General features: G+C 43.0%; 2 protein-coding genes across 3 annotated transcripts in view; one reads left to right on the top strand and one right to left on the bottom strand.

The window, feature by feature from the left end:
* The window catches only part of GPC1 (glypican 1), an 89,105-nt gene extending 42,544 nt beyond the window's left edge, over window positions 1-46,561 (top strand). The window contains exons 2-9 of the mRNA XM_077291110.1: window positions 28,200-28,358; window positions 31,416-31,810; window positions 33,782-33,947; window positions 35,210-35,340; window positions 37,165-37,284; window positions 44,451-44,584; window positions 44,679-44,854; window positions 45,911-46,561. Of these exons, the coding sequence (XP_077147225.1) occupies window positions 28,200-28,358; window positions 31,416-31,810; window positions 33,782-33,947; window positions 35,210-35,340; window positions 37,165-37,284; window positions 44,451-44,584; window positions 44,679-44,854; window positions 45,911-46,122 (1,493 nt within the window). The 3' untranslated portion in view covers window positions 46,123-46,561. The remainder of the gene's footprint in view (window positions 1-28,199; window positions 28,359-31,415; window positions 31,811-33,781; window positions 33,948-35,209; window positions 35,341-37,164; window positions 37,285-44,450; window positions 44,585-44,678; window positions 44,855-45,910) is intronic.
* A 3,622-nt stretch (window positions 46,562-50,183) lies between these two features.
* Window positions 50,184-141,294, bottom strand: ANKMY1 (ankyrin repeat and MYND domain containing 1). 2 transcript variants are annotated; one of them, XM_077291109.1, is made up of 17 exons: window positions 141,232-141,294; window positions 112,747-113,117; window positions 111,771-111,917; window positions 110,058-110,521; window positions 100,111-100,327; window positions 96,296-96,460; window positions 92,635-92,819; window positions 91,098-91,269; window positions 80,918-81,058; window positions 78,921-79,076; window positions 78,686-78,793; window positions 78,400-78,531; window positions 67,157-67,270; window positions 55,786-55,939; window positions 51,500-51,563; window positions 51,245-51,393; window positions 50,184-50,788 (listed from the first exon to the last, which is right to left on the bottom strand). In XM_077291109.1, exons 2-17 carry the CDS (start codon window positions 113,095-113,097, stop codon window positions 50,628-50,630), a joined length of 2,880 nt encoding a protein of 959 aa, XP_077147224.1. In that variant the 5' UTR covers window positions 113,098-113,117; window positions 141,232-141,294; the 3' UTR covers window positions 50,184-50,627. The 2 variants fall into 2 exon arrangements, with proteins under 2 accessions (XP_077147224.1, XP_077147223.1); XM_077291108.1 differs by having other exon boundaries at window positions 141,182-141,289.
* Between the last annotated feature and the right edge of the window lie 2,885 nt (window positions 141,295-144,179).

Genomic DNA, 144,179 nt, shown 5'->3' with positions numbered 1-144,179 from the left:
AGAGAGTAGTCAGAAAGTGCCAGTCAAGCCGGGAGGTCAGCATAGTACAAAAGAGTGAGACATAAAGGGAGGTCAGATAGCCGGAGATAGCGATGAAGTACAAACAGGGCAGGGAGATGGGAAGAAAGAGTACCAAGCCAAGAGTCAGAGCCAGAAACGGATAACAAGGACAGTGTCACAAGGCACGACCGTTGAAAGCAAATTCTGCCACTGGCAACGCATCACACCAGTCATCCTGTCTGGAAGAAGCCAAACATCTGAGAATTTGCTCCAGGGACTGATTCATACGCTTGGTTTGCCCATTAGACTCCGGATGGTAAGCAGAGGAAAAAGACAGTGTAATTCCCAAAAAGGCCAAAAAGCCTTCCAAAATTTGGCCACAAACTGCACACCTCTGTCAGACACCACATTCATAGGCACACCATGCACCCGAACCACATGTTGCACAAACAACCTGGCCAAGGTTTCAGCAGACGGTAAAGCTTGCAGAGGTACAAAATGAGCCTGTTTGGAAAATCTATCCACCACCACCCACACCACGGAGTTATCCCTGGATGGAGGGAGATTAGTGATAAAGTCCATGGACATATGTGTCCATGGTCTATCCGGAACTGGCAAAGGCACCAATTCCCCGGCCGGCAATGAGAACTCTTAGAACGGGCACAAACTCCACATGCAGACACAAACCTTTTCACATCCGCAACCAAAGAGGGCCACCAGAAAATCATTGTAACTGCCTCCCGGGTGGCCGAAATCCCAGGATGAGCACTCAACACAGACTCATGAAGCTCCCGGAGGTGTCTAAGACGGAAATGTTCCGGGACAAACAATTTACCATTAGGTTTATTATTACTGGGAGCCAGAGCTTGGGCCTCAAATATCTCTCCAAATCAGACAAGATTTTGGCCACCACCACCCCAGGTTGAAGAATGGAGGATGGAGGTTCAGGACGAGACACTGGATCAAAGCTTCAGGACAATGCATCTGCCTTAACATTCTTAGACCCTGGACGGAAGGTGATGGAAAATTAAAAAAAAAAAAATGACTACCGGGCTTGCCTGGGGGTCAACCTTTTGGCAGAGACGATGTAAGCTAAATTTTTGTGATCGGTGATCACGGTGATAGGATGGACAGCCCCTTCCAAAAAATGCCTCCATTCTTCAAAGGCTAACTTGACCGCCAAAATCTCTCTATTATCCACATCGTAATTTCTCTTGGCAAAAGATAACTTTCTGGAAAAGAAGGCACAAGGTTTGAGGTTGGTCAGAGTAGCGGACCCTGAGACAACACTGCCCCCACTCCTACCTCAGAAGCATCCACCTCCACGATAAAAGGTCCAGACAAATCTGGCTGGACCTACACTGGGGCGGAAATAAAACATTTTTTTAAAGTCAGAAAATAATTTTTTGTAGATGCTGACCAATTCCTAACATCAGCCCCCTTGAGTGTAAGATCAGTCAGGGGCTTACTCACCTGCAAAGAACCCTTAATGAACTTTCGATAGTAGTTTGCAAAGCCTAGGAAGCATTGCAAACCCTTTAAATCATGAGGTTGAACCCAATCAGAAATAGCCTGGACATTTTTCGGATGCATAAGAAAACCCTCACAAGAAACAAACCCAAAAAAGATCATTCCTGTACAAAGAATTAACACTTCTCCAACTTAGCATACAAATGGTTTTCTCTAAGTCTCAGAAGAACAGTTCGCAGATAGTCAAAACCACTTGCACCATCAGGGGAATACACTAAAATGTCATCAAGATAAATAACCACAAAGCACCCAATCAGATCAGAAAAAATGACATTAATAAAGTTTTGAAAAACAGCAGGAGTGTTAGTTAGACCGAAGGGCATGACCACGTTCTCAAATAGTCCTTCAGACGTGAGAAACACCATTTTCCACTCATCCCCTTCACGAACCCTTATCAGGTTATAGTCTCCCCATAAATCAAAGCTTGGAAAACCATTTGGCCCCAGAAAGTTGGTTACACAGATCTGGAATGAGGGGGGAGTGGATACGTGTTTCTCACGGTAATCTTGTTGCGTTCCCGAAAGTCGAGGCACGGCCGCAAACCACCATCTTTTTTTTCTTAACGAAGAAAAACCCAACAGCTACAGGAGAGACAAAAGGGCGAATATGCCCTTTGTGGAGACTCTGCAATATATTCCTTCATGGCTTGGCGCTCAGGTCTGGACAAATTAAACAAACGAGCCTTTGGCAGTTTAGGCAGTTTAGTGCCAGGAACTAAGTCAGTGGCAGTATCGAAAGGTCTATGTGGTGGTAACACCTCAGCCTCACTTTTGGAGAACACGTCTTCAAAGTCTTTTAGGTACTCCAGAATACCCTTCAGACCGACAGATATAGATTTTAAAGGGGTGATAATGGCACAGAATTGCAACACAGACTGGAACAATTGGACCTCCATTGGACAATTTCCCCAGTTGCCCAATCAATAACAGGGTTATGGCGTTGAAGCTAGGGCATACCTAAAACAAGACCTGCAGGTAAATTATTCAAGACAAAACGGCTTATGTTTTCCACATTAGCAGAGCCCACTATTAGAGAGAAAACCTCAGATATGAAACAGATTCCCTCTCGGGTGAGAGGAGAGGAGTCAATGGCCACCACCTTGACTGGGGACTCAAGCCTAACTGTCCCTATCTTATAAAGAGTCACAACACGAGAGTAAATTAAATTGATGGTAGATCCACAGTCAACAAAAGCGGTATTCAAAAATGGGCCGCCAACAACCTCCAACTCCACCTGGAGAAGGATTTTAGCAAATGAGGAAAATTGTACCTGGGAGTCTGGGCAACCTCCTCGATCGTTACCCAGACTTAGGCGTTTCCCAACATCTTAGATGGGGAGGGACAAGAAAGACAGTCTTTTTTCCAGTGTCCTGAGGCTCCACAGTAAAAGCACAACTGGTTATCTCTGGTGTCTCCTCTCTCTTTTTGACCGAGATGGCTCCCACCTCCATGGGTTCTGTAGTTGATGGGGTGTCCCCTGGGCTGAAGTATAAAGGGGTTTCCTGCTGCATCACCCCTCTGGCACGGAGCCTACGGTCCATACGGACAGCCTGAGTCATAGCATCCTCCAGGGTATCCGGGGGAGGATGCAACGCCAGTGCATCCTGCAAACGGTTGGACAGGCCTCTGCAGAACAACCCTCTTAAACCAGGAAATCTCAGTTGCCCAGCGTCTGAACTCAGAACAAAACCATTCTGCTGAATGCTTCCCGTGTCACACTCATCACCATATCCTCAGCCAGACGCACTCTATCAGGCTCATCATAAATATGCCCAAGAGCCTAAAAAATCAGATCCACAGACATACCTTCTGGAATGGAGAGAGAGAAAAAGCCCAAGCCTGTGGAGCCCCCCTTGATAAAGAAATAATAATTCCCACCCTCTGGCTTTCATTCCCAGAGGCACGCGGTCGTAGAGAAAAAAACAATTTACACCCCTCTCTGAACACCCTAAATAATTTTTTATCCCCAGAAAAGGTGTCGGGTAACTTAACAGGTGGTTCGGGGGAACTAAGGAAACATCTGTGGCACCCTCATCATGAACCCCAGAAGAAAAAGAACCCTGCACGGCATCAGCAACTCTTTTCTGAACCTGTTGATGCGAGTGAAACAGGGTTCTCTGTTCCACAGACAGTTTTTACATCATTTGAGTGAGATTACTCACTTGCTCAGAAAGTGCATGCAACGGGTCCAAAACAAAACCCCTACACCAGAAAAGGAAAAGTACTGGTAGGTCAGTTATAATATCAGGAACCCTGCTGCAGACTTATAGCAGTAGTCTGCGCACGTGTTCCAAGTGGACCAAGGGTGTGTGCTGAGAGCTACGGCAAGCTTACCTGCCGTCGTGAAGGACCTGAAACACGTGAACACCGGGGGAGTGACTGGAGGCGGAGCCAGACACCTAGTGGCGGCGGTGGCCAGAGATGCCGGAGAGTAGTCAGAAAGTGCCGAAGTCAAGCCGGGAGGTCAGCGTAGTACAAAAGGGTGAGACGTAAAGAGTGGTCAGGACATAGCAAGAGGTCAGATAGCCAGAGATAGTGACGCAGTACAAACGGGGCAGGCAGATGGGAAGAAAGAGTACCAAGCCAAGAGTCAGAGCCAGAAACGGATAACAAGGACAGAGTCACAAGGTAAATGCACAGATGAGAAAACGGACTGGGTCATACACTAAAAGGCAAACAGACGAAACAGTATGCAAGCACACTAGGGGTCAGACACACAGACAAGAACGAATGTATCACTGACAAGGATCCCCAGATGGAGGCGGGTAAATATAGCCCTCCCCAAACCAAAAGGAGGCCATGCAAAATTAACCTTGAGAGGACAGGAAAGGGAATCCTGTCCACAACCATGACAAGAATAATACATGAATACATCATATAATTAAGGTTTAAAAAATAAGGAAGTAAATATAATAATTTCCATTTCTATAACTGGAATGGCATGATTTGAAATTGCAGCTAATGCTGGGAGTCAACAGTTTCTCGACACTTATGTCAGTCTGCTCAGTCTAGGTATCCATCTAGGACTGGCTGATGACTTGTCTTATTAGGTCACCCGATGACATTTTGTTGGCTGGTCCCGATACACAGAGTTGTTTTCACTCCAATAAGTTTAGCATTTGAAAATAAATACAGAATATTAGTAAAACTAATGTTCTCATCACTACCGTCTGTAAACAACTTATTTTAACTATATGTGTTCTAAAAAAAATGGATGGACTATTTGCTCTCATTCTATCACATTAAATACAGTATTTTTCCACAGAATTTGACTTGGTCATTTTGGGAAACTTGTTGCAGTTGGACATGAAGCTCTGTTTGGTTTTGCCCGTCTTTTAGTTGAATATTGTTTAATTTGGCCACCTTCTGTATAATTCTGAAGGGTTGACTGTGTGGCCTGTGTATAGCAGAGTTGACATAAATTGCTAAACAAACATCAGGCCACTCTTGGATGTACTTGTTGACAATGGCAAATTTTTAGAAGTCATCCATCATACACTTGGAGATGTCAACTGAACCAAAAATAAAGCTCGAAATAATAATGTAACGGTCTATGACAGAATTCCAATTTAGAGGACAATTCTAAGAAACTGTTTACAAGACGAAGTATACTAATGAAACGGTTTGGAGAAGGTTATATTTAGGGTATTTTATTATGTCCCACATTAAAAGGATTTTCTGAGATTATAATGCTGATGATCCACGCTGAGGCCTTCAGTGGGATTTTGACTCCTGTAACCTTTAACGATCAGCTAATTTCAGAGTTTCTGTGCAATAGAAGAGGCACAGCTTTGTGCATGGTATAATGGCCATAAATAGTTCTACAAGCCCATTCCCATTCACTTATGTAGCAAATATCTCGCTTTACTGTTAACAGGCACTACACACTTGCAATGTAGTAAAGTCCTGGAAAACCCTTTGTAAGTCCCAGTTAATTACAAGGCAATTAAGATGCAGAACTATGTTTCCATGTGCACATTTCCGGGAAGCATGTTATGGTGAAACCATGATGGTTGGATGATTGGCATCATTGGTACAGTATATCATGGAGATGGCTTTTTACTTTCTGGTGATTTCAGGAGGCAGATGGTCTTGGCACATTCAGTGAAGCTCTATGCTCATGATTTTAAGGTGCTCCTGACCGTGCAGCTGTTGAGGTCTCATGGATACATCTTCACTCATGGCCACTGAAGCCGTGAACATACTCATTGACATCCTAATTTTTCTGAAAATTAAAAATGGCAATTACCAGTTGCGCTAATCACTGATCTTATCAAGGGCATCACACTTCTTTAGTACAAGGAGGGAATATTTTCATTACCTGTACATATAGCACTGGGCGGCTTTGATGCTAACAATCTATGCTTTTTCACATCGCTATGGTTTTATCTAAAAATTCTGAAAACGTCTGAAGATAAAAGGTTTGGCTTTGTCTATCTTCTTATGGCGAGATGTCTGGTGTCTGATGATTTCAGACCACTACCAATTCATTAACATTTTTTGCATCATTCCAATTAGCGGCTTCTTTAGTAGACGCACATACATGCAAATTTAGAAATTACTGCTATAAATTAAATGTTTTTATGAAACCTCTAAAACATAACAAGCATTTCCTAATCCTGCGGTGAAGATCAAAGTCAGGAACTGTAAAAATATTTTAACTCTTGTTTGTACTTTGAAATTCTTTTAAGCTTAGATTTCATAATCTAGAAAGTTTCACAATCCATCACTATATTATGTGGAATATCACAAGTGCAGAAGCAGCAGCCAGAGCGGAAAGAAACAAGAAAACTTGCGTTATTGCAAAATTATAATAGGTGAATGTGTCTTAACATGTTATTGTAGGCTGTTAGAATATTTTATATATCTTTTTATCATCTGTTGAGAATATTGGATAATCCGTTTCTATTAGTTCTTGATTAAACAACCAGGATCTGAGTTTTCTCCGAGCTTGGCTGGTTGTGCAGGAGAATACATATTAGTTCTAAACATCCTGAAGCGAGTACTCCTGCAATCAGCTTCCTTGCCCCCCATTTGGGGAGGAAAAAGAAAAAACCCAAACCCTACATGGCAGCAATCATGTCAGAGATGGATGCAGGAGCACAGAGACAAACACCCTCCTCTATTCTCTGTAATCTGTCTCGGCAGCTCTGCTTCTTGAGACGGATTACACTTGACAACAGGCAAGTTAGAAGACAGACAACAAGTGACGCCATGTTGGAGTGATTTTACAGATCAATCCAACATGATTTTATCACATCTATCAAATTAGATCAAGTTGTGTGAAAATAAAGAGACCATTTAATGGGAACCAGTCATGTAAAAACTCTAAATCTGCAGGTTAATAGTGTTATAAAGCTGTGTGGCTGACGCACTGAGAGCCCCGCTGCCTGGAGGAAATGAACTTTCAGCTCACTGACAGCCAGCTCAGGGTTAGAGCCGCCTGTCCATCACTTGTTGTGGTTACAGCCGCTGCTCACTATGCACTGAGCGGTGACTGAAGCCATGCCGGCCCACCTCTATGACTTGGAGGCCCAAGGCTACTGGAATGAATAAAGCTCATTTTCTCCTGGCATCGGCCTCTCAGTGTGGCGGCTGTACTACTTCAGAATGCTATTAACCTGCAGATTAACTCAACTTACAGATTGATAGCATTGATAGAATTTTTTTTTGCATAGTAGGTTCTCTTTAAATGCCTTTAGTAGTCCACTCCCTGCGAAAGTTTGTGAGTGTGGGGCAACAGCAGTGCATTCACCATGAGCCTGGGTCAGTATCCTTCCCTGTTATTATACTCATTGGTTCCCTTATATCACACTCTTTATATCACTCTATACTTTTTAGTGTTTTTCTGTGGCTTCTATGACACATACATTTGATGTATTTTTTTCTGGCCATTAACACTACTTTGTTCTTTTGGGACATCCTATACATTTTGCTTATTCTTTGTGTTTTTCTCTCTGGTATTATTATTCTCCCTTTATTACATTTTTTTTTATTCTTAATTGCTTTTATTCTATGATCCCTGGTTCATGGTGGCCACTGTCCGCCGCCTCCTTTCTAGTGTGTGTTTTTATCCTTACCTTTTTATATGTTTTTTTATTGTGTCCTGGTTTGTCAATTGGTGTTTTTCGCCATAAAATCACCCTTGTTTTTGCTTTACAATTATTTAGTGTTCATTCAATGCAGATAGGTTTGGAAACTAACATATTCCTTCAACCCTCCAAACCTTATGTCGGTCAAATGACCCAACTGTCCAGGAGTCTATGAACGCTCTTACTGAATGTCATGTAAGTGCTTTTTTACGCCTCTTATTCAGAGGCAACACCCGAGAAAACAAAAACGCACTTGCCAGTATATTACGCTCGTTTGAAAGTTGCCCAAGTTTTCAATACTGAATTTCCATTGCCTTTTTTGGTTCTTGTCTGTAAGTGGATGTGTGATTATCCCTTTTATTGGGCTATTGATGTAGGGGATGAATACCACTGAAGTAATGGTAGATTTCTATACTGACTGCAGGCAAGTGACTGCACTTTAGGGTCAATCGGCGAGACAGCTTTTCCCCCTTCCTAATTCACCATGGTTAGCAATGATTGCTTGATTAATTACAGTATACAATGCAAACAGACAACGTGCGTATTGTTCACAAGGGCTTTTCATGTGCTCGCTCCTCTTCCCATGTCAATCTGCCTTAGTTTGGGTTGGCCTCATGCATTTCTTCTGCCTCATATAAAGAATCATAAACAGTGTAATTCCAGGATTTTGTGAGTCTCGAAGCACACTCCCAGGAGCACGTTATATAAGTATGGCAGGGAGCCAGGCTCCACTATCCTTCTTGAGAGTTCTTCGTTTTTTTGTAATTTTAGACAGGTTTAATACGCTTTGTAGATCCTTAATTTTTCATTATACTAGGGATCCCAGAACGCTGGCCAAACCACGGGGAGATATTTTATGAGCGGTGTCAAGAGCAAAGCAGAGTCCTGGTGCCCAAAGGCTCCACTGGCCCCTAAATGAACAGTAGTCATAAAAATGGGGCAGTTCCGAGGTGTAATGGCATATCACAGTACCATAATGTAATACCTGTATACAGACTGACCTCAGTATCCAAGGAATATACTTTACTGCAGGTATACAAGTCTGTGCCATCTAGTGCTATTACCGCTTGGTCACTCGTGCTCAGCCTATAGCCCCGCTAAAGGGAATCTGTCCCTGAGTGTCTGCTGCTCCATCTGAGAGAAGCATGATGTAGGGACAGGCGCTGATTCCTGTATGCCACTTACTGATTGCTGTAGTTTTGATAAAATTAAAATTTTATCTGCAGTTCTCTGAATGCTGAGCTGTGTATAGCCCCGCCCACACCACTGATTGGCAGCTTACTGTGTACACTGCGCATAGGTAGAAAGCAGCCAATCAGTGGTGGGGGCGGGGTTATACAGAGCTCATGAATATTGAGGACTACATGGCAGCAGGTTTACTAGTCCTCTAGTGATAACCTGCTGCTAAAAGTGATTTTATCAAGACTATAGCAAGCAGCCCAGTAAGTGACACATTACTGGAATCAGGGTCTTTTTCTCTAAATTATGCTGCTCTCAGATTAGGTGGAAAAACCTACTGACAGATTTCCTATAATACTGGAGCATTTAGTGCAATACTAATGATGTGCCAGATCCATGATGAACATTCCCATCGTCAACCTCGTAGATAGAGTTGTGATTTCAGTGATCACTACCATTTCTACAATTGTGACTAAATCAATAGCACAAGTAAATATTACACACTTTGTAACATAGAAAAGACCGTAGTCGTCCTCCTGGAGAAGAGCTAATTTGCACATTCCCCCATGGGCATTGAAGACTCCATACTCTGTTAATGAGAATCAGCACTTCGGGCGTTTTTGAGTTTAACCTCGTCTGATCACAAGAAATTAATGACTTATTCTACTTATCAATATCAGATCTGGGGGGTCCGACACCTGGGGCTCCCTCACATCAATTGGTATGAGCTCCGACGTTGAGCAGATATAAACGCATTGATCAGAGTTGCACATCTTCATCTAATGTGCGGCTGCCGCTGATGGATGCTGAACATTTCCTAAGAGGGATGCCAGTTGTCGGGCTTTCAATAACCTGTATCAGATTGGTGGGGTCCAACACCCCGCATCCCGGTTGATCAGCTGTTATAAGCTCTAAGGCTAGTTTCACACTAGCGTTTACCTGATCTGCGGCAGGCTGCGGACTTCCTCCGTGAAGCCCCGCCCTCGGTCGCTAGCTCCGCCCACTTCTGCATGCAGCCCGCATGCGACCTCCGTACCTATCTTTAACATTACAGGTTAGAAAAAAGCGGCAGCACTCCAAGTCCTTTTCAAAGTGGAAACATGTGCAGTTTATTCAAACCCACATCTCTCTTGTGCGACGTTTCGGCTCGCAATGAGCCTTTCTCAAGCCTTGAGAGAGGCTCATTGCAAGCCGAAACGTTGCACAAGAGAGATGTGGGTTTGAATAAACTGCACATGTTTCCACTTTGAAAAGGACTTGGAGTGCTGCCTCTTTTTTCTAACCTGTATGCAACTTGGGTGGATGAGTGGACCGTCTCGCCCAGGAGGCCGGGCATCCGCTGGTGAGCATTGTGCTGTTCCAATTTTTTTGTCTATCTTTAACATTAGGTATGCAGGTCGTGCTGCGGTATGCGGATGCTGCCGCATGCATCGTTTTGACGATACGGAAAAAAAAAAAATGCTACAGGCTGCGTCCTACGCTGGTCGCCGCATCGTCATAATGACGCATGAGGCAGCATCCGCACGACCTGCGTACCTAATGTTAAAGATATGTACGGAGGTCGCATGCGGGCCACATGCAGAAGTAGGCGGAGCTAGCGGCGGAGGTGCGGCCGAGTGCGGAGCTTCACGGAGGAAGTCCGCAGCCTGCCGCAGATCAGGTAAACACTAGTGTGAAACTAGCCTAAGGGTGAGTGGATATAAACACATTGACAGAGATGCAGTGCACAGCTCCACTTATAGGGGTTGTCCAGCACTTAACGTGACTGCAGACTAGTGAATCCTCACAGTGCACACAGTGCGCACTGCCGGGGTTCTCCTGTGCCTGCAGGCATGCGATTTTCATACTTCACACTGGAAGTGCGTGGTCTCGCTTAATACGTTTGCACTGAGCGAGACCACGCACGTCTTGACCACATGTATGCCGCTCACATACTTGCAATTACGCAACCGCTGCCCCCCGCTCCCGGAGAATCCTCACAGTTCGCAGTGTGCACGATGTGAAGATTCACTAGTCCACCATCAAATAGAGTGACTGCAGACTTGTACCCTAAGGCTGGACAACACGTAGTGACTGCTGACAGGCACTGCTGAACATCTCCTACTCAAGAAGGCTGCCAGGTATTGGATCATCACCACTGATCTAATGTTAATGACCTATCCCAATATCTTGTGACCAGACATCCCTTTTATCAAAGTCTTTTATCTGCAGTAATTGGCTGATAATGTTTCAATTTTAGCTCTACCATAATCTAACTAAAATGTATATTATCCAACATTACCCCACGCTAACTTTAAAGGTTTAGTATGGGAGACATCAGTAATACTGGGATGTAATACCAGACACGGCCTTTGGTCTAGAGAGGTGCCGTTTTTCTTGAAGAATCCCAATAATGCAGGGACTACCCAAGGAGATCAATGGCAAGTGTGAATAATAAGACACCATTTTATGGAAACAGAGATTTATTTTTAGATTTTTCATGGTATATTGATTCAAAGTAGGGTTAAAAACTTATAGGGTAAGGGAGTCATTGCTGGGATCATTTTTTACTTTTTTTCAGCATTTTTCATGTTTAGTGTTCATCTATTTGTCCTTTACAGCGTTTGTCTCAAAACAGCAAGTTATCACCTATCTACGGTGTAGAAAATAAAGTGCTGATTGTTGGGACCCCACTAATCCTGAGAATGGGGCTCTGAAGTCTCCTGTTTGTAGAGAGCGTTGACTTTGCATGTGTGACATCACTCTGACCATTGTCTTTGGGACTGGCTGAGATGATGGAGAACCATACTTGGCTATCTCCAGCCGTTTCATAGACAGTGATTGGCGCGAGGGCTTTTACATGTCCATCTACCCATTCAAATTGGGCACTCTACCGACCTGTCTTCAGCATTGGTTCCCCAGAGATCCGCAATTAATCACCGATCCTGTCGATAAATTGGAATAACCACTTTGACCCATGGAATAATTCACTATGTCTACGTGTTGATGTTGCAAAATTCCTGATTTTTGACGTATCCAGATGCTTCCTCCATTATTCTATTAACTATCAGATAAAAGCCTGGTAATTTTAATTTCTGCGTTTCCTTTGCTGTAGTTGACATATAATTGAGTTTTTCCATATAATTGCAGATTAGATTGAAATAACTTGAATCGGGAAAAGTCTATGTGAAATTACCAAGAACACGTATGTAGGTTAAATCACTCATATCGTTAGGTCAACTTATGTTATTACCCGCACAGCACTGAGATAGACTCGTTATTATAGGACGTCTCAAGGAAACTGATCTCCCTGGCTCTTTGCAGAGTGCGGAAATCGTAGCCTTGTATAAATGGGCGCGTGTAATGGATCTCTTTCTATGGCTGCACACCCATGCTTAATTACAGATAGCAGTGTGTCCTTAATTGATTGATGAGCTATTAAAAGCAGCTCTGTTTTCTGTTTATGTTGATAGACTCAAAACAATTGTCTCTGCTCCATTCGTTGCCCCTCAGGGACTCTGCCTTATTAACAGCTCGTGCACCCTTGGAAATATGCCCAGGCAGGTAACTGTGGCTCGGTATTGCGTGTGTGTGTTATTCTCAGAATTAATTACTAATACTTGGCACTATCATTGTGTTCAGGATTAGTATTAAGGTTCATATATAATATTTCAGAGGCGGATGAGGCCTAGAGGGAGAAGGAGAATGAGACTTCCCATAAGATAGGCCACCATCTTTTTCCTCTGTATTTGATTGTTAAAGAGGAACCGTCACCAAGTCAAAAGTGAACAATTTTTGCTCCTAAATTATTCTTGATGCTCCCATGAGTATGACTTTTTTTTGTTTGTTTTTTATCCGCCATATGGTTTCATGAATATGGCTTTTTTTATTTTGTGTTTTTTGTTTATAGTCTTTATCAAGTGGGCGGTGCTCACAGGATTCTCTAGGGGCGTGTCTTTAGGCGGCTTTATATTATCACCCTGGGAGCATCACCCCTTTACCTTGTGAACACGGCCCCTCACCTTATGAGCACTGCCCCTTACCTTCTGAGCATCAAGCCTTTACCTTGCGAGCATCTTCCCCTTAATCCGTGAGCATTGCTCCCTTGTGAGCATCGCTTCTTTACATTGTGACCATTGCCCCCTTACCTTGTGAGCATCGCCCCCTTACCTTGTGAGCTTCGCCCCTTATCTTGTGAACATTGCCCCCTTACATTGTGAACATCGCCCCCTTACATTGTGATCATTGCCCCCTTACATTGTGAACATTGCCCCCTTACATTGTGAACATCGCCCCCTTACATTGTGATCATTGCCCCCTTACATTGTGATCATTGCCCCCTTACCTTGTGAACATCGCCCCCTTACATTGTGAGCAACGTCCCCTTACCTTGTGAGCAACGTCCCCTTACCTTGTGAGCAAGCTCAGACTGGCCCATAGGGTAACAGGGGAATCCCCCGGTGGGCCCCGGTGCAGATCTGGGCCCTCAACCCCACTGCATGGGCAGTACTTGGCATAATTCACGGGATTCAAACAGCATCTCATCATTCATTAACCAAACCACCCAGTTTATTATTATATAGAGATATAGGTAAATATGTGAGTGAGGGTAGTGTAATATTTGCATGCAGGTGAAAAGTGCCCCCCCAAGTCAATATTACTGGTGGGTCCTTGGCATCCCAGTCCGACACTGCTTGTGAGCATCGCCTCCTACCTTGTGAGCATTGCACCCTTACCTTGTGAGCATCGTCCTCTTACCTTGTGAGCATTTCCCCCTTACTTTGAGAGCATCACCCACTGACCTTGAGAGCATCATCCCCTTACCTTGTGAGCATTGCACCTTTACCTTGTGAGCATCACCCCCTTACCTAGTGAGCATCCCCCACTTACCTTGAGAGCATAGTCCCCTCACCTTGAGAGCATTACCCTTTTACCTTGTGAGCATCGTCCCCTTACTTTGTGAGCATTGCCCCCTTACCTTGAGAGCATCACCCACTTACCTTGTGAGCATCGCACCCTTGCCTTGAGAGCATCATACATTTACCTTGAGAGCATCATCCCCTTACCTTGAGAGCATTACCCTCTTACCTTGTGAGCATCGCGCCCTTACCTTGTGAGCATCGCGCCCTTACCTGGTGAGCATCACACCTTTACATTGTGAGCATCCCCCACTTACCTTGAGAGCATCGTCCCCTTACCTTGAGAGCATTACCCTTTTACCTTGTGATCATTGCGCCCTTACCTTGTGAGCATCGCGCCCTTACCTTGTGAACATCGCCCACTTACCTTGTGAGCATCGCACCCTTGCCTTGAGAGCATCATACTTACCTTGAGAGCATCATCCCCTTACCTTGAGAGCATTACCCTCTTACCTTGTGAGCATCGCGCCCTTACCTTGTGAGCATCGCGCCCTTTGTCCTTGAGAGCATCGTCCTCTTACCTTCAGAGCATTACCCTTTTACCTTGTGATCATTGCACCCTTACTTTGTGAGCATCGCGCCCTTTGTCCTTGTGAGCATCGCTCCCTTACCTTGCGAACATCGTCCACATATGCTTGGTTTTTTTTCTGACTAAATTTAAGCAGCGTTTTTTAAATTTGAAGCATGTCAATTCTTTCAGCATTTTTGCAGGGTTTTTCACCCAAGAGGAAGCAATAAGAAAGTGCAAAGAAGCAACAAACAGATATTTTGCTGCGTTTTTGGTTAATAAAACTAACTTTACTAAACATGTACTGTAGGAAAAGCCATGTAATCCCCCCCAAAAAAAGTAACACAAACGCAGCTAAATCTGTGTTTTGAACGCAGCATTTTTATTACCAAGATAGCAGGATTGGGCATATTGACATGTAATAGTTCATCATGTCCAGTCCTTGTTTTCCAATAGTTGGATCACACCACTGCACATTAGATCTTTGATGGGTCATTCAGGCACAATGAACTCTCTATAGTCAGCTTTAGGGCGCAGTCAGATGGTTGTATTACTGGTGCGACTATCGCAGTGCTTGGACTGGCCGTCGGCTCTCCTGACCTGAGCATGACAACATGTATTTCTATGCAGCTGTCACGTTCAGGTCAGGAGAGCCACCTGCCAGTCTGAGGAGTGAAATGCAATCCTCGTACAAGTAATACAGCAGTCTGACTGCACCCTTAGTGTTGATCTACTAGACAAAAAAAAATCTGTTTATAAATTATCAATATGACTAATAATGTAAATATATCTTGGTGCTCCATTTGTACTCCAGCTGTATTGTGGCTCCACTTTGTACCGTTTCATACAGAGTGCATGGAGACTGTATGGCTCCTTACACAGCCATCCAGTCTCAGTGCACTCTGTTTTGCCATGTGCATGAATCCCTGAAATTATTAAGACTGGTTTTGAGATCAGAGTCAGTGGCAGCAATAGGACTTGATCTGACTACTGAAATCATATTCTTGTTCTTTGCCATGTGACTCCATCATAGATTTGATCTAATGAGTCATGAATCCTTGTGAGACAGATCGGCATGCTGGTCATTGATTATCACTAGATGATCAGGCGTGCACAGTGTCATTACCATGGGGACATGGGGATGATTCATCTGTTCATTTGTGGGACACAATTATTTTGAATATTCCTTTGCAAATCAAGAACAAATTATTCATCATTTGTAAGTAAAATCATTATGTTTATTGCCAGTACAATGTATGCAAAGGTTGGATCAATATTTAGCATATTAAAGGGCATCTGTCACGATTGCAGACCACTTTAATTTAGGTTAAGTGCTGATCGGAAGAATAGAAAATGCTATATTGGCATAGAGGTCTACCTCTGGTGGCTTCTTTGGACGATTAGAAGGCTCATGAAAATGAAGTTGAAGTTTCCTTGACTAAGTCTAAAGTGAAGAGTGAGACACAACCAGGAAACATTTTAAAAAAGTTTGTATAGCCCTTTAAATGTTTTTTTTTGTTATAAATTACAATTACTTACTTATGGTAATATGCTTTTAAAGGGATCTGCCAGCAGGTTTTCAACCCCCAAACTATTTATGTGTCTTTCAAAGACAAGTCCAGCCATATTTTTACTTAGCCAGTGCGTTTCTCCATTACTGAGGCATCATTGATTGAACTTCTAATCAAATGATGCTAAAAGTCTATGGTAGATCTGAAGCCTCTGTCACTCCAGCTCTATTCCTGCCAGCTCCGCCTCCTGCTTGACTGACAGCCTTCATGCCATGACACTTCAGACCAGGTCCGGCTCCAGGTTTTTGAGGGCCCCGGGCGAAAGAGTCTCAGTGGGCCCCCCCTTTAACACATACCAAAATTCATGATGCACAGATACAGCAGAGAAATATAGCTATAGTACAATGCCCGATTTCACTTCTTACATGTAAATTCTACAATACCATACATTAGAGAGGCTTCATATAAGTCAACCCCTTATATGTCAATTTTTGTGACCTACTCCCTCTTCCTCAGTTACCAGTAGGCATTTTATTGTTAGCTGAACTTGCTGCAAATAAAAAACTGCATACATTGAATATGACAATTTTTTTATGGAAAACTTTTTAAAGTAAACATTAGAAAGTATTAACGTGGAACATTTGTAAAAGTGCAAAATGTGTAGCATATAGCACAGCCAGGTAGTATATAGCACAGCCACATAGTATGAAGCACATCCATGCAGTATATAGCACAGCCACGTAGTATATAGCACAGCCCACGTAGTATATAACACAGCCATGTAGTATATAGCACGGCCACGTAGCATATAGCACAGCCACGTAGTATATAGCACTGCCACATAGTATATAGCACAGCCATGCAGTATATAGCACAGCCACATAGCATATAACACAGCCCACATGGTATATAACACAGCCCACGTAGCATATAGCACAGCTACGTAGTATATAGCTCAGTCATGTAGCATATAACACAGCCCACGTAGTATATAACATAGCCACATAGTATATAACACAGCCATGTAGTATATAGCACAGCCACATAGCATATAACACAGCCCACATGGTATATAACACAGCCACGTAGCATATAACACGGCCCACATAGTATATAGCACAGCCATGTAGCATATAACAGTCCATGTAGCATATAACACTGCCCACATAGTATATAACACAGCCCACATAGCATATAGCACATCCACGCAGTATATAACACAGCCCTCGTAGTATATAGCACAGTCCACGTAGCATATAACACAGCCCACTTAGTATATAGCAGTGTGGGCACCATAACCCTGTTAAAAAAATAATTAAAATAAATAGCTATATACTCACCTTCTGGCGGCCCCCGGATCCAGCCCAGACCTTAGCGATGCTCCCGGCATCCCCCGCAGCCTTCCTGATGCTTGCGATGCTGCCGGCAGCTAGCGTTCCTATAATGCCTTATGAGACAATGACCTGTGATGACGTAGCGAGACCGCTCCATCATCGGGTCATTTCGCAAAGCATTACTGGGAGCGCTAGCTGCCGGCAGCACCACGAGCATCGGGACGGCTGCGGGGGACGCTGAAAGGTGAGAATAGCATGATTTTTTATTTTTTAAATTATTTTTAACATTGCTTTTTACTATTGATGCTGCATAGGCAGCATCAATAGTAAAAAGTTGGACACACTTGTCAAAATGGGCCCCCCATCTCGCTAGGGCCCTGGCACTTGCCCGGGAGCGCCGGGTGCTGACGCCGGCCCTGCTTCAGACAAGGGAGCCATCAGTCAAGCAAGAGGAGGCAGCGCTGGGTGGGCAATAGAGCTGGAGTGACAGAGGTTTCAGATCTACCATAGCTCTTCAGCCTCATTTACATATCAATTCAAATGCTGATTTCTCAGTAATGGAGGAACGGATCGGCCCTGTAAAGTTATTGCTGGACTTGTTAACTACATTAACATATAAATAGTTTCTGGGGGTGGGGTGATGATTTAAGGGTAAGATTGTAAGCTCAGTGATGAAGATGTTCATATTTCTCATTAACGGTATAAATGAGCTTTATGAGTTCATGCCCTGTGCCTATATGCTGGGAGTGTCTAATTCCGGTGCATTAGAGAAATAGGCCGGGTATCCTTGCACGGAACTGACTGCTCCTGGATAATCACTTTAAATTGCTCTTTGTTCCACAAGAGCTATGGATTTTCTATAGACGTGGAAAAATCTATATGAAAAGTTCTCTGACGCTAATGCACAATACAAATTTGGAAAAAACAAACAAAATAAAACAAAAGAACCTCAGCAGTTTTGACTCTTGGGCTGTATAGGTACAAAATCCATTTACAACTCACACAAAAAATAAAAAAGAAAGGAGAATCACAATTGCTTCTAGATTAAATAACTTGGTGTAAATTATTGATTTCTTGGAAGAGCATGGTCTGGAGTAAATTGGTACCATTAATAGAGCGAGGATATAATATGTCCTTGTCTTTCGCTTCCCTATAGAAGCACAAATGTGTTTTCTAAGGACATTTTTCAGTATCATAGGAAGCTGCCAGTACAAAGCCGTGATGGTGTGCGCGCTAAATAAACCAGCACGGTCAGTGGTATGCCTATACTGTACATGCTTATATATTAGAAGTTAATCTTAAAGGTCTTCTGATAATAAATAACTAAAGGAAAAGTAATTACTAATAAATTCCTAAAGTCTTTTAATTAGCAAATTATACTCGTTTTGTCTCTGGAGGTAATAGCAGAAACCTGTCGTAGGATGTTAATAGGACCAGTAGGAAGCTTATCTTCATAAATATATTTTAAAATAAAGATATTCAGGAACGTATTTATAATGATACTTCATTCAGTTATTTATTTATTTATTTTAAGAAGGTATAGGCTATGCTGTGTAACCAGCTCCTCCTATAGTAGGTATAGGCCATGTTGTGTAACCAGCTCCTCCTATAGTAGGTATAGGCCATGTTGTGTAACCAGATCCTCCTAGAGTAGGTGTAGACCATGTTGTGTAAACAGATCCTTCTAAAGTAAGTATAGGCCATGTTGTGTAACCAGCTCCTCCTATAGTAGGTATAGGCTATGCTGTGTAACCAGATCCTCCTAAAGTAGGTGTAGACCATGTTGTGTAACCAGATCCTCCTAAAGTAGGTGTAGACCATGTTGTGTAACCAGATCCTCCTAAAGTAGGTGTAGACCATGTTGTGTAACCAGATCCTCCTAAACTTTGTGTAGGCCATGTTGTGCCACCAGCTCCTCCTAAAGTAGTTATAGGCCATGTTGTGTAACCAGCTTATCCTAAAGTACTGTAGGTGTAGGCCAAGTTTTGTAACCAACTCCTTCTATAGTAGGTATAGGCCATGTCATGTAACCACCTCCTCCTATAGTAGGTATAGGCCATATTGTGTAACCAGCTCCTCCTAAAGTAAGTATAGGCCATGTTGCATTACCATTATCGTCCTGAAAAGGTTCTATTTTTTTTCTTAATTTTAAATTTTAAATACTAAACTTTCATTTCTTTTAATAATTTTGTCCAGCCTAAAAAGTTAGGAAACTTTGCAGCTTATTAAAGGATTTGTCTTAATTCATGTAATAAAAATGCATTTAGTGGCTTTCAAACATTGTGCTTCCTAGGCTATTTGCCTATTTTAAGCTGCATTGATATCATAATGTACTTATTTGTAATACATATGTTGGCAGTGATGGGTCAGCACCTGTGTCCTCCCCTTAGTGAGCCCAGCCAGTGCTTCTGTCACATTGTTTGTGGCTGGTCCAACCCACAACTATCGCCTTTCACTCCAGTAAGATTAATAATAGCAGTAATGTTTGTTAATAGACAGACCCTCACTGCCCCCTTTATACTGTATTGGAAGCATTGGATCTGCCCCCACAGGGACCTTGTTCTCATACTGTCCCCACTAGTGATACAGTGATACTTGTGTGAAAAAGTGTTTCCCCTTCCTGATTTCTTATTCTTTTGCATGTTTGTCACACATAAATGTTTCAGATCACCAAACAAATTTAAATATTAGACAAAGATAACGCAAGTAAACACAAAAGATAGTTTTTAAATGAAGGTCTTATTATTAAGGGAAAAAGAAATGCAAACCTACAGGGCCCTGTATGCAAAAGTGATTGCCCTTCATTAAATAAATTAACTGTGGTTTATTACATCTTTGGAAAGCTGAGTTCAAATTCCCTAGCCACACGCAGGCCTGATTGCTGCCATACTTGTTCTCAATCAAGAAATCACTTTAATAGTCCTGACAAAGTGAAGTAGACCAAAAGGTCCCCAAAAGCTAAACATAATTCTGCAATTTAAAAAGAAATTCTGGAATAAATGAGAAACTAAGTAATTGAGATCTATCAGTCTGGAAAAGGTTATAAAGTCATGTCTAAAGCTTTGTGACTCCAGCAAACCACAGTGAGAGCCATTATCCACAAATGGTGAAAACATGGAACAGTGGTGAACATTCCCAGGAGTGGCCGGCTGACTAAAATTACACCAAGAGCAAAGCGACGACCTATCTATGAGGTCATAAAAGACCCCACAGCAACATGCAAAGAAATGCAGGCCTCAACTTGCCTCAGTTAAGGTTAGGGATAAGCGAATTTGATCAGGTCAGGGCTTAGCAAGCTATAGCACTTACCGAATAAGCTGCAGAGGGAACCCGGCTTCCAGGAACGCTCCGGCTGATCAGCTGTCTGGCGCCGCAGCTGCATGTGTCGTGGCTGTGTGACAGTCACGACTCACGACACATGCATGAAGAGCCCAACAAATACAGCCACGACACATGCAGCTGCGGACCTGAACAGCTGATCAGCCGGAGCGTTCCTGGAAGCCAGGTTCCCTCTTCAGCTTACAAGAAGAAAAATAGAACTTGGCACTCCTTTTCAATGCTGAAATAATATATTTATTGCACAAATAGAAAAAAACAGAAAGATCCACAAAAAAGCGTTGACGTTTCGGCCTAATCGGCCTTCCTCAGAACATGAGGTGGATCCCTGATTAATAATAATTGCTGTATTGCTGTGCAGGCCTGTAAAGCCTGCAGTAGAAATGAGACAGCCTGCGCTGCAGAAAAAAGCACAACCGTGCTGGAGAAAGCGCTCTGCAGCTTAGTCGGTAAGCACTATAGCTTGTCGAATAAGCCCTGACCCGATCAAATTCGCTCATCTCTATTCATGACTCCACCATAAGGCCGGGGTCACACTTGCCAGTTCAATGCGAGAAACTTGCATCAAGTCCATGCACTGCCGCCGGCACTTGGGACCGGAGCGTGCGGCTGCATAGAAATACATACAGCCGAACGCTCCAGTTCCGAGTGCCGGCAGCCGGGTATTGATGCAAGAGACTCGTGCGAGTTTCTCTCATTGAACTCGCAAGTGTGACCCAGGCCTAAGAAAGAGACTGGGCAAAAATGTCCTGCATGGCAGAGTTCCAAGATGAAAACCACTGCTGAGCAATAAGAACATAAAGGCTCGTCTCAGTTTTACCAGAAAACATCTTCATGATCCCCAAGACTTTGGGGAGAATAATCTGTGGACTCACGAGACAAAAGTTGAACTTTTTGGGAGGTGTATGTCCCATTACATCTGGTGTAGAGGTAACACAGCATTTCAGAAAAGGAACATCATACCAACTGTAAAATATGGTGGTATTATGATAGCTTGGGGCTGTTTTGCTGCTTCAGGATTTGGAAGACTTGCTCTAGTAAATGGAACCATGAATTGTGCTGTCTACCAAAAAATCCTGAAAAAGAATGTCCAGCTGTCTGTTCGTGACGTCAAACTGGACAGTGATCCAAAACACACCAGCAAGTCCACCTCTGAATGGCTTAATAAAAACTAAATTAATACTTTGGAGTGGCCTAGTCAAAGTCCTGACCTTAATCTGAGTGAGATGCTGTGGCATGACCTTAAAAAGGCGGTTCATGCTCGGAAACATGAAGGACTCCCAGACTATGAGAAATAAGATTCTCTGCGGTATGTGTGGAGAAAGCCAGGCACTGCTCATCTCCTGCCCAATACAATCCCAACAGTGAAACATGTGGTGGCAGAGATATCCTGGATGAAAACCTCTCCCAGAGTGCTCTGGACCTCAGACTTGGCCGAAGGTTCACCTTCCAACAAGACAATGACCCTAAGCACACAGCTAAAATAACAAAGAAGTGGCTTCAGAACAACTCTGTGACCATTCTTGACTGGTCCAGCCAGAGCCCTGGCCTAAACCCAATTGAGCATCTCTGGAGAGACCTGAAAATGTCTGTCCACCAACGTTCACCATCCAACCTGACGGAACTGGAGAGGATCTGCAAGGAAGAATGGCAGAGGATCCCCAAATCCAGGTGTGAAAAACTTGTTGTATCATTCCCAAGAAGACTCATGGCTGTACTAGCTCAAAAGGGTGCTTCTACTCAATACTGAGCAAAGGGTCTGAATACCATGTGATATTTCAGTTTTTCTTTTTTAATAAATTTGCAAAAAATTCTACATTTCTGTTTTTTTTCAGTCAAGATGGGGTGCAGAGTGTACATTAATGGGAATAAATGAACTTTTTTGAATTTACCAAATGGCTGCAATGAAACAAAGAGTGAAAAATGTAAAGGGGTCTGAATACTTTCTAAACCCTCTGTATACTCCCTATGTTATATTATAGACTGTGTTGTATTAATTTCTCCTCTCTAAGTTAGTTATAGGCTGTGTTGTATTACTATCTCCTCTGTATGTTAGGTATATGGTGTGTTGTATTACTATATCTTCCCTATCTTAGGTATAGGCTGCATTGTTTTACTATTTCCTACCTATGTTAGGTATAGGCTTTGTTTTATTACTATCTCTTCCCTATGTTAGGTATAGGCTGTGTTGAGTGTCAATTATACCAAACTAATTTGAAAAGGTATGCTAATACAAATTAGCCAGGCATATTTTTTTTTTACAGTGAAGGCAGATTTTCACATTAGTAAGATAGAAGATGACTGTTCGTGCTTTTAAAGTTCTATGGAGGAGGAAATGTGAGGAGCTTGAAACAGACAAAGACATTCTGCTGCAAGTTTTCCTGGAATGGCCGACCCAGTTCTCCATAGAACTTTATGAGCACCAACTGTCATCTCCCATTTCGGTAATGGGAAAATCTGTATTCACTGAAATCAGATTTTATTTTGAGAATGCATGATCAGACCAGGAAGATAAAGACGTGGATTTCTCTACTAAGACATATTACAATTTTTTTTATTTTTACATTTATTGATTTATGAAAAAAAAAATGATACTTAAGAAAGATTTTTTTACTTTTTATTACGTTTTTTATATATTAATCAGAACACCTACAGCAGACCTTGACACTATCTGATATTTCTAGGAAGGTGTCGCGGTAGCGATCAGTTATTTATATAGGAGCGAGCGGCGCATGTGAGACACACGTTTATCCCGCTGTAAAGCGAGGGCGCCGATCAAATGGATCCTGAGATGTAAGAGCGAGGAGGAGAATGTCAGACAAGGTGCCGCTTTTGTCTGCAGGAAGATTTTTGGCTTCCGGAATTCCTTTTTTCTTGAGTCTCTGACCTCACGTTTCATTAGGATTTAATAAAGTTCCCGTGTAATGACATTGTGCTGAGTTCCCGCGGCTGACGGAGGACACCACAATGAACTGTCTCATAGATAATTGTTCTTGATCATTCGCTTCAGACACAGGCTGCTGCCGATTTGATTCTATTAATTGACAAAGAAATATTGTAATGTCAGTAAAAAAAAAAAAAAAGCGAACGTCTGGTGATGACAAACTGTCTAAGGGGAAATTAAAATCAACACATCTCTGTGGGAGGATTTAATTAAACAGAGAGCTGGTGCATGTGCCGTAATAATCTGCGCGTTAACACTTACCTACCTGGGAAGCCTCCAACGCCAGTTTTTCACTTATACAATATCTTATGGGGAAGAAGAAAAGACTTTATCCAGGTAAGTCCTTGATTGTAAGTGTAATCGCTGTGCCCGTGTAGCCCCCGATCGGGTGGTGCGGTGAGGCACCGTACTGTGCCCGTGTAGCCCCCTGATCTGGTGGTGCGGTGAGGCACCGTACTGTGCCCATGTTGCCCCCTGATCGGTGGTGCGGTGAGGCACCGTACTGTGCCCGTGTAGCCCCCTGATCGGGTGGTGCGATGAGGCACCGTACTGTGCCCGTGTAGCCCCCGATCGGGTGGTGCGGTGAGGCACCGTACTGTGCCCGTGTAGCCCCCTGATCGGGTGGTGCGGTGAGGCACCGTACTGTGCCCGTGTAGCCCCCTGATCGGGTGGTGCGGTGAGGCACCGTACTCCAGCATTTCTGGATAATCTGAGGACCTGTGTCCAGTGATCCTCCCTGATAATCCTGCAAAAATCATCCACAATACGAAGAAATGATCTTTTTCATGAAAACTCTCAGGATCAACACCACACGTCAGACTAAACCAGGTCCTTCATCCGTCATCACTATTTCATCACTCTCTGCCCATCGCTGTAGTCTTCCTTTTTGTCTACCCTAAAAGTCATTTCTGAGTTACCGCCATTTATGACATTTTCATTTTGCTTTATGTGCTATGCTTGCTTTACACATAAGGCGGGAAATTCTGAAAACGCCAGTCTTAAGGCCCCTATACACGTTGAAATAACATCCATGAAGCCACTGATATCAATGTATTTGGCCGACAGTCTAATGTTTATGTAATGTTTGTCGAAGTAGTTAAAGGGTTATTCCCATCTCCAAGATCCTATCCCAATATGTAGTAGGTGTAATAATAATAATATTAGCAAATGCCTCCAATTAGAAATGTAGTATAGTTCTTCTGATAAGCTATGTCGCTTACTACATGTGCAGGGCTTTGCTGTAACTTGGGTATCCATTGTTATGACCACTCATATACTGACAGTTAGTTATTAGTGGTCGTAACCATGGATACCTAAGCTACTGCAATGCTCCACATATAGGGTAACCGACATAGCTTATCAGAAGAACTATACTACATTTCTTAATGGAGGCATTTGCTAATATTATTATTGTTACCCCTGCTACATATTAGGTTTAGATCTTGTAGATAGGAATACTTCTTTAAGGATCCGGCATGCCCAATTACAGACAAGCCGTCGCCAGAGATGTCTGGCAGTGGCTTTCTCATGGAGGACACAGGAGTGTTCAGCAGAGCAAGCCCTTCGTGAATGGGAGGGTTGGGGGAATGATCATTCAGCCGACAGCTATCTGCGGTGTACGGCAGGCTCTACCGCCAGCCAGCTCTAATAACATTCTCCAGATTGCGAGGTGCATTCCTTTTCATCAATTTAGCACATTTTTGCCTGTCTGTGAAAATGAAATCCATCCAAGCTGTGAATTGCCTTAGTTTTGCGGCATAATTTAAGAATATTTTTGTCGTCCATTTGACAGATTTTGAATGGCCCCACCCACTTTAGATAGCCCCTCCCACTTCTGTGACTTTTGAAAAATGGCGGGGGTGGGGAGGGGTATTAATTTGTAAAATCTTTTCCAACTTTCACAGTTTTATTTTACACTAAGAAAGCAGTGTACAGCCATTAATTACTCACTTTGAAAAAGTTATATATAAAAAAGTTTTATATTGCATTTTTTACGGTGTAGCGTGTAAGACGTACATTATCGCTGGTGTTTGTCATGTACAATAGAAAAACCTAAGAAACAAAAATGGCATAAAAAATCCCGTGTGTAGTGCGTACTGCGTTCTAAAATCCTCACATACAACACAAACACTTCCAAACCGAGAAATCGCTGTGTCAAGAGACTTTAAAGCGTAAAAACTCTGGAAAAACAGCACAAAAAATGCCCAGGAATGGTTAAAACTGCCAGGGGCTCCATAGATCCAATGCGGGTCCCACCGAGAGGGAGGTCTAAGGGGGCGCAAAGTCAGCCAAAACCTCAGTTCGCGGGTGAAATGTAACAACTCTTGGTCTTTTCAGCCAATGAATGATGCAGCGCGGGGAATTCTCAATATTATGGAATTCTCAGGCTCCCCCAAATTCACCCCATTAGTTCACGCTGTTTGGTAAATTTGCGCCACTTATTAGTTGACTCGCCTCGTGCCACAAATTGAAGCACGGTTCTGGCACATTTTTTCTACCCTTTTTTGATCCAGTGAGGCCACACCCTCTTGTCAGTCAACATAGACACAGAAATTGTCTAAAACACTTCATAAATATGATGCTGGTCATTTAAAGAGTTTTTTGGTGAACATTCCCGGAAGGATCAATCATCCTACGTCTGGTCCTCTGGACATACAGTATGTAGCCAGTTCGAATGGCTGTAAAAACCAATATGGACTAAAATATTAATGGCTTTGTTCATTTGCAAGAACTAATATCAACCTGTATATATGGCTACCTTAAAGGAAATTTGTCACCAGATTTTTGAGGACCCCATAATGTAGGGGAAGAGACCCTGATTCCGGCCATGTGTTACTTACCGGGCTGCTTTCTGTAGTTTTAATAAAATTCCTGTTTTATCTTCTGCAGATCTACCAGTTCTCTGAATGTTGAGCTCTGTATATCCCCTCCCACTCCACTGATTGGCAGCTTTCTGTATTCACTGTGCATAGGCAGAAAGCCAGGGGCGGGTTTATACAGAACTCTTGAATATGGAAGACTACATCGCAGCAGTTTTATTAGTCCTTTAGATTTAAACTCCTGCTGATAAAACTGTGGTTTTATCAAAGCTACAGCATGCAGCCCAGTAAGGGACACATTGCTGGAATCAGGGTCTCTTTCCCTACATTATGTTGCTCTCAGATTAGGTGGCAAAAAAAACCTGGTGACAGATCCCTTTAAAGAACTTCTGCAATATAAGTTGTAATTGGTCTTGTTGAGCCGTTAGATGCTGTGTGGAGGGGACTTAACGGGACGTAATTGTAAGTATCACTCCAATGATTTCCTATTAGGTGGGTCGCATTTCCTCCAGTGACCTCATTTAGATTGGGGTCCTCTATAACAACGTATCTCTGATGGCAGTAATCAGAGTACTTGTGATGAGAGGGGCTCCGATCACTTTAGCCCCCTCTATATGGTGCCACTCACCACTCCTAGGGGTACAGATCATGTACATGACATGCACAGCTTTCCTCCTATCGCTTGTACTGTAAAGCAAGGACCAGATGAATACATTTTCTGCAAAACAGATGACGTCACTAAATTGTAAAGTATCCGCCAATTATGCAGTGCTGAAAAGTGTGAAGATAAAGGCACGTGTCGTTAGCGTCGGAGCTTGTGTATTGTATTTCCATAAGTTTTCCGAGTTTCCTGAATCTGCCAGGATCTCAGGCAGCTATTGTAAGTGAATCCGATCATTGGCAGGAGGACTCCATTCTGAGTTATGCGCCGAGGTTGATTTATCAATACTGTTGCTGAGGGCAGGTTCTGCAGCTATGTACAAACTCATTAATCTGAGTAATGGGTGCAATATACTGTATTTCTAAAATATGGTGCGCCTTATGATAAATGTATGGTGGTTTCCTGCTCTGATTGTATGTAAAGCAAAGCCATTGTACAGAAACAGAGACTAATAGACCTTGTCTCCATTCTATAGAAACAAACCCTGATATAGCGTCTGTGGTCTCTGGACCTTTCATCACTTTTGTCATGTTAAACTTGATACCTTATGGTAAAGGGGCTGAAGAGATGAATAAAACATTGTTTTTATTTCTCCCCTCCATTGTACGTAAAAAGAGATTCTTCTGGGGGTGGAAACTGTTTCTCCTGTATGGCGTTGACCAATCATAAAAAGGCAGGAAAAAAAAAATAGCACACGCCCCCAAAGAATTCAGAGCTGTCATTTTCAGTGTGGTTTGGTAAGACTGTGTGTCACCTGATCACACGGAGATCTCCTAACTCCCCGGTGCTTATTGACAGAACAAGCTTTGGGAGAGGAGCCTTAGCGGTGTCATTACATCTAAGGCTACTTTCACACTAGCGTCGTGCACTGCGTCGCTATGCGTCGTTTTGTTGAAAAAACGCATCCTGCAAAAGTGCTTGCAGGATGCGTTTTTTCTCCATAGACTTGCATTAGCGGCGCAGTGAGATGCATTGACACACGTCGCAACCGTCGTGCGACGGTTGCGTTGGTCCGTCACCACCAAAAAACGTTGCATGTAACGTTTTTTGGTGCGTCGAGACCGTCTTTTCCGACCGCGCATGTGCGGCCGGAACTCCGCCCCCTCCTCCCCGCACATCACAATGGGGCAGCGGATGCGTTGAAAAACAGCATCTGCTGCCCCCGTTGTGCGGCGCTTTCACTGCTTGCGTCGGTGCGCCGCAACGATGCAATTCGTCGTGCGTCGTACGGCGCTAGTGTGAAAGCCTTACACTCTGGATCTATCCCAGATATCGGCATGTACACCCCTGGCCTCAACTATTCGACAATTTAATTGTTCACCTATTAGAAAATCTCCTCCATTATGCTGTTTTGACAGACATGGTCATTCTTGTATCTGCTCTTCTAGGTGAACACCTGAGGATTTGTCCACAAGGTTACACATGCTGCACCTCGGAGATGGAAGAGAACTTCGCCAATATCAGTAAAACAGAGTTTGACAACTCGTTGAGAGAGTCCAGCCTGTCCGTCCAGGGCCTGCTCTTCACTCAGAACCGAAACTTTGACAGTAAGAGCCTTTTATATTACATCTCATAGCAATCAGTCCATAACATGGGAGAACTAAAGGTGATCAAACATGGACCATGTCTCCCCACTATACTCTCAGGCCTTATGGATTTCAACAGTGTTCATAAATCTTGTGAGAATTGTGACGACTAGTAAAAGCAGCAAAAGGATGTAGAGTACGAAATGTGTGTCCATATTCTGTAACTGAGTGTAGGTGAGACTTGTTCTACTTGGGGTCTTCAGTGAGGTTTGTCATGACAACTCTGGTCACACTAAAACTACGGTACACTATGCCTGCCTAAGGCTACAGTACACTATGCCGGCCTGCCTAAGGCTACAGTACACTATGCCTGCCTAAGGCTACAGTACACTATGCCTGCCTGACTAAGGCTACAGTACACTATGCCTGCCCGACTAAGGCTACAGTACATTATGTCTGCCTAAGGCTACAGTACACTATGCCTGCCTGACTAAGGCTACAGTACACTATGCCTGCCCGACTAAGGCTACAGTACACTATGCCGGCCTGCCTAAGGCTACAGTACACTATGCCTGCCTGACTAAGGCTACAGTACACTATGCCTGCCTAAGGCTACAGTACACTATGCCTGCCTGACTAAGGCTACAGTACACTATGCCTGCCCGACTAAGGCTACAGTACACTATGCCTGCCTAAGGCTACAGTACACTATGCCTGCCTAAGGCTACAGTACACTATGCCGGCCTGACTAAGGCTACAGTACACTATGCCTGCCCGACTAAGGCTACAGTACACTATGCCTGCCTAAGGCTACAGTACACTATGCCTGCCTAAGGCTACAGTACACTATGCCTGCCTAAGGCTACAGTACACTATGCCTGCCTAACTAAGGCTACAGTACACTATGCCTGCCTGACTAAGGCTACAGTACACTATGCCTGCCCGACTAAGGCTACAGTACACTATGCCGGCCTGCCTAAGGCTACAGTACACTATGCCTGCCTGACTAAGGCTACAGTACACTATGTCTGCCTAAGGCTACAGTACACTATGCCTGCCTAAGGCTACAGTACACTATGCCTGCCCGACTAAGGCTACAGTACACTATGCCTGCCCGACTAAGGCTACAGTACACTATGCCTGCCCGACTAAGGCTACAGTACACTATGCCTGCCCGACTAAGGCTACAATACACTATGCCGGCCTGCCTAAGGCTACAGTACACTATGCCTGACTAAGGCTACAGTACACTATGTCTGCCTGACTAAGGCTACAGTACACTATGTCTGCCCGACTAAGGCTACAGTACATTATGTCTGCCTAAGGCTACAGTACACTATACCTGCCTGACTAAGGCTACAGTACATTATGTCTGCCTAAGGCTACAGTACACTATACCTGCCTGACTAAGGCTACAGTACATGATGTCTGCCTAAGGCTACAGTACACTATACCTGCCTGACTAAGGCAACAGTACACTATGTCTGCCTGACTAAGGCTACAGTACACTATGCCTGCCTAAGGCTACAGTACACTATGCCTGCCTGACTAAGGCTACAGTACACTATGCCTGCCTGACTAAGGCTACAGTACACTATGCCTGCCCGACTAAGGCTACAGTACACTATGCCGGCCTGCCTAAGGCTACAGTACACTATGCCTGACTGACTAAGGCTACAGTACACTATGCCTGCCTGACTAAGGCTACAGTACACTATGCCTGCCTGACTAAGGCTACAGTACACTATGCCTGCCCAACTAAGGCTACAGTACATTATGTCTGCCTAAGGCTACAGTACACTATGTCTGCCCGACTAAGGCTACAGTACACTATGTCTGCCTAAGGCTACAGTACACTATGTCTGCCCGACTAAGGCTACAGTACACTATGTCTGCCTGACTAAGGCTACAGTACACTATGTCTGCCTAAGGCTACAGTACACTATGCCTGCCTAAGGCTACAGTACACTATGCCTTCCTGACTAAGGCTACAGTACACTATGGTACACAGTGGCGGTATGTCCCTGCTAGGCTACATTTGCATGGACTATTCTTTGCCACAATGGTCAGTAACCCATTTAGCTTGTTTTTTTTATTCTTATTTATTATTATTATTATTATTATTATTATTATTATTATTATTATCCTGATATAAATGAGTTGATGCTACTGACAAGTTTCCTTTAAAAAAATTAATGTTTTTTTTTCCAGTTTTATATAAATAGTAATCAGTGTTTAAATTGTTTATCCCACCAATAATATTTATCACCTCACCATGAGTGTCTGAGGGTATGTGCCTATGATCCAGAGTTACTACAGGTTTGACACAGCAACATACACTGCGTCCAAAGAACTGCTAGTTCCGGATCATGGGCACCCGGTCTAAGGGGTAATGTTTCTCCTTGTGGAGAGTGACATGCCTGACAGGCCAGTGTAAGGAGACTTATAGGCCATGAAATGCTCCTCTGGAAAATGATATATGCAAATTGCCAGTTCATAGTGGAAGAGGCCTTGAACACTAGAGCCACGTATTGAAAGTAGCAATGCTAAAAGTCTTTTAGGATTGCTACTTCCATTAGGTGGTGCTAGAGTTCAAGACCTCTTCCTCTATGAAGGGAGGCAATTTGCATATCTAACCATGGGTGGTGATACATGTGTGATGACAGGAGTCTGTCCACTAGGACCCCCATGGGTTCTAAGATCAGAAGTGATAGTGCACATGTATGACCACCACTCTATTCACTTCTACGTGAGCAGACATGCATTTATGTGACCACCCCACCTATAGACAGTGAATAGAGCAGTGGTCACACATGCTCACTACTGCCCCATGTCCACAAAGGCCGTTCTCATGATTGGCGAGGCTCTCAGGAGTTGGACCCCACAGATCATGCATTTATCACATATGCTGTGGATGTGTAATACATTATGTTGGTGGGATAACCCCCTTAATGAAAAGTGTTCGGTTTTGAGCCTATGGATGTAACCATCGATGGCTCCATACAGTGACTGCACGCCATTCTCACAGAACAGTTTTTCCATTCTATTCCTTATGTACGATATCTCGCTCCTTTCCAGGATATTTTCTGGACCTGTTGAATAAATCCGAACAGATTCTCATGGACACATTTCCTAATTTGTATGGAGAACTTTACACCCAAAATGATGGGAAGATATTCAGAGACTTGTACATCGAGCTGCGCCAGTATTACCGCGGCTCCGGAGTCAATCTGGAGGAGGCGCTGACGGAGTTCTGGAGCCATCTACTGGAGAGAGTGTTCAAGACACAGAACTCACAGTTCACCTTTTCTTATGAGTATTTGGACTGCTTGGCAAAGCAGTATGACCAGCTGAAGCCATTTGGGGACATTCCACGGGAATTGAAATTAAAGGCAACCCGGGCGTTTATCGCAGCCCGATCATTTGTCCAAGGACTTGGCGCTGCTGCTGATATCGTCAGGAAGGTCACCCAGGTATGTGTTCATACTGAGTGTCCTGTACACGCAACATACAATGGACACATCACTATCGTTTTTGGCAAAATGCGACTCATTAGTCAGGCAACCATGGTATGGTTGTCATGCTCAATTAGCATACTCCTCTTTCTTCTTTAGAGGATCTGTTGTAGACTTTTCTGCTCGATGCTAACCCAAATATTGTGCCGTTTGGCAAATAGAAGCTATTAAAAAGTGCAGCCATACTCCTTCCCTCTCACGCTCCACCCGTCCTCTCACCAGTGATCAAACATCTGGTAAATATAATTATGAAGTTACATTACAGTACATAGGTTAAATCAGCTCTCCTATGTTAGATTTAAGCAGGGTTTACATGGCGGCTTTGCTGTGACAAAGAGCGCTGTGCATAGCTGCTAGATCACAGTGCACAACAAGTAAATGGGACCGCATTGCCACCCTTAGGGTACCGTAATCTGGACAAGAATGTTACAAAAAATCCAACTCCGTTGGATATTTTGCAACTTGCTAGTCACAGTTAGGTTACCATAGAGGCCACAAACTGATACATTGGAACGGATTTACTAATGTGGCTGGGCCTAGGTCGTGACAAAATATGCACCAATCGCAATCCAATGGATCAGTTTGGGACCGCTAGTGTACCACAAATGCAACAAGCAAGTTGCTAACAATCCAACAGAGTTTTTTTCAACATGCTTGTCGAAGTCATGGTACCATAGAGGTCGCAAACTGATACATTGCAAGGGATTTACTAGATTGTGGCGAAAAATGTACCAAAGTTTGGTGAAATTTGGAGCATAATGTTACAATAAGCTTTATAGCTATTTGTTATGTGTTTTAGATTTTTTTCTTCCTTATTCAAGGGGCAAAGAGAGTAACAAAGCAGATGAGGGGAGCAGCATAGACGAAAACAGGAGCAGCATAGATGAAAAGAGGAGCAGCGTAGGCGAAAAGAGGAGCAGCGTAGACGAAAAGAGGAGCAGCGTAGATGAAAAGGGGTGCAGCATAAATGAAAAGAGGAGTAGTGTAGACGAAAAAGGGAGCAGCGTAGACAAAAAGGGGAGCAGCATAGACGAAAAGGTGAGCAGCGTAGATTAAAAGGAAAGCAGCGTAGGCGAAAAGGGGAGCAGCGTAGGCGAAAAGGGGAGCAGCGTAGATGAAGAGGAGCAGTGTAGACAAAAAGAGGAGCAGCGTAGATGAAAAAGGGTGCAGCATAAATTAAAAGAGTAGTGTAGACGAAAAAGGGAGCAGCGTAGGTGAAAAGAGGAGCAGCGTAGGCGACAAGGGGAGCAGCGTAGATGAAAAGGAGCAGCATAAATGAAAAGAGAAGTAGTGTAGACAAAAAAGGGAGCAGCGTAGATGAAAAGGGGAGCAGCGTAGATGAAAAGGAAAGCATCGTAGGCGAAAAGGGGAGCAGCGTAGATGAAAAGGGGAGCAGCCTAGATGAAAAGGGGAGCAGCATAGACGAAAAGGGAAGCAGCATATACAAAAAAAAGAGCAGCATAGATGAAAAGGGGAGCAGTGTAGACAAAAAAGGGAGCAGCGTAGACAAAAAGAGGAGCAGTGTAGAAGAAAAGGGGAGCAGCGTAGATGAAAAGAGGAGCAGCATAAATACAATTTAGAACAGAAAATGTCTCGGTTTAAAAAGGCACAAACTTTATCATCACAGATTTGGTGCATATACAGACTGCACTCTAATGCTGGATTTACACTAGCTACATTTTCCCGATCCCATGCACCCAGATCCTCTATACGTATAGTCTGTCACTGTTCATCAGCAGCATGTCTTTTTTTTTTTGGGTACATTCTAAACTGATCTAAACTGATTTCCAGAAAAAAGAAGGGGCATCTTTACTCAGAACTCTGGTACAAATGTGACCATGGGATCAGTTTTGCAGATGTTTTCCTTCAGCTGCAGCGAATCTTCATTCTGGATTAGACTCGATACATGACCGTATTTCATGCTTTCAGGTCCCTATGAGTCGAGAATGCACGCGAGAAGTCATGAAGCTCATGTATTGTCCTCTCTGCCGCGGCCACTCCAATATAAAGCTGTGTGATAATTACTGCTGGAACGTCATGCGAGGATGTCTAGCTAATCAAGCAGATTTAGACCCGGAGTGGAGGAATCTGATCGGTAAGTGACGTTGTCAGACATCCAGATGATCAGGTTACAGTCTCTTGTCCAATATTTTGTGTTTGTATGAAGATGAAAGTAATAAATGGACAGTATATAGTTATATGGATGATCAGAACATGTTGGGAAACCCAGTAACAATCACGTGAGTCATCTTTGTATTCATAAAGGAGTGAGTGAAGTGATTGCACCGTGTCAGTGCTGGCACGGTGGGTGGCCTCAGAATCGGGGAGGTCTCGCAAACCAGTGCTTCATGTATTAGGAAGGTCATGCATGCACGCTACCACTCCAATCATTGTCTATGGGACTGATGTAGACAGAAGAGTGCAGTGCTTGGCAATCTTTCAGTCCCATAGACAATGAATGGAGTGGAGGTGTGCATGCATGACCATCACTCTAATAACACATAGGTGTATGAATCGCGTTTCTGTTTTCATATGAAGCTATGTAAGGCCGACCATATATCTCTAAGTATCAGGAAACTAACGTCAGCATTTCTGGCCTCTCTGGTGTAGTCATGCCTCTCTTTTTGCCTTATTTGCAGGTCTCACGAAACCTCATTACTCCATTCTTATTAGAATCCCATTTGTTAGCTGTGGGCTACACACCTAGTTATGACCCGTAGTCGCGATCATGAAGCCTGGGGTTAAAATCTCTCCCAATCAATCTGAATGAAATTAACACTTAGACCTTTCCGGACCCTTGAACAGAAATCTATGAAGCAAAATAGCTGGCAAGTGCTTGGGCAGTGGTCCTGTGTGAACACGTAGTGAACTGGCTGCGTACTCCGGTGCTTGCAGATGTTCTGTATATATTCATACATGGAAGGTTGTGCGGAGACAATGGCACCTGGGATCATTATTTGGACTTACATTAATGGCTAGAAAACCTCATGGTCACAATTGATTACACGTTACAGAGATGCTTTCTCAGCACATCGACCTTTGTACATTTGTATCCCTGGTTTTTACTATTAATAAGACAAAGGATGGCCTTCACGTTACAAGAATGGTAATAGTGCCGAAAAGCAAATGTTCCAGAAGAGCAGGACAACGCGAGTTACAAAGATGTGAACCATTGACTTGTTTCTGTTTCTAAAGTGTCCTTTATATAGTAACATCGATCCATGTGCTCTTGTACATATTCATCTGACCAGCTAATGCAAGAATGTTGGATCCAAAGAGGCAAATAGAGATGACAAAAGGAAGTTGAATGGGTTAAGTGATGGGGTAATGGTGTCTGTCTCTCTGTATCTCTCCTAGAATCCTTATTGCTCGTGGCTGGCAAGTTTAATGGAGTTTCTGGAGTGGAAAACATTGTGGGAACTATTCATACAAAGATCTCGGAGGCCATAACCCATATGCAGGAGAACAAGGAGGTCATAACAAATAAGGTAAATGCTAAGCAGTAATGTAATCTGAGGCCATACAAGTATAGAAAATAGAGCCGAAATTCTAGACGTTCCTGAGCTCCTCGTATGGTCCTCTTCCTACCACACCACAGGCTGCGGTGCTTTACAAGGGTCATAGCTCCAGATATTATTCTGATGGTACCTGTTCTCACATTTGCATACCCATCTTATACATTCATGACATATCTACCGGATACACCATAAATGTCTCATAAATGCACGTCCTACCTCTAGTTAGAGAAGATTAGCGTGCACACAGTCTTTTCTTCGAGGTGCCGGTGGACGGGATGTGGAACCCCAAGTATCAATATGGAATAATAATACACAGCTCTGGAAAAAATTGAGACCACTGCAAAATGTTCAGTTTGTCTGATTTTTCTCTTTATAGGTACCGTACTTTCCGGTGTATAAGACATCTTTTTAACCCCTGAAAATCTTCTCAAAAGTCGGGGGTCGTCTTATACGCCGGGTACGGAGTTCTGAAGTTGCCGCATATGGTGCAGGGAGCGGTCCCGGATGGTTCCCAGGGTCTGGAGGAGAGGAGACTCTCCTTCAGGCCCTGGGATACATATTCGTGTAAAAAAAAAAAAAAGAATAAAAATAACAAATATGTATATACTTACCTTCCGACGGCCCCGGAGCTCTCCTGGCTCTCCGCGATGCATGCGGCGGCTTCCGCGACGTCACAAAGGTCCTTCGTGCGCACTGCATCCTTGGAAACGGAAGCAGCCACGTGCATCGCGGAGAGCCAGGAGAACTACGGGGCCGTCGGAAGGTAAGTATATACATATTTTTTATTTTTATTCTTTTTTTTTTTACATGAATATGGATCCCAGGGCCTGAAGGAGAGTCTCCTCTCCTCCAGATCCACGGAGGCACACGCCGTATAAGACGACACCCGGTGTATAGAATGACCCTCGAAAAGTTGGGGGTCGTCTTATACGCCGAAAAATATGGTATATTTTTGAATAAAATGTAAATTGTTCTTTTAGTCTATAAACTTCTGACAACATGTCTCTGAATTTCCAAAAAATACGTTTTGTATTTTTTTTCTGACAAAGAAAAATGGTCAAAATAAAAAAAAATAACCCAGTGCTTTCAGACCTCAAATAATGCAAATAATATAAGTTCATAATCATTTAGAAACAGCAATACTAATGTTTTAACTCAGGAAGAGTTCAGAAATCAATATTTTGTGGAATAACCATGATTTTTAATCACAGCTTTCATGCGTCTTGGCATGCTTTCCAAGAGTCTTTCACACTGCTTGTGGCACAAAAATGTAAGCAGTTCTTCTTTGTTTGATGGCTTGTGACTATCCATCATGCTCTTGATTACATTCCAGAGGTTTTCAATGGGGTTCAGGTCTGGAGATTGGGCTGCCCATGACAGGGTTTTGATGTTGTGGTCTCTTAATTTTTGCCAGAGCTGTATACCCTGTCACACTTCTTCGTGCGCCTCAGTGTGTCTACTTTACGTCTACAAATAAAATCCTACTGTATTTTGAATCAAGAGTGTGTGATGAATTGTTCAACATTGTCCTAACTCTAGAACAAGGGTCTCTCCAACCCTTGACTTGATTAATGGTGAATGAGGTGGGCTTGCGTGGACATGCGTCTGCTGCTCCGTCCATTAACTTCCATGTAAATTCAACAGCCAAGCATGGCTTGATACTATTACACATACATTCCATGGTGATTTGCTATTGGTTGGTCAGATGGCTAGTTGAGAGGACAGTGGTTGGTTAATTTGCTCATTATTTTTTACATGATATATGACCATCATGGTGTCTTTGGTTTTCTACAGGTGTTCAAAAGTTGTGGAAATGCCAAAAAGGCTAACAAAGGATCCAAGTCAGAGGAAAGAAAGAGAAAAGGAAAAGCGGCTCCAGAAGATAAATCCCCAATTCCTAGCATGGACAACCTGGTAAGTGATCTACGACTAGACTGACTAAGCCAACAGTATACAAAAAAAGAAGGTATGAGTGTCTAAAAGTCCAGAACACTTTGGGTGCGTCCACACGGGACTGATGCCCTATTGTACCAGTATTGTCAATGAAATTTGGTGAAATATCATCCATACATTTTGTAACAAAAAAACTAGTGTAAATTGGTCAGCATTGTGGATCTTAAATGTATTGTGTGTACAAGTATGGTGTATCCGTATAAGTATATTCATTGTGTGTACCTAGCTATATGTATTAGATCTAAATGTCTATGTATTATCGTATGTTAGTACAGTATATGTGTGTGTGTGTGTGTGTGTATGTATATATATATATATATATATATATATATATATATATATATATATAATTATTTGATCCCTTTCTGATTTTGTAAGTTTGCCCACTGACAAAGACATGACCAGTCTATAATTTTAAGGGTACGTTAATTTTAACATTGAGATATAGTATATCAAAAGTAAAATGCAGAAAATCACATTGTGTAAATTCTATAAATTTATTTGCATTTTGCAGTGAGAAATAAGTATTTGAGCCCTCTGGCAAACAAGACTCAATACTTGGTGGCAAAACCCTTGTTGGCAAACACAGCAGTCAGACTTTTTTTGCATTTGATGATGAGGCTTGCGCACCAAAGCCATAATCATCAACATTAACAGAAATAACCATGTGAAATACATCACTCTGTAATGACTCCTTATAATATGAGTTTCACTTTTTGTATTGAAGAACTGAAATAAATTAACTTTTTGATGATAATCTAATTTTGTGAGAAGCACCTGTATACTGTATGTGTGTGTGTGTGTGTGTATATATATATATATATATATATATATATATATATATATATATATATATATATATATATATATATATATATATATATATAATATACACTCCTAGGTACGCCCAGTATATATACACACACTGGATTGCTAAAGTATTCACCCCCTTGACAATTTTTGTGTTTTGCTACCTCACAACCTGGAATTTCACAGTTTTTTTTTGAGGGCTTGCATTAGTTAATGGTAAGAACATGCCTACAACTGTGAATATTTTGTTTTCTTTTTATTATGAAGCAAACAACAAATAGGACAGAATAACTGAAAAATTCAGTGTGCATATCTATTCACCCCCTAAAGTCAGTACAGTGTAGAGCTTCCTTTTGCGGAAATTACAGCTGCACGTCATTTTGAATAATTCTTTATGAGCTTTCTACATCTTGACACTGGGATTTTTTCCCCTTCCTCAAGGCAAAACTACTCCAGCTACATCAAGTTAGATGGTTTCCTCTGGTGAACAGCAATATTCAAGTCAAGACAGATTCTCAACTGGGCTTTGACTAGGCCACTCCAAAACATTTACACATTTCCCATTAAACCACTCGAGTGTTTCTTTAGCAGTATGCTTTTGGTCATTGTCTTGTTGGAAGGTGAACCACTGTCCCAGTCTCAAAGTGCTGCGGAATATGTTGGTGCTATATAAATAAAAATTATTATTATTATTATTATTATTAATTATTAAATCACTCACAGATTGAAACAGGTTTTGCTCAAGGATATCTGTATTTTGCAATCATCCATCTTCCCCTCGACTCGCAGCATTTTCCCTGTCCCTGATGCTGAAAAACATCCCCACAGCATGATGCTGACACTGCCATGTTTCACTGTGGGGATGGTGTTCTTGATATAATGAGCCATGTTGGTTAACGCCAGACATAGCGTCTACTTTGGTGGCCAAAAAGGTCTTCCATAAAAGCTACTTCTATGGAGTGTATGGCTTATTGTGGCCTAATGGACAAATACTCCAATCTCTGCTTGGGAACTCTTACCTTTGGTCTCTGTGCTGCCTCTCTGACTAATGCCCTCTTTGCCCAGGCTGAGAGTTTTGGTGTTTGGTCCTCTGCTGGCAGGTTTGTTGTAGTATTATGTTCTATACATTTGATGATAATGGATTTTATAGTGCTTTGGGGATCATCAGAGATTGGGATATTTTTTTTTATAACCCAACCTTGGCTTGTGCTTCTCAACAACTTTGTTTGGAGACCTCCTTGGTCTTTATGGTGGTGTTTGGTTAGTGGTGCCTCTTGCTTAATGGTGTTGCAGCCTCTGTGGCCTTTCAGTAAAGCTGTGTATATACTGACAGACAAGTGACACTTAGATTGCACACAGGTGGACTTCCTGTCACTAAGTACGGGACATATGAAGGGAACTGCTTGCATCGGAAATTTTTTTGACCCTCTCATGGCAAAAGGGGTGAATACATATGTACATGCCAATTTTTAGTTATTTGATCACATAAATTTAATTTATGGCTAGATTTTTCTCACTTCACCAACTTAGAATATTTAATGCTGTTGCATCACACACAAATTGAATTACAAAAATATTTAAACCCAGGTAGTAGTGTATAGTAGTGTATAGTGTGTGTGTGTATATATATATATATATATATATATATATATACATACACACACACACACACACACACACACACACACACACACACACACACACACACACATATATATATATGTATATATACTTGATTGTGGCCCAATTCTAACGCATCGGGTATTCTAGAATATGCATGTCCCCGTAGTATATGGACAATGATGATTGCAGAATTCGCGGCAAACTGTGCCCGTCGCTGATTGGTCGAGGCAACCTTTATGATATCATCGTCGCCATGGCAACCATTATGACATCTACGTCGATACTGTGCCCGTCGCTGATTGGTCGAGGCCGCCTGGGCCTCGACCAATCAGAGACGCGGGATTTCCAGTACAGACAGACAGACAGAAAAACCCTTAGACAATTATATATATAGATATATACACCCAGCTCAAAAAAATAAAGGGGACACTTAAAATCAACAGAATATAACTCCAAGCAAATCAAACTTCTGTGAAATCAAACTGTCCACTTAGGCACTTAGGAAGCAACACTGATTGACAATCAATTTCACATGCTGTTGTGCAAATGGAAGAGACAACAGATGGAAATTATTGCCAATTATCAAGAAACCCTCAATAAAGGAGTGGTTCTGCAGGTGGGGACCACAGACCACATCTCAGTACCAATCAATGCTTTCTGGCTGATGTTTTGGTCACTTTTGAATGTTGGTTGTGCTTTCACACTCATAATAGCATGAGACAGACTCTACAACCACACAAGTGGCTCAGGTAATGCAGCTCATTCAGGATGGCACATCAATGCGAGCTGTGGCAAGAAGGTTTGCTGTGTCTGTCAGCATAGTGTCCAAAGGCTGAAGGCGCTACCAGGTGACAAGCCAGTACACCTGGAGACATGGAGGTGGCCATAGGAGGGCAACAACCCAGCAGCAGGACCGCTACCTCAGCCTTTGTGCAAGGAGGAACAGGCGGATCACTGCCAGAGCCCTCAAGCAGGCCACAAATGTGCATGTGTCTGCACAAACTGTTAGAAACCGACTCCATGAGGATGGTCTGAGTGCCCGACGTCCACAGATGGGGGTTGTGCTCACAGCCCAACACTGTGCAGGACGCTTTGCATTTGCCACAGAACACCAGGATTGGCCACTGGTGCCCTGTGCTCTTCACAGATGAAAGCAGGTTCATACTGAGCACATGTGACAGACGTGACAGAGTCTGGAGACGCCATGGAGAGTGATCTGCTGCCTGCAACATCCTTCAGCATGACCGGTTTGGCAGTGGGTCAGTAATGGTGTGGGGTGGCATTTCTTTGGTGGGCCGCACAGCCCTCCATCTGCTCGCCAGAGGTAGCCTGACTGCCATTAGGTACCGAGATGAGATCCTCAGACCCCTTGTGAGACCATATGCTGGTGCGGTTGGCCCTGGGTTCCTCCTAATGCAGGACAATGCCAGACCTCATGTGGCTGGAGTGTGTCAGCAGTTCCTGCAAGATGAAGGCATTGAAGCTATGGACTGGCCCGCCCGTTCCCCAGACTTGAATCCTATTGAGCACATCTGGGACATCATGTCTCGCTCCATCCATCAATGTCACGTTGCACCACAGACTGTCCAGGAGTTGGCAGATGCTTTATTCCAGGTCTGGGAGAAGATCCCTCAGGAGACCATCTGCCTTCTCATCAGGAGCATGCCTAGGCATTGTAGGGAGGCAAAATCCCAAGCGGATAATAGTATGCACAAAACAGACACTGGTGGTCCTCAATGGATCTTTGTCACAGAGCTGAAACCTTTTTTAGGAGCTGGAACAACTGCCTTTGATTTACTGTGGATGTACGTCTAGTCCTGACGGAGTTCCGTGCACCTGTGGCGGTCGGTGAGCTGGCTAGGGCTATCTGCCTAAACCCCTTTTCTCTTTCTTATTGTAGGGAGGTCATACAGGCACATGGAGGCCACACACACTACTGAGCATCATTTCCTTTTCATGAGGCATTTTCACTGATGTTGGATCAGACTCTAATTTGATTTTCTACTTTAATTTTGAGTATTATTCCAAATCCAGACCTCCATGGGATATTCATTTTGCTTTACATTGATAATTGTTATGTTTTATTGTTCAGAACACATTTCACTATGCAATGAATAAAAATTTGCAACTAGAATATTTCATTCAGAGATATCTTGGATGTGGTATTTTAGTGTTGCCTTTACTTTTTTGAGCAGTATATATATATATATATATATATATATATATATATATATATATATATATATATATATATATATATATATACATATATATACATAGATTTCGGTTCATTTCCAACTGACAAGCTTAATTTCCCAAAATGCATCTAAACCTTAATGTAACAAGTTTGAACGTTATTCTAGAAAATCCTCCGGTCTTTGCCCAGTCTAGCTCATTAGTACAAAATGCTGATGTCACTCCTGTAATCTGAGTCTTTACTTCCAAATTTAACTCGAAAACCAATGTTACAGATGGGCCAAAATCAGTTGTACGCTGCAGTGATTGAACCATTTTGGTTTAGTTCTCGCCGCAGTCTATTGTTCTGTTATGTTTGGCTTCTAGATAGCTGATCAGTGCAGAATACTGCAGACTCACCGTTTATGGCTTACTGAGGACATATTAATAACTGACAGATTGTTCATTATAAATAATTATTATTATAAGCTTATTCCCAAGTGTTCCCCACCCAGCGCCAAGACTTAAAGGGTAAATTACTAAGTGCTGAAAAATGGGCAGCAAATACATAGATGTCATTTGGAAGCGTATTCAGTTCTATTGGTTACATGCTTCATAGAGATTTGTTCAAAAATCTTAAAAATGTTTTTCATGTCTGATTTTTGACTTGTAATTGATCAGACAAGCTGTATTCCTGGAATTGTGCTTTGGTCTCTAGGAATGTGTAACTTGTGTATTTCGTCAGAATCCCTCATTTGTTTGGTATTAGTAAAACCAAACAGGGACTCCTCCTTGTCAGGGCAACCGAGGCAGGAACCTTGAGGACTGCGGATATGGGGCCTCCTACTGAACTGATGTGGGTCAGTTACAAAAATAAAATTTTGGTCGTATCGGCTACAGTAAAGAGTCTCCCAGCCCAGACTAATAGTAGAAACTAAGCAGACAGCATTAAGGCAATGTAGCCCCTATGAAAAAACAATAGTATACTTAAGGGCTCATGCAGACTTCCATGCAAGCTGGTCTGAGATGGAAACGTAATTGACAGGCTGGCCGGCCAACCTACTGACCCGAATGTGACAGCCTCATAAAAATACATGAAGCTGTCATGTCCGGGTTGGTAGACCCATGGACAGTCCGTGCATTCGGGGTTCTTGCTCAGATCAATTTGCATGGAGGTCTCCATGAGCCCTTAGTCTTCTAATTGCTGCCTTCGTTCAGCAGAAACTGAAGATTACGCAAACCCTATAACAAGGGTCCTCAATGCACCCTTGGTGAGGCCGAGAGGCTCAGTGCACTGTTCCTCAGACTAGTTCTGTATGCCTCAACCTTCCCCACTGGATACTGACAGTGCTGGTTTGCCTGAGCGTTTTGGGCAGACACTGCTCACTCTACATAAGCCAGCGCTGTCAAGCGCCAGTGTGGGTGGAATGGTGCATCGAGGATCTCGGCCACTCCAAGGGTGCACTGAGCTCCCTAACTAGCATGTCTGGGAGATTCCCTGAGCTTATAAATGGAATCTTCAATATTACACACATTGTTACTCTTTGTCCGTGGGCTGTGTCAGCTATTGCAGTTTAGCTTCATGCAAGATGATTGGGCTGAGCTGCAATACCAGAACCAGCAGATGGGGAGGAGAGAGAGAGAGAGACTGAAGGGACGGATCCGGCACAAAACTAATGAAACGCATGTCCTGCAGGCACAATCCGGCGCTAATACAACTCTATGGGAAAAAAACGGATCCGGCGTGTAAAAAAAACGGATCCGTTTTTTTCTAAAATTGCCGGATTGTGCCTGAAAAAAAACCTGATGTGTGAAAGCAGCCTAAAACATGGATATACATGGAACTCTTTGTATGCACCTTATATAAGTAGACAGCATGATCACTTGTATATTAACAATCCATTCCTCCTTTCCATGATGGTGTCTGTAATTCTAGTGTTACTTGTCACAGTGAGACGCCATGCATTCAGATGATCAAAATCAGTGTGTACTTTAAGGTTTGGGGACATCAGTTTAAAAGGATTCTGTCACCGTGTTTTTGTCTCTGAATCCTAGAACAGAAATATGTAGAGAAAGAGACTCTGATTTCAGTGATGTATCACTTACCAGGCTGATTGCTGTAGTTTTGACAAAATCACTCTATTAGCAGCAAGAGACTTTCATTAGAGGGTTGGTAAATCTGCTGCCAAGTAGTTATGTATTTTTACGAGCTCTGTATAACCCGCCCCCTTACCACTGATTGGCAGCTTTGTGTTTACAGTATGCATAGGCAGAAAGCTACCAATCAGTGGTGGGGGCGGGGTTATACAGAGAACTGGTAGATCTGCAGAAGATAAAACAGTCCAGTAAGTGATACATTGCTGGAATCGGGGTTAGCAGAAGCCTGTTGTAAGATTCCCCTTAAGAATACTCACCTTTAATCTCAACTTTTTAGATGAACCGAGCGAAATATAGAATATTAGTAATTAAACCTCCAACACAATGTACCTAAATTAACGATGATAATATTTTTTTTAAAGGTTTCAGATGTAAAGGTAATGCTCACTGAAGTTCAAGATTATTGGGTGTCTCTACCAAACATATTCTGCAGCGAAAAGGTTATTGCTGGTCCAGGAAATGAAGACAAGTGTTGGAATGGAATGGCCAGAGCAAGGTCAGCCTTGGTCATATATATTATCCAGCTGAATAAAGCTTTTTTTTTTGTATTTCTTCAGAACTCTTCAACATTGTACGTTGTTTTTCTTTAGGTACATGCCTGAGCGCATGGGCAGCGGACTCGCCAACCAGATAAATAATCCTGAGATTGATGTGGATATTACAAAGCCTGACATGACCATCCGTCAGCAGATCATGCAGCTGAAGATTATGACCAATCGTCTCCGCAATGCCTACAATGGAAATGACGTGGATTTCCAAGACACAAGTAAGAGGACAGTACAAAATGTCATTCCACAGCTTAATGGTGATCCCACAGGCACACAGAGGTTTGACCTTCTTACACTGATCAAATCAAAGATATCCTGTACAGACTGATAGACAGCTGTAAAACAATGAGAAGTCTATGCCTGGAATCGCTTCAGTTGCTGTCTATAGTCTCCTCTTCCTGTTGCTCCATAATATCCATGAATCTCTTATATCTCATCTACACACAGAATGAAGAAGGATATCAGCACACAACTGTAGCGTTTGCATGCTGCACATTCCCGTCTCCCCCACACAGTGGTATCTCCCAGCTCATAAGCATAAAGCCTCACAGTTGTCAAAATAGTGAGACAGCGAAGAGCCCGACTTTGGTCTCTTATAAACCCAGAGCTATTAGAACCGGATTAAACACATATTTTTTTAGGTTTCATAATTATATATATTTGGGAAAGGTTTTACACAAATTACGGGACATGTCTGGTGATTGCTGAGGTCTTTGTGCTTATTTATTTCTCTGGTAGGAGAAACTGACTTCTAATATACGGTAAATTGTGTTGTGAACCACTGGTCTATGTTTTGACACCGAACACAACCCATTTATACAGGAGTAGAGTTTGAATATTGAATATTTTTTAACTCAAAGTCCACATGGAAACTTACCAGATCACAGGCTAAAGTTAGCCACAACCAATAATGTCATCCAGACACACCAATTTTGGATGGATCGTACAACAATCCAATGCGTCTATAGAGGTTTGCAGTTTGATTTCAACATGCCTAATCATTTTTAGTGGAAATAAGCTGCAGCGAGAGGAGTCTATGGTCAGTAGGTATAGCTGAGTATTTGATAGACAGCAATCTGGAGTATTTGGCCTTGTTAGAAGGTTTTTTCTGACCAACAGAGATCATCCGATGCATTTATTATTTGGCAAGTCAACCAATTTATAGACTCTGCTCCACAAAGATTATCGGATAAACTGTCCTCCGCAGGTTTGATGAGCCGATAATGGATTTGGATGCTGGGTGTTACCAAGCACTAACCTCTCTATTTTTGCAGGTGATGACATCAGCGGCTCGGGGAGCGGGGACGGCTGCTCCGATACCGTGTGCATCAAAACAGCGTCTGGAGACTCCACTGTAATACACACACAAACGCATGTCGTCCGAAAGGGAAATTCACCAGGGCTGAATGGAAACGCCAGCTTCAAATCGTGGGATCTATCGCTACTTCTTGCCGCTTTGCTTGTGACACACGTTGCCCGGTGGTAACCTCTGTGAACTGTTATATAAAGGGAACGCGGTCACTTTTCTCCCTTAATAAACTTGACTTTCTTCTGTATTTGGAAGTAGATGAAAATGGAAACGACTGCTGGAGATTAGGCCACTATAACACTGTGCTCTTCTGCAGGCCCAACCTGTCTCCATAACTGTACATTTTTTGTAATTGCGTGTATTTTATTTTCTGATACAGATAAACCACATCTGGCTGTTTTTTTTTTCCTTTGGTTGATAGGAAAAAAAAATGTTAAAAGTGACATAAAGCTTCACTAATATTGTCTCTTTTCTAAAATTAAAAATAAAATTGCAAAAAAATTGTAAAATATTTATTAGTGCAAAGACGTACCGTTCTCTACATACCCAGCTGACAAGCACAAAGGAGCAATGTATGCAATTTTCCTGGTTTCTATATAAAGTACATTTTTCTTCATATCCGTCACTGGGAGTTTTATTTTGTCAATTCTCTGATTCAGCAGAAAGCCCCCGGCTCTGAGCAGGGCCGCTGATTCCTGTTTACTCAGAAAACTATGACTTGGATCAGTAAGCCGGGAGGACTGATGTAGCAAAAATATACCGTAGTGAAAATATGCGACTTTTGGCTGAATGCAGATCTCATTCAGAATCTGCCTACAAAGCATAGAGGGGCTTCCCCCCCAAAAAAGGACATTTTAATCAACAGATTTTGGAATAATAATAATTTTGAAAATTGGATGTGCTAAAAAAAAAAGTTCCTGTGCTGAGATAATCTTATAAATGTGCCCCTGCTGTGTACTGTGTAATGGCTGTGTCTGACCCTGCAGGAACATGGTCTGATCATACCATAGAACTTATCAGATGCCTTGTTGTGGATAAATCATCTTTTATCGCTCTATGTTAATGACCACTTCGAGGCTCTGGGGAGGATGCTGCCTGGAAGATAACTCTGCCTCCAGAGCTTATTTTACATGAAGGGTGAGTAACCAGTGTGATGTGTGATGGCTGCTCTTTGCTCTCCTGATCTCACCACAGAGCCCAGTGTGATTATACCTGCAGGTTCCTCTCAGCTTCCAGCTCACAGGCAGACAGGGTTGCAATATTGTTGCAGTACAGCAGAGCTCAGAGAGCTTCAAAATTCTGCTAGCAAGAAGACAGTTAATTTCTCCTGTTCTGTGTTAGTTACTTGTCTCACTCTAGTAACTCTCTCTTCATGTAAAATAAGCTCTGGAGGCAGAGTTATCTTTCAGGCAGCATCCTCCCCATATCCTGGAAAAGATCATTTAAATATAAGAAAATGTGGATTTCTCTGGAATAAGATATCAGATCGCAAATATCAAGGTATCATTTTACTCAGCTTTCTATGACCTGCATGCCCAAATAGGCGGCTCAGGAGGGATGATCCTACTGATAGATTCCCTTTAAGTCTGCAAAATATAGTCTCAACTTTATGTTCATGTGAATTCTCATTCTTATTTTGTAACCTTATGTTAAGTCTGTTCCTGTTATTCCTGCTAGAATGTATGAATAAATTGACAACTGTGCGGTACCTTTATCCTCATCGTAGAGTGCACAGATACAGCTCCAACGGGTAATACGAAATCAATAAATCCACACATTTCTGGTAGATGTAACAGAGAACCGACAATGCAACTTACAAAGAAAACGTTGTCATAAATTTTAATATTAATACAGAATGCAGTTGATTATTAAAACAGACATCTTAAAGGGAACCTGTCAGGTCCTCCAACCCAGCATGCATTTATTTATGAGTAAATTCCTTTCCTAACCAGCCCTTTATAACATATTTTTTCTGTAAAAGTGTGGTTTAAAAAAGCATTTATATTGTCTCCATTTCCTATACTAATTAGGGCTTTGATTAGTCGATGGGGTGTTCGTTCCCCAGACTAGTCAGCCCTATTTCCATGTTATCACGTCAAATGTGCAATTTGGTCCACGAGGTCGGCCAATTCCTCTGGTCGGGCTCCAGAAAGAATGCCCTGATGGAGTTGATTAGCCCATGCCGTAATCGACTTTTCCACCCAGGTGGAGGCAAAGGCAGGGTACAATGAAGAGGCGGCTGTTTCAAAGGCTTACCTTGCAAAGGACTCCATGAGCCTGTCATTGGTGTCCTTGAGAGATGTTCTATCAGGAAGCGGAAGGACTGTATTGGTGGTCAGTCTGGAAACCGGAGGGTCCACAGTTGAAGAAGTGGTCCAGCAGTGGTCTAGCAGTGAGCTCAGGGGAGAAGGGATATAGAATACCGAGGAGCTTCCATCTCTGAAAGCGGCTGGTTGGGTTGTCCTGTTCCTTGGAAAGTACCTCCTCAAATTCTCTATGAGGCGCAAAGACCTTAGGAGCTGGCCTCGACCGTCTAAACGAAACCAGCTGTTCTGCGGGTTCTGTAGCGGTATCCCTAATGTTAAATGTCTGGTTGACCGCCACAATGAGGCTCTGGACCATATCTCTCCTATTAGAGGCCTGGTGAGAGTCCGGGTCTGAGTAATCTTCAGACAGTACATCTGAAACTGCCACGGCAGACTTCAGGGAAGAGGACTGGGAAAAAATGGCTGTAGGCAGAGGTCAGGGGAAGAGAGGGAGCAGGAGGAAACACTAGAATGACACTCCAGCCTAGATCTATTACGGCCCCTGATGGTAAGCACAGGCAGAGACTCCTGCGATCTGCTAGTAATGGCAGAGGTAGGAAGGAAAAATCTGTCAAGGACGGACACCATTTGCGACAGGTAGCCCACACCGGGATGGGGGCACCACTCTCTCCAGGGGCAAAAAGGGACTCCCGTGTAGCAGGGACAGGGGGGGCTGCTGCAGTCCTGACAGTGGGAAGAGGACTGGCCTGGAGGGAGTTTGCAGTTACATGTGGTGCAAACAAAGTGTCTGACAAGAGCAGAGGAAGAAAAAGAAGAGGCAGGAGGGCGAGAGCGCTCTCCTTTAGGATTAGGCATGATGAGAAGCAGACCCACTACTGATGGTGCCAGAAGGTTAGGGAACAGAGAGCGGAGTAGAGTGTCAGTCTGCCGAGCAGAGCTACTCACAGGAAGATGCAGGTCCTGAGGTCTTCTTCCGGACTGTACAGGGCTCCAGAAGACAACCAGGGCTGCAAGATAATCGTGGAGGAGATAAGAGAGTTCCCTGCAGGGATGCCACCTTCCGGGACCCGATGCCGCCAAATGGCGATCACAGGGAGGAAGAGGAGAGCCAGCAGGGAGAAGGCGCGAGTAGAAGGAGAGAACAGGTGGCGTTACTTCAAAAGCCTAGTCGGCGAGGCCGAAAATGGGTGGAGCTAACAGCCAGGAAGTGAGTGGACTTGACCGCCGGGGAAGTGGGCGGAGCTACCAGAAGTGGGCGGAGGTAGCTGTTGGAAACAAGGAGGGAGACAGTGACGCCCTGGACACCTGCACGTCCACACTGAAGGGGCGGAGCTAACCGCCGGAAACAGGAGGAGAGGGTGTGCTATAGACAGGCGGGAAAAAAAGCCCACCCGAAGATGCCGAGAAGGGGCGGAGCCAAATGCTGGAGTTAAGCCGCACTGAAGCCGGAGGCCTAATTTGTAACTCAGGCCCTGGAGAATGGGGAGGGCGGCACAGAGGCCCGGACTGCCTGTCAGGTAACCCAGAGAGAAGGAGAAAAAACAGTTCAACTTTTATCTTGTCAGTCCACTGAGACGAGCCTTTATGTTCTTATTGCTCAGCAGTGGTTTTTGGCTTGGAATACTGCCATGCGGGCCATTTTTGTCAGTCTTTCTTATGGCTTTATAGCCTTTTCCAGACTTATAGATCTGAATTACTTTGTTTCTCATTTGTTTCAGAATTTTTTTCATTGTGGCATGATGTCTAGCTTTTGAGGATCTTACGGTCTAATTCAATATGTCAGGCAGGTCCTACTTAAGTGATTTCTTGATTGAGAACAGGTGTGGCAGTTATCAGGCCTGGGTGTGGTTAGTGAATTTGAACTCAGCTTCCAAAATAGGTGATAAACCACAGTTAGTTTTAGGGGGGAGAGGGGGCAATCACTTTTTCACACAAGGCCCTAATAAATACCTTAATTTAAAACTGCATTTTGTGTGTACTTGTGCTATCTTTGACTAATATTTACATTTATTTGGTGATCTGAAACATTTAAGTGTGACAAATATGCAAAAGAACAGGAAATCAGGAAGGGGGCAAACACTATTTCACACAACTGTATATCTATGAAGATGAGAATAACATTTTACCATCTGTATATAATAGAAAAACATTTTAGTTGATTACATTAAAGGGGTGTTTAGGATTCCCAATAGAAATCTTATAGCTGGGTTCTGTATTTTTGTTGCAGGCTGTAAAGAATGGAAAGGAGGCCACATATGTGCGGCTCCCTCCAAATCTATAAAATGCTGCAAAATTTCAAATCATGTGAACAAAATATGTGGATACTTCTGTACATCACATCAAGCTTTATATGTTATTTTTTGCGCACAAACAGACATCACAAACTGAGAATAAGGCAAGAGCGAGGCGATGTACTTAATTGTAACTGTAGTTCTCGCCAGTACTTGCAATGCTGTCACCATAAACCTCACGTCCTGAGGAGTCTTTCTCAGCATGTAGATGCTTGCCAGCACTGGTCTGTCTCTCAGGACTGGTCTTTGTCCCTTTGGCTGAATGCATCTTTCCACTGAGTTTCCCTACAATTAAAATGAAATTAAGGATTAAAATAATAAAACCATCTTCACATTTCTCTTCCAGCAGTTCTGCACTTTATATACTTGTAAACTTATGCATTAGCCAGTCTCATAAATCCATGAGCATTTTGCATATTTCATTTTCAGAGGGGCATTGCATGGCCTACAAGTCTCCAAACACTAGATTGACACTCTCTGCAAGGAAAAACATTCCCCTTTACACCCCCACTGAGAGGCCTCTCTCCCAGCCAAATAAGCTTTCCTGCTTTGCACTGAGGAGTGGTAAACACCCTGAAACACGAGTAGTGTCTGGTTTGGCTTTGGCCTAAGTCATACAGTGGCATGTAAACGTTAGGAGACCCCTGCTCAAAATTACTGTTATTGTAAACAGTTAACCAAGTTGAAGATTAAATGATCTATATATATGTATATTTTTGGTGTTGTCATGTTGGTGCTCACCTGTACGTTGTTGGCATTCATCTTTGTGTATTTCCCATGATTTCTTCTTGCACTGCTTGCTACAAGTGAATACCGAGTAACATCGCAGGCATGGAGAAAGCTTGACGCCAATAGAGCGGCCACACTGGTAGCAGTACTTGAAGAAAGTTCTAATGAACAGAAGCGCAAACGTTGTCAGCAGAAAGCACATGAAAGCTCAGCTGCAAACAGAAGCCAAGAGATCCTACTGCCAACAGGAGACAGTAGGCGCCTCACCGGTGTGGCGGCACGCTGCCTTCACCAGATGTCACCTTTGTACTTCCCCTGGTGATCGCCTCTCCTAGAGTAAGAGACACAATGACTTTGTGGAGTTTATACAGTGCAATTCTACATTTCTTTATAAAAAAAACAGTGGCAGGCCTGCGAAATACCCCCATTGCTGCCATTTTGTTACTCCTATGAAGCCCAACCACAGGTGACCGGGATTTTCACTATATATTACAATACCTAAGTATTGCAACCAACAGTAGACATGAGTGGTCGCAAGATTAGTCTACTACAGGGGCTAAAAATGACGTGAAAAACACTTTTAACTGTTTTAAAACATTAAATAAAAAATCAGAATGACCCCTTTTTTATCTGTTTACAAAAAAAAGAGAAAACATGCATATTCCACATTGCCATCTCCAAAACAAGTCCAATTTATCAAAATATAAAATTATATAACCCATACGGTACACATTGTAAAGACAAGAAAATGCCAAAATTGTCTATTTTTGGGCCACCGTAACCTCTCCCAAAACACTGCAATGAAAAGCTATAAAGCATTGTATGCAATGTACCCCGCTACAGTTCAGAAAACGGGAACAACAAATTCCTGCACAGTTCCATCGATAGAAAAATAAAGAAGTTACAGATCTCAGAAAATCGTGACACAAACCAACATTTTGTTCACCACTAAACTATAAAGAAAACTATATCGAATTGGTATTGCAGTAATCCTACCGAGGAATCGTGTTGTGAAGTCCATTTTGTCACACAATGAACACAGTAAAAACCAAACCCAAAAGGCAGAATTGCGCTTTTTTCACTATTTCATCTCACTTGGTATTTTTTCACCATTTTGCAATACACATGGGGTCATTCAATACTACCACTTGTCCAGCAAAAAAAAGTGCCTTCATACAGCAATGTCACTAAAAAAAATACAATAGGTGTGGCTCTTGGAAGAAGTGGCGAAAATAACAAAAGGGAAAAAAAGAAAATTGGCTGGGAGCTTAAGGGGTTAAAAAGGTTGCCAGTTAAAGGGGCATTACCTTCTCCAAGATCCTAGCCCAATATGTAGTAGGTGTAATAATAATAATATTAGCAAATACCTCCAAATAGAAATGTAGTATAGTTATTCTGATAACCTATGTCCCTTACCCCATGTGCAGGGCATTGCAGTAGCTTTGGTATCCATGCTTACAACTACTCATATAGCTACAGTTACTGAGTTAGCTGTTAGTGTTCACAACCATGGATACCTAAGCTACTGCAATCCTGCACATGCAGAAAGTATAGCAAATCAGAAGAACTATACTATATTAGGCCGGCGTCACACTCAGCGTAAGACAATACAGTCCGTTTTTTACGGTCGTAATACGGAGAAATGTTCCCAAAATAGTGATCCGTATGTCATCCGTAGGCAGGGTGTGTCAGCGTATTTTGCGCATGGCATCCTCCGTATGTAATCCGTATGGCATCCGTACGGCGATATTTTCTCGCAGGCTTGCAAAACCGACATCTAATGGATTTATGTGCTCAAATGTTCGTTAAAACATATATACAGTATATATATATATATATATATATATATATATCATTGAGACACATATATATATATTCTGTATTTAGATTTAATTAAGCGCGTTATTTGTGACAAGCCGGTAATTCAATTGCCGGCTTTTCATTTCTCCTTCCCCAACCCGACAGGATATGAGACATGGTTTACATACAGTAAACCATCTCATATCCCCTTTTTTTTGCATATTCCACACTACTAATGTTAGTAGTGTGTATGTGCAAAATTTGGGCGCTGTAGCTGCAAAAATAAAGGGTTAAATGGCGGAAAAAATTGGCGTGGGCTCCCGTGCAATTTTCTCCGCCAGAGTGGTAAAGCCAGTGACTGAGGGCAGATATTAATAGCCAGGAGAGGGTCCATGGTTATTGGCCCCCCCTGGCTACAAACATCTGCCCCCAGCCACCCCAGAAAAGGCACATCTGGAAGATGCGCCTATTCTGGCACTTGGCCACTCTCTTCCCACTCCCGTGTAGCGGGAACTGGAGCGTGGGAACTGGAGCGTGGGAACTTTTCCAAGGCTGCAGTTCATGAGTTCATCCACCAGAGGGCGCCTCACCGCAAATCAATGTAAGTAAAGATCACTCAGCTTTCATTTCATCACCCGGGGTTTACAGGCACGAGCGAGTGCTTTAGCGCAGCTCCTGCCTGTAAAATAATTAACCCCTTCAGATGGATTACCTCGTGGGACCTGAAAGTTCATCAGAGGGTATGTATATTGTGGGTTTATTATTTTGCCAAGCGAGGGTGTTCCGGATGGATTGAGAGAGCAATAAAATACTAAAACAACCTGTGTGTTTATTTCATTAAAATACTTTTTAATAACGTGTGTGTGTGTTTTTTAACCCTTTCAGACAATTGGATAAATAATGGATAGGTGACATAATTGACGCCTCTCCATTATTAATCTGGCTTAATGTCACCTTACAATAGCAAGGTGGCATTAACCCTTCATTACCCCATATCCCACCGCTACACGGGAGTGGGAAGAGAGTGGCCAAGTGCCAGAATAGGCGCATCTTCCAGATGTGCCTTTTCTGGGGTGGCTGGGGGCAGATGTTTTTAGCCACGGGGGGGGGCCAATAAACATGGACCCTCTCCTGGCTATTAATATCTGCCATCAGTCACTGGCTTTACCATTCTGGCGGAGAAAATTGCGCGGGAGCCCACACCAATTTTTTCCGCCATTTAACCCTTTATTTTAGCAGCTACAGCGCTGAAATTTTGCACATACACACTACTAACATTAGTAGTGTGGAATATGCAAAAAAAAAAGGGGATAGGAGATGGTTTACTGTATGTAAACCATGTCTCATATCATGTCGGGTTTAGGCAGGAGAAATGAAAAGCCGGCAATTGAATTAGCGGCTTTTCACTAACACCGCTGCGTATTTCTCGCAAGTCACACTGCTGGTCCGTGTGGAATCCGTATTTTTCTCGCCCCCATAGACTTTCATTGGCGAATTATTTGCGCAATACGCTGACAAACGCAGCATGCTGCGATTTTGTACGGCCGTAGAAAGCCGTATAATACGGATCCGTAAAATATGGCTGATAGGAGCTGGGACATAGGGAATCATTGGGCCGTGTGTTATGCGTATTTTACGGATGTATTTTCTGCGCTCATACGTCCGTAAAACTCGCCAGTGTGACGCCGGCCTTAAACTGATGGCATAGAATCTTGGAGAGGAAAATACCACTTTATCTAAAAGGGGACAACCTTTTTCACCCCTTAAGTTTAATGTTCATCCCTGGATGCAGTTCGGAATAAAAACAAATTGCGCTGTTTTCACCTCCCCTGAGTCCATTGTTGAGTCTCGCCACGGCTCCTGGTGTCTGGCATTGGCTTCGGCGCTGATATCACTTCGACAGAGCAGTAGCCAATCAGTGAGCTCAGTGGCACTGATTGGTGCATTCTGTTTACACTCCCAGAGCTGCTGAGCTCACCGATTGGTGGCTGTGGTGTTGATATAACGTCAGTGCCACAGCCAATGAGACACAGCGGGAGCAGCGGAGACTCACCGGTGGACTCGGGGAAGGTGAGTAGAGTGCAGGTAGCTTGTTATACCAAACTGAACCCAGGGACAAACATTAACTGAATTTGTCACTTATCTCCAATCTGATTTTTTCTCTTCTTGATGCAGGACTCTCTTGGCTCAGCATGGTCAGTGATATATAGCAGTGTATAGTGGCTCAGCCTGGTGAGTGATATATAGCAGTGTATAGTGGCTCAGCATGGGGAGTGATATATAGCAGTGTATAGTGGCATGGTGAGTGATATATAGCAGTGTATAGTGGTCAGCATGGGGAGTGATATATAGCAGTGTATAGTGGCATGGTGAGTGATATATAGCAGTGTATAGTGGCTCAGCATGGTGAGTGATATATAGCAGTGTACAGAGGCTCAGCATGGTGAGTGATATATAGCAGTGTATAGTGGCTCAGCATGGTGAGTGATATATGGCAGTGTATAGTGGCTCAGCATGGTGAGTGATATATGGCAGTGTACAGAGGCTCAGCATGGTGAGTGATATATAGCAGTGTATAGTGGTCAGCATGGGGAGTGATATATAGCAGTGTATAGAGGCTCAGCATGGGGAGTGATATATAGCAGTGTATAGTGGCTCAGCATGGTGAGTGATATATGGCGGTGTATAGTGGCTCAGCACTAGATTATTGGTGTCATCACCGCGACACTCGGTAATGGGAATGTGCAGCTTACGGACGAGGCCTTCCTTCGCCCACTCCTGCTCCTTCGCTATGACTCCTTCCCGAGTGTGCTTTCCCAAGTGCTCCAATAGCTGCTTCCGGGCGTTGTACGTGTCCCGCTCCTCTGGTGACAAGGCATGGTACGGTGTGTGTGCGATCCGCTTATCCTGCAATATACAAGATATCATATACACTAGGTACGATCCTGGAGTATCATTCACAAAAATACTAATTATCATAATTTCTTCCTATATACAATGTACAGAACATGTTCCCACATAAAGCATGGGCACCTAATTCACCTTGTACTAGCTCATTCCTATATAATGTTGTATTCGCCCTCACTGGCTAGTACTAGGACTAAAAAAAGTTAAGGCCGGCGTCACACTTGCGACTGCAATGCGAGAAACTCGCGCATCAATACCCGGCACTCTGGACCAGAGCGTTCAGCGGCATAGAAATACATGCCGACTCACACTCCGGTCCTAGTGCTGGCGGCAGTGCTGGGTATTGATGAGCGAGTTTCTCGCATTGCACTCTCAAAGTGTGACCTCGGCATTATAGTCAGTGGTCAAGAGGCTCAGCAGGGGCTCAGCAGGAGCTCAGCAGGACTCAAACTCTCAGACCATGTGCTTAAAGAGTTAACGTCATTTAACATTTTTGTTTCCTAAATCAATAGTACTTGTTGATAAGTAGAAACTTTGTAATGTACGTTACTAGGAAAATCTGCTTCTTTCTCCTCCTGGACTGATCTTTGAGAGTCTCCAAATTCTCAATTTATAGGTGCAAATTGTCTCTTCAGAGAGGAAGAGGACTAGAACTCTAGCGCCACCTATTGGAAGTAGCAATCCTAACAGTCAATGTCGACCCTTTAACGAGCCTTGTCACATGACTTAGGATAATAGCCAAACCAGAATCTCAATTTGCAGACACTGTGTTTCAGGGTACTGCCTCTCGTCAGTGCAAAGTGGAGATCTGGTTTGGCTGAGTGAGAGGCGTCAGACCGAAAATTTGTCTTCAGTGAATACAGATTATTGCATTACTGAGAGAAGAGGACACTTGATGCTCATCAAGTTCTATGGAGAACTGTAACTGACTATTCAGGAGAACTTGCAGCAGAATGTCTGACTTCCTCTAGCTCCTCCCACCTCCATAGAATGTTATGAGCACCAATTGTCATCTACTATCTCAGTAATGGCAAAATCTCTCTTCACTGAATACATTGTTCACCCATGAATTGGAAGTAAAAATTAAATCAATCTCTGTTAAGATATATCACAAAGTTTCTTAATTTAATGAGTACTTTTGATTTATGAAACAAGGCTCACAAGTCCCAATTTGTTTATGGACCGTTATGTATGGACTTTCTGTGTATCTCCAGCCCAAACTCAACAACCAACCTTAGGCCGGCGTCACACTGGCGAGTTTTACGGACGTAAGAGCGCAGAAACTACATCCGTAAAACTCGCATAACATACGGCACAATTATTCTCAATGGGGCTGCTCCTATTAGCCGTATATTACGGTTCAGTATTATACGGCTTTCTACGGCCGTACAAAATCGCAGCATGCTGCGTTTGTCAGCGTACTGCGCAAAAAAATCGCCAATGAAAGTCTATGGGGGCGAGAAAAATACGGATTCCACACGGACCAGCAGTGTGACTTGCGAGAAATACGCAGCGGTGTTAGTGAAAAGTCGGTAATTCAATTGCCGGCTTTTCATTTCTCCTGCACAAACCCGACAGGATATGAGACATGGTTTACATACAGTAAACCATCTCATATCCCCCTTTTTTTTGCATATTCCACACTACTAATGTTAGTAGTGTGTATGTGCAAAATTTCAGCGCTGTAGCTGCTAAAATAAAGGGTTAAATGGCGGAAAAAATTGGCGTGGGCTCCCGCGCAATTTTCTCCGCCAGAGCGGTAAAGCCAGTGACTGAGGGCAGATATTAATAGCCAGGAGAGGGTCCATGGTTATTGGCCCCCCCGTGGCTACAAACATCTGCCCCCAGCCACCCCAGAAAAGGCACATCTGGAAGATGCGCCTATTCTGGCACTTGGCCACTCTCTTCCCACTCCCTGTAGCGGTGGGCTATGGGGTAATGAAGGGTTAATGCCACCTTGCTATTGGAAGGTGACATTAAGCCAGATTAATAATGGAGAGGCGTCAATTATGTCACCTATCCATTATTAATCCAATTGTAGGAAAGGGTTAAAAAACACACACACACATGATTGAAAAGTATTTTAATGAAATAAACACAGCGGTTGTTGTAATAATTTATTGTTCTCTCAAATCCATTTGCAGTCCCTCGCTTGGCAACATAATAAACGCACAAGATACATACCTTCTGATGTACTGTCAGGTCCAACGATGTAATCCATCTGAAGGGGTTAACTAATATTACAAGCAGGAGCCCTGCTATAATGCAGCTGTGCTCCGTGCTTGTAATTCCCCTGCGAATGAATGAAATGTAGGTCATTGACCTACATTTCATTCATTCGCGGTGATGCGCCCCCTGGTGGATGTCCTCATATGACCTGGAGCGTGGGAAAAAGTTCCCAGGCTGCAGTTCATGAGAACATCCACCAGAGGGCGCCTCACCGCGAATGAATGAAATGTAGGTCAATGACCTACATTTCATTCATTCGCAGGGGAATTACAAGCACGGAACACAGCTGCATTATAGCAGGGCTCCTGCTTGTAATATTAGTTAACCCCTTCAGATGGATTACATCGTTGGACCTGACAGTACACCAGAAGGTATGTATCTTGTGCGTTTATTATGTTGCCAAGCGAGGGACTGCAAATGGATTTGAGAGAACAATAAATTATTACAACAACCGCTGTGTTTATTTCATTAAAATACTTTTCAATCATGTGTGTGTGTGTTTTTTAACCCTTTCCTACAATTGGATTAATAATGGATAGGTGACATAATTGACGCCTCTCCATCATTAATCTGGCTTAATGTCACCTTCCAATAGCAAGGTGGCATTAACCCTTCATTACCCCATAGCCCACCGCTACAGGGAGTGGGAAGAGAGTGGCCAAGTGCCAGAATAGGCGCATCTTCCAGATGTGCCTTTTCTGGGGTGGCTGGGGGCAGATGTTTTTAGCCACGGGGGGGGCCAATAACCATGGACCCTCTCCTGGCTATTAATATCTGCCCTCAGTCACTGGCTTTACCATTCTGGCGGAGAAAATTGCGCGGGAGCCCACGCCAATTTTTTCCGCCATTTAACCCTTTATTTCAGCAGCTACAGCGCTGAAATTTTGCACATACACACTACTAACATTAGTAGTGTGGAATATGCAAAAAAAAAGGGGATATGAGATGGTTTACTATATGTAAACCATGTCTCATATCATGTCGGGTTTGTGCAGGAGAAATGAAAAGCCGGCAATTGAATTACCGGCTGTTCACAGATATCGCGCTGAATGAAATCTAAATACAGAATATATATATATGTGTCTCAATGACATATATATATATATATACTGTATATATGTTTTAATGAACATTTGAGCACATAAATCCATTAGATGTCGGTTTTGCAAGTCTGCGCAAAAATCTCGCAGTACGGATGCCATACGGATTACATACGGAGGATGCCATGCGCAAAATACGCTGACACACCCTGCCTACGGATCACTATTTTGGGAACATTTCACCGTATTTCGGCCGTATTACGGCCGTAAAATACGGACCGTATTGTCCTACGCCGAGTGTGACGCCGGCCTTATAGGCATACGAGAGGTTGTTGGGTTCAAGTCGGAAGACCTGGGGACAGTTTGTAGACATGCTGTGGCTCAATGACATCTGAATTTGGCCTCAGCTGCATGTTTTTCCTCCTCCTGCCTGACACTGATGCGGACGATCACTGCAGGGCAGCAGGAAGCGGAGCATGATGAGCACATTGCACTCAGCTTTATGTCATGCAGAGATCTCTGCGGCGATACATTGCTCCATAGTTTTCTCTTTACCTGTGCAGCAATACACCTTGTGCACAATTATTAAGCAAGTAAGGATATTTATGTCATTATCATTTTTATGCAGATTTTCCATCTCTAAGCTGTGTACACTTGAATGCTTATTGGATGAAGGTGATGTATATTTGTGTATTGAGGCAGGTGAGGCCTAAGGACTAGTGATGAGCGAGTGTGCTGGTTACTCGAGTTTTCCGAGCATGCTCGGGTGTTCGAGTATTTTGGACAAGCTCTGAGATTATGTTTGAGTCCCTGCAGCTGCATGATTTGCGGCTGCTAGACATCCTGAATATATGTGGGGATTCCCTATCAAATATGCAATTTCAGCATGTGTTCAGGTTGTCTAGCAGCCGCAAATCATGCAGCTGCGGGGACACAAACATAATCTCCGAGCACGCTGAAATACTCGGAGAACACCCAAGCATGCTCGGAAAACTTGAGTAACGAGCACATTCGCCCATCACAACTAAAGACCCAACACTGTAGGTGTGCAGAATTATTAGGCAGCTTGTTTTCCTCAGGCAACAGACTCTGAGAAGTAAAAAATTGTTAAGAGTCTTACACATGGATGCAGCACTCCTAAAATTGCTAAGATATTGGTTTGTGATCACAGAACCATCAAAAGTTTTGTTGAGAAGAATCAATCGTGAAGCAGCCAGGAAGCAATGATCCTCCAGTGCTGCCATATTCCAGATCTGGAGGCCCAGAAGTACAAGGTGTTCAGTGCTCAGAGACATGGACGAGGTAAGGAGGCCGAAACCGACCACGACTGAGCAAGACACAGAAGGTGAAACATCAAGACTGGGCCAAGAAATATCTGAAGACAAATTTTTCAAAGGCGTTATGGACTGATGAGAAGAGAATGACTCTTGATGGATCAGACTGATGGGGCCATAACTGGATCAGTAATGAGCAAAGACCTTCATTGCGAGGACTCAGACACCAGTAAGGTGGAGGTGGGTACTGCAATGGGCTGGTATTATTATAGATGAGCTAGTTGGTCCTTTTCGGGTTGAAGATGGACTCAAAATGAAGTCCCAAACCTACTGCCAGTTTTTTCAAGACACTTTCTTCAAGCACGAAAAAGTCTGCAGCTTTCAATAAAACCATGATTTTTATGCAGGACAATTCTCTATCGCAGCATTAAAGTCTCCACTGCTTGGCTGCTACTAAAGACCTTAAAGATGGAAGAATAATGACTCGGCCCCGTCCTCACCGAACCTAAATCTATCAAGAACTTGGGGACCCTTCTTAAATGGGAGATTTATATTAAAGGAGAACAGTCACCTCTCTGATCAGTATCTGGGAGGCTGTTGGTGGAGCTGCCCAAAAAGTTGGAGTGTACGATCAGTGTAGAGCGGCAGCAGAATGTGATGTGCACACACAGTGTATGATCAGTGTAGAGCGGCAGCAGAATGTGATGTGCACACAGTGTATGATCAGTGTAGAGAGGCAGCAGAATGTGATGTGCACACAGTGTATGATCAGTGTAGAGAGGCAGCAGAATGTGACGTGCACACACAGTGTATGATCAGTGTAGAGCGGCAGCAGAATGTGATGTGCACACAGTGTATGATCAGTGTAGAGAGGCAGCAGAATGTGATGTGCACACAGTGTATGATCAGTGTAGAGCGGCAGCAGAATGTGATGTGCACACAGTGTATGATCAGTGTAGAGAGGCAGCAGAATGTGATCTGCACACAGTGTATGATCAGTGTAGAGAGGCAGCAGAATGTGATGTGCACACAGTGTATGATCAGTGTAGAGCGGCAGCAGAATGTGATGTGCACACAGTGTATGATCAGTGTAGAGCGGCAGCAGAATGTGATGTGCACACAGTGTATGATCAGTGTAGAGAGGCAGCAGAATGTGATGTGCACACAGTGTATGATCAGTGTAGAGCGGCAGCAGAATGTGATGTGCACACAGTGTATGATCAGTGTAGAGCGGCAGCAGAATGTGATGTGCACACACAGTGTATGATCAGTGTAGAGAGGCAGCAGAATGTGATGTGCACACAGTGTATGATCAGTGTAGAGAGGCAGCAGAATGTGATGTGCACACAGTGTATGATCAGTGTAGAGAGGCAGCAGAATGTGACGTGCACACACAGTGTATGATCAGTGTAGAGCGGCAGCAGAATGTGATGTGCACACAGTGTATGATCAGTGTAGAGAGGCAGCAGAATGTGATGTGCACACAGTGTATGATCAGTGTAGAGCGGCAGCAGAATGTGATGTGCACACAGTGTATGATCAGTGTAGAGAGGCAGCAGAATGTGATGTGCACACAGTGTATGATCAGTGTAGAGAGGCAGCAGAATGTGATGTGCACACAGTGTATGATCAGTGTAGAGCGGCAGCAGAATGTGATGTGCACACAGTGTATGATCAGTGTAGAGCGGCAGCAGAATGTGATGTGCACACAGTGTATGATCAGTGTAGAGCGGCAGCAGAATGTGATGTGCACACAGTGTATGATCAGTGTAGAGCGGCAGCAGAATGTGATGTGCACACAGTGTATGATCAGTGTAGAGAGGCAGCAGAATGTGATGTGCACACAGTGTATGATCAGTGTAGAGCGGCAGCAGAATGTGATGTGCACACAGTGTATGATCAGTGTAGAGCGGCAGCAGAATGTGATGTGCACACAGTGTATGATCAGTGTAGAGCGGCAGCAGAATGTAATGTGCACACAGTGTACGATCAGTTGAGAGCGGCAGCAGAATGTGATGTGCACACAGTGTATGATCAGTGTAGAGCGGCAGCAGGATGTGATGTGCACACAGTGTATGATCAGTGTAGAGCGGCAGCAGAATGTGATGTGCACACAGTGTATGATCAGTGTAGAGCGGCAGCAGAATGTGATGTGCACACAGTGTATGATCAGTGTAGAGCGGCAGCAGGATGTGATGTGCACACAGTGTATGATCAGTGTAGAGCGGCAGCAGGATGTGATGTGCACACAGTGTATGATCAGTGTAGAGCGGCAGCAGAATGTGATGTGCACACAGTGTATGATCAGTGTAGAGCGGCAGCAGAATGTGATGTGCACACAGTGTATGATCAGTGTAGAGCGGCAGCAGAATGTGATGTGCACACACAGTGTATGATCAGTGTAGAGCGGCAGCAGAATGTGATGTGCACACAGTGTATGATCAGTGTAGAGAGGCAGCAGAATGTGATGTGCACACAGTGTATGATCAGTGTAGAGCGGCAGCAGAATGTGATGTGCACACAGTGTATGATCAGTGTAGAGAGGCAGCAGAATGTGATGTGCACACAGTGTATGATCAGTGTAGAGCGGCAGCAGAATGTAATGTGCACACAGTGTACGATCAGTGTAGAGCGGCAGCAGAATGTGATGTGCACACAGTGTACGATCAGTGTAGAGCGGCAGCAGGATGTGATGTGCACACAGTGTATGATCAGTGTAGAGCGGCAGCAGGATGTGATGTGCACACAGTGTATGATCAGTGTAGAGAGGCAGCAGAATGTGATATGCACACAGTGTATGATCAGTGTAGAGCGGCAGCAGAATGTGATGTGCACACAGTGTATGATCAGTATAGAGCGGCAGCAGAATGTGATGTGCACACAGTGTATGATCAGTGTAGAGCGGCAGCAGAATGTGATGTGCACACAGTGTATGATCAGTGTAGAGAGGCAGCAGAATGTGATGTGCACACAGTGTATGATCAGTGTAGAGCGGCAGAAGGATGTGATGTGCACACAGTGTATGATCAGTGTAGAGAGGCAGCAGAATGTGATGTGCACACAGTGTATGATCAGTGTAGAGCGGCAGCAGGATGTGATGTGCACACAGTGTATGATCAGTGTAGAGAGGCAGCAGAATGTGATGTGCACACAGTGTATGATCAGTATAGAGCCGCAGCAGAATGTGATGTGCACACAGTGTATGATCAGTGTAGAGAGGCAGCAGGATGTGATGTGCACACAGTGTATGATCAGTCTAGAGCGGCAGCAGAATGTGACGTGCACACACAGTGTATGATCAGTGTAGAGAGGCAGCAGAATGTGATGTGCACACAGTGTATGATCAGTGTAGAGCGGCAGCAGAATGTGATGTGCACACAGTGTATGATCAGTGTAGAGCGGCAGCAGGATGTGATGTGCACACAGTGTATGATCAGTGTAGAGAGGCAGCAGAATGTGATGTGCACACAGTGTATGATCAGTGTAGAGAGGCAGCAGAATGTGATGTGCACACAGTGTATGATCAGTGTAGAGCGGCAGCAGAATGTGATGTGCACACAGTGTATGATCAGTGTAGAGCGGCAGCAGAATGTGATGTGCACACAGTGTATGATCAGTGTAGAGCGGCAGCAGGATGTGATGTGCACACAGTGTATGATCAGTGTAGAGAGGCAGCAGAATGTGATGTGCACACAGTGTATGATCAGTGTAGAGCGGCAGCAGAATGTAATGTGCACACAGTGTACGATCAGTGTAGAGCGGCAGCAGAATGTGATGTGCACACAGTGTATGATCAGTGTAGAGCGGCAGCAGAATGTGACGTGCACACACAGTGTATGATCAGTGTAGAGAGGCAGCAGAATGTGATGTGCACACAGTGTATGATCAGTGTAGAGCGGCAGCAGAATGTGACGTGCACACACAGTGTATGATCAGTGTAGAGCGGCAGCAGAATGTGATGTGCACACAGTGTATGATCAGTGTAGAGAGGCAGCAGAATGTGATGTGCACACAGTGTATGATCAGTGTAGAGCGGCAGCAGAATGTAATGTGCACACAGTGTACGATCAGTGTAGAGCGGCAGCAGAATGTGATGTGCACACAGTGTACGATCAGTGTAGAGCGGCAGCAGGATGTGATGTGCACACAGTGTATGATCAGTGTAGAGCGGCAGCAGGATGTGATGTGCACACAGTGTATGATCAGTGTAGAGAGGCAGCAGAATGTGATATGCACACAGTGTATGATCAGTGTAGAGCGGCAGCAGAATGTGATGTGCACACAGTGTATGATCAGTATAGAGCGGCAGCAGAATGTGATGTGCACACAGTGTATGATCAGTGTAGAGCGGCAGCAGAATGTGATGTGCACACAGTGTATGATCAGTGTAGAGAGGCAGCAGAATGTGATGTGCACACAGTGTATGATCAGTGTAGAGCGGCAGAAGGATGTGATGTGCACACAGTGTATGATCAGTGTAGAGAGGCAGCAGAATGTGATGTGCACACAGTGTATGATCAGTGTAGAGCGGCAGCAGGATGTGATGTGCACACAGTGTATGATCAGTGTAGAGAGGCAGCAGAATGTGATGTGCACACAGTGTATGATCAGTATAGAGCCGCAGCAGAATGTGATGTGCACACAGTGTATGATCAGTGTAGAGAGGCAGCAGGATGTGATGTGCACACAGTGTATGATCAGTCTAGAGCGGCAGCAGAATGTGACGTGCACACACAGTGTATGATCAGTGTAGAGAGGCAGCAGAATGTGATGTGCACACAGTGTATGATCAGTGTAGAGCGGCAGCAGAATGTGATGTGCACACAGTGTATGATCAGTGTAGAGCGGCAGCAGGATGTGATGTGCACACAGTGTATGATCAGTGTAGAGAGGCAGCAGAATGTGATGTGCACACAGTGTATGATCAGTGTAGAGAGGCAGCAGAATGTGATGTGCACACAGTGTATGATCAGTGTAGAGCGGCAGCAGAATGTGATGTGCACACAGTGTATGATCAGTGTAGAGCGGCAGCAGAATGTGATGTGCACACAGTGTATGATCAGTGTAGAGCGGCAGCAGGATGTGATGTGCACACAGTGTATGATCAGTGTAGAGAGGCAGCAGAATGTGATGTGCACACAGTGTATGATCAGTGTAGAGCGGCAGCAGAATGTAATGTGCACACAGTGTACGATCAGTGTAGAGCGGCAGCAGAATGTGATGTGCACACAGTGTATGATCAGTGTAGAGCGGCAGCAGAATGTGACGTGCACACACAGTGTATGATCAGTGTAGAGAGGCAGCAGAATGTGATGTGCACACAGTGTATGATCAGTGTAGAGCGGCAGCAGAATGTGACGTGCACACACAGTGTATGATCAGTGTAGAGCGGCAGCAGAATGTGATGTGCACACAGTGTATGATCAGTCTAGAGCGGCAGCAGAATGTGATGTGCACACAGTGTATGATCAGTGTAGAGCGGCAGCAGAATGTGATGTGCACACAGTGTATGATCAGTGTAGAGCGGCAGCAGGATGTGATGTGCACACAGTGTATGATCAGTGTAGAGAGGCAGCAGAATGTGATGTGCACACAGTGTATGATCAGTGTAGAGAGGCAGCAGAATGTGATGTGCACACAGTGTATGATCAGTGTAGAGCGGCAGCAGAATGTGATGTGCACACAGTGTATGATCAGTGTAGAGCGGCAGCAGAATGTGATGTGCACACAGTGTATGATCAGTGTAGAGCGGCAGCAGAATGTGATGTGCACACAGTGTATGATCAGTGTAGAGAGGCAGCAGAATGTGATGTGCACACAGTGTATGATCAGTGTAGAGAGGCAGCAGAATGTGATGTGCACACAGTGTATGATCAGTGTAGAGCGGCAGCAGAATGTGATGTGCACACAGTGTATGATCAGTGTAGAGCGGCAGCAGAATGTGATGTGCACACAGTGTATGATCAGTGTAGAGCGGCAGCAGAATGTGATGTGCACACAGTGTATGATCAGTGTAGAGCGGCAGCAGAATGTGATGTGCACACAGTGTATGATCAGTGTAGAGCGGCAGCAGAATGTGATGTGCACACACAGTGTATGATCAGTGTAGAGCGGCAGCAGAATGTGATGTGCACACAGTGTATGATCAGTCTAGAGCGGCAGCAGAATGTGACGTGCACACACAGTGTATGATCAGTGTAGAGCGGCAGCAGAATGTGATGTGCACACAGTGTATGATCAGTGTAGAGCGGCAGCAGAATGTGATATGTGCACACAGTGTATGATCAGAGTAGAGCGGCAGCAGAATGTGATGTGCACACAGTGTATGATCAGTGTAGAGCGGCAGCAGAATGTGATGTGCACACACAGTGTATGATCAGTGTAGAGCGGCAGCAGAATGTGATGTGCACACAGTGTATGATCAGTGTAGAGCGGCAGCAGAATGTGATGTGCACACAGTGTATGATCAGTGTAGAGCGGCAGCAGAATGTGATGTGCAATGGAATAAACTATTAACACCTTCTTCGCCCAGGACACCAAGAATGTCCTTAGACCGTGAAAGTGCTATTAATGGCTCCATATGCATTCATTTATTTGGAAGAAATGTCTTTTTTTTTTCTTGTGCAGCCTAAATTTGTGTGTATCCAGTAGTCAAAAAAGTACAGATTAGCTACCTGGAAGTACTTGAAATAGGCGTAGTCAGTGGCTGTACCCAGAGACGTTCTTTTTCCTTCTCCAATAAGAATTGGCATCAGAATACTTGCACCAGCTTTTATAATTCTGTCCACCTGTCAATTACAAGAATTCTTCATAATCACATAGCTAAAATGGTTGAAAGAAGACAAATGTCCATCAAGTTCATTTGAGGGCCGGGAAAGCACAAAGGGAAGGGGCACATGCAGAACCACAAGAAATGACCCAGTCCGCCCCCAAAGAGCTCATCTTTCTCTCCTGATTCCAACTGTGGATCCACTGGACCATTCAGAAAAGAACTTTACACATTTACATAAATGTTTCTATTATATTCTTCTAAAAAAATCATTTAAGCCTTTTTTTTCTTAATCCCATCAATGATTCCCGCTGTGACCCACCTCCGAGGCGCCTATTACACAGATTAATAGTTCTCACTGCAGAGACACCCTGTATCCTCTGGAGATTGAACTTGTCTTTCTCCAGACAGAAGCGTCCACTTGCCAATTGATAAGAGTTTTATATGAAGCAGCTTATGATCATATTTTTTATGGGCCATTTATGTACTTCTACAATGTACTTAGATGTCGCATCTTATGACTAAATGAGTTCAATTATTTTATTCTTTACTCATAACCAACATCCTCCGTGCCCCTTGTCAATTTGTGGCTCTTTTTTGTTTTACCTTTTCTAACTTTATTTATTTTACTTACTTATATAGCGCCATCATATTCCACAGCGGTTTACAGACATAATCAGCACACTTTGTAAAATGATTATATTACGTCCCTGTCAGGCAAGTTCTTGCTTCTTTAAAGGGAACCTGTCACCCCCTCGGAATGTACATGACCTATTAATATGGGCATACAGGTAATAGAAATGTTACACTAGCCCTACCTGTATGCCTCATATTAATGGTCTTGTTGTTGAGATATGTTGTATTGTTTATTTATCCTAATGATTTCTTCCATGCTCTGGGGTTTGATGCCTGGAAGAAATCCCTGCCCCGTCTTCATTGTAATACTATCCCCTCCCATACACATCAGTTACGGCCCCAGAATCCGACGCCTGCGCCCTTCACTCCCTCAGAAATCCATACCTCATCCTCCCTTCTTTGGGCACAGTATTCAGGGATCTTCTGCACAGGCGCCGGCGATTTCCTCTCCAATGACCACCGGCGTGCGCGCCGATAAGATGCTCTCACCACTTCCTCCCTGTATAGTCATCGCTAGGAACCATGTGTACTTAGCGAGGATTATGCAGGGAGGAAGTGGGGAGGGCACCTTATCGGCGCGCACATCGGAGGTCGCCGGCGCCTGCGCAGAAGATCTCTGAGCACAACGCCCACTGACATGCATGGGAGCGACATGGTAATACAATAAGGACAGGAGGCAGGGATTTCTTCCAAGTACCGCACACCCCGAAGCCTGGAAGAAATCATTAACAGTATATAACATTTCTCAGCAACAAGACCATTAATATGGGGCATACAGGTAGGGCTAGTGTTACATTTCTATTACCTGTATGCCCATATTAATAGATCATATACATCCTGGGGGTAACAGATTCACTTTAAATACATGAAGCTCTGTTCTGTGCAGCATTAGCGATCGGATGATCGCAGCTTCTAGTCTCCCTAGAGACTATTGAAGCAAGTAAAAAAAAATGTTTTTAAAAGTATTAAAAAAAAATATGAAAGTTCAAATCCACCCCAAACGCCCCATTTAAAATAAAACAAAGAAAAAAAATATACACATATTTGATATTGCCGCATTCAGCATCACCCGATCTATCAATATATAAAAAGAATTAAACCGATCGTTAAACAGCGTAACGAAAAAGTCAAACGCCAGAATTACCTTTTTTTGGTCACCACAACATTGCATTAAAATGCAATAATGTACGGTATCTACACCAAAATGGTATCAATAAAAACGCCAGCTCGGTGCGCAAAAAAAAAAAAAAAGCCCTCACCCAGCTCCAGATCACGAAAAATGGAGAAGCTACAGGTCTCTGAAAGTTGCAAAATTTTTTACAACTCGTCCTGCAAAAAACAAGCCCTCACATGGCCATATTAACGGAAAAATAAAAAAGTCATAGCATGACTGTATCTACACAAAGGACATATGCCTACTTTTAGTGGAGGAGCTCAGAACAATGGGGGCTCTCCTGGAAGAATACTGAGAGGTGTCAATTGTGACACCTAGGTCTAGTGAGACAAGCTTCAAAGTGTGGGCAGATACAGGTAATTGTAACCAGGCTGGATATTCCCTAGTTACTATGTTGAGGGGGTGATTGGAGACACAAGCTACTTAAAATGCAATGTGCTTGGCCCTAAATTAGCCCATGGGCCAGTCACAGACCAGCAATTGTAATATTATAATCTAGGCTGTCCTGGAAATATGAGCCCAAGACCAGGAATATAAAAGATAGGTGACAGAATAGGAAGGTGTCCACATGTGGGGGTCTGTTTATGCTAATTGTGATCCATGATTCATTTTCTCCTCCCCCCCCAAGAAAACAGAAGAACAACTAGGTATTTTCTCTTATTTCTCCCTTTTTATTTTATAACTGTTTTGCACATTTTATTTTTACCTTTTTATCTCTTTTCTTATAAGCACTGTATTTTTTATATTAAACCTTTACTAATTTTGACCCTTGTATGTTCTAAGAATCCACAGCCTTTCAGAGAGTGTGTGACCCTTTCTGATTGGCAGTAGAATATTTTGGGGACTATGCAAATGCATGTAGGATAGCTGCGGAGACACCATCACGTGTATCTCGACGCAAGCAGTGAATAGCCAGACCTTTCCCCGGGAAGGAACAACCACGGGAAGGGCAGCATCAAATAAAGGAAAACCACCTATGCCAAGCATGGTATCCATCCACAGACAGCTGTTTCGGGGTGTTTGTCCCTCATCAGTGTGGAGTAGGAATCTGGCTATTAGGAGCAGTGCCTAGTAAAAGGCTGTGAAGGAACAGATGATTGGCCTCAGGGAGACCAAAACATCCAACACCGCGGAGACACCATCACGTGTTTCTCAACGCAGTGATCCTAATAGCCAGATTCCTACTCCACACTGATGAGGGGCAAATACCCCGAAACACTGGGGGCAGTGTTCTGGATCACTGCGTTGAGAAACACGTGATGTTATTAACAAAATGTCTACAACTGAGAAAGTGTTTCCTTATCATCAAATATAACAATTACCGTAACTTTTTCATTTGCAAACAAGCTTATAGGGGTTGTCCCATGAACAAAGTACATTTTAACTAATAGATGTTGGAATAAAATATTGGAATAATATAATACGTTAAGTAAGAGTAGTAAAAAGCAAATCACCCAATCGCCTAATTTAAATATGAAATAAAGTATAAAAACCTTGAATAATATAGATAGTAAAGTAAGATGCAAACAAAAAGTGCCCCCAAACACAGTACGATACCACCACAGTGAATTCCTCCACAGTACCCTCCACACGCAGTATGATGACCTGACTGTACCCCCTCTCTCAATATCCGTGCCAAAGAATGGTGACCCTCATCACAGTATGATTCTCTAACTGTAATCCCCATACAGCCAACCATACAGTATAATGGGCACACAGTCGCCCATACAGTATAATGGCCACAAAAAGTGCCCCATACAGTATAATGAGCCCCACATAATAGTCCATACAGTATAACAGGCCCCTGTGTAGCGCCCCCACACTGCCGCAGGGCCGAGGGGTACCCGGTACCGGGCCTCTGAGTCTCTGCTCTGGGGTTGTCACGGTGGCTAGGCCCCGGTCCGTGACCCTGCCGTGGGGCGCACAGCAAATAATTGATATGAATGGTGCTGATGGTGATGTGGTGCCGTAGTGGTGCGGTGCAGTAAATAACGAGGACACCAGGTTGCAGTCTCTTTACCTCTTTACTGAAGATCTCTGGGTCCTCAGTCCGGAATACGGTTCACCAGGCTGCGCAAGTCCGGCCGGTCCAATGGCACCTCCAGAGTTCTCTTCACAAGTGGAAATCTGTGCCTTCCTGCTTGCGCTATGTGTTGTGGTCCTTCCCTGCTGTGCTTACGGAAAGTCCCCACAACTGTTGTGTCTGTTTCTTAAGTTCCCTCACAACTCGATTAGATGATGTTCTGCTAATCCTCCGTCCCTCCCTGATGTTCTGGTTGGGACGGCACCCGTTTGACGGGTAGGCTCGGAGCTCTTCCAGGACCCTAGAGTCGCCCCTCTCCACAAGTTGCCCCCCAAGACTGCATAGGTGATTTAAGTGAGACAGCCCGCCTTAGACTGACTGCCCTGCCGCTGTTTAGAGTATTGCTTGAAGCTGAATGTTAAGATACTCTCTCGGCGTTCCGGCCACCGGTTGTGCGCCTCAGTAGGATGTTGCCTCGGTCTTACAAAACGACTCCTACTGGTGTTCTCCTTATTGCGTTGATCTCGTTTCTCACTCAGCACAATCTATCTCGCTTCTGATCCTTCCTTGGGCACCGCCGCTATCCTGAGCAGGCACGGTCCCGTTACGTTCGCTCAAATTGCCAAGCCTCTGTCAGGATCCCACCCCTGACAGAGACCCTACTGTATCTTCCCCTACAACACCCTCTGCCACAAGGTGTTGCCTGGTTCCAACCCAGTCAGCTTTCTCTTCTAACTTCCTGCCTGACCCCCAGTTTTACCAGTATGTGAGGAGTGGCCTAATGAATAGAACCCTTAGCTCCCCCCGGAGGCCCGACTATGAAATGTATTGGTGTCTGTGATACCTGATCAGATGAACTCCTTCAGTGCCATCAGACGTGCCATAGCTCCCCTTAGCGGCGGAGCCACAGTACTGCAACGACCAGGACTCTGGGGCGCTGCACCTGCATTGCATTCCATACAGTAAAATGGCTCCACATATTGATCCACACAGAAAAATCCTCCCACAAAGTCCTCCATACAGTATAATGGCCACAAAACGTGATCCATACAGTATAATGGCTCCAGATAATGTTCCATACAGTATAATGGCCCCAGATAATGTTCCATACAGTATAATGATCCCACAAATTGCTCCACACAGCAATATCCTCCCACATAGTGCTCCATACAGTATAATGGCCACAAAACGTGATCCAAACAGTATAATGGCCCCAGATAGTGTTCCATACAGTATAATGGCCCCAGATAGTGTTCCATACAGTATAATGGCCCCAGATAGTGTTCCATACAGTATAATGGCCTCAGATAATGTTCCATACAGTATAATGGTCCCACACATTGCTCCACACAGCAATATCCTCCCACATAGTGCTCCATACAGTATAATGGTATAATGGCCCCACATAGTGCCTTCTTTAGACAGATTGCATATGATACACTGCATGTAACAGCTCTGTGGGAAATAGAGATTCGATGCCCATAGGATTTTCTTAAATTCTTTCTTCACTGAGTATGTGTAGTGGTATCCTATCCTGACCTATCCCTGATGAAGCCATCCTTGTAACGGCGACACACGTAGGGTTCGTCCCCATGCTGATCCCGGCCTCTTCTCTTTTCCCCAGTGGCTGTCTTTTTGATGTGGGATTCACACATGGCTGGATTCAGGTCTCTATTGGTGCCATATTGAGGTCATGGTTATACTCACAAACCAAGGGCACAACGCGCCCTGATACATTATTAGGTTTATGGTTGCGGTTGTTACCGCTGTGGCTGGGTTATTCTGCTTATAAATAACTTTGATTTGCGCCACTACCCCTTGCTTTTCTATGTACATTGATACTTTTTTGGCATACAGGTACAGACTTTATGGGATATAGGGGTGTATGCTCAATCACCCAGATTCATCTGTGTTTATCCATCTATCCACACATGTGTTGCGTACGTTTTCAGCCCTGGGGAGTTGATCAGCTATTCATGCTATTTTATACGAGGTCATATGATATATAGTTATTGTGTATTATATTTCGGCATATTTGGATAACAATTGTCTTACACATGTAATTTTCTGACCTTGTGTTATTTTTGGCGGGATCTTCTGGGTGATGGTGGGAATTTTTAGATGTTTTTAAATTGGTTGTATCAATAAAAGTTTGCCTTTTTCATATTACGTTTATCAGTGGTGTGCGGTATTTTAGAGTGGTTTCTTTGTTCTTTTTGTTTGCCATGTTATATTACCATGCTTCCGCACCCCTTTTAGCTTATATTGTGCAATAGTAGTGTGCCAGTGTTTGTTTCATGCCATACAGTGTAATGGCCTCAGATAATGTTCCATACAGTATAATGGTCCCACACGTTGCTCCACACAGCAATATCCTCCCACATAGTGCTCCATACAGTATAATGGTATAATGGCCCCACATTGTGCCTTCTTCAGACAGATTGCATATGATACACTGCATGTAACAGCTCTGTGGGAAATAGAGATTTGATGCCCATAGGATTTTCTTAAATTCTTTCTTCACTGAGTATATGAAGTGGTATCCTACCCTGGCACCGTATTTTTAGACAGAGTGACGTAAATCCTACCTATACATTCCCTTTCAGGGCTGATGAATAAACGTTCTTTAGAACTCGTGAGAGAATTCAGTTCTGCTTAGCGAGAGTCCCATAGACAATGTATTAATTACATGACTGTCCCAGCCCTGGCAATACAATTACTGATTCAATTAAATAAATGAACCTAGGGAATACTCTTAAATTAAAACTATAAATCAAAATGGACACAAGTCTTTTGTGAGCAAATTTTACAGTTAAAGTTCTGCTTATCAGGCGGCGTGTGTTCTCTATCACCACATATTACTGTTACAGTATGCGGGACCGCACGGCTCTTGTTTCCATGGCACAATTTTTCCTGCACAAGAAAATGTGTCACTGCTGATAATTACCTTGTCAAAGAGTCTGCAAAATGCTTGTTAACCCCAAAAAGGAGGTTTAGCCTCTGCACCAAGGGAATTCCCGGGGAGCAGTAAGCAGATTAGTTCCCAACAGCGAGAGACTGTGACCAAGAGACAGCCAGAATAACAAGGCCGGAGACAGAAGCGGGAGAGAAAGGTACCAGAGGAACGTAGACATAAGTATTCATACCAGATCTTGGCCAACACACGCTGAAGACTTCGTATGGCCAGGTCAGAAGCCGTACAATACAAAATAATAGGAAAATCTAAAGTATATGGGTGAGAGTGTCCTGCCATCAACAAAGCAACCAGATCGTATCGGTTACCAAAATTACAACAGTACCTTGTGCAGACAGTCCATGAGCCAGGACAGAATACTAACAGTACCTATCTTAGGATCTCTACTAGAAAATCTAGAAGGACATCGTTACAGAGGTTGAAAAAAGACCTAGGTCCATCAAGGTCAACCTTTCTCCACCAATTATACGTCTTCATCACTAATTTAACTATAACCCACAATGTTATGTGTATTGAGGAGATCGTCCAGCCCTTTTTTAAAAGCGGTTATAGTGTCTAACATTACTACCTCTTGTGGTTGGCATTCCACGGTCTGACTGCTCTAACTGTAAAGAACCCTTTCCGATTTAGCTGACAGAATCTCCTTTATTCCACCCGTAATGAGTTCCTCCTGGTCCTTAGTATGGTCTTTGGTAGGAATAAGTCATGTGCCAGTGTTTCGTACTGACCACACATATATTTATACATATAAATGAGATCCCCTCTGAGGCATCTTTATTCTAAGCTAAACAAGCCCAACTTTTCCAACCTCTCCTCATATGAGAGGCCTCCATCCCTTGTAATAATACCGTTGCCCGACTTTGAACTGACTCTAACTTCTGAATGTTCTTCTTAAAATGTGGAGCCCAAAATTGGATCCTATATTCTAGATGTGGCCTCACAAGGGGCTTATAGAAGGGTAACAATACGTTGGGAACCCTTAATATCAATCCAATATTGGAAAGGAATGGGCTTCCTCTTAGTAATTAAGAGTAATTGCAATCAAGGTGACAGGTTTATGCGGTCTAAGAGCCCGATTCATCACTTGCGTTTTTTTTAAAGTCAGTTTTGTATTTTTGTCCTGTTGACATTTTTTGCGCCAGACTCTTCAAAGTTCAGGAACTTTGGGTAAAATTAAAAATGCTCTTTATTTTTGTTTTTAACCTGCTTTAGCACAAAAGGTCACATGTGCCTCTAAAATGTTGCAAAATATGTGCAAAAATATCTGGCGCAAATAAAGTCACTCCTACGCTGTGGGTCAGGGAGGTGTAACGACTGGAATACAATTGCACCAAAACTTTGAAAAAATGTAGGAAAGTCGCAAATAATGAATCAGGAGAAAAAAAGGTCTGGAAAGAAATAAACCCTGCCCACAATTACAAACTAAAAAAACACTTAAAAGGTGATTTTAAAGAAGCAGAAATGAAAAGATGAAAATGGTAAACGCAAAAACAGGTGCAAAACGAAACAAAAAAGACACAAAACTAGAAAAAGGTGCAAAAGTAATAATGAGTCAGGCCAAAAGTCTTGTAAAATGATACTCTACGTGACTGGGAGGAATTGGGTCTTATTTGGCTTTTTCTGAGATTTAATATTTCCATTCAATTTTATGACATATCGCTAGGTTCCCCGCTTATCTGGAGAATAAAGACATCAATGTTGTTGTGCAACGTAACGTCGTAAAGCTGAGATGGGGCCACAATGTCGTGTCCCCTACATGCTAAGGATGAGTGGGAGTTCTGCTTGTTGGAAATCCATTATCTAGAAAAAAGACCTAGGTCCATCAAGGTCAACCGTTCTCCACCAAATATACATCTTTGTTGTACACGGCTACGTATTGCGGGGGAAAAACACTTCAAAACATATTTTCATGGAAAAGACCTAATCCGTTTATAAGAAACATGAAAAATTACAGATAAGAAATAAGTCAACCCAGTAATCCCCAAAGAAAAAGGCAATAATCCCCAGAAACCAGTGAAAAGACGTTTTCTTATTTTCAGATGATATCCAGAGTAAACATATATGAAGATGCTGCAAAATAATTCTCTAAATTATTCAGTTCTGTCAGTCATCGAGACAAATATATAACCGCTGATCAACAATAACCCATATGACGATGCGTAACCCGGAGGAAGGAAGGTCTGCGAAGGCATCTCTGGCCTTGGGCATGTAAGTGACAGAAGAGGCTGAAGAACGTAAACTCTGCTTGGCAGATGACTTCAAGTGGACAAAAGATGAGCAAATAGCTAGAACTTCATCCTGGTGATCATTCTCTGCATTATAGTAAGATAACGTGAAGCTGAACTTCTGAAGACACTCAAGAGTTTTATGATCTGAAAATATTGTGATGCCAAGCTTCGTGCCCTCAGTAGATGATGCAATGCCAATAGGTTAGGCTTGGAGGTCAGAAGCTTCTGCCGAGCAAAAACATAATTGGGCTCCCTCAGAAGAGAGAGTTCAGGATAGACAACAGCGAAAACAGAGCTCTGACATAAACAAGAGTAAGAAACCACTCAAAACTTGAGCAGATAAGATGCATTTTTTCTGTCAAACCAAAATGATAGTATAAGATTGGCACAAGATTGTGTAGGGTAAAACTGAAGCTTCTTCAAATATGCTAATTTTGGGCACTCCTTGCACCCTCGGTGTGGCCAAGAGGCTCTGTGTACCGTTCTGCCCTTTGGTGTTTCATGTAATCTCACTGGTGATTGATTGAGCTGGCTTGGCTGGAGTGAGTACTGTCTGCACGGAAAGTTCAGGTAAGTCAGCGCTGTCAATCACCAGTGATGGAGGTAGACCAGAGGTTGGAAGGTTGAACTGAGTGTGTCGGCCACACCAAGGGTGCACTGAGCACCCACATTAGCATATCTGATTACACTTCAGATTCTGCAGAGTGGAGGCAGCGATTAGAACACAAAAGGTGAGACCTTCATAGGGACTATATCCCGTAAGAGGCTATGTGTTTGTACTCTCTGTTTGGGCTTAAAGATGACTTTAAGAGAGTTACCGTTGTGTTAATTTTTATTTCATAAATCAATACTATACCTGAAAATACAATACTTTGTAATACATATATTATCAAAGAATTCTGATTTCTTTCTTTCTCCTCCATAACTGATCTTCCATTCTCAAAATTCTTAATTCAGTTACAACTCATAAGATTTTATGTATAGGGGAGGGGACAAAAAGGCGGAGCTAGAGACAGAGCTCCTCCTCCCTCCTCCCGCCTACGTAAAATCTTATCATTAGTAATGGAATCCCCTATCTCATTAATGTAGTAATCTGTCTTCATTAAATACAGATTTTACCTGTGAACTGAAATTTTGGGAATGAGTGATCAGTGCAGGAAGAGAAAGAAGCAGATTCCTCTGATCCGATATATTGCAAAGTTTCTTATTTTTAACTGTACTATTGATTAATAAAATTAAAATGATGGTTTGAAAATACTTAGTGTATGATCCTTGTGGAGCTAGCACCAAGGTGATAATGGTGGTTAAACTGTACGTATTAGCAAACTACCAAATTCTCTCTAAGGGATGAGACAAATTGCTTGTGGTACAAAAAAAACACATTCACAGCGTTAGAGGGTCCAATTTTAAAGCAATAAGCAGAGCTGATGACTCCAAGAAAAGGAAGGTCAGGGCCCTATAAAAGGGAAGTACACGGCCTCCACAGAGGAGACAACCCATGGATGACAACATGAGCAATCTCTATCACCCCCGTGCTCCATTGCAGATTTAGGCAACCAATCAGAAGCAAGAGGCAAAACCAGTACAAGAACATGTGGTGGATTGCCTAAAAGGCTTCTAGTTGGCAGCCATGCACAGCTGTGCTCCAGCTACCACTGCCCAACAAAGGAAAGAATCAAAATGGCAGCAGGAGGAAATTACAAAACAAATGAACTAGCCAAAATAAGAAATAAAGTACATCCATTAATGAGGCTGTCATTTATGAGACCTGTTAAGTTATATTGGGACCTCTTCACTCTTCTAAGACTATTGGAACAACCCCTTATCAATCACGATGTTCCCCCTTATAAAATAATATCAGCTATACTCACCTCCGGTGCTGGCGCGGTTCCAGCGGTGTCGGCACTGGCTCTCCCGGGGATCCCTGCGGCCAATCAGCGGCTGCCTCATCCAAACAAGGGGCTGTCCAAGTAGTAGACAAGCCCTTTAACAGACATTGGAGAGTAAAAAGAGTAAAACTAACTACTAAAGATCAGAAAGGTCCAGAACAGAGAGAGTGCATTGCTTTCAAGTCTCACTTTAAGGCGTCCCCAAGATGGATATTTAGTCTTACCAAACTTATTCTTGCCGCTAAAGTTCTTTTCTTCTCATAATCAATGTTGACAGCGGCACATAGAGCACTGCCTACTCCTCTGCTGAGGGCCAGGTTAGGGTCTGCTCCATTAGCTAGCAGTTCTTTCACAGCCTAGAAAATAGGAAATAAATTATGTACTGATTGTGGTTTTTTTTGGTATACAGAACAAAACAGGAAAACCAGGACAACAAAAACAATAGGCCACAGGCTTAAAATAAACCATAATGATCCGAAGAAGTTAAGAAACATTTTGGAGAACTCTCACCAAGTCATTTCCACTGGCAATGGCCAACGAGAGAGGAGAGTGACCACTCCATAGGGGGTTGATCTTGGCTTTGTGGGCAAGAAGTAAGGAAATTGTGTCTCTGGCATACTGTAAAAGCAAAAAGACACATTATATCTGTTGTTCAGCCTATAAAAGGGGCAGGTGTTGCCAAACTCAAAACTAGAAATCCCCGTTAATGGTACCAAACATTGTACGAGGTTTGCCAGAAGCTTACCTTGTAGTTGTCCTCACGTTCACATGCCACATGCAGGGGTGTACGTCCTCCCTCCTCTGAAACGCAGGGACTCTTGTCAAAGTAGCTATACAGAGGAAGGCCTGACTCAAGGCCTCCTTTCATAGAAAACCCAAGCAAAGCACTGCTTATCTCCCCCTGCAGGAAAAGTTTACATAAAGTTAAAGGCCAAAGTCAATCATTTTGTTGACAGCAGGACAATCACTTTAACTGGGCGAACACCGTTGGATTACATGTCACTTGATTTATAAGAGTAAAGGAAGTTTTTATATCTAGCTAAGAGAGGAGGTGGAATGTTTGTCTTCTCGAATTGATGCCTCCATTGATGGAGATACAGAAGCTTCACTGCAGTTCTTCAGGACCTTTCACATAGTACTCAATTCCCACAATGTTCACAGAAGATATTAAGCCAAGGTAAATCGCTGGGGTATACTATCACTTTATGATGGATGGAGGTTCTACCTTTGATCCTGAAAATAATGGGGCTGCAGCATTAGTTCCCTGCATTGGCTCTTTAAAACATTTTCCACCTGGACAGCAGCCCCAGCCGCTCAGCAATGCAGGGAATTTGTCTTGTTGTTTCATGAAAGTAATGAACCTGGCTGATGTTTCCCTGCACAGCCGAGCAGCCAGGAGCTGTGTGTGGTAATAGGGGCCAGGGCTCTGTGGCGGTCTCCAAATTCCCAGAATTAGTGGCAGTCTCAGAGGCTGGAACCTCACCAGTCATTAAGTGATTGCATACCCTACCACAATGTCACCAACGCGTCATGAGATATAATGAATCCTTTAAGGACCAAGCAAATTTTTCATTTTGAGTTTTTCTCTATCCAAAACCATACTTTTATAATTTTTCTGTTGGCATAACTGCGTAAGAACTTGTTTCATGCGGATGGGGAGTGGATTGACACAATTCACTTTATCACATTTTGCAAAATCAGATAAAATGGTGGACAATTTTGGAATGGTGTACACCCGAAAGCCGTCTACATATTAATCAAAAAAATCTATTCGTAGAAACTTGGAAAAAGTCTCAAGTCAATTCATAGAGAAATATACGGTAACTGTGGCCGACAACTCCACCGCATCTTCCAGACTTTTCCATTTTTGTCTTGTAGCATTTGTTGACAATCTTTCCACCAAATTCTTCAAAATGGCGACTGAATGTGGTTCATGAATTTATCACAAAATCAAATACTTTTTATTTTCGCCCTTAACCTTTTTTTTGTTCCATTAAAATGTTGCAAAACTTGTGCAAATATTCCAGATGTATAAAAAAAAACTTCAGGGGGAAATGCACAAAGATATTTAGACTTTTTAAAAAGTTGCAATTGATGAAAATGTCTGGAATCCCGTGCCCCACCTAAGATGACAAACATCGAAAAAGGCGCAAATGAAAGGAAGAATAAGGTGCATATGAAAAACACCAAAAAATAGACGAAAAAAGATGCAAATGCAATAATGAATGGGCCCCAAACACTTTAGATATGTTTTATTCTCAAGAAACAAGAAAGGAACTTTTGTCTAAATACTTAAGCAAATGTTACAAGAAGATACAACCCAAGGCTTAATAAGATTCTACAGTATTTTGTAGAAATAGCAGTGCCGTATACCCAGAGGGTGGAGAGACAGGTGACAGACTGACAAGCTCCAGAAAGGTCTTCATCTATAGGGATTAGTACTGAGAAGAAATGACACCAAAAAGAAGCATCAAGTCTTCCTGGAGCTCCAACCTGTGGACAATGCTGTCATCTGGGAGCTTTATCTGCTGCCGAACACTGGGTTTATCTGACACTAATCTGGGTTCATTGATGGAGGCCAACCGTGGCCACCACAGATTTCCTAAGAATGAACACAAGAAATCTCCAAGGAACATCTGAAGCACGAGCTTCATCTTTATGTGACAGACGCATCTTGCCATATTTATCTCCTTCACACTAATGAGACGTCCCCGTGAGGATAGACAGTGCTCCTAACCATACCCTGTCATGATCATACACGAAGTCCTCATCCTCGGCGCTGGCATTCGGGTCTGCGGCAGCATGCAGCAAAATCTCCGTGATCCGGATACCTTCAACCACTGGCAAAGCTGCTGCTATGTGTAGAGGGGTGAGGGAGCCATGCTGCGGAATAAAATGTACAGTCACATCATTCCTACCAGAGAAGAACACACCCAAGACATGTCCTCAGCTAAATTACATCTGCAGTAATACTCATCAGGCAACGAGGAGCCGCACCATTATTGATGGAGCTCCAGGACAGGAGAAGGAAAGCATGTGATCTAATAAATGAATTCATCACCGTCAGACTTATCTATCTGGGACGAGTTATGTCCAGTGACTAATGAACGGCAGAACTCATTGATCACAAGATGGAGAGCAGGCAGCAAAGTCTATACAGTGTAATGGAAAGCAGAGATGACAATCTGTCCTTACCAGTAATTATGCTGAACAGCCCAATAATTCCCATCGCACGGCTTAATATTTTCTAACGGTGGGATTCAGCAGCCGGCTGTATTACATTGGGGACAGGAACTCATATGTTACACGGTAAGAACTAATCACCATGTTGGGCCTTTGGACAAGGCAGGTTTACAAAGGTCAATAAATGAGCAAAGAAATGAACGGCAGAATATAGATGGGAGAGAGAAAAAGAGCAAAATGGAAAAGTAGATAGGGCTCCGAATAAAGGAAATAACGGGGGACTAATACTGAACAAAGGAGAGGAGTCTGGAGGAGGAGAACAAAGGAGAGGACAGAGGAGTCTGGAGGAGGAGAACAAAAGAGAGGAAAGAGGAGTCTGGTGGAGGAGAACAAAGGAAAGGACAGAGGAGTCTGGAGGAGGAGAATAAAGGAAAGGACAGAGGAGTCTGGAGGAGGAGAATAAAGGAAAGGACAGAGGAGTCTGGAACAGGATGACAGAAGTGTCTAAAGGTGAAGAACAGACAAGTCTGAAGGAGGACAGAAGAGGACGGCGGAGTCTGGAGGAAGAGGACGGCAGAGTCTGGAGAAAGAGGACGGCAGAGTCTGGAGAAAGAGGACGGCAGAGTCTGGAGGAAGAGGACAGCAGAGTCTGGAGGAAGAGGATGGCTGAGTATGACAGAGGACTTTGGAGATTGGGGACAGAGGACTCTGGAGGAGGAGGACAGAGGACTCTGGAGGAGGAGGACAGAGGACTCTGGAGGACTGGGACAAAGGACTCTGAAGGAGGGGGACAGAGGACTCTGGAGGAGGGAGACAGAGGACTCTGGAGGAAGGAGACAGAGGACTCTGGAGGAGGGGGACAGAGGAGTCTGGGAGAAGGAGATATAGAGGAGTCCGCTATTGTGTATGGTGATGTCGGGGGACATAGTTTTCGGCTGAACGTGCGTTTGGCCATTAGTTATCTATGTGTATGGTTGCCGTAAGGCAATGGCAGGTCAATTCTGACAAGCTGCCCCATTATCAGATATGATCAAATCAAAATAAAAAAAATTCCATACACTTTCCAATTACAAATCTTTTGCAAATTCTGTAGTAAAGATATACCGTAATCAGTCTCTGAAAAAAAAATCAATTGAGTTCAGGAAGTCTTGCGATCCTCCTAGTCTATGATTACAACTGGCCGCAACATAGAGGTCACATGCCATATTACTGGCATCATGGTGCCCATCGCCTACTCAGCGATACAGGACTTGACCACTGAGTAACTGCAGCGGTCACACGCTGGTCGTGATGGGCATTACCGCAGGATCACAGGGGAAAAGACGAGATGAGCGTTGTTACATTGTTATTGGAATTACAACTGATGCGGATTTTAGATTCTCCTCTAATGAGCAGCAAGGCAGAACACTAAGGCCGGCGTCACACTAGGAGTATGAAAATACGGTCCGTTTTTTACGGCCGTAATACGCAGTAATTGTCCCAAAACACTGTTCCGTATTCAATGCGAGGATGTGATTTTTTACGCACAAATTTATCCGTGTGTCATCTGTATGGCTTCCATGCGCAGGCTTGCAAAATGGACATATCATGGATCCATCGGCTCAAATATTCTTAAAAACCTATATACAGTAATTCAATTGCCGGCTTTTCCTATCTCCTTCACAAACCCGACATGATATGAGACATGGTTTACATACAGTAAACCATCTCATATCCCTTCTTTTATTACATATTCCTCTTTACTAATATAAGAAGTGTATGTGTGTTAAGTTTGGGGGCTCTAGCTATTAAATTAAAGGGTTAAATCCCGGAAAAAATTGGTATGGGCTCCCGCGCAATTTTCTCCGCCAGAGTGGGAAAGCCAGTGACTGAGGACAGATATTAATAGCCTAGAGAGGGACCATGGTTATAGGACCACCCCTGGCTAAAAACATCTGCCCCCAGCCACCCCAGAAAAGGCACATCTGGAAGATGCGCCTATTCTGGCACTTAGCCTCTCTCTTCCCACTCCCGTGTAGCGGTGGGATATGGGGTAATGAAGGGTTAATATCACCTTGCCTTTGTAAGGTGACATTAAGCCAGGTTAATAATGGAGAGGCGTCAATTATGACACCTATCCATTATTAATCCAATAATACGAAATGGTTAATAAAACACACACACATTATTAAAAAGTATTTTAATGAAATAAAGACACATGGTGTTGTAATATTTTATTATACTCTTAATCAACCTGAAGACCCTTGTCACCTGAAATAAAGTAAAAAAAACCAAACAACAATATTCCATACCTTCCGTCGTTCAGTCTTGTCCCACGCTGTAAATCCATCTGAAAGGGTTAAATCATTTTACACCCGGGAGCTCTGCTAATGCAGCTGTGCTCCTGCCTGTAAAACTTGGTGAATGAATGGAATGCAGGGGAATGTACTGTAGTTACCTCGAGTCGCGGTGATGCGCCCTCTGCTGGATGAACTCATATGAACTCGAGCGTGGGAAAATATTCAGAAAACTTCCCAGGCTTGAGTAAATATGAGTTCATCCAGCAGAGGGTGCATCACCGCGACTCGAGGTAACTACAGTACATTCCCCTGCATTCCATTCATTCACCAAGTTTTACAGACAGGAGCACAGCTGCATTAGCAGAGCTCCTGGGTGTAAAATGATTTAACCCCTTCAGATGGATTTACAGCGTGGGACAAGACTGAACGACGGAAGGTATGGAATATTGTTGTTTGTTTTTTTTTAACTTTATTTCAGGTGACAAGGGTCTTCAGGTGGATTAAGAGTATAATAAAATATTACAACACCATGTGTCTTTATTTCATTAAAATACTTTTTAATAATGTGTGTGTGTGTTTTATTAACCATTTCGTACTATTGGATTAATAATGGATAAGTGTCATAATTGACGCCTCTCCATTATTAACCTGGCTTAATGTCACCTTACAATAGCAAGGTGACATTAACCCTTCACTACCCAATATCCCACCTCTACACGGGAGTGGGAAGAGAGTGGCTAAGTGCCAGAATAGGCGCATCTTCCAGATGTGCCTTTTCTGGGGTGACTGGGGGCAGATGTTTTTAGCCAGGGGAGGTCCTATAACCATGGTCCCTCTCCTGGCTATTAATATCTGCTCTCAGTCAGTGGCTTTCCCACTCTGGCGGAGAAAATTGCGCGGGAGCCCACGCCAATTTTTTCCAAGATTTATCCCTTTAATTTAATAGCTAGAGACCCCAAATTTTACAAGAGACACTTGTTACATTAGTAAAGAGGAATATGCAAAAAAAGAAGGGACATGAGATGGTTTACTGTATGTAAACCATGTCTCATATCCTGTCGGATTTGTGAAGGAGATAGCAAAAGCCGGCAATTGAATTACCGGCTTTTCTGCTATCTAGCGCTGAATTAAATATAAATATATATATATATGTGCACCAAGAAAAACGCAACCAAGCGGCACTGTCCTGCCGAATTCAGACCTCTCTATGGGGATCACAGACGTGCAACCTGCTGTGCCGTTCAAGACTTCAGGTGCTCCTTCATGAAAAACAGTCTCTTAATCCAAAAACGTTTAGCAAGTACAAAAGATGAGGGCACTCACCCGTCTTCAATAAAACCAATTCCTTTATTTATGAAAAAACATCCAGAGGGTCGTTATGGCCGGGGGAGAGAGGGGGCCTCAGCCCGTGTGAGCAGAGGAGATGGACGACGGCCGTTTCGCGCTGTCCTGCGCTTCTACGGGTCGAATTGTGTATGGAACCGGCGGCGGATATAGTGCGCCTATCCGACACACCCCACCACTAAGTACCTCCCACACAACAACACGATACAATGAACACATATTAAAAACATTTGTTAAAAACAAGTGAGCTAATACATAGGCTTCTAGAATACGTATGTTACACATGGAGATTTATCATGCCACAGAATTATTAAACAGACAAATCAGATAAATCATTCTAACGCAACGATCATCCATTATATTACCTCTTGGCCGGGTACTACAACGCCCTCTAGAGGAATATGGACATATCGACCCTGTCATTGAAGCCAAGCGGACCCATTGCATTACTGCAATGGGTCCGCTTGGCTTCAATGACAGGGTCGATATGTCCATATTCCTCTAGAGGGCGTTGTAGTACCCGGCCAAGAGGTAATATAATGGATGATCGTTGCGTTAGAATGATTTATCTGATTTGTCTGTTTAATAATTCTGTGGCATGATAAATCTCCATGTGTAACATACGTATTCTAGAAGCCTATGTATTAGCTCACTTGTTTTTAACAAATGTTTTTAATATGTGTTCATTGTATCGTGTTGTTGTGTGGGAGGTACTTAGTGGTGGGGTGTGTCGGATAGGCGCACTATATCCGCCGCCGGTTCCATACACAATTCGACCCGTAGAAGCGCAGGACAGCGCGAAACGGCCGTCGTCCATCTCCTCTGCTCACACGGGCTGAGGCCCCCTCTCTCCCCCGGCCATAACGACCCTCTGGATGTTTTTTCATAAATAAAGGAATTGGTTTTATTGAAGACGGGTGAGTGCCCTAATCTTTTGTACTTACTAAACGTTTTTGGATATATATATATATATATGTGTCTCACTGACATATATATATATATATATATATATATATATATATATATATATATATATATATATATCTATAATATAACGCTGGGAGCGTCACTCTGTCCGAAGCCTCTATAGACTGCGCAAGCGCACGCGCCGGCGCAGTCTAGACCCCACAGAGCGACGCTCCCAGGAGATCGCGGTATGCGCAAACACTGAACGCACACCGCGATCTCCAACGGAGAAGCAGGGACCGCCAGGAGGGTAAGTATGATATATTTACCTGTCCCGTTCCTCCGTTGCGCGCTGCTCCTCCGTCCTCCGGTCCACATCCTCTGCCTGTGATGTTCAGAGGGCGCGATGACGCGCTTAATGCGCGCCGCCCTCTGACTGAACAGTCACAGCCAGAGGACCGGAAGACAGACCGGCGCGCAGCACTGGATCAGGGCCAGGTGACTATAGCAAGTGCCGGGGGCCTGAGCTAGCGGCGACTCCGGCACCTGACCCCCACAGCGCGCCGGTGTCCCCGACTGCTCAGGCCCCCAGCACCGCCGTGCACAGCCACCGCACCCAGCCACCGCACCCAGCACAGCCTGAGCCACCGCACCCAGCACAGCCTGAGCCACCGCACCCAGCACAGCCTGAGCCACCGCACCCAGCACAGCCTGAGCCACCGCACCCAGCACAGCTGCCCACAGCCACCGCACCCAGCACAGCCGCCCACAGCCACGCACAGCCGCCCCCACTCCGGACCGCCACGCACAGCCGCCCACGCACAGCACAGCCACATACAGCCGCCGCACCCAGCATAGCCACGCACAGCCACCGCACCCAGCACTGCCACGCACAGCTGCCGCACCCAGCACAGCCGCCGCACCCAGCACAGCCGCCCACACCCCGCACAGCCGCCCGCACCCAGCACAGCCTGAGCCACCGCACCCAGCACAGCCTGAGCCACCGCACCCAGCACAGCCTGAGCCACCGCACCCAGCACAGCCTGAGCCACCGCACCCAGCACAGCCTGAGCCACCGCACCCAGCACATCCGCCCACAGCCATCGCACCCAGCACAGCCGCCCACAGCCACGCACAGCCGCCCCCACTCAGCACCGCCACGCACAGCCGCCCACGCACAGCACAGCCACATACAGCCGCCACACCCAGCACCGCCACGCACAGCTGCCGCACCCAGCACAGCCGCCCACACCCAGCACAGCCACGCACAGCCGCCTGCACTCAGCACCGCCACGCACAGCTGCCCGCACTCAGCACTGCCACGCACAGCCGCCCACACACAGCACAGCCACATACAGCCGCCCGCACTCAGCACAGCCGCCTGCACTGATGGGGGCGCAGGATGGAGCAGCACATGACAGGGTGGAGCAGAACATGACAGGATGGGGGCGCAGGATGGAGCAGCACAGCCACCGCACCCAGCACAGCCGCCCGCACCCAGCACAGCCTGAGCCACCGCACCCAGCACAGCCGCCGCACCCAGCACAGCCGCCGCACCCAGCACAGCCACCGCACCCAGCACAGCCACGCACAGCCGCCGCACCCAGCACAGCCACGCACAGCCACCGCACCCAGCACAGCCGCCGCACCCAGCACAGCCGCCGCACCCAGCACAGCCACCGCACCCAGCACAGCCACGCACAGCCGCCGCACCCAGCACAGCCACGCACAGCCACCGCACCCAGCACAGCCACGCACACCCACGCACAGCCGCCTGCACTCAGCACCGCCACGCACAGCCGCCCACACCCAGCACAGCCGCCTGCACTCAGCACCGCCACGCACAGCCGCCCGCACTCAGCACAGCCGCCCGCACTCAGCACCGCCATGCACAGCCGCCTGCACTCAGCACCGCCACGCACAGCCGCCCACGCACAGCACAGCCATATACAGCCGTTGCACCCAGCATAGCCACCGTACCCAGCACCGCCACGCACAGCCGCCGCACCCAGCACCGCCACGCACAGCCGCCTGCACTCAGCACCGCCATGCACAGCCGCCCGCACTCAGCACAGCCACGCACAGCCGCCCGCACCCAGCACAGCCGCCTGCACTCAGCACAGCCACGCACAGCCGCCCGCACCCAGCACAGCCGCCCGCACCCAGCACAGCCGCCTGCACTCAGCACAGCCACGCACAGCCGCCCACACCCAGCACAGCCGCCCACAGCCACGCACAGCCGCCTGCACTCAGCACCGCCATGCACAGCTGCCCGCACTCAGCACCGCCATGAACAGCCACCCACGCACAGCACAGCCACATACATCCGCCCGAACTCAGCACAGCCGCTCGCACTTAGCACAGCCGCCCGCACTGATGGGGGCGCAGGATGGAGCAGCACATGACAGGATGGGGGCGCAGGATGGAGCAGCACATGACAGGGTGGAGCAGCACATGACAGGATGGGGGCGCAGGATGGAGCAGCACAGCCACCACACCCAGCACAGCCACCGCACCCAGCACAGCCACGCACAGCCGCCGCACCCAGCACAGCCACCGCACCTAGCACAGCCGCCCGCAGCCACGCACAGCCGCCTGCACTCAGTACCGCCACGCACAGTCGCCCGCACCCAGCACAGCCACGCACAGCCGCCCGCACCCAGCACAGCCACGCACAGCCGCCCGAACCCAGCACAGCCACGCCCAGCCGCCCGAACCCAGCGCAGCCGCCCGCACCCAGCGCAGCCGCCCACGCACAGCCACATACAGCCGCCCGCACTCAGCACAGCCGCCCGCACTGATGGGGGCGCAGGATGGGAGCACATGACAGGATGGGGATGCAGGATGGAGCAGCACATGACAGGATGGGAGAGCAAGATGGGAGCAGCACATACCAGGATGGAGACCATATACCAATATAAATGCTCGCCACCCGGGCGTAGAACGGGTTCAATAGCTAGTATATATATATATATATATATATATATATATATATATATATATATATATATATATATATATATATATATATATATATATATATATATATACACAGTGGGGCAAAAAAGTATTTAGTCATTCAGCAATAGTGCAAGTTCCACCACTTAAAAAGATGAGAGGCGTCTGTAATTTACATCATAGGTAGACCTCAACTATGGGAGACAAACTGAGAAAAAAAAATCCAGAAAATCACATTGTCTGTTTTTTTATCATTTTATTTGCATATTATGGTGGAAAATAAGTATTTGGTCAGAAACAAAATTTCATCTCAATACTTTGTAATATATCCTTTGCTGGCAATGACAGAGGTCAAACGTTTTCTGTAAGTCTTCACAAGGTTGCCACACACTGTTGTTGGTATGTTGGCCCATTCCTCCATGCAGATCTCCTCTAGAGCAGTGATGTTTTTGGCTTTTCGCTTGGCAACACGGACTTTCAACTCCCTCCAAAGGTTTTCTATAGGGTTGAGATCTGGAGACTGGCTAGGCCACTCCAGGACCTTGAAATGCTTCTTACGAAGCCACTCCTTCGTTGCCCTGGCGGTGTGCTTTGGATTATTGTCATGTTGAAAGACCCAGCCACGTTTCATCTTCAATGCCCTTGCTGATGGAAGGAGGTTTGCACTCAAAATCTCACGATACATGGCCCCATTCATTCTTTCATGTACCCGGATCAGTCGTCCTGGCCCCTTTGCAGAGAAACAGCCCCAAAGCATGATGTTTCCACCACCATGCTTTACAGTAGATATGGTGTTTGATGGATGCAACTCCGTATTCTTTTTCCTCCAAACACGACAAGTTGTGTTTCTACCAAACAGTTCCAGTTTGGTTTCATCAGACCATAGGACATTCTCCCAAAACTCCTCTGGATCATCCAAATGCTCTCTAGCAAACTTCAGACGGGCCCGGACATGTACTGGCTTAAGCAGTGGGACACGTCTGGCACTGCAGGATCTGAGTCCATGGTGGCGTAGTGTGTTACTTATGGTAGGCCTTGTTACATTGGTCCCAGCTCTCTGCAGTTCATTCACTAGGTCCCCCCGCGTGGTTCTGGGATTTTTGCTCACCGTTCTTGTGATCATTCTGACCCCACGGGGTGGGATTTTGCATGGAGCCCCAGATCGAGGGAGATTATCAGTGGTCTTGTATGTCTTCCATTTTCTAATTATTGCTCCCACTGTTGATTTCTTCACTCCAAGCTGGTTGGCTATTGCAGATTCAGTCTTCCCAGCCTGGTGCAGGGCTACAATTTTGTTTCTGGTGTCCTTTGACAGCTCTTTGGTCTTCACCATAGTGGAGTTTGGAGTCAGACTGTTTGAGGGTGTGCACAGGTGTCTTTTCATACTGATAACAAGTTTAAACAGGTGCCATTACTACAGGTAATGAGTGGAGGAAAGAGGAGAAGTTACAGGTCTGTGAGAGCCAGAAATCTTGATTGTTTGTTTCTGACCAAATACTTATTTTCCACCATAATATGCAAATAAAATGATAAAAAAAACAGACAATGTGATTTTCTGGATTTTTTTTTCTCAGTTTGTCTCCCATAGTTGAGGTCTACCTATGATGTAAATTACAGACGCCTCTCATCTTTTTAAGTGGTGGAACTTGCACTATTGCTGAATGACTAAATACTTTTTTGCCCCACTGTATATACCTATTCTATGTGTAGACATTTAGTCTACCTATTCTATTCTATTTTGTCAGTGTGATTTTACTGTACACCGCACTGAATTGCCGGCTTTTCTGAACACCGGTGCGTATTTCTCGCAAGTCACACGCATGGTCCGTGTGTAATCCGTAATTTTCCCGCCCCATAGACTTTCATTGGTGGATTTTTTGCGCAATACGGTGACAAATGCAGCATGCCGCGATTTTCTACGCCCGTAACATACCGTATATTACGGATGCGTAATATACGGCAGATAGGAGCTACCCATAGAGAATCATTGGGCTGTGTGCAATGCGTATTTTCTGGACGTATTTTCTGCGCTCATACGTCCGTAAAACTCGCTAGTGTGACGCCGGCCTACTATCTTATTGTTTCCCTGGCAGAATAAATCCCCCCATACAGGGCACACGGGAGGCAGCAGTATTATTAATGGTGATGGGCCTCGGGCAGAGGTTACATGGAGACCCCGGAGCTTACAGCTATTCCATCTGTAATTGGGGAAATTACTAAAGGCACAAGGAGAATCCGCGTGATGGAGTTACCTGTGTCTTCACGCGGACATCCGTCCTGGCTCCACATTCGAGCAGGAGCTGCACAGCGCTGACATCCGCAGCTTTAACAGCAAAGAAAAGTGCCAACATAGGAATGCTGCATACATTAGGGTCAGCGCCTCGCAGGAGAAGCAGGTTCAGGGTCGATCTTAGATTTTTATTCCTAGGACAATAAAATATTATTTATTTATAAATAAGTCATGAGTCATCGCCCGTATGTAAGTGGCCCTATAGATTGTGTAGGCGAGGGATAGGAAATGTCAGCAGGTAGGAACGGGTAAATAAATAGTTGTCCAGGTTGGGAAAAATAGTTTTTTTTTTCCCCCAAAAACAGCACCACACATGTCCACTAGTTGTTTTTGGCAATGCAGATTGGCTCCTTTGAAGTGGTTGCAATGCCACATACAACCTGTGAACGAACGTCCTCCTTAAAAAAGGATATAGTGGTTATTAGGGTTACCTGGGACATTTAAGTCATCATATATGGGTATTGTCGGACAGTACTTGTAAATACAAACAATTTAGCTATTTACTGTTTATTAAAGTGTTCAGCCGTTCTTGAGATATATAACTTTTCTTTTGTATACAGCTCGTTGCCTTAGAAACCGACCACCACTGCTAGAACTCAGAGCGTGCACAGTGCTCACCAGCTCTTTTCAATTCACTTTTTAAATGCTGTTTTGAAACTCGCCAGTATCCCTGTAGATCGGACGATCCAACCAGCTACTGCGCGGCACTCGCAGGCTAAACAGCAGAGGTGGTCGGTGTCCTAGGCAATCCGCTATGAATGATAGGAAAGAAAGTTAGTAATATTTAACAAATGGCTGCAAATTTTAATAAGTAGTAAATTGCAAATGTGCTTGTTTTTACAAGTACTACTTACTATCTCACAACATCCATACACGAAGATGAGAATAACCCCTTAATGTTCTATCTTTTCATCAATAATCAATAGGGTTGGGACCCTCACCAATAAGCAGACCTTCAGACACTGTGCTGTGTGTATGTTCATGGCTGTGACTTGTAGTGCAGCTCAGCCAATCACAGCCAGCACCAGGTACGAGTACATCTATATGTATGGAGCTGCACATACAATGCAGGAGCTGCAGGGATTTTTGCCGACAATTCATTCTGCTTATAGTTAGGTGGCAGGGAATGTTTAAGGTGATAAATCTCCAATCGATCATCCACTGATGGGTGTTAAGAAGTGCACATCAGAAATTTGGATACCCTCCTTAAAGGGATTGTATCAGTAGGATAAACCCTCCTAAGGCATCTATATGGGCATGCAGGTCATAGGAAGCTGAAATAAATAATACCGTAATATCTGCGATCCAATGTCTTATGCCAGAGAAATCCACATTTTTCTTATATGTAAATGAGCTGTTAAGATCAATGGGTTGGAAGTAGATCTCCCAGAGAATCTGCCTCCAGAGGAGGTGTTACCAGTGTGAGACATGTAATGGCTGCTTATAAAATATGAACCACACCATCAATGATAGTACAGATTTGGCACTGCCTCCCATACCTATGATGATCAGGGGCGGAATCCGCTTCCTCACTTTCTACACTTGCTGCAGTTTTGGAGCTCACAGACGTGTGGTGGGATTCGTCAGATAATGGAGATATTTCACCATTCTTCTCCGGATCCATTTCATTCCCAGCACAGTTCTCGTTTTTAGACCTGTCCAATGCAACGTTGCTTTTTTCTTCCTATATTAGTTAAAAGATGTTAGAATAAGGTTAGTAGAAAATGTAGACAGCCGCCATACTTTTACCTGCCATACTGTTACCCGCCATACTGTTACCCACCATACTGTTACCCACCATACTGTTACCTACCATACTGTTACCCGCCATACTGTTACCTACCATACTGTTACCCGCCATACTGTTACCCGCCATACTATTATCCGCCATACTGTTACCCGCCATACTGTTACCTACCATACTGTTACCCGCCATACTGTTACCCGCCATACTATTATCCGCCATACTGTTACCCGCCATACTGTTACCTACCATACTGTTACCCGCCATACTGTTACCCGCCATACTGTTACCCGCCATACTATTATTCGCCATACTGTTACCCGCCAAACTGTTACCTACCATACTGTTACCCGCCATACTGATACCCGCCCTACTCTTACCCGCCATACTGTTACCGCCATACTGTTGCCCGCCATACTGTTGCCCGCCATACTGTTACCCGCCATACTGTTACCTACCATACTGTTACCCGCCATACTGTTACCCGCCCTACTCTTACCAGCCATACTGTTACCGCCATACTGTTGCCCGCCATACTGTTACCCGCCATACTGTTACCCGCCATACTGTTACCGCCATACTGTTACCCGCCATACTGTTACCGCCATACTGTTACCCGCCATACTGTTGCCCGCCATACTGTTGCCCGCCATACTGTTACCCGCCATACTGTTACCGCCATACTGTTACCCGCCATACTGTTACCCGCCATACTATTACCTGCCATACTGTTACCCGCCATACTATTATCCGCCATACTGTTACCCGCCATACTGTTACCCGCCATACTGTTACCTACCATACTGTTACCCGCCATACTGTTACCCGCCCTACTCTTACCAGCCATACTGTTACCGCCATACTGTTGCCCGCCATACTGTTGCCCGCCATACTGTTACCCGCCATACTGTTACCTACCATACTGTTACCCGCCATACTGTTACCCGCCCTACTCTTACCAGCCATACTGTTACCCGCCATACTGTTACCCGCCATACTGTTACCCGCCATACTATTACCTGCCATACTGTTACCCGCCATACTATTATCCGCCATACTGTTACCCGCCATACTGTTACCCACCATACTGTTACCTACCATACTGTTACCCGCCATACTGTTACCCGCCCTACTCTTACCAGCCATACTGTTACCGCCATACTGTTACCCGCCATACTGTTGCCCGCCATACTGTTACCCGCCATACTGTTACCGCCATACTGTTACCCGCCATACTGTTACCCGCCATACTTTTACCGCCATACTGTTACCCGCCATACTGTTACCCGCCATACTGTTCCCCTCCATACTGTTGCCCGCCATACTGTTACCCGCCATACTGTTACCCGCCATACTGTTACCGCCATACTGTTACCCGCCATACTGTTACCCGCCATACTATTACCTGCCATACTGTTACCCGCCATACTATTATCCGCCATACTGTTACCCGCCATACTGTTACCCGCCATACTGTTACCTACCATACTGTTACCCGCCATACTGTTACCCGCCCTACTCTTACCAGCCATACTGTTGCCCGCCATACTGTTGCCCGCCATACTGTTGCCCGCCATACTGTTACCCGCCATACTGTTACCTACCATACTGTTACCTACCATACTGTTACCCGCCATACTGTTACCCGCCCTACTCTTACCCGCCATACTGTTACCGCCATACTGTTGCCCGCCATACTGTTACCCGCCATACTGTTACCTGCCATACTGCTACCCGCCATACTGTTACCCGCCATACTAATACTGTAGTGGGTCAGATTTATCAGTACTGACAACTTAAACTGGACAGCCTGAAAGTTCTCCTGATTTATCATAGCGCTTTATGCTCTTTGCCATTTGCTGGAAAAGGTGCAGAAAGTATCTAAAACACTTCATAAATATGGTGAAAATCATGAAAAAGTCTTTTTTTCAAGCACCAATCGTTTAGCTTAGTAAATCTCCCCTTTATTAACATTTACAGCATTGTATAGAAATGTATAGGGCCCTCTGGGTGCTGCACGGACTATTGGACAAGGTGCAGCAACTATTAGGCAGGGACCTGGATGACACTATGTGCTCGCCATATTATTAGGCTAGGTGCAGACAGCCGTGTATTCTCTCATCTGAGAGAATCGGCCCGATTATGAAATCACACTCTGATCAGAGTGTGATCATAGTGTTATCAATTCTCTCGGATGAGAAGATGGAGAAAAAAATGTCTTCACGTTCTTCATTCTGCCAGTGCGTGGAAATCAGACTGCACTCAGATGTCATCCCAGTGCAGTCTGATGGTTTCCACGCATTCACGGACTTCCATGGCTGAGTGCGGTCTGAATATTGGATCAAACTCAGGCATAGAGTGATGTTTTGTCAGATGGCACCTTGACCGAAAATATAGCAATGTATGCAAGTCCTTAATCTGTGTCCCCTGTGCCACTATGTGGTTAAGGCACCACTCCAGTATTTTTATCCAGCTCTGGAGTGGTGCTTTAAATGTAAGCCCGCCGCCCCGGTCATAAACTCACCCTCTGGCAGCTTCACCGCTTTTCGGCATCATCTTGTGACAGTAGCTTCTGACAAGCAGGAAGTCAGACGTTACGTCACAAGCTCTCAATACAAGTCTATGAGCGGCAGAACGAGGCCAGAACAAGGCTCAAGTAGACTTTTATTGAATAGTGACCTCCGCGCCGCTCCATGAAACACCGGAGTGTGCCGACACGTCACTTTTCGCTGAAGACTGACGGAAGCGACGCTGGAAAAGGATGAAGGCAGCAGCTGAGTATGAGACGGGGGGCAGGGGAATCATATTTAAAGCGCCACTCCGGTGGTGCAATAAAAAACCGCTGGAGTGGTGCTTTAATAGATTATTCCTACATAATTTAGAATTTATCCTTGAAAACACCACTGCGCCCTATTAACACAAATAAACTATAAACATAGGCCTCTATTCACCAGTGAGGCCTCATACAGACATCCATTTTTCACTTCTGTGTGTTTTCACAGAGAGAGCACATAGAGATTATATCCTATGGGGATGATCACATGTCCGAAAAAAAAAAATTACGGAGTCATGTCTGGTTGTGATGGGAGCCACATGTCAAAATTACCTATATAATTCTATGGGTCCATTCTCATCATGGACACGCAGACATCCGCAAGATGTCCGTGATTAACAATGGAATGTATAGGAAATGATTTGCAATTCATTTTTTTATATGACAAAATCATAATATTATGTAATATTTCAAGCATATAATAAAACGGCCTCCGGTATCAGCACTATGCACAGGTCAGACGTTCTTCTGCCCTCCATGTACGGTCCATTGACTTGATGAATACCGGTGCGGTGGCGCTGACAGCACTGATCGCTCGGGATCACACTGCTTCTTATACGAGGGTGTGGGAAATAATCCTCACCTTGTACGAGGGGAGATTTCGCTCAGCCACGTTAGGCCAGAATGACTTTGTGCTGTAGAAGAGCATCAGGCACAAGGACAAAGCAGGGAGCCCCTCGTCATTCCTCCTGCTAACATCCGCTCCATTGTCGAGAAGAAGGTTAATGACGTTATTATGGCCATTTACCTGAAAGAAGACTGGTTAGCACACTAGATGGCAAAGCACGCACATCATTTATAGCATAAACATCGCTTGTCTGCTTCTATAACAAAGAGGGGAAAATGGTAAAAAAAAAAAATTAGGAAGTTATAAAAAAAAAATAAAATTGTCCTATGTCGCTATTTCCTGAGAGCTGCAATTTTTCTATGGATGGAGATTTGAGGAATTGTTTTTTGCTTGTTTGTTACCATTTTGGGGTATATACAACGCCTTGATTGCTTCTCATGGTTTTAGGTGCAATGATAAAGAAAGAGCAATTCTGATGTTTCAATCTAATTTTGCATTATGGAGATTAACGCGCTGGTAAAATAATTTTACATTTTTTGCAGACGCAACAATACCAAATATGTTTATTTTTCATATTTTTTTTATGTCTTTATTCTTAAAGGGGGCAAATGCGGAGTGATTTAACTTTTTTTTTGCATGTGTTGTAACGCTCCGAATTCGTTAACATTCCTATTTTTCAGTTGTTGTTGGTATTGGTTGTGATTGGCTATCTGACATTTTTATAGATACCATTTTCTTGTGTTGAAGCGACTGAATAAAAGACAAATCTAGTGTTCCGATCTTTTTACAGCACTTACCAATGGGGTAAATTAAACGTAATAAATTGTTACAACAGACTTCTACGGACGCAACAATACCACATATGTGTAATTTTATTTATTTTCACTTCTTTATTTTCAATGGGGTAAAAAAGGAAGGTTATTCAAATGTTTATATATTTATTTCTACACTATTAATAACATTTTTTACTTTATTTTTTTTTTCCCCTTAAGGAAGTTGAACCTGCAGTAGTCTGATCTCTTATACTATACAGTGGGTACGGAAAGTATTCAGACACATTTACATTTTTCACTCTTTGTTTCATTGTAGCCATTTGGTAAATTCAAAAAAGTTCATTTTTTTTCTCAGTAATGTACACTCAGCACCCCAACTGGACTGAAAAAAACAGAAATGCAGAAATGTTTGCAAATGTAATAAAAAAATAAAAACTGAAATATCACATGGTCATAAGTATTCAGTCCCTTTTGCTCAGTATTGAGTAGAAGCACCTTTTGAGCTAGTACAGCCATAATTCTTCTTGGGAATAATGCCACAAGTTTTTCACACCTAGATTTGGGGATTCTCTGCCATTCTTCCTTGCAGATCCTCTCCAGTTCCGTCAGGTTGGATGGTGAACGTTGGTGGACAGCCATTTTCAGGACTCTCCAGAGATGCTCAATTGGGTTTAGGTCAGGGCTCTGGCTGGGCCAGTCACGAATGGTCACAGAGTTGTTCTGAAGCCACTCCTTTGTGATTTTAACTGTGTGCTTAGGGTCATTGTCTTGTTGGATGGTGAACCTTCGGCCAAGTCTGAGGTCCAGAGCACTCTGGAAGAGGTTTTCATCCAGGATATCTCTGTACTTGGCTGCATTCATGTTTCCTTCAATGACAACCAGTCATCCTGTCCCTGCAGCTGAAAAACACCCCCATAGCATGATGTTGCCACCACCATGTTTCACTGTTGGGATTGTATTGGGCAGGTGATGAGCAGTGCCTGGTTTTCTCCACACATACCGCTTAGAATTATCACCAAAAAGGTCTATCTTCGTTTCATCAGACCAGAGAATCTTATTTCTCATAGTCTGGGAGTCCTTCATGTGTTTTTTAGCAAACTCTATGCGGGCTTTCATATGTCTTGCACTGAGGAGAGGCTTCCGCCGGGCCACTCTGCCATAAAGGTCCGACTGGTGGAGGGCTGCAGTGATAATTGACTTTGTGGAAATTTCTTCCATCTCCCTACTGCATCTCTGGAGCTCAGCCACAGTGATCTTGGGGTTCTTCTTTACCTCTCTCACCAAGGCTCTTCTCCCACGATTGCTCAGTTTGGCTGGACGGCCAGATCTAGGAAGACTTCTGATGGTCCCAAACTTCTTCCATTTAAGGATTATGGAGGCCATTGTGCTCTTAGGAACCTTGAGTACTGCAGAAATTCTGTTGTAACCTTGGCCACATCTGTGCCTTGCCACAATACTGTCTCTGAGCTCCTTGGCCAGTTCCTTTGACCTCATGAGTCTGACATGCACTGTGAGCTGTGAGGTCTTATATAGACAGGTGTGTGCCTTTCCAAATCAAGTCCTATCAGTTTAATTAAACACAGCTGGACTCCAATGAAGGAGTAGAACCATCTCAAGGAGGATCACAAGGAAATGGACAGCATGTGACTTAAATATGAGTGTCTGAGCAAAGGGTGTAAATACTTATGACCATGTGATATTTGAGTTTTTCTTTTTTTATTACATTTGCTACAATTTCTACATTTCTGTTTTTTTCCAGTCAAGATGGGGTGCAGAGTGTACATTAATGAGAAAAAAATGAACTTTTTGAATTTACCAAATGGCTGCAATGAAACAAAGGGTGAAACATTTAAAGGGGTCTGAATACTTTCCGTACGCACTGTATACTGCTATACAATAGTATTGCAGTATATAGTTAAAATCACTGTCTCCTATGAATGTCAGCCACAAACTTGTCTTTACAGGAGCACAATCATGGCTGGCATGGGGGTCTTCATCAGTCCCCTAGGCTGCCATAGCAGCCCACATTCATGCTTTGAGGGGGGCTAATGGGCACATGGAGTGGTGGGCACTCCTCCAGTTAATTCACTTTCAATGGCGCTGTCAGAGACTTAAAACCTCATTTAAGGAGTCAACAGCAGTGGGCAGAGCTCGGCTCCACATGCTGACGTTAGAGGCATATGATGGCTGAACAATACATCCAGCGTCTGCCGGGAATGACGCAGGTTCGGCTCCACATGCTGAGGTTAGAGGCAGATGATGGCTGAACAATACATTCAGCATCTGCCGGGAATGACGCAGGCTCAGCTCCATATGCTGACGTTAGAGGCAGATGATGGTTGAACAATACATTCAGCATCTGCCGGGAATGATGCAGGCTCAGCTCCATATGCTGACATTAGAGGCATATGATGGTTGAACAATACATCCAGCATTTGCCGTGAATGATGCAGGCTCGGCTCCACATGCTGACGTTAGAGGCAGATGATGGCTGAACAATACATCCAGCGTCTGCCGGTAATGACGCAGGTTCGGCTCCACATGCTGAGGTTAGAGGCAGATGATGGCTGAACAATACATTCAGCATCTGCCGGGAATGATGCAGGTTCAGCGCCACATGCTGAGGTTAGAGGCAGATGATTGCAAAACAGCACATCCTGTGTCTGCTGCGAATGATGCAGACTCAGTTCCTGAGCCAGCTGAAAGAGACTTGATATTGAATGTACCTATCGCTAAAGGAGCCATTTATTCATTTATTTCTTAAATACATGGTCAGTTACAATTGGAATACAAATGGACATGTAAACCTAACCATTAGGCATTGTTTAAAGCAATGACCCCCTTTAAGTAAAACCCTAGGGATTTCCTACTAGATATCTATACCCAAAACATAATGTACATACACAGAAATATGGCATAACTTTACAGCTAAAAATAGAGAAAATTTCACAAAAAACTAGTGACTAAACCTCAAAAACAAATGAAACATCCACATTAATAGTAAGTGTGAACTCACCCTTTAAAGGTAGATAACATAAATGGTATATGGCAACTCACAGTGGCGGCGTGTAGAGCGGTCTGCCCACTGTCATCAGACACATCCACATGGGCTAAACCATGTCTTAGGATTGTAGAGATGGTCTCCAAATCTCCCAGCCCAGCCATCTCTATCAGCTGCTCAGCAGAGCGCTCACGGGGACCTCTTGGACCAAATTTTGCCCGATCGTTCCTCATAATTGAACACATATTCCAGTCAAAATGTTCCGGTCTGTTTCTGATGGAATGAGAATGTGACTTATAAGTGGTGAATGATTTTTCATTTCCATATAGTCAGGTTAGGCATGTCTACCTTTTTGAATAAATCAATTAATATTTAACATTTTATCAGAAAAGACTCAGTATGAGACCAGATATTACGTAAATTTACTAATACTTTCCTTTTTTGTAATGGCTAAATTATTCATATTAGTGAAATATGGAAAATATAACAAACAAAGAATGTCAGGTATGTACACACTTGGTCAAAATTATTGGTACCCCTCATTTAATGACAGAAAAACCCACAATGGTCACAGAAATAACTTGAATCTGACAGATGTATGAAAACACAATGAAAGTCAGACATTGCTTTTAAACCATGTTTCCATAGAATTAAAAAAATAAAACTCATGACATAGGCCTGGACAGAAATGATGTTACCCCTGAAAATAATGTGACAAAAGGGACATGTTAAATTGCAGTGTGTCCACTAACAAGCATCACAGGTGTCTACAATCTTGGAATCAGTGAGTGGGCCTGTATATAGGGCTACAGATACTCACTGTGCTGTTTGGTGACATGGTGTGTATCACACTCAACATGGACCAGAGGAAGCAAAAGAAAGAGTTGTCTCAGGAGATTAGAAAGAAAATTATAGACAAACATGTTAAAGGTAAGTTATAAGACCATCTCCAAGCAGCTTGATGTTCCTGTGACTACAGTTGCACATATTATTCAGAAATGCAAGATCCATGGGACTGTAGCCAACCTCCCTGGATGTGGCCGCAGGAGGAAAATTGATGACAAATCAAAGAGACGGATAATACGAATGGTAATAAAAGAGCCCAGAAAAACTTCTAAACAGATTAAACGTGAACTTCAAGCTTAAGGAGCATCAGTGTCAGATCGCACCATCTGTCGTTGTATAAGCCAAAATGGACTTCATGAGAGATGACCAAGGAGGACACCATTGTCAAAAAAAAATCATAAAAAAGCCAGACTGAAATTTGCCAAACTACATGTTGACAAGCCGCAAAGCTTCTAGGAGAATATCCTATGGACAGATGAGACATAAATGGAACTTTTCGGCAGGGCACATCAGCTCTATGTTCACAGACGGAAAAATGAAGCATATCAAGAAAAGAACACTGTCCCTACTGTGAAACATGGAGAAGGCTCTGTTATGTTCTGGGGCTGCTTTGCCGCATCTGGCACAGGGTGTCTAGAATCTGTGCAGGGTACAATGAAATCTCAAGACTATCAAGGGATTCTAGAGAGAAATGTGCTGCCCAGTGTCAGAAAGCTTGGTCTTAGTAGCAGGTCATGGGTCTTTCTAACAGGATAATGACCCAAAACACACAGATAAAAACATACAAGAATGGCTAAGAGGAAAACATTGGACTATTCTGAAGTGGCCTTCTATGAGTCCTGACCTAAATCCTATTAAGCATCTTTGGAAAGAGCTGAAAAATGCAGTCTGGAAAAGGCAACCTTCAAACATGAGACAACTAGAGCAGTTTGTTCTTGAGGAGTGGGCCAAAATACAGTTAGGTCCATATATATTTGGACAGACACAACATTTTTCTAATTTTGGTTATAGACATTATCACAATGAGTTTTATACAAAACCATTCAGATGCAGTTGAAGTTCAGACTTTTAGCTTTCATTTGAGGGTATCCACATTAAAATTGGATGAAAGGTTTAGGAGTTTCAGCTCCTTAACATATGCCACCCTGTTTTTAAAGGGACCAAAAGTAATTGGACAATTGACTCCAAGGCTATTTCATGGACAGGTGTGGGCAATCCCTTTGTTATGTCATTCTCAATTAAGCAGATAAAAGGCCTGGAGTTGATTTGAGGTGTGGTGCTTGCATTTGGAAGGTTTTGCTGTGAAGTAAACATGCGGTCAAAGGAGCTCTCCATGCAGGTGAAACAAGACATCCTTAAGCTGCGAAAACAGAAAAAACCCATCCGAGAAATTGCTACAATATTAGGAGTGGCAAAATCTACAGTTTGGTACATCCTGAGAAAGAAAGAAAGCACTGGTGAACTCATCAATGCAAAAAGACCTGAGCGCCCACGGAAGACAACAGTGGTGGATGATCGCAGAATAATCTCCATGGTGAAGAGAAACCCCTTCACAACAGCCAACCAAGTGACGAATACTCTCCAGGAGGTCGGCGTATCAATATCCAAATCTACCATAAAGAGAAGACTGCATGAAAGTAAATACAGAGGGTTCACTGCACGGTGCAAGCCACTCATAAGCATCAACAATAAAATGGCTAGACTGGACTATGCTAAAAAACATCTAAAAAAGCCAGAACAGTTCTGGAAGAACATTCTTTGGACAGATGAAACCAAGATCAACCTCTACCAGAATGATGGAAAGAGAAAAGTATGGCGAAGGCGTGGTACAGCTCATGATCCAAAGCATACCACATCATCTGTAAAACACGGCGGAGGCAGTGTGATGGCTTGGGCATGCATAGCTGCCAGTGGCACTGGGTCACTAGTGTTTATTGATGATGTGACACAGGACAGAAGCAGCCGAATGAATTCTGAGGTATTCAGAGCCATACTGTGTGCTCAGATCCAGCCAAATGCAGCCAAACTGGTTGGTCGTTGTTTCATCCTACAGATGGACAATGACCCAAAACATAAAGCCAAAGCAACTCAGGAGTTTATTAAAGCAAAGAAGTGGAATATTCTTGAATGGCCAAGTCAGTCACCTGATCTCAACCCAAGTGAGCATGCGTTTCACTTGTTAAAGACTAAACTTCAGACAGAAAGGCCCATAAACAAACAACAACTGAAAACCACCACAGTGAAGGCCTGGCAGAGCATCAAAAAGGAGGAAACACAGCGTCTGGTGATGTCCATGAGTTCTAGACATCAGGCAGTCATTGCCAACAAAGGGTTTTCAACCAAGTACTAAAAATGAACATTTTATTTAAAATTATTGAATCTGTCCAATTACTTCTGGTCCCTTTAAAAACAGGGTGGCACATGTTAAGGAGCTGAAACTCCTAAACCCTTCATCCAATTTTAATGTGGATACCCTCAAATGAAAGCTGAAAGTCTGAACTTCAACTGCATCTGAATTGTTTTGTTTAAAATTCATTGTGGTAATGTCGATGACCAAAATTAGAAAAATGATGTATCTGTCCAAATATATATGGACCTAACTGTACCTGTTGAGAGGTGCAGAAGTCTCATTGACAGGAATCGTTTGATTGCAGTGATTGCCTCAAAAGGTTGTGTAATAAAATATTTAGTTAAGGGTACCATCATTTCTGTCCAGGCCTATTTCATGAGTTTTATTTTTTTTTAATTCTGTGGAAGCATGGTTGAAAAGTAATGTCTGACTTTCATTTGTTCATTTTCACAGATTTTTTATTTATTATTACTTTTGTCAGATTCAAGTTATTTCTCTGATCATTGTGGGACTTTCTGTCATTAAATGAGGAGTACCAACAATTTTGACCGAGTGTGTAACAGCTGAATCGGTTATTAATTATAACCAGGAACAAATATTTCCATTTTCTGCTATGTAGTTTGCATTTAGTATATCCTGCTGAACTCGGTATCATTCACATTAAAGAAGGTGTCCAGTACTATAACTTTTTTTTTCATAAATCTTGCTATTAATTGCCACTCAAAACATCCACTGTGTCTATTTTAGCAATATTACCTTTTATCATGCTGCAGCAGCACATCTTCAGTGCTGGATCCAGCTCTCATGGGGTTAATCGACAACTTCTTTTCTCCTGACTTACTGTGCTCTAATACTACAAGTTCCATGATGCATTGCACTGGCCTGTAAGCCCGAACTTACCACACCCACTCCAAAACACACCCAAACCCCTCCCTCCTCTATCTTCAATCTGACGCATCTTAAGACATTGCAAGCACCTAGGCTGATGACGAGAGGTCACATCAGGGTCACAAGCCCAAAAGCAGCACAGATAGATAGACCCCCACGCAATTTTCTGCGACAGAGGGGAAAAGCTGACGGCCAGGGGCCAATATTTGTAGCCTGGGAAGGGGGTAATACCCATTTTAATGAAATAAAACACAACACGGTTTTCATATTTTTATTGCACGCCCAGATCCAAGCCACACCCTCGGTCTCCTATAATAAAAAGTAAAACAATAAACCAACCGTATACTCCCTGTCTGACACAGTCCAATTAATAACGAGTGTCCCACGACAATCTCCCCTATAAAAGTGACAACAGGTAATGTCACTGCTCTACAGAGCCTCCAGTGATGAACTGACAGGAGACAATGGCTCCTGCAGCGCATCACTGAGGTTACCTGAGTTCAGGCTCTCACTTTGCAGCAATGCTGCGTGAGAATTAGGGTTAGGGGACCTCTTTCCCGGCGGCGGAGGGATACACAGCGGAGGATTACCTCCGCCTGTCATTTCATCGCTGGAGCCCCTGTAGAGCACTGACATCACCCGATGTCAGTGTTCTACGCGGGAGATCGTCGTGGACCCTCGTTATTAATTGGACTAGGGCGGAAAGGTAAGTATGGGTTGGTTTATTATTTTTATTTTTGTTAAAGGAGATGAAGGCTTCGGGGAATTAGGTGACTGGTAAGTATGTAATCTATGATACGTGTTGTATGTTATATGTATGTTCTGTATGTTATATGTTCTATATTACATAGTAACATAGTTATTAAGGTTGAAGGAAGACATTAAGTCCATCTAGTTCAACCCATAGCCTAACCTAACATGCCCTAACATGTTGATCCAGAGGAAGGCAAAAAAAACCATGTGGCAAAGAGTAAGCTCCATCATGGGGAAAAAAATTCCTTCCCGACTCCACATACGGCAATCAGACTAGTTCCCTGGATCAACGCCCTATCAAGGAATCTAGTGTATATACCCTGTAACATTATACTTTTCCAGAAAGGTATCCAGTCCCCTCTTAAATTTAAGTAATGAGTCACTCATTACAACATCATACGGCAGAGAGTTCCATAGTCTCACTGCTCTTACAGTAAAGAACCCGCGTCTGTTATTATTCTTAAACCTTCTTTCCTCCAGACGTAGAGGATGCCCCCTTGTCCCTGTCTCAGGTCTATGATTAAAAAGATCATCAGAAAGGTCTTTGTACTGTCCCCTCATATATTTATAGATTAACATAAGATCACCCCTTAGTCTTCGTTTTTACAAACTAAATAGCCCCAAGTGTAATAACCTATCTTGGTATTGCAGACCCCCCAGTCCTCTAATAACCTTGGTCGCTCTTCTCTGCACCCGCTCCAGTTCAGCTATGTCTTTCTTATACACCGGAGACCAGAACTGCACAGTATTCTAAGTGTGGTCGCACTAGTGACTTGTATAGAGGTAAAATTATGTTCTCCTCATGAGCATCTATGCCTCTTTTAATGCATCCCATTATTTTATTTGCCTTTGTAGCAGCTGCCTGACACTGGCCACTAAATGTGAGTTTGTCATCCACCCATACACCCAGGTCTTTTTCATTGACGGTTTTGCTCAGTGTTTTACAATTAAGCACATAGTTATACATCTTATTACTTCTGCCCAAGTGCATGACCTTACATTTATCCCCATTAAAGCTCATTTGCCATTTATCAGCCCAAGCTTCTAGTTTACATAAATCATCCTGTAATATAAAATTGTCCTCCTCTGTATTGATTACCCTGCAGAGTTTAGTGTCATCTGCAAATATTGAAATTCTACTCTGAATGCCCCCTACAAGGTCATTAATAAATATGTTAAAAAGAAGAGGGCCCAATACTGACCCCTGTGGTACCCCACTGCTAACTGCGACCCAGTCCGAGTGTGCTCCATTAATAACCACCCTTTGTTTCCTATCCCTGAGCCAGCTCTCAACCCACTTACACATATTTTCCCCTATCCCCATTATTCTCATTTTATGTAACAACCTTTTGTGTGGCACTGTATAAAAAGCTTTTGAAAAGCCCATATACACTACATCTACTGGGTTCCCTTGGTCCAGTCCGGAACTTACCTCTTCATAGAAATTGATCAGATTAGTCTGACAGGAATGGTCCCTAATAAACCCGTGCTGATACTGGGTCATGAGGTTATTCCTCTTCAGATACTCCAGTATAGCATCTCTTAGAATGCCCTCCAGGATTTTACCCACAGTAGAGGTTAAACTTACTGGCCTATAATTTCCGAGTTCAGTTTTTGTCCCCTTTTTGAATATTGGCACCACATTTGCTATACGCCAGTCCTGTGGTACAGACCCTGTTATTATGGACTCTTTAAAGATTAAAAATAATGGTCTATCAATGACTGTACTTAGTTCCTGCAGTACTCGGGGGTGTATCCCATCCGGGCCCGGAGATTTATCAATTTTAGTGATTTTTAGACGCCGCCGTACTTCCTGCTGAGTTAAGCAGGTGACACTTAGGGTATGTGCACACGTCAGGATTTCTTGCAGAAATTTCCTGAAGAAAACCGGAAATTTTCTGCAAGAAATCCGCATTTTTTTTTTGCGTTTTTTTCGCGTTTTTTTAGCATTTTGCAAGCGAAATTAGCTTGCAGAATGCTAAAGTTTTCCAAGCGATCTGTAGCATCGCTTGGAAAACTGACTGACAGGTTGGTCACACTTGTCAAACATAGTGTTTGACAAGTGTGACCAACTTTTTACTATAGATGCTGCCTATGCAGCATCAATAGTAAAAGATAGAATGTTTAAAAATAATTAAAAAAAATGGTTATACTCACCTGCAGACAGCCGATCTCCTCAGCGGCGTCCATTCCTATAGATGGTGTGTGCAGGACCTTCGATGACGTCGCGGTCACGTGAGCGGTCACATGAGCGGTCTCGCGACCAATCAAACAAGACCACGACGTCATCACAGGTCCTTCACACACACCATCTATAGGAACAGAAGCGGCAGCATGCACCGCTGAGAGGCGGGAAGACTCCGGGGCCATCGAAGGTGAGTATATGACTATTTTTTATTTTAATTATTTTTTTTTTACCAGTTATATGGTGCCCAGTGCGTGGAGGAGAGTCTCCTCTCCTCCACCCTGGGTACCAACCGCACATGATCTGCTTACTTCCCGCATGGTGTGCACAGCCACATGCGGAAAGTAAGTAGATCAATGCATTCCTAGGTGTGCGGAATCCCCGCAATTCCGCAAATTTAGTGAATATGTTGCTTTTTTTTCCGCGATGCGATTTTTTAGCGGAAAAAAATGCAACATTTGCACAAGAAATGCGGAATACAGTGTAAATAATAGGAGGCATATGTAAGCGTGTGCACATGGCCTTAATGGGGAATTTTTGTTATCACTGATCATATTGTCTGCCATGGGGTTTTCTTGTGTAAATACTGATGAAAAAAAGTAATTTAGCATATTGGCTTTTTCCTCATCCTCATCCACCATTTCACCCAGACTATTTTTAAGGGGGCCAACACTATCATTTTTTAGTTGCTTACTATTTATGTAGTTAAAGAATATTTTGGGGTTATTTTTACTCTCTCTGGCAATGAGTCTCTCTGTCTCAATCTTTTCTGCCTTGATTTGCATTTTACAGAATTTATTTAATTTTCTGTATTTATTTAATGCCTCCTCACTACCTACTTCCTTTAATTCTCTAAATGCTTTCTTTTTGTCACTTATTGTGCCCCTTACAGCTCTATTTAGCCATATTGGTTTCCTCCTATTTCTAGTATGTTTATTCCCATACGGTATATACTGTGCACAGGTCCTATCCAGGATGCTAATAAACGTCTCCCATTTTCTTTGTGTATTTTTATGTCTCAGGATATCATCCCAGTTAATTGCACCAAGATCATCTCTCATCCTTGGAAATTTGCCCTCCTGAAGTTTAGTGTCCTTGTCACCCCTCTACTACACATCTTATTAAAGCATACATGAAAACGTATTATTTTGTGATCACTATTCCCCAAGTGACCCCCAACCCTTACATTTGATATGCGGTCTGGCCTGTTGGTTAATATTAGGTCTAGCAGTGCCCCCCTTCTTGTTGGGTCCTGAACCAGTTGTGAAAGGTAATTGTCTCTCATAGTTGTTCTTTTTTTTTTTTTTTTTACATTCAACACATTAGCCGGATGATGGGACTACTACTGACCCATCATTGGCCAATGTGTCACTCACTGACAGTGTAGCAGGCATAGCTCGATGGGACACACATACACAGCCCGCAGACCCCACACAGCCCGCAGACCCCACACAGCCCGCAGACCCCACACAGCCTGCAGACCCCACACACAGCCCGCAGACCACACACACAGCCCGCAGACCACACACACAGCCCGCAGACCACACACACAGCCCGCAGACCCCACACACAGCCCGCAGACCCACCACACAGCCTGCAGACCCACCACACAGCCTGCAGACCCCACACAAAGCCCGCAGACCCACTGCACAGCCTGCAGACCCCACACACAGCCCGCAGACCCACCACACAGCCTGAAGACCCCACACAAAGCCCGCAGACCCACCGCACAGCCTGCAGACCCCAGCACCACCCACAGCCCACTCACTCTTGATGAGTGACGGCTGTTTGTGGAGGCTGGGTCACGCCTGCTGATGATATCACGTCAATTTCCAGATTCAGGAAATTGACGTGACGTCGGCAGGTATTAGTGGCGGCTGCAGCCTGGGGGTCACGTGACCCGGACTCTGCCGCCGGCATAGTGCAGCTCACAACAGAAGGTATTTACAAATTTCACTGGTGGCCCAGGGGGGATACATTGGGGGGTTAATTGAAAGTAGTGGAAAACCCCTTTAAGGGCTCATGCAGAAATGCATATTTGCTGTCCAACAAAACATAGGTTCGAACTCGGACCAATGTTAGTCTATGGGGCCGTACAGACATCTGATTTTTTCCTCAGATGGAGCTAGTCCACGGAAAAATAAAACAATGCATGCCCGAGTTTGATCCAATATTTGGTTTGCACTCGGTCATTCAAGTCAATGAGTCAGTGGAAACCAGTGGACTGCAGTCGAATGACATCTGAGTGCAGCCTGATATCCGCGGCCTGACAGAATGAAGAAGATGGAGACATTTTCCTCTCCTCAGAGAGGCTTGTGTAAAACTATGATCAAACTATGCTGTGTTTGCATCAGTTCAAGTAATGAACACACCTACAACTGTGAGCATTCGGTTTCCTTTTTTGTGAAGCAAGCAAGAAATAGGACAAAATAACAGTAAACTTCAGCGTGAATAACAGTATTCACCCCCCTAAAGTCAGTACTTTGTAGAGCCTCCTTTTGCGGCAATTACAGCTGCAAGTCACTTTAGTAAGTCGAAGGGAAGAGACACACTGCCGTATTTCTCCTGCAATAATCGCATCGCACTGCAGGGACTGCCCGGCACCTCTCCTGACCTGAGCAGGACAGCATGATGGATTACTATGCAGCTGTGAAGCTCAGGTCATTTTAAGCATTTCAGGGGAGAGGTTCATAAAAACTTATCTTATATATTCAGGATAGCCATCATTGTGAAGATCAGTTAGCCGTCAGCTGTAACCCCCATGTAACGTGTTATTTCAATATGAGGATTTATATAAGTGATACACAGACGTATCTGATACTGCTTATGTCCTGGGAAAAAGTCTTGAGTCCAACCTATCAAGTTCTTGATTCTCTCCAAGACATAAAAGCAAGCGGAATCCACCATGTAGTACCTAATGTGTGTGACCAACCTTCAGAGTTGCCAAGTTTCTCTAAAGTTACAACCTGCAGAGAACATACCTGTGCTTGACAACTTGCAGATAGATGTCCTTCACACTGCTGGCGCTGTGCATACTGTCAGACGTGCAGTCGTCAGCCTCCTCTTGTGTGTTACTGGTTCTATAAAAGTTACTGTCAAACTCCCTGTGCTGAGAGTCAGTGATGGGCAGATGGTCTGTATCTACCGAGTAGGAGTAGATCTTATCGGGGAGTGTGAAATTGTCATCATCTTTAAGTAGCATCTGATATCTGTACTCAAATGGATCCTCTGACCGGCCTTCCCGGAGGTCTACGTAATATTTGCCATTACCTAAATCCTTATTAAAATGGGGACAAAGCTCTGGAAAAGAAGACATGAAGAAAGATCCAGGTACCCGAGTACACAGTCTAAACAAGTGCTGCCCCATCCAGAGGCCAACATCTTGACAGTCATCAGGGTAACTTTCAACGCCAGGTCCAAAGCGCAGGTCTGCCTTGTAGAGTCCCTGCCAAAAGTGGAGAGGTGACATGTTTATGACGATTCATGAGACAGAAGAATGTACACCACGAAGTACAATCCACCTGACATCAGTATATAAAGACGTACTTTCATAATAGGGTGGGCGAGTGCCTTTAAATGTTATGGATATCCGAGATGATTTCTGATATTCTTACAATTTCCATCAGGGGAATAAATTAAAGGGGTTATCCGACACCAAGAATGAATCTATAAATGTATAAACCTACAATAAGCCTGATACTCACTTTACCTTCCCCTGCAGCTGCTGTGCCAATATCTTCCCCGATCCCCAATGTAATCTATTGTCAACCTGGCACCCCAAAACAGCCAGATATTGGCTACAGCAGGCATGTGCTGATACGCCACATTTTGACTGTAGCTCCGTAAAAAAAGACGGGTGGAGACATTGGGAGAGGAGGGATTGGTCAGGTGAGTATCATTCCTTGTGTACTTTTAGACCATAAAAGTGTCCTGCAGAAATTCAACGGCTTGGATGGCCCCTTTAGCTATACAGCACACAACTGCTGCACAAACTCTTTGTGAAGAGGAGCTGAGAGTCTATAGTGAAGCCTTTTGTGTTCTCAAATTCATTGCATACGAATTTTCGGGTCAGCTTACAATACACAAGCCAACAAGCAGTGAAGGAGCACCTAAACTGATAGAATGTTGTTTCTTGATTGCTGGAATTGGCACAATCTCTCCATCGTATTACCAAAAGTGGTAGATGTCAGTGATGGCTGCCACGTCTACATCTCTTACAGAAGCAAGTTGCTAGAGATCACTTTAACTAAGCAGAACACAGAGTTGGTGCCAAAGAACCTGGGAAAGTGGCTAACACTATTAGGGTATGCTCACATGTCTGCTTAAAACAAATCCAAAGAGTATTTACGAGAGGATCTGAGGAAAAATCCAGGGTGGACACTTGGATTTCTGGTACGGATGTGCCTCACACGTGCCTATTATTGCTCCCTATGAGGATTAGCCACATTTACCATGCTCATGGGGTCAATCTACTGGGTTTTTTCAGGAGAAAAGTTTTCATAAAGTTGCCATCCAAAAAAATGAAGAACTTCTTTAAAGAGGAAGTTTTATGGGTAGAAATACTGAGTGACAAGAAGCATCTTGAGACGAACCAGGGAAGAAGAGGCAAAGAAGAAGCAACTTCTGGATATTATAATAAAGCAGTTTACTATATTGTGCTGCATTAGGACAGTGAACTCTTACTACATAAGCACCTGGTATTTCCTGCCATCAGTAAATGTCATGGTCCCATAACCTTCTTTCCGGCTAAGATAAAAAGTGCCAGTGAACTTGGAACCATCAGGCCACGTGTAAATCCCCTTTCCATGATGATGATCCTTGTAAAATTCACCAACATAGGTCTGAAATAAAAGAATATATAATGCATCACCATAATAAGTTCAAGAAAGGTTACTATGATATTTGGAGGGGGAGAATCTTATGCATTTTATAGCTTTCTTACTTCACCAGGATAATAGGCAGCTTTTGTTGGCTCTGACATCTATACTAACTAATCTATATGGGTTTATATAATGTTTTTTCAATATGATATTTGTGTCCGCCGTTAATTTATAATATGTGACGGTTATTATGTCATGATCATTAAATTTTTGTGTGTTTTTTAAGGGGAGGCAATTTGCCTTACTGTCATTGGCCAATGACTGATATAAATAAGCCTCTTTCTCAGCTACCCACCACCCCTGGACGAAGCTTTCCTTAGCGAAACGTGCGTCGGGTGTGGTCGGGTCCCTGGCTGGTGGCACCTACTAGGTAAATATGTTCCTCCTGGTATTTACTAATGGATGTATGTTATGCTTTCCGATATGTTGACTGATGCCTTTTACATACTTTTATAGTATATAGTATACCACTTGGTACTACATCACATTTGTGAATATTTATTAACTGTTACTATTGTATGATTCGCACTTTTGCACTTTTTTGTCAGTCACCATACCGGTAGCTATACTCTGGTACTGGTTGAATGCTATTACTATCTGCCTTAATATCATATTGGGAGGTGGTTGTTCTATGTTAGCCACTTAGTTTCCAGCCATCCCTGCCAGCTGTGTCTGTTCTCTGTGGTGTCTCATTTTTTATGTATTTGGTTTTACCTGTTCCTTAAATAAAGTTGATATTATAATTATTAGTGCCGTTTAGCATTTTCTTTTGGTGTGTATCTATACTAACCTCTCCATTGGCCCACTTAAATTCTCCAAAGCCTTTTTTCAGATTCAGGGCCATGTGTCCTTTGAAGCTGGAGCCATCAGACCATTGCTGAATTTCCAGATCTTCTAAACCCCAAAGTAATTTTTGTTCATCCAAGTTTAATTGATGACCTGATCTCACTGAGGCTCCTTTACCATCGAGATCTCCAGGGACACTGTCACCAGATGGTTCGTCTTTGATTTCCTCTTGATCTGGCTCATCTAAAACATCTTCTCCACAAGTCTTTACAAGTCCCTCAGGGTCATCCAGCTTTATATCTACCAAGGGTGCTTCATGACTGTCATCTTCTTCCTGTGACTTTGTATCGGACATGTCCTCTCCTCTACATGGATCTGTGTTGGATAGAACATGACTAGTATTATAAAGACCAAAGTCCTTACAACTGCTGGTTCAGAGTGTGGACTCTTACCGTACGGTAGAGTAAAGGCACATTTACCTTACATGATTATCGGGAACGGGCATTCCTAAGAACACTCATTCCCCGATAATCACACAGTGTTAACAGACTTTCGATCACCAGGCTAAAGGATTGTTTATTGGGTGAAATGATCTTTTGGTTAGCTCAAAAGATCAATGTTCTCAACAGCACATAATCCTTGGCAAACACGACCTGGACTTTAAATAGAGCTAAGGATATAGTGTATAATAAAAGTCGTAATTAATTACTGAAAATGCAATACTAGTGGGTGCACACAAAAAAACAGGTTTTGTCACCACTTTTAGTAGAGAGTATAGCCAAATAAAAACTATTGTCAATAAGTATTTGCCAATGATACATGGGGATTCTTCCTTAAATTAATTTATTAAAAATAGATGTCTTTTCTCTGAGAAAAAAAATCACCAACTTTATCTATCATGTTATCACCCAGTTTATTTTACAAAAAAAAAAGAAGAGTAAAGAACCAGGCTTACACCCATAGGGTGTCACAAATGCGGTATCAGAATGCTTCGTGCAAGTATGAAAACAAACCAAAGCTTTGATCTAGTGATCCAAAGTAGAAAATATCGGATAAAACAGGTCATAAATTGTAGTAGCACTTTTGTAGTGTACTGTGTTAATTGCATATCATACAATAGGGAAGCGAATAATCCATCGAATGTATCTAAACATTTCCTACAAAAACATGGGGGTGATGTTAAGAAAGGATTAGAATTTTATGGTTTAGAGAAAGTGAACCCCTTACCTAGAGGTGGAGATCGAAGACGTGCTTTTTTTAATAGAGAGGCATACTGGATACCGATGCCGGATATGTTCTGTTCGCGGGGATTGAATAGGCAGACTCATCTGATTCTACATTTTTTAATATCATGTATTGTGTAGGTATAGATTCTTTTATACCGTATGTTTTTTATTTGTTTCTTGGAATTTGTACTTAATTAGTGTTTGATCTTGTTAACCCAATGACGTCATGGAACAGGAGTTTGGAGGGTGTGTTCTCCGGAGGGGTAAAAACGATGGAGTTATTTCCTTCTTTTAGGTTATGAGTAAGAGGAGTCTGCCTGAAAAGGCGTTAAAGGTCATGGATTAAAAGGGAGTCTTTTCCATTTTATGCAAGGTCTATTTGGCACACCATCCTTTTACAGATTAGAAATAAAGATGGATACGTTTTAGATGAGCTGGATCTCTTTGTTGGACATTCCCATTCGCACTGCTACTCCTCCGTTTCTATCAGGTCTAAAAGTTCCCCGTTCTACCAGTCAATGTGGACCCGTGAAGTTGGACCCCCACCGATCAATAAAGCTGTCATCTACACTGTGTGAAAGATATTTTCAGCGGTCAACCCTTTTAATCATGAATTTTTTAGAAGTAACACCACAATAATTCTTTATGGGAAGCTAAGTTATTGACACAAAACAGAAAAAGCCTGGCAACTGTTGATGAATATGGCATATGAAATTATTTGTTCTCTCCCTCCGCAATTAGAGACTGTGCTCATATTCCAAGCTTTCCTGCCTCCAGCAGATTGGGGAAGATTTAGATATGCTGTCTAATTTTTAGAAAGTGAAAACTGTTACACGTGGAGGAAAGACAATTATGGCAGCTAAATAGGAAAGGGTTCTTTACAGTAAGAGCAATCAGACTGGAATGCCGACCACAAGAGCTAGTAATTTAAAAAAGGTCTGGATGCTTTTGTATCAAAACATGACATTGTGAGTTATAAATAATCTAGCAATATAAAATATATAACTTTGAAGATAGGTTGAACTTGATGGTCCTAGGTCTTTTTTCAACTTATGTAATTATGTGAACTGTACATTAGGAAAATGCTTGGAATGTAATTCCCTATAATATTATTTTACAAGTAATTTCCCCTTTTTTTTTCTGTGTAAAGTGCTAGCTAAAAATCCAATCTCTGGATTTAAAAAGTGCAAAACACTCCTGAAACACTTGCATGTTTAATCTGTATTTCTTATGGTGCCAAATGAAGCCATATTGATAGGCGCCTGCTTGGCAACAAGTGCAGTTATTTGCCTCTATAATGAAGTGAATTAGCAATGATGAAAGGGTTAATACTTGGGTCCTGCATCAGTAATAGCCCCTGCAGTAACCATGACAACTGTTATGAGGTCATAAACAAGTGTGATAAAGAAGATTCCATAATAGAAGGCCGCGCTGCCACGATCAGCGCCATTACTGATGCGCCTGAGGACGTTGAGCTTGACCACCCCACGTAATGTGCCGACCTTGGTGAAATTTGGAGGCTCTAGCAGGGAAAGGGTTTGTCTGCTTTAGACACCCCCAGGGCATGGGAAGGTAATCGAGGGGGATCCAAAGCACAGGATCCCCTTCTGTTACCCTCTACAAAGAGCTGCTCTCCTTTTGGAGTTCATGGAAGCGCCTATGACTTTAATGGGTGATAAATTGGGATGGGAGAAGGGGGGGAGGAGGTATTTCTACTAATAGGGGTTATCCATTATGAACAATCCCTGTAACCAAAAGTCTAAATTTATGAGAGGTGGACCTGAATCTGTAAGGAAGAAATGGTTCATCCATATGGGCAATCAAATCAACTAAATTGGGTCTAACAACCAATGTGGTGACCGATATCGCAGCCAGATCTCTCCCACATCCGGTTTATCACATTTATAGTCTATATTTGTTATGTCGTTCTCTGTAAATCTGGTAAAATGTACAAATCTTAAAACTTGTTACATCCGTTATATAGCGGCACTAACTCTCTAAGCCCAAGGGAAGGGCGATCCTCCAGCCATCGTTCCCTAGAGGTTTCCACCACAGGGGTTTTTTCCTCTCCTGAGTGCTGGAGGGTGACTCTTCGTGAGTCGTGGTTGTGCCCTTTTTGGTGTCATGTGAATGTAAATAAAATTGAGAACGTTTGACACCTAATTACAATGCTTTGTGTATTTATTTTGTGTGCGTCTGCATCATTCATTTTGTTTGGGAGTCGGGGTCCATCACATGTCACTGTGTCATAGGGCCAGACATCTGCCGGCCACAGTTTTCCCCAGGTGTTGCTTCTGCTCTGCTGAATATCATGGAGCAGAGAAGACAAGCAAGTGTGCACTCATCATTGGAATAAGGAGCTATATTACATCAGGATTACAAGCAGCTTCCTCGCCTCATTCACACAGTGAGTATTTTGGCCAGTATTTTACATCAGTATTTGTCAGCTAAAAAAACAGACAGGAGCAAACACTGAGAAAAATAATAACTGAATGACTCATCTCTTCTGTGTTTTGGATCCACTCCTGGAGTCCGTAAACAAATACTGATGCAAAATATCGCCATGTAAAAGTGCTGTAAATCCTTACTGACTTCATCATTACATTGATGACAGCGCTGCAGTCAGTAACTTAGCTCAGTGACTCTGCTTGAGTTGACATCATAAGGCTTCTTTCACACTTCAGTTGTTTGGCGTCAGTCTGCTCCGACATAGTGACGGATCGACGGATTCGTCACAATTGTTGAGAAACCGGTTCTAACGGATCGGTTTTTTTTACGGATCCGTTACTTGGGGGTTGTCTGGGGAAATTATGTACTTTTTGGAGCATGCGCAATTGAAAAAGCGGATTGGGGCCACGGATCCGCCGAAATGACGGTCGCGACAGATCCGTCACCCATAGGCGGCCATTCTATGGAATGGCGGACGCGACGGATCCATCGCGAACCGCCATTTCGGCGCAGACAAAAAAATGTTATAATGTCCGTCTATGTCTAGATGACGTCCGCAAAATTTCGACGGATCCGTCACATGGCGGATGGAACGGACGACCATCCGTCACAATCCGTCGCTAATGCAAGTCTATGGGAAAATAGCGGATCCGCCCCCCAAAAATGGCGGATTCAAACTGACGCCAAACAACTGAAGTGTGAAAGAAGCCTAAGCTGCTGAGCTCACTAATTGTCTGCAGCGCTGTCTATGTGAAGTCAGCGCTGCAGACAATAACAGATACCATGGGTGGCACCGGAGATTCAGCCCTGGAGAGTGTGTAAGGTACAGGGGAACAGAGATTTCACTTTCTGAATACCCTTCATAAAAACCGACGCATTTCGAACCAGGACTAAGAACGTTGTAACGTTTGAAACGCCTTGGTTCTTCTAGAAAGTGTTCACTTCAACCTTTTGCAAAGTTTGTATATGTTTTCACTTTTTTAATGTATTAAATTAAAAAATTATATTCTGGAAGCTGGATCCTTTACCGTTCTTGGACTTGTTTACTTTTTTTAATACTACAAAAATTGAGGTGTGTTGAATTTTTGAAATCTTGCGAATTATGTGTTTTATTTGCGGGATTTCCCCATACACTTTAATGAGAAGCAGAAAATTCGCATATAAAAAATTCATATGGGTTTTTATTACATTTTAGCAGCAAAAAAAATGGATGTAATCCACATGCACACATAACATTATCAATAAAACATTATCAAAGCTCACAGCAAACAGGAAGTTTACAAAACAAAGTAATTTTAATTAAAAAATTATATTCAAAAAGAAGCAAGAGCGAAACTGAAAAAAAATGCAATAAAAACATGTAAAAAACACTCAAAAGGCAACAAAGAAACACAAATAACCTAATCTGGCAAGTTGAAGAATAAAATTCTGCAGGAAATCTACAGCGTCAAAATCTCACCAAATATTCATCGTAGAAACAAATGAGAGACAAGTCTGCTGCCAATGGGAGAGAATTTGTGGTCTAAATATAGGGGTGTCCTTTGTCCATGATCCTCGTGGTCAGTGTGGTTACAGAGAACATGTCTTGCTCTTGCCTCTGGACGGCTGTTTTACCCTGCAGTAACTGATAATCCACGGATATGAATAAGCGCTGTATTGTGAGCAGTAGTCAGGGCCATAGTCATGGCCCACATAGGTGTCTGCTTTAGTGTGCCCTGACCACCCGCATCACATACAGTACAGACCAAAAGTTTGGACACACCTTCTCATTTAAAGATTTTTCTGTATTTTCATGACTATGAAAATTGTAAATTAACACTGAAGGCATCAAAACTATGAATTAACACATGTGGAATTATATACTTAACAAAAAAGTGTGAAACTGAAAATATGTCTTATATTCTAGGTTCTTCACAGTAGCCACCTTTTGCTTTGATGACAGCTTTGCACACTCTTGGCATTCTCTTGATGAGCTTCAAGAGGTAGTCACCGGGAATGGTTTTCACTTCACAGGTGTGCCCTGTCAGGTTTAATAAGTGGGATTTCTTGCCTTATAAATGGGGTTGGGACCATCAGTTGTGTTGAGCAGAAGTCTGGTGGATACACAGCTGATAGTCCTACTGAATACACTGTTAGAATTTGTATTATGGCAAGAAAAAAGCAGCTAAGTAAAGAAAAACGAGTGGCCATCATTACTTTAAGAAATGAAGGTCAGTCAGTCCGAAAAATTGGGAAAACTTTGAAAGTGTCCCCAAGTGCAGTGGCAAAAACCATCAAGCGCTACAAAGAAACTGGCTCACATGAGGACCGCCTCAGGAAAGGAAGACCAAAAGTCACCTCTGCTTCTGAGGATAAGTTTATCCGAGTCACCAGCCTCAGAAATCGCAGGTTAACAGCAGCTCAGATTAGAGACCAGGTCAATGCCACACAGAATTCTAGCAGCAGACACATCTCTACAACTGTTAAGAGGAGACTTTTTGCAGCAGACCTTCATGGTAAAATAGCTGCTAGGAAACCACTGCTAAGGACAGGCAACAAGCAGAAAAGACTTGTTTGGGCTAAAGAACACAAGGAATGGACATTAGACCAGTGGAAATCTGTGCTTTGGTCTGATGAGTCCAAATTTGAGATCTTTGGTTCCAACCACCATGTCTTTGTGCGACGCAGAAAAGGTGAACGGATGGACTCTACATGCCTGGTTCCCTTCGTGAAGCATGGAGGAGGAGGTGTGATGGTGTGTGGGTGCTTTGCTGGTGATACTGTTGGGGATTTATTCAAAATTGAAGGCATACTGAACCAGCATGGTTACCACAGCATCTTGCAGCACCATGCTATTCCATCCGGTTTGCGTTTAATTGGACCATTATTTATTTTTCAACAGGACAATGACCCCAAACACACCTCCAGGCTGTGTAAGCGCTATTTGACCAAGAAGGAGAGTGATGGGATGCTACACCAGATGACCTGGCCTCCACACTCACTAGACCTGAACCCAATCGAGACGGTTTGGGGTGAGCTGGACCGCAGAGTGAAGGCAAAAGGGCCAACAAGTGCTAAGCATCTCTGGGAACTCCTTCAAGATTGTTGGAAGACCATTCCCGGTGGTACCTCTTGAAGCTCATCAAGAGAATGCCAAGAGTGTGCAAAGCAGTCATCAAAGCAAAAGGTGGCTACTTTGAAGAACCTAGAATATAAGACATATTTTCAGTTGTTTCACACTTTTTTGTTAAGAATATAACTCCACATGTGTTAATTCATAGTTTTGATGCCTTCAGTGTGAATGTACAATTTTCATAGTCATGAAAATACAGAAAAATCTTTAAATGAGAAGGTGTGTCCAAACTTTTGGTCCGTACTGTATATACAGTCCCACTGTCTCACTTGCCTGGTTCTCAGAGGCCTCACTTAGATGCAGGGACACTCCTTCACATAAAAAGACAGAGTCCAATTCCTACTTAAAACGTAGAACTTTGCTTGTTTCCAATCGCAGAACGTCCACATCAGCTACAGCATCAACACAGAGTTCTGCACAGTTCACATCCTTCTCTTTCCATGTGCTCTTCCCTATGTCCTTTAGGTTGTACCCAGTTTGTCCCATCTCAACCGGGACTTCAGCGTCTCCCTGTTCAGCTTTGATACGTTAAGGAGTTCCCTTGTCTGTTTTGCAGCAGACATAAGTGCATCTGCCCAAATAGAAAGCTGCCATATTTTGGAGCGACCTGCGTTTCTGTTCTGTGGTGACTTCTGCTATCACCTCAGCTCTCACTTCTGCTGTCCTGCTGCTCTCACTTCTGCTGTCCTGCTGCTCTCACTTCTGCTGTCCTGCTGCTCTCACTTCTGCTGTCCTGCTGCTCTCACTTCTGCTGTCCTGCTGGTCTCACTTCTGCTGTCCTGCTGCTCTCACTTCTGCTGTCCTGTTGCTCTCACTTCTGCTGTCCTGGATGACTGGGCTTCACACTTAACGTTACGTGGCCCACTGCTTAGCTGGAGTCCCCCAGGCCCAGCTGACCTGCCTGGGCTCCCTAGCCTGACTGACCCAAACCAGGAAATCCTCCTGTCTTACCCACAGTTGGCCCCTCCTAAGTTAACTGTTACTGTTCCTGAGTTCCTATCTCTAATCTCAGTGTGCTATAATGCCCCCTCTAGTGGCTAACCCAGACTCTTAGAGCTGCTTGAACTGTACAGAAACTGGCCAATACCCCATCACCATTTTTTTTCCACGAAAATTTAAGGGAAGAAACAGTTTAATAAAGAGGCAAGTCTCCTTTATGAGCCTCTAAATGCCAGCAATGGTCTTTGTCCAGCACCGGACAATGTAAAGTGCTAACGACTATATATGCCGTAACTAACAATTTGTGAACAGACATACTGTATATGCTGACAAGGGACAACTGAACCCGGGACTGGACGTGGTTGCTGACTGTTGTGCCTGTGCAACTGCAGATTGTGGGCAAGAGGCATCAGAACCTCCTTCATGGACAGCAAATTGGGAAGGGTGTAACACAGGGGAATTGAATTACTCCATGCATTTAAATCAGGTACATAAAGCCCCATCCGGAGTTCCTTCATTGATGCAAGAAATGCAATTTGTAAAACGGTAACAGACCTACATAGTGTCCTGACTCTTGATGGCACCGAAAAATGTTATGTTGATAGCATGGAATCTCATTTATTCAGGAAACTTTTTTGAAAGTTTTTTTCCTCTTAATACAATATATTGCAATCATCGCATTGTATATCACTGTGTTCTTACAATTGCTCATTTTGCTTTTCTACCCAGCTAATTCTTCTCTTTTCCATTAGCTCTATATCATGTGATGTAGAATTGTAGTTATAATGATGACTCATGCAGGGAAGCGAGGCTTCCTGTTTCTACATAGAACTTAGAAGGATTCAGCTAGTCTGTTTTTACTCACGTGATGTCATAGACCTAATAGAAAAGAGAATAAGAGGAGTGCGTTTTAAAATGTACTTTCCTTCAGTTGACACATTTTGTGATGCCGTCAGATATTATAGCTTTTCTTCTGGAGTTTATTTAGGTGTCTGGTTCATGTAGGAAACTGGGCTCATAAGATGGGTTTCTCTTCAAGAACTGCAATGAGAAATCATATCTATCCCCTTATATGGATACATTTTGGTCAATGATTTTTAAGCCATTTTTGTCATTTTTTTGGTCACGATTAGTGTTGAGCATTCCGATACCGCAAGTATCGGGTATCGGCCGATACTTGCGGCATCGGAATTCCGATACCGAGATCCGATACTTTTGTGGTATCGGGAATCGGTATCAGATCCATATTACTGTGTAAAATAAAGAATTAAAATAAAAAATATTGATATACTCACCTCTCCGGAGGACCCTGGACATCACCGCTGGTAACCGGCAGCCTTCTTTGCTTAAAATGAGCGCGTTTAGGGCCTTCCATGATGTCACGGCTTCTGATTGGTCGCGTGCCGCTCATGTGACCGCCACGCGACCAATCACAAGCCGTGACGTCATTCTCAGGCCCTAAACTCCTCATTCTAGGAATTTAGGACCTGAGAATGACGTCGCGGCTTGTGATTGGTCGCGTGGCGGTCACATGAGCGGCATCAGAAGCCGTGACGTCATGGAAGGCCCTAAACGCGCTCATTTTAAGCAAAGAAGGCTGCCGGTTACCAGCGGTGATGTCCAGGGGCCTCCGGAGAGGTGAGTATATCAATATTTTTTATTTTAATTCTTTATTTTACACAGTAATATGGATCCCAGGGCCTGAAGGAGAGTTTCCTCTCCTTCAGACCCTGGGAACCATCAGGATACCTTCCGATACTTGGTGTCCCATTGACTTGTATTGGTATCGGGTATCGGTATCGGCGATATCCGATACTTTTCGGGTATCGGCCGATACTATTCGATACCGATACTTTCAAGTATTGGACGGTATCGCTCAACACTAGTCACGATGTACATTTTTACCATAAGTGGGAGTTTTGTTTGAAAGGATTCAACATTTTCCAACTTCTACCTATGTGACAGTGAAAAGTGGACAGCATTATGATGCCACACGGATAGCGTCAATTTATCTATAAAAAAGCTGGACATGTGAGCATGCCCATAGACTATAATGAGTACTTGTTTATAATGGATAGAACACTAGAAGAATATTGGCTGAGTGAAAATGATCTAATATTTCTAATATTTCTTATACTCATCATCGATTACAGGCTGTTAATAGAAAACAGCTGCATTCACAATTTTACAGAATAAAGAGCAGTAATTTCTGACTCAGTGCCTTGAGGTTTAGATTATTGATACTTAGAATAGGCCAGTATTATCAGATCAGAGGGACTCTTCACACCCCATAAAGAGCAGCACAAGCGCTGTTAGAATGAGTCACAGCACTACAACCAGTGTCGGACTGGGGTGACAAGGGCCCACCAGTAACATTGACTTTAGGGGGCTCACTTTTCACCTGCAGGCAAATATTATACTACCTTCGTTGGGTTGGGAGCCCAGATCTACACGGGTCCACCAGGGGATTCCCCTGTTACCCTGTGGCCAAGTCCGAGCCTGCTTGAATGGTAAATCAATGAGCCAAATGTATCATAGTGTCTCACGCTTATGATGAACTACATTTTGACCAATGTTTTGTAAAATAATTTTGATGCCTCTTAAAGGAGTTGTCCGGCCTTAGGCTACAAGTCTGCAGTCACTCTATGTGAATAGTCACACTGTGCGCACTGCGTGCTGTGAGGACTCTGATGCCGGCGCCGGGAGCGGACGGGCACATGATCTAGATGGGTGCGGCCCTGCTCAATGCAAGTGTATTGAAAGAGGTCGGACAAGTCTACACGGAATATGGCAGGGAGTATGCTAATCGCATCATTGCGGTCACATGACCGCCCTCTCCCGCGTCATCACCGGAGAATCCTCACAGCACGCAGTGCGCATGATGTCAGGATTCACAAGTCTGTAGTCACATAGAGCGACTGCTGAATTGTAGCCTAAGGCCGGACAAACCCTTTAAAGTGAACCTGTCAGCAGGGTTATGCATAGTAACCTACAGACAGTGTCAGGTCGGCGCCGCTGTACTGAGTAAAATGATACCTGGGGTGATGAAATCCGTCTTGTGGTTGTTGTTTAATCTTTATTTTCAGTTTTGTGTTCTCGTGCCCTAAGCCGGGGTTCATGTATGTGGTGCTCCGATTATGGTATATTCATAATGTAGACTGCTGATAGGTTACTGATCTCTCACTGACCCGCCCCCTAGTTTGCATAATAAATATCTGTATATACTTACAAAAAAAAAACCTTCTGTAGGCAGTTACCAAGGTATCATTGTAATCAGTATATCGGCGCCGACCTGACACTGTCTGTAGGTTACTGAGCACAGTCCTGCTGACAGGTTCTCTTTAAAGGGAACCTGTCACCCCCAAAATCGATGGTGAGGTAAGCTCACCGTCATCAGGGGCTTATCTACAGCATTCTGTAATGCTGTAGATAAGCCCCCGATGTTACCTGAAAGAGGAGAAAAAGACGTTAGATTATACTCACCCAGGGGCGGTCCCGCTGCGGACCGGTCAAATGGGCGTCTCAGGTCCGCTCCGGCGCCTCCTATCTTCATTCCATGACGTCCTCTTCTGGTCTTCACGCCGCGGCTCCGGCGCAGGCGTACTTTGTCTGCTCTGTTGAGGGCAGAGCAAAGTACTGCAGTGCACAGGCGCCGGGCCTCTCTGACCTTTCCGGTGCCTGCGCACTGTAGTACTTTGCTCTGCCCTCAACAGGGCAAAGTACACCTACGCCGGAGCCGCGGCGTGAAGACCAGAAGAGGACGTCATGGAATGAAGATGGGAGGCACTGTACCGGACCTGAGACGCCCATCGGAGCGGGACCGCCCCTGAGTGAGTATAATCTAACGTCTTTTTCTCCTCTTTCAGGAAACATCGGCGGCTTATCTACAGCATTACAGTTGAAACCAGAAGTTTACATACACTATATAAAAAGACACATCTGCATGTTTTTCTCAATATCTGACATGAAATCAGAATAAACCTTTCCCGTTTTAGGTCCATTCGGATTACCATAATTATTAATATTTGCCAAATGCCAGAATAATGAGAGAGAGAAAATGTTTAAGGCATTTTTATTACTAACTGCAAAGTCAAAAGTTTACATACATTTCATTAGCATTTGGTACCATTGCCCTTAAACTGAATGACTTGGGTGAAACGTTTGGGATTTCCTTCCATAAGCTTCTCACAATACTTGGTTGGAATTTGGGCCCATTCCTCCTGACAAAACTGGTGTAACTGATCCAGGTTTGTAGGTTGCCTTGCTCGCACCGGCCTTTTCAGCTTTGCCCATAAATTTTCAATAGGATTGTGATCAGGGCTTTGTGATGGCTGCTCCAAAATATTGACTTTGTTATCCTTAAGCCACTTTGTTACCATTTTGGCAGTATGCTTCGGGTCATTGTCCATTTGGGAGACCCATTTCCGCTACAGCTTTAACTTCCTGGCTGAGGTCTTGAGATGTTGCTTCAGTATTGCCACACAATCTTCTTTCTCATGATGCCATCTATTTTGTGAAGTGCACCAGCCCTCCTGCAGCAAAACAACCCCACAACATGATGCTGCCTCCCCCATGTTTCACAGTAGGGATGATGTTCTTAGGCTTCCAAGCTTCTCCCTTTTTCCTCCAAATGTAACAATGATCATTATGCCCAAAAAGTTCAATTTTAGTTTCATCAGACCACAGGACATGTTTGGTTATTGTTCCTCTGTGCATTTTCAAAAATTAATCTGGCTTTTTATATTTCTTTCTATATTTCAGCCCATGTTGGTTCGGTACTCGTTTTACTGTGGATATTGACACAATCTTACCAGCTTCCACCATCATCTTCACAAGGTCTTTTGCTTTTTTTCCTTGGGTTGCTATGCACATGTCAGACCAAAGCACGTTCACCTCTGGGACACAGAACCCGTCTCCGTCCTGAATGGTATGATGGCTAGACATTCCCATCTTGTTCGTACTTGCATATAATTGTTGGTACAGATGAATGAGGCGCCTTTAGGTATCTTGAAATTGTACCCAAGGATGAGCCAGACTTGTGCCAATCCACATTTCTCTTCCTGATATCTTGGCTGATTTCTTTAGGCTTTCCCATGATGCTACACAAAGAAGCAGAGTGCTTCAGGTGTGCATTTGGTTGTTGGTTCTGAGCTTCCTATAAAAGCAGGCTTTACCATGTTATTAGCCATAGGTAAATGTTCACACTAGGCAGTCAGCTCAGGTACCCATCCGTTTTGAGATTACCTTGACGTTTGGTGGATGGGCTCACAACTTTTGGTCAAATCTTGTGCTAAGAATCTCATGTGTTTTTCATAAATTTCACAAGCCATTATGCTATTCACATTTCATGTATCGCACATTTCCTTGCTTTAGCACAGTAAATTTTGAGTGCAGCCATTGATCTATTTGCTATATGACTTTTTTGGTTATGCACCAGTTCAGACTACAGAATTGTTTAAAGGCATAGTAATCTTAGTGTATGTAAACTTGTGACTTTGCAGTAAGTAATAAAAATGCCTTAATATTCTCTCTCTCTCATTATTCTGGCATTTGGCAAATATTAATAATTATGGTAATCCTAATTGACCTAAAACGGGAAAGGTTTATTCTGATTTCATGTCAGACATTGAGAAAACATGCAGATGTGTCTTTTTATAGAGTGGATGTAAACTTCTGGTTTCAACCACATATAGAGAGAGATTATTTACATGTAGACATATACAGTGTACACACATATATAAAGAGAGACTATATACATGAAGGCGTGACAACATATACAGTGTACACACACACACATACTGTATATATGTAGTATATACATGTAGAGTGTGCAGACATATACAGTATACAGTATACACACACATATATATAGAGAATATTCATGCAGTGTGTGAAGACATATACAGTACACACACACATATATATTTATTAATTTAGCAATAGGGTCCAAAGCACATGGTAAGAGGTGCTAGACACTCTAAATTAACAACTCACACTTATCCTAATTAACGATCATTTTACCGCCTTGGGATATAGAGAGATTCCAGCAATACAATTTTAAAAAATAAGAGTTTATTGACACATAGTTAAAAATACAGAAAAAACAAGAAAAATTAAAAAGCAGGGTGGGAATAAGCCTCCAAAATGAGGATGTGTTTAGTCAAAGGCTGAGCCTCCTACACAATGTAAAGCTCATAGCAAAAACATCCGTCTAATGCCCAAAGTCACATAAGTCAAAACGATACAGTTCTCATAGTCAACAATCTAATATCAGAAATCGTATCATATATGCCAGAAAATCCAGTTCTGTCCACATAAAGACATTTCTTATCTTTTACAGACTCCAAGAAAGTGCATAATGCAGACAATGCTGAGTGCAACAAGGAAGTCTCATATAATTATTGTGGACAGATTATAGCACTGGTTCACATGAAAAAATATTAGCACAATTAATTATCAGAAATACAAGTTGACAAGATTGAGATATCAAATATCATCAGTACAGAAGAAGGGTGGTAAGGCAAAAGACTACATCACCTGGGACCGTGAGGAGCAACGAGATATAGCAGGAGGCAGGAGTAGCCGCACATCCCCGGGAAAGCCTTACCTCCCATCTTCTGTACTGATCAGATCTGATATCTCAATCTTGTAGGGTGTGCAGACATATACAGTGTACACATATATATATAGAGAGAGACTATATACATGCAGGGTGTGCAGACATATACAGTGTACACACATATATACAGAGAGAGAGACTATATACATGCAGGGTGTGCAGACATATACAGTGTACACTCATATAGAGAGAGAGAGAGAGACAGACTATATATATGAAGGCGTGCCGACATATACAGTATACACACACACACACACATATATATATATACAGAGAGAGAATATACATGCGGGGTGTGCAGACATATACAGTGTACACTAATATATATAGAGACAGACTATATATATGAAGGCGTGCCGACATATACAGTATACACACACACACACATATATATATATACAGAGAGAGAATATACATGCGGGGTGTGCAGACATATACAGTGTACACTACTAAATATATATAGCAACTTATAAGGCGTATCCGCATTATATATGAAGTCATAACAATCAAGCTAAATATCCATACATGCAGAAGACAATGTGACCTATCATCAATGCTGTACACAACACCACCACAAAAAGGATGATACTCAAGTCCTAGTTGATTCAAAAAATACAAAATTTCTTCATTGATTCAAAATTAACAGACACATGTAAACAGGAATGAAGTAAGCCATACCAATACAGGAATACTGTGCAAAAAATAGGGGAGCACGGATCCCTGGACATATACCACTAATTGTATTATAGTAATACCTGGCCATTTATAATCTCAATAGGCTATCATCACTAAAACAGAAAGGCCAGTCCTCAGGAGGCTACCCATTGGCGCCATAATCCCAAAACAACACCACACAAATTCATACATTGTTATTACCTTAGGGTGATATAGTCAGGACGTCCAGGGAGTGTGCGCCCACCCCAACGCACGTTTCGGTGAAAAGCACCTTCGTCTATATATATAGAGAGAGGCTATATACATTAAGGCGCGGCAACATATACAGTATACACGCACACACACACACATATATATATATATATATATATATATACAGAGAGAGAGAATATGTATACATATACAGTGTAAACTAATATATATATAGAGAGAGACAATATACATGTTGAGTGTGCCAACATACAGTATACAGTGTACACATATATATATATATATACAGAGAGACTATACATACATATACAGTGTACACTAATATATATAGAGAGAGAGAGACTATATATATGAAGGCGTGCCGACATATACAGTGTACACACACACACATCTAATATATAAAGCTGAATGTGTGTATGTATGTGTGTGTGTATGTCCGGGATTGGCATCTGCACCGTCGCAGCTACAGCCACAAAATTTTGCACAGTCACACGTCTGGACCCTGAGAGCATCATAGGCTATGTTGTGAGGCGAAATTTTAACCCCGCGCGTTCCAATTCACCAAACAATTTTGCCCCTATCTACATAATGGGGAAAAAGTGAAAGGAAAATTGTTGGAGGCGAATTGACAGCCGCCAGATGTGAACAAGGGGGACTTAAAGAGTGAGAGCGATGGCGCCAAAGAGTATATACCGTACAGTTGCTAAGGTAGGGCCCCAACATGGGATACTCACCACACACGGGGATATGAACACACACACACAAAATGTGCTACACACTACCACGCGCTTGAACACATATACCACCCTCAGCGCACATTTCACCACACATACACCAACCTCGCCACATAAAAGTCGAAACACAAAAGTCGCCGCTCAAAACTCGCCACACGCAAAACTCGCCACACTTGCAAAACTAGGCTCACGCAAAACTCACCTCATGGAAAACTCGCCACACGCAAAACTTGCACACGTGGAAAGATTGCCACATGCACAAAAGTTGGAACACATGCAAACGTTGCCTCACACAAAACTTGCACATACTCAAAACGTACCACATAGGAAATACGGCAGCTGTCAGTCACATGACCAGTCTATTATGTGTATGTGTGAGCTAATATATACTGCCAGGGGGGAGGGCTTCCTGTTCTCTGGGGATTTATCAGGCTGCCAATTTAGCTTACAAATACTGAGGTAAGAACAGACATATACAGTACACACACATATATAGTATATACATGCAGAGAACAGACATATACAGTACACACATATATAGTATATACATGCAGAGAACAGCCATATACAGTATACACACATACAGTATATACATGCAGAGAACAGCCATATACAGTACACACACATATAGTATATATAGTATATACATGCAGAGAACAGACATATACAGTACACACACATATATAGTATATACATGCAGAGAACAGCCATATACAGTATACACACATACAGTATATACATGCAGAGAACAGCCATATACAGTACACACACATATAGTATATATAGTATATACATGCAGAGAACAGACATATACAGTACACACACATATAGTATATATAGTATATACATGCAGAGAACAGACATATACAGTACACACACATATATAGTATATACATGCAGAGAACAGCCATATACAGTACACACACATATAGTATATATAGTATATACATGCAGAGAACAGACATATACAGTACACACACATATATAGTATATACATGCAGAGAACAGACATATACAGTATACACACATATATAGTATATACATGCAGAGAACAGACATATACAGTATACACACATATATAGTATATACATGCAGAGAACAGACATATACAGTATACACACATATATAGTATATACATGCAGAGAACAGTCATATACAGTACACACACATATAGTATATACATGCAGAGAACAGACATATACAGTATACACATATAGTATATACATGCAGAGAACAGACATATACAGTACACACACATACAGTATATACATGCAGAGAACAGCCATATACAGTATACACATAGTATATACATGCAGAGAACAGACATATACAGTATACACACATATATATAGTATATACATGCAGAGAACAGACATATACAGTATACACACATATATAGTATATACATGCAGAGAACAGACATATACAGTATACACACATATAGTATATACATGCAGAGAACAGACATATACAGTATACACACATATAGTATATACATGCAGAGAACAGACATATACAGTACACACACATATATAGTATATACATGCAGAGAACAGACATATACAGTACACACACATATATAGTATATACATGCAGAGAACAGCCATATACAGTACACACACATATAGTATATATAGTATATACATGCAGAGAACAGACATATACAGTACACACACATATATAGTATATACATGCAGAGAACAGACATATACAGTATACACACATATATAGTATATACATGCAGAGAACAGACATATACAGTATACACACATATATAGTATATACATGCAGAGAACAGACATATACAGTATACACACATATATAGTATATACATGCAGAGAACAGTCATATACAGTACACACACATATAGTATATACATGCAGAGAACAGACATATACAGTATACACATATAGTATATACATGCAGAGAACAGACATATACAGTACACACACATACAGTATATACATGCAGAGAACAGCCATATACAGTATACACATAGTATATACATGCAGAGAACAGACATATACAGTATACACACATATATATAGTATATACATGCAGAGAACAGACATATACAGTATACACACATATATAGTATATACATGCAGAGAACAGACATATACAGTATACACACATATAGTATATACATGCAGAGAACAGACATATACAGTATACACACATATAGTATATACATGCAGAGAACAGACATATACAGTACACACACATATATAGTATATACATGCAGAGAACAGACATATACAGTACACACACATATATAGTATATACATGCAGAGAACAGACATATACAGTACACACACATATATAGTATATACATGCAGAGAACAGACATATACAGTACACACATATAGTATATACATGCAGAGAACAGACATATACAGTATACACACACATATAGTATATACATGCAGAGAACAGACATATACAGTATACACACATATAGTATACATGCAGAGAACAGACATATACAGTATACACATATATATATATAGTATATACATGCAGAGAACAGACATATACAGTACACACATATATAGTATATACATGCAGAGAACAGACATATACAGTACACACACATATATAGTATATACATGCAGAGAACAGACATATACAGTACACACATATATAGTATATACATGCAGAGAACAGACATATACAGTACACACATATATAGTATATACATGCAGAGAACAGACATATACAGTACACACATATATAGTATATACATGCAGAGAACAGACATATACAGTATACACATATATATATAGTATATACATGCAGAGAACAGACATATACAGTACACACATATATAGTATACACATGCAGAGAACAGACATATACAGTATACACACATATATATAGTATATACATGCAGAGAACAGACATATACAGTATACACACATATATATAGTATATACATGCAGAGAACAGACATATACAGTACACACATATATAGTATACACATGCAGAGAACAGACATATACAGTATACACACATATATATAGTATATACATGCAGAGAACAGACATATACAGTACACACATATATAGTATACACATGCAGAGAACAGACATATACAGTATACACACATATATATAGTATATACATGCAGAGAACAGACATATACAGTACACACATATATAGTATATACATGCAGAGAACAGACATATACAGTACACACATATATAGTATATACATGCAGAGAACAGACATATACAGTATACACACATATATATAGTATATACATGCAGAGAACAGCCATATACAGTACACACATATAGTATATACATGCAGAGAACAGCCATATACAGTACACACACATATAGTATATACATGCAGAGAACAGACATATACAGTATACACACATATAGTATATACATGCAGAGAACAGACATATACAGTACACACACATATATATAGTATATACATGCAGAGAACAGCCATATACAGTACACAAACATACAGTATATACATGCAGAGAACAGACATATACAGTACACACATATATAGTATATACATGCAGAGAACAGACATATACAGTACACACACATATATATAGTATATACATGCAGAGAACAGCCATATACAGTACACACATGTAGTATATACATGCAGAGAACAGCCATATACAGTACACACACATATAGTATATACATGCAGAGAACAGCCATATACAGTATACACACATATATATAGTATATACATGCAGAGAACAGCCATATACAGTACACACATATATAGTATATACATGCAGAGAACAGACATATACAGTACACACATATATAGTATATACATGCAGAGAACAGACATATACAGTATACACACATATATAGTATATACATGCAGAGAACAGCCATATGCAGTACACACATATAGTATATACATGCAGAGAACAGACATATACAGTATACACACATATATATAGTATATACATGCAGAGAACAGCCATATACAGTACACACATATATAGTATATACATGCAGAGAACAGACATATACAGTATACACACATATAGTATATACATGCAGAGAACAGACATATACAGTACACACATATATATAGTATATACATGCAGAGAACAGACATATACAGTACACACATATATAGTATATACATGCAGAGAACAGCCATATACAGTACACACACATATAGTATATACATGCAGAGAACAGACATATACAGTATACACACATATATAGTATATACATGCAGAGAACAGACATATACAGTACACACACATATAGTATATACATGCAGAGAACAGACATATACAGTACACACACATATAGTATATACATGCAGAGAACAGCCATATACAGTACACACATATATAGTATATACATGCAGAGAACAGACATATACAGTATACACATATATATATATATAGTATATACATGCAGAGAACAGACATATACAGTACACACATATATAGTATATACATGCAGAGAACAGACATATACAGTATACACACATATAGTATATACATGCAGAGAACAGACATATACAGTACACACACATATAGTATATACATGCAGAGAACAGACATATACAGTACACACACATATAGTATATACATGCAGAGAACAGCCATATACAGTACACACATATATATATAGTATATACATGCAGAGAACAGACATATACAGTACACACATATATAGTATATACATGCAGAGAACAGACATATACAGTATACACATATATATATAGTATATACATGCAGAGAACAGCCATATACAGTACACACATATATAGTATATACATGCAGAGAACAGACATATACAGTACACACACATATAGTATATACATGCAGAGAACAGACATATACAGTACACACACATATAGTATATACATGCAGAGAACAGACATATACAGTACACACATATATATAGTATATACATGCAGAGAACAGACATATACAGTACACACACATATATAGTATATACATGCAGAGAACAGCCATATACAGTATACACACATACAGTATATACATGCAGAGAACAGACATATACAGTATACACACATATATAGTATATACATGCAGAGAACAGACATATACAGTACACACATATATAGTATATACATGCAGAGAACAGACATATACAGTATACACACATATATAGTATATACATGCAGAGAACAGCCATATGCAGTACACACATATAGTATATACATGCAGAGAACAGACATATACAGTATACACACATATATATAGTATATACATGCAGAGAACAGCCATATACAGTACACACATATATAGTATATACATGCAGAGAACAGACATATACAGTATACACACATATAGTATATACATGCAGAGAACAGACATATACAGTACACACATATATATAGTACTAGCTGTACTACCCGGCTTCGCCCGGGTTAATGACTGCTGTTAGCAAAATAGAATGTGTTAACAAAAATTTATTCTGCACACAAAAACCACAAAACAAATAGATAGAAATGTAATTATTAAAAGGCAAAAACTAAGCAAATAGAAGCATTTCACAACATATATTAGCTTTGTTATACTGAGAATGTCTTTGTTGCCTATATTAACCAATCAGAGCTCAGGTTAATTAACTGTAGCAAAATAGAAGCTGAGCTGTGATTGGTTGCTATTGGCAGCCTGATAAATCCCCAGCCAACAGGAAGCCCACCCCCTGGCAGTATATATTAGCTCACACATACACATAATAGACAGGTCATGTGACTGACAGCTGCCGTATTTCCTATATGGTACATTTGTTGCTCTTGTAGTTTGCTTATTAATCAGATTTTTATTTTTGAAGGACAATACCAGACTTGTGTGTGTTTTAGGGCGAGTTTTATGTGTCAAGTTGTGTGTGTTGAGTTGCGTGTGGCGACATGCATGTAGCGACTTTTGTGAGATGAGTTTTGTGTGGCGACATGCGTGTAGCAACATTTTGTGTGTTGAGTTGCATGTGACAGGTTAGTGTAGCAAGTTGTGTGCAGCAAGATTTGTGCATGGCGAGTTTTGCGCGTGGCGAGTTTTATGTGTGGTGCATTTTGAGTATGTGCAAGTTTTGTGTGAGGCAACTTTTGCATGTGGTGCAACTTTTGTACATGTGGCAATTTTTCTGTGTGTGCAAGTTTTGCATGAGGTGAGTTTTCCATGAGGTGAGTTTTGCACGTGTGGCGAGTTTTGCGTGAGCCTAGTTTTGCATATGGCGAGTTTTGCATGTAGCGAGTTTTGAGTGGTGACTTTTGTGTTTCGACTTTTATGTGGCGAGGTTGGTGTGTGTGTGTGGTGAAATGTGTGCTGAGGGTGGTATATGTGTTCAAGCACGTGGTAGTGTGTGGGGCATTTTGTGTTTGTGTTCATATCCCCGTGTGTGGTGAGTATCCCATGTCGGGGCCCCACCTTAGCAACTGTACGGTATATACTCTTTGTCGCCATCGCTCTCATTCTTTAAGTCCTCATTGTTCACATCTGGCAGCTGTCAATTTTCCTCCAACACTTTTCCCTTCACTTTTTCCCCATTATGTAGATAGGAGCAAAATTGTTTGGTGAATTGGAACGCGCGGGGTTAAAATTTCACCTCACAACATAGCCTATGACGCTCTCGGGGTCCAGACGTGTGACTGTGCAAAATTTTGTGGCTGTAGCTGCGACGGTACAGATGCCAATCCCGGACATACACACATACATACATACACACATTCAGCTTTATATATTAGATATACCTGTATGTAATCTCCTGTATATAGTATATACCTGTGTGTCATCTCACCTATATATAGTATATATCTGTGTGTCATCTCCTGTATATAGTATATACCTGTATGTCATCTCCTCCTATACATAGCATATACCTGTGTCATCTCCTCCTGTATATACTATATACCTGTAGGTAATCTGCTCCTGTATATAGTATATACCTGTGTGTCATCTCCTCCTGTATATAGTATATACCTGTATGTCATCTCCTCCTGTATGTAGTATGTACCTGTATGTCATCTCCTCCTCTATATAGTATATACCTGTGTGTCATCTCTCCTGTATATAGTATATATCTGTGTGTCATCTCCTCCTGTATATAGTATATACCTGTGTGTCATCTCCCCTGTAAATAGTATATACCTGTGTGTCATCTCCTGTATATAGTATATAGCTGTATGCCATCTCCTCCTGTATTAGCCCTCGTTCACACGTTATTTGGTCAGTATTTTTACCTCAGTATTTGTAAGCTAAAATGGCAGCCTGATAAATCCCCAGCCAACAGTAAGCCCACCCCCTGGCAGTATATATTAGCTCACACATACACATAATAGACTGGTCATGTGACTGACAGCTGCCGGATTCCTATATGGTACATTTGTTGCTCTTGTAGTTTGTCTGCTTATTAATCAGATTTTTATTTTTGAAGGATACCAGACTTGTGTGTGTTTTAGGGCGAGTTTCGTGTGTCAAGTTGTGTGTGTTGAGTTGCGTGTGGCGACATGCATGTAGGGACTTTTGTGAGATGAGTTTTGTGTGGCGACATGCGTGTAGCAACTTTTTGTGTGTCGAGTTGCATGTGACAGGTTAGTGTAGCAAGTTGTGTGCAGCAAGTTTTGCGCATGGCGAGTTTTGCGCGTGGCGAGTTTTATGTGTGGTGCCTTTTGAGTATGTGCAAGTTTTGTGTGAGGCAACTTTTGCATGGGTTGCAACTTTTGTGCATGTGGCAATTTTTCTGCGTGTGGCAATTTTTCTGCGTGTGCAAGTTTTGCGTGTGGCGAGTTTTGCACGTGTGGCGAGTTTTGCATGTGGAGAGTTTTGCGCGTGGCGAGTTTTGAGCGGCGACTTTTGTGTTTCTACTTTTATGTGGCGAGGTTGGTGTATGTGTGGTGAAATGTGCACTGAGGGTGGTATATGTGTTCGAGCACGTGGTAGTGTGTGGCGCATTTTGTGTGTGTGTTCATATCCCCGTGGTGGTGTGATTATCCCATGTTGGGGCCCCACCTTAGCAACTGTACAGTATATACTCTTTGGTGCCATCGCTGTCATTCTTTAAGTCCCCCTTGTTCACATCTGGCAGCTGTTAATTTGCCTCCAACACTTTTCCTTTCATTTTTTCCCCATTATGTAGATAGGGGCAAAATTGTTTGGTGACTTGGAAAGCGCGGGGTTAAAATTTCACCTCACAATATAGCTTTGACGCTCTCAGGGTCCAGACGTGTGACTGTGCAAAATTTTGTGCCTGTAGCTGCGACGCCTCCAACACTTTTCCTTTCACTTTTTCCCCATTATGTAGATAGGGGCAAAATTGTTTGGTGAATTGGAAAGCGCGGGGTTAAAATTTCACCTCACAACATAGCCTATGACGCTCTCGGGGTCCAGACGTGTGACTGTGCAAAATTTTGTGGCTGTAGCTGCTACGGTTCAGATGCCAATCCCGGACATACATACATACATACATACATACACACACACACACATTCAGCTTTATATATTAGATATACATGCAGAGAACAGACATATACAGTACACACATATATAGCATATACATGCAGAGAACAGCCATATACAGTACACACACATATAGTATATACATGCAGAGAACAGACATATACAGTATACACACATATATAGTATATACATGCAGAGAACAGACATATACAGTACACACACATATAGTATATACATGCAGAGAACAGACATATACAGTACACACACATATAGTATATACATGCAGAGAACAGCCATATACAGTACACACATATATAGTATATACATGCAGAGAACAGACATATACAGTATACACACATATATAGTATATACATGCAGAGAACAGACATATACAGTACACACACATATATAGTATATACATGCAGAGAACAGACATATACAGTACACACACATATAGTATATACATGCAGAGAACAGACATATACAGTACACACACATATAGTATATACATGCAGAGAACAGCCATATACAGTACACACATATATAGTATATACATGCAGAGAACAGACATATACAGTATACACATATATATATATAGTATATACATGCAGAGAACAGACATATACAGTACACACATATATAGTATATACATGCAGAGAACAGACATATACAGTATACACACATATAGTATATACATGCAGAGAACAGACATATACAGTACACACACATATAGTATATACATGCAGAGAACAGACATATACAGTATACACACATATATAGTATATACATGCAGAGAACAGACATATACAGTACACACACATATATAGTATATACATGCAGAGAACAGACATATACAGTACACACACATATAGTATATACATGCAGAGAACAGACATATACAGTACACACACATATAGTATATACATGCAGAGAACAGCCATATACAGTACACACATATATAGTATATACATGCAGAGAACAGACATATACAGTATACACATATATATATAGTATATACATGCAGAGAACAGACATATACAGTACACACATATATAGTATATACATGCAGAGAACAGACATATACAGTATACACACATATAGTATATACATGCAGAGAACAGCCATATACAGTACACACATATATAGTATATACATGCAGAGAACAGACATATACAGTATACACATATATATATAGTATATACATGCAGAGAACAGCCATATACAGTACACACATATATAGTATATACATGCAGAGAACAGACATATACAGTATACACACATATAGTATATACATGCAGAGAACAGACATATACAGTACACACATATATATAGTATATACATGCAGAGAACAGACATATACAGTATACACACATATAGTATATACATGCAGAGAACAGACATATACAGTACACACATATATATAGTATATACATGCAGAGAACAGACATATACAGTACACACACATATATAGTATATACATGCAGAGAACAGCCATATACAGTATACACACATACAGTATATACATGCAGAGAACAAACATATACAGTATACACACATATATAGTATATACATGCAGAGAACAGACATATACAGTACACACATATATAGTATATACATGCAGAGAACAGACATATACAGTATACACACATATATAGTATATACATGCAGAGAACAGCCATATGCAGTACACACATATAGTATATACATGCAGAGAACAGACATATACAGTATACACACATATATATAGTATATACATGCAGAGAACAGCCATATACAGTACACACATATATAGTATATACATGCAGAGAACAGACATATACAGTATACACACATATAGTATATACATGCAGAGAACAGACATATACAGTACACACATATATATAGTATATACATGCAGAGAACAGACATATACAGTACACACATATATAGTATATACATGCAGAGAACAGCCATATACAGTACACACACATATAGTATATACATGCAGAGAACAGCCATATACAGTACACACACATATAGTATATACATGCAGAGAACAGACATATACAGTATACACACATATATAGTATATACATGCAGAGAACAGACATATACAGTACACACACATATATATAGTATATACATGCAGAGAACAGACATATACAGTACACACATATATAGTATATACATGCAGAGAACAGACATATACAGTACACACACATATATATAGTATATACATGCAGAGAACAGACATATACAGTACACACACATATAGTATATACATGCAGAGAACAGACATATACAGTACACACACATATAGTATATACATGCAGAGAACAGCCATATACAGTACACACATATATAGTATATACATGCAGAGAACAGACATATACAGTATACACACATATATAGTATATACATGCAGAGAACAGCCATATGCAGTACACACATATAGTATATACATGCAGAGAACAGACATATACAGTACACACACATATAGTATATACATGCAGAGAACAGACATATACAGTACACACACATATAGTATATACATGCAGAGAACAGCCATATACAGTATACACACATATAGTATATACATGCAGAGAACAGACATATACAGTATACACACATATATAGTATATACATGCAGAGAACAGACATATACAGTACACACACATATAGTATATACATGCAGAGAACAGCCATATACAGTATACACACATATATAGTATATACATGCAGAGAACAGACATATACAGTATACACACATATATAGTATATACATGCAGAGAACAGACATATACAGTACACACACATATAGTATATACATGCAGAGAACAGCCATATACAGTACACACACATATAGTATATACATGCAGAGAACAGACATATACAGTACACACACATATATAGTATATACATGCAGAGAACAGACATATACAGTATACACACATATATAGTATATACATGCAGAGAACAGACATATACAGTATACACACATATATAGTATATACATGCAGAGAACAGACATATACAGTACACACACATATAGTATATACATGCAGAGAACAGACATATACAGTATACACACACATATAGTATATACATGCAGAGAACAGCCATATACAGTATACACACATATATAGTATATACATGCAGAGAACAGCCATATACAGTATACACACATATATAGTATATACATGCAGAGAACAGCCATATACAGTATACACATATATAGTATATACATGCAGAGAACAGACATATACAGTACACACATATATAGTATATACATGCAGAGAACAGACATATACAGTATACACACATATAGTATATACATGCAGAGAACAGACATATACAGTACACACATATATATAGTATATACATGCAGAGAACAGACATATACAGTACACACACATATAGTATATACATGCAGAGAACAGACATATACAGTACACACATATATAGTATATACATGCAGAGAACAGCCATATACAGTACACACATATATAGTATATACATGCAGAGAACAGACATATACAGTACACACATATATAGTATATACATGCAGAGAACAGACATATACAGTACACACATATATAGTATATACATGCAGAGAACAGACATATACAGTATACACATATATATATATAGTATATACATGCAGAGAACAGACATATACAGTACACACATATATAGTATATACATGCAGAGAACAGACATATACAGTATACACACATATAGTATATACATGCAGAGAACAGACATATACAGTACACACACATATAGTATATACATGCAGAGAACAGACATATACAGTATACACACATATAGTATATACATGCAGAGAACAGACATATACAGTACACACATATATAGTATATACATGCAGAGAACAGCCATATACAGTACACACACATATACATCGCAGGAGAGACCAGATGCTATTTCAGATCTGTGATCCTCCAACCTCGTGCTGGTATAAGACTACAAGTCCCAGCATGTCCCCTCAGCCCCAGGTGTGAGCCCGCTGCCTGTTGGGCCTCCGCACACATTATGTCGCAGGTACCTCATTCGCAATGAGCCGTCACTTCTCCTTCCAGGAACTTCCCCACTCACCGGCCGCTGAGCTCGTTGTACCGCGGTTCCCATAGATACCGGTGACGCCAGATGTGCCCGTCTCCATAGATGCTGTCGCTTAGCAGTGACGTCACGGTCTCGCTCCGGCCATGCCTGATAAGGGCACCGCTGCCAGTCTCCTGCAGCTAATGCGGCTTCTACGGAGAATTATTCACACTGTGACATTCCGCAGTGCTGAGCTTACTTCTCTGCCAGTGCCGCCATGAAGGCCAATAAAGTTAGTTTCTGTCAGCTGTTACTACTCAGTCACTATTTTCAGTGATACGTCCTGGCAACATTATGTGCTGATAAGACTATGTTCACACTGCAGTGCTCTCCTGGAGGGACTAGGTCAGGGTTTCCACAAAGAACGTATTTTGACAGGAAACCTGATGGAGCCACGCACCTAAATGAGTTAATGTGGACGCTGTATGGACTCATTATATTTGTCTTCTTCAGACGAGCACAAAAACATGGAGGCCAGACAGCGTGCACCGCGACTGTGGGCATCATTCAAGTGCATGGCTTTGTGTGAGTTCCTATCAGTTTTGGGGATTCCCAGTGAAACCCCAACATATCACTACACAGAGAGCATTGTATTAATATGAGCCCAGCTGAAAGTAGCAGATGTGTTAGTATCTGACACGGTGAGGTGGCGTTAAAAGATAGACCCTGGTCCACCACCCGGTGACTATCTGTATCCTATCTATATGGAAAGGAGAAAGCAGCGCTGGTAGATGTAGGGTGCACGTCCAAAGACAAAGCTCCCACCATTAGAAGAACAGACGAAGAGATAAATTGCTGCACATTTTGGCCAAACCCTAGTCCGCGCCCATTTAGAGGAGCGCTGGCAGTGAGGGACATTCAGCAGATGCCTGGGGACTGCAGGGTGTAGACCCAAATCCGGGACTGTCCGCTGTATCCGGGACGATTAGGACTAGAGATGAGCGGATGGATTCACGGGTCTCTGGTCCAGCGTGTAAGTCAGTGTTACGTGGAAGTTGGACAGGAGGCCCCGAATCTCTTACCTTCTGGCATCCCTGCTGCGGCGTCCTGTGCGTCCTGCTCATCTCTAGATGGGACCTGTGGATTTATTTTTTGTTCCTTCACAGTCGGAGCCACCAGAACTTTCTCACCTTTATGTACCTTCACTGTACGACATCCATCTTTTTTGTGTTCACATAGCATAATTCTTGTGTCTTGCTTTCTGCAGATGTGCACATCAAACTGCATGATACCAATCTTCTCTGATTGTGATGAGTGAACTTGCTCGGATAACGTTTTATCTTGGGCGTGCTCGGATAGACAGCCGTGACAGATGCAGGGATTACCTGTTTGTTTGGCAATCCCCACATGTGTTGCAGATGTCTTCCGCCGCAAAACATGCAGCCGCAGGAACTCGAATATATTATCCGAGCATGCCCAGGATAGTCGGATTACACCCGAGCATGTTCCATAATGGGACCCTGTAGAGGAGAACGAGCGGCACCGATGCATTGGAGGATGAGAAAGTAGTCAGCATGAAGCTGAAGTATGGTTTAGGCCATTTTCACACGAGCATTTTTTCGGTCCATTTGCACAACGGACTGCACACGGACAGTTCACGGATGTCAATGCTGCAGCTAGGCTCGGACTGGCCCACAGGGAAACAGGGGAATCCCCCGGTGGGCCGCTGTGTAGATCAGGGCCCCCAACCCCACTGTATGGGCAGTACTTGGCATAATTCACTTGATTCACTCTGTACAGAAAAAAGCAGCATCTCATCATTCATTAACCACGCTACCCAGTTTATTATTATATGGAGATGTAGGTAAATTTGTGAGCCAGGGTAGTATAATATTTGCAAGCAGGTGAAAAGTGGGCCCCCCCCCCCCAAAGTCAATGTTATTGGTGGGCCCTTGTCACCCCAGTCCGACACTGGCTGCAGCCCAAATACAGACACTGAAGCAGTGATGGAGAGCCGGCACTGCACCAAGGGTGGGTACTGTCTTTCTTTATTTTAATACTTTTTTACAAAAGTGGAAAACTCTTCTAAATACTTTGAGTCGGCAGTGTGGCACTTTGCGTTGTGTGTGTAGTGAGCTGGCCGGCTGTGACTGTTCTGTTATCATTGACATAGAATCTGTGACAGACACTGCCCCCGTGTGGCCAGAAGTTATACCTATGCCGAATATACTATTACATATAAGTGGTGCACCCCTACATGAATAAAGAGAAAGTAGGGTGCAAGACCTGGCCAGTGGATAAATACTGAAAACAAGAAAAAGAGCAGACTAGGCCAATAATGGTATGCACACCCACGAGTATTATGAACATATCAAACAATTTTATTAAACCTCAAAACAGGACATGTACAGTTAAAACCAATTAAATTCACTTCCCCTGACGAAGCTGCGCTCGCAGCGATACGCGTGGGGTTTGCTGCCTCACCCCTGCACTTATCTCCTGTCCTTCCCGGGCATACCATTACATACCTATGCCGAATGTGATTACAGAGAAACAAACTGTATTGGATAAACTTCCCCCTGCTGTGTCATGTGAACAGGAAGGGGAGGAAAAGAGAGAGCCCGGGAAACTTTTGGGTGCAGAGAGAAGTCTGTGTGTACTGGCGTCCTCCTGTAGATGCGATATAAAAGATTGCCTGGATGACCTCTCTCTCTTGGAAGCTGACATCCAGATTGTTCCCAGCTCCCACACTGCGGAGCACTCAGCGGTGACATATCCACAAATTCTGGAGCCCATGAACTGTAAGCGGGTCCTCTGTTGAGAGGCCGAACATTCCACCCTTACCTGCTGAACCCCAAGGACTACAGTCTGGAACTGAGAGACAAAGTTTTGTTTAATTCCTTTTTTCTCTTCGGCTGGAGCGTCTCCCTGCTGTGACCGACAGGCCTGCGACGTGGGAAGATAACCTCTTGGAGCAAAGGAACTGGTAACGTGTGGATAGG

The sequence above is a fragment of the Ranitomeya variabilis genome, chromosome 2, assembly GCF_051348905.1.
Source record: "Ranitomeya variabilis isolate aRanVar5 chromosome 2, aRanVar5.hap1, whole genome shotgun sequence".
Taxonomy (NCBI): Eukaryota; Metazoa; Chordata; class Amphibia; order Anura; family Dendrobatidae; genus Ranitomeya; species Ranitomeya variabilis.
Note: the sequence above shows the minus strand (reverse complement) of the source record. Positions and strands in the feature narration are given on the sequence as shown.

Excerpts from the sequence above, each read along its gene's own strand:
- ANKMY1 (XM_077291109.1), bottom strand. The coding sequence starts at position 113,097 with ATGTCCGATACAAAGTCACAGGAAGAAGATGACAGTCATGAAGCACCC. Across the intron at positions 67,271-78,399 it reads TAGCGGCAAGAATAAGTTTG|GTGGACAGAATTATAAAAGC; the intron begins GTAAGACTAAAT and ends TGTAATTGACAG. Across the intron at positions 51,394-51,499 it reads GGCAGCGTGCCGCCACACCG|AACTTTCTTCAAGTACTGCT; the intron begins GTGAGGCGCCTA and ends TCTGTTCATTAG.